Genomic DNA, 144,179 nt, shown 5'->3' on the forward strand with positions numbered 1-144,179 from the left:
AGATCTGATATGTCCAGGCAGAGACCAAAACAAATCCAGTATTGGCTGTGTGAGTGTGTGTGTCTGTGTGTGTGTGTGTGTGTGTGTGTGTGTGTGTCTGTGTGTGTGTGTGTGTCTGTGTGTGGAGGAAGTGACAGCTTCCAGGGGCCAGTTCTCTAAATCTTTGCATCTGGGATGTTATGCAAAACACAGAATCTTCCCCAGATGACTGTAATACTCCCTGTATTTCCGAGGCCGCAGACATTGTTTTTAGAAACTGCTTTATCTTGATACTGCTTTACCTTTATAATATAATTACTTGAGATCTATGATTCTCTGATTGCTCTGCAGCTTTCTGCTCAAATGAATGTTAAATTCACTCAGCACACAGACAGGCAATTACCCAAGCTTCCCCTGGACAACTGACGCCCCTGTGGGCTCCCCATAACCTTGGAGGTGACCGTGATTTTGCAACTGTGGTGACTAATCCGCTGTATGCCCCCTCCTCCTCCTCCCTCTCCCCCCCAGGTGCTCCGTGGTACCCGATGCACACTCGGACCAGAAAGAAGCGTAAACCGTATTCCAAACTTCAGCTGGCTGAGCTAGAAGGTGAATTCATGCTGAATGAGTTCATCACCAGGCAGCGGCGGAGGGAGCTCTCCGACCGGCTGAACCTCAGCGACCAACAAGTGAAGATCTGGTTCCAGAACCGCAGGATGAAGAAGAAGAGACTCATGCTGAGGGAGCAAGCTTTGGCCTACTTTTAGAGATGCGGCAGAAGGTGAATCGATAGGCAGTAAAAAGCCAAGCCTTCTACGCTCCCTTAGGTCTTATTTCAATGCATGCACTCATCTATCCATCTTTTACATTGCAGGCAATTATTACAATATTTTTCGGATATTATTTGTTTTTCTCAAAGGTGCGGGCCACACAAGCCCAAAAACAATCCACTATCTGGCATTCAAAGCTACAGTCTACATGTCAGACTGCCTTCATGTCTGGTATAATCGCACAATAAGCTGTGAGAATGTGTTTTTTCTGTGTAGAGAATATGTCGTCGAGCTCAGTTTGGGGTGACACATAATGACAACATCCTTTTTGTTCCATGTTTAGTCAGAGAAAATGAGGAGGGAGCGAGGCCACTTGGTAAAATCTCAAAAATAGGCCTAAAAATAGCAGTGAAGTCAGAAAGACAGAGAAGTGACTGGAGCCGCACCCGCGCAATAATTTCTCAGAGGTTACAAACTGATCAAGAGGAATCTCCCTCCCGATTGCTTAACACGTCCAGCGCCATAATTTTCTGGGCAAGATGTATATCATCCTTATCTTCTTTGCATAGTTTTCGCCACGCTTTGTGGACACGTTCACGGTCACGGGCAGGAAGTCTGGAAGTCTGTGTGTCTGCATGAGCAGAGGGGGGAACTAAAACCGCAGTGTAATCCATATCGATATCTTTATGACTGCGCATTGAAAAAAAATGAATTGCCATGACTTCGTTCATGTGCTAACAAGTTTCTAAAGGTATTTTTCTTACTTTTATTACCTTTCAACTTGTCTTAACAACAACCACAGAATCCTGCATGGGTTGCATTTCTTTTAGTTAAGTGAGATCACCGTCTTATTACGGTTTTGAGCTGCTATTAAATGTCCACGTCCAGATTGTACCCGTTAAAAAATAGTATATTCAACAATAAACTCGCCAGGATCTGTAATGGAAATATCCACGCGTACCAAGTACATTTTTAGGCCAACTTGGTTAAACAAGGGAACCGCCTAAAGTCGCAAGTGGCGGGGGAAATACGTTTTTAGGCCTAAAAAGAACATTTCTGAAACTTGGTGCTCGTCATGAAAATAAATATGTAGAAATTTAGAAAAAAAGTTAATCATAGGCCTACGTGTGTGCTCCCTTAATTCGGGGCGAATGCAGTGCATCATCTGTCATGTATAACGAGTAAGCTATAGCAGTGAAATGTATTTGCAGCATGTTATTGATGTGAAATAGCTATAAGTCATGTTCTGCGGGCCACTTTTTCTGTAAGTGACTTTTTATACTTTTTTTTCTCTGAACAAATCAAAAGCAAACAACCTTAAACATTTTTGACACAAACGTCTACAAAGAATGTATTATTATTATTATTATTATTATTATTATTGTTATTAGGATGGGAGGACGGAGGGCCTATTAGGCCCACTAAATGTACTTGCTCTTTGCAACGTGCTCAGTGTTGTCACTTCCCTTACCTTGTACTCGTGTATAACTTTGTAAAATGAAATTACATATGTTACTATTTGCATCCTGTCCGAGGATCCCTTATCGCTATGTAATAGTACGTTATGTTATTGATCGTCTTGTACAATATCGCATTCCATATTTTCCATGCCTATTCGTGGTTGTGAGGGTTGGATCTGTAGGCCTATGATATCATACTGCCAAGAATGGATATAAGAAATGGTATGCAACAAGTTTTACCATACATGACATTTAAAGAAACCCTGTTTCAGTGTAATAGCTGTTTGTTATCGTCCTTTTATTTCGTCCCTCATTGCATTCCCTTCTTTGCGCTTGTAAGGATTGCCACGTTGTCTTGTAAAAGTAATAATGATATGAATGTATATGCGTAAGGTCTTCAATAAACAGAATATTGAAACGTTTATTGGTGTTACCTCAGTCTGTCTTTAGGGTTGCCTCTCTCAATGTTGTGCTTTAAAATCAGCCTTTTTTTCTGAGCGCTGACTGGTGGGATTATTTTATTAGACGTGACCTGTAACAACAGTTTTAAAAAAAATACATGTGGCCAACGCAGTGAAATGAGCATTAATGGGACATTTGGAAGTATTTGAGGGGGTGTTTTGTTGGCACATAATTGTACATGCTGTGAACTATAATCAATAGGAGCCCACACAGGTTGGCCTTGTTTTACTGTGGCCGCTCACATGCAAAGGTATGGCTATAGGTGGCTATGACAGCTTTCCATGCAAAATGGCGGCCAGATGCATGTGTCAAACCCCATCTTGCATTGAATATTATTTCACAGCAGCCTGGATTACTATCACAACTATACAACAACTGCATTAGTGTAAGCAAAAAAAAAACAATTTTCACATTTTTTCCCTGGGCTTTCCCTTCAAGTTCGACCTAATCAATGTCACCGGTATGCTACAAGCCTATAACGGCGCAGCTAAACACGCAATAGCTCTGTAAAGCAGTAATAGGGTTACACCCCAGTGCTCCATATACTCAAGCCTCTTGGTCTGGCTGTGCATCCTGTATCTTCTGGTTTGCATTAGGAGATTTAAATGCGTGATAATAACACATAAAAACGTGGTTTATGAATACATGCACACAGATCAGATAGACAGGCTTTCTACATCTTTACAAACGACGGCGGTTTGATGATAAACCCATATCTAAAATCCACAAAGCTCTCCCTACTGGCAATGAAGTGTAAAGCAATGCAGGGCTGTGCAGTGTTTTCCTTTCAGCCAGCAAAGGAAGCATAAATGCGTCTGTCCCCAGCAGCTTCCAGTCTCAGTCAGTTGAAAGCAGGCCCACTGGAAACTGTACTGTCTCAATGTTGAGATCAGATGTTGGCTTTTCAGTGAACTGTGAACGGCCGCTGCTGCAACCGGCCTTCCTGAGCTGGTCTGTGCATGATCACAACACAAATACACACAAGTAAGATGACGTGAGCTCTTTACTAGACACAGTCTTCTTATATGCTGTATTAAGCCGTTTGTCTGTTTATCAATTAAGATATAAGATTCAGTGAGACAAGAAACATTAATGGCGCTGAGTGTTGCTTCTTGTATCTCATAGCCATACTGTAATGATGCTGACAGACGCTTCTGATATTTCTGCCTGATTACTTTGCTCCACTTTCCCAAAAATACCCTGCTTATGTATCCGTCAACATAACGCATGAAGGTTCCTTGAGTATTTTGAGTATTTTATATATAGTACATGTATAAGATGAATATAAGAGCTGTAATAACCTCCATGAAAGAAGAGGGCCGCCTGGACGCGCTGCTATTAGATCGGGCACAATGCGTCATTTTGCAGATATCAAAAATAATATTAATGATAATATGCTGGTTTCATATGTAAATATTATGCACATCATGTAATTTACTAAATTTGTTTGTGAATATACAGTATATGTCCAGTCAAAATGAGACTAGATATAAATATGTGGCATCCACTGGTTTTATGTTTTGGAAAAATGCTCTCCATGCACATTTACGCATGTGATTAAAGGTGGTTTGAAGAGTCATTCCTATTGAATACCCACCTAGAATATGATCATATATATCAGGGGAGATACATGCGTCTGAATTTGAATCATTTCCTCCGTATAACAAGAGAAATACAAGCGTAATGTTTTGATATGCACCCTTTTACGCACTGACGACAGCATTCATATGTCCGTGTATGTTTTCATCCAAGGAAATACACAGTGCATTAGTTTTCAAGTGGCGCCAGGCTGATGCAAAGCACAACCAGTAAGTGTACCCAAGTATTTGCCGCGATATGATAATAACAAAGCCTATGAAATAATACTGAGATCTTAAATTGCGTGTGTTGAATTTGATCATCCAGAGGACATCATTCATAACAGCTCCAATCTTTTTTAGCCTATCAAACGCGCTGTTGACCATGAAAGGAGATAAAAACTAGTCTTATGTTTGTGTGTTGCCTTGTTAAATGGCTTAGAGGAGAATAATAGATGCAAAATGCACCATGACGCTGCTGACTGTCCTGCAGCACCTCAACCATTATTTGTAAAAGAAAATCCTCAAGGTCATTTGTGTTCCAAATATTGTCTAAAAACTGTAACAGGCTACAACAAACCTTGTACGTGCACGCGCTGATGAAATATAAACATCAACAAATGCAATAACTTAATTAGATTCAATTATTTATATTTGTAGTTTTATACGCTTTTGTGCTTGTAAAAATGCGCAAATGGAAAGGAGAGTGAGAGATATGGAATAGAGAGCGGGAGAGAACAGATATTAACCAGGATCCATGATTTTTAATATGGATATATTATAGTAGATTAGCATTCAGTTAAACGAGGAAAGTGTAAACTTGAATTCACAGCGGCAGAATGTGTTAATACAAATGTATTTTGACAGCTAGAGAGCCAGTGTAAGCATCCCAACAGCTCACAACATTGAGCACAGCATGAATCGCGCTTGCTACCAAGATTAAATGATGCAAAAGGTGGTTTGAGCTTTTACAGGCTAGTTAGGCGATTCCTGTGTAAAACGGTGGGATTATTTGGACTGAGTAACATGGCAGTCTGCTCAACGGATATCTGAACATGTAGTTTTAACTTGAACTTCAAACCAGACTTATCTGCTGATGTTACGCGTGACTTTTATGTGTATCCTATTTCCTTTGGGTATTGCTGTCCTATATTTTGCTTTTGCTTGTGACAATCTTATGTTGGAAACGTTTTGAGAGCTTTCACGTCCGAGAAAACACTAAACACTGGACCTCGTCTTTACCTGCCATCCCTTCTATCCAGAAGCTAAAAATGATCACTGCATGACAGCCAATATCAGTTTACACTTGTTTGTCTTGTCTGTATTTCAGTTATTATGTATAGTTTAATTCACTGGGAATCAAAATAACCACAAAAGAAACCATGGCGGAAAACCTCACGATATTTGGATTGTAAAACAGGATGAAATCTCAGCTGGCTTTGCAGGTCTTTACAATAGGTCTTTCACTGCTCCTGAGCACTTTTGACTTTGAGACTGGCTAAATCTGTTTATGGCGGCCTGTCTCAGCGTCCCAAAGGTCAGTGAGCTTCACAGTGCCCTTCGCAGAGAACTTGTGTGGCATGTGGTCTACGTCCCCCGCCACCCCTCTGCCGTTTATGGTACGAAGCTGGCTGGAGAAATAGAAAGCAATGTTATTCCTGCTAAAGTGTGTGTGTGGGGGGGGTGTGGACGTGCGGGAGAGTGCGTGGCGTGTGTGTGTGAGTGAGAGAGTGTGTGTTTTGAAGGAGAGTGTTAATATGATAGAGAAAGAGAGGATAGGCAGAATGCTTAACATGAAAGATCCATATCGTTTCACTCCTTTCAGAAGTGTTATATATTGATTTTGACATGATATGAAATGAGTTCTCTATGAGCTCCATTTTTCTGAAATGTACTGTCTTATCAATTTGTTTTTCAATAGCATCGCACGTCAAACAACCCCTTAATGCGGGGTGTGAAGGTTTCATTGCTGCCTCGGAATAGCCGGATTCCTCTTACACCAGTTGTCTCTGATGGAAAGAAGGGAGAAACACATATTAGTATTGACAGTGACTGAGGCCGCGGTTGCACATCAGTAGCGGTTTCATTTTGTTGGTCTTGTATAGCTTATTGACGCATCATTGCCATTTTTAATTTGGTATATTTGAAATCTTGTGACAGCACAGTAAGATTCTAAAGAATATATACGACATTTGTCAGCGCCTGAATAAATAACTTGCTCAGTAATATTTACACAGCAATATCTAATCTCAGCTTTTAATCAGGTATTTTAAACGTTTTGAATGAATCGTTTGATTCCTCTCTTTTTTGCTGCCTATGGGGCATTCTTATTTAATGTGTTGTATTTTGGTGGTGGGCTATCCTCTCCAGGCCGACGCTGAAGGTCAAGTATGCAGCACAGAGCTGCACAACCGGCAGTGCCTGCTCAAAGCGCTCACAATTTTTATACAAGATGGAAAATTATGTGTCACCTGTTCAAGTTTGTCCAGTATCGGTTCCGTGCACATGCACTGTAGCCTGGACCTTTTTTGTTTTCTATAAGAATATCAATATTTTTATGTTCAGTATGTGTTTAAAGGCCTGGCTCTGAGGAAGAGTTTGGAAAATCTGCAGCTCAGACGGCAAAGCAAACAGTAGGACTAAGTGTTTGAGCAGGCATTTCAACGATATCTGAGTCGGTAGCGTAAAGCTCAGAGCTTCTATTTTGGGTCCACATACTGAAGCGCTCGTGTGCAAGGCCAGCGCAAACTTAAATAATGCATTTTGTCCCGACGGTGCAAAAAGAGCCAACCTAGTGCGCGCTTCGCCCCCATTACAGCAAATGTTCTAAATGCAGGATGAATTCGCACTAATTGGAGACTTATTAACAAATAAATTATATGCAATTATAGGCACTTATTCCATTTGTCACCTGATTGCCCCCCCCTGCACGCACAATGCAGAATATTTCTTACAACACAGACGAGCTTTAACCAAATAATGAAAAAAAACCATCAAGTGAAACGTTTGTGTCTGACAAAAATTCAGAATATTATTGCACATAAGCAGGTTATGTAAAAATATTATAAAACTCAACATTTGTTATCATTTTGTTATTGTCACCACACCAAGTGCATAGTCTGTAAATCAGCAAATTCCAAAACAACCCATTGCGTCATGGTCCGCAGTCTGTGCGTAATTTTGTGCCGTCTTGTGCGTAATTTCAGAAAACGTATTAATTGGACAGTTAGTCAACCCTGAATTGTTTTCAAACGCTGGCCATATTATCCCCGCTGATTTTATAAGGTGATTCAGATATTTTAGATGATTAACTGTGCAGCTAATGGAGGTCTGAAAATATCTTTTTTTTAGACTATCCGCATGTGACAGGCCATAGCCCCAAGTGCTTTCTGCACATAAATGCGCTTTATTTTGACGTTTGTAGAGTGACATCAGCCGTGGAACCAAGAGCCCCTCCAGCAAAATATCAAACAAAAGCTCACTTTTCACTTATCTAGATTTGTTCAAAAATAGATAGGATTGTGTATTCACTCTCCCTCTGCTCCCTGGTTTGCCAGGCATTTCCAGGACATCTGAATAACACATAGGAGCTGCAGGCAGCAGTCACTATTGGGCGATTTCTCGAGATGTGAAATCATTTAATACTTCTAATAAAAAAAGTTAACACATTGTTGTGAAAGCTTTATGTCCTAGTGGTTGAAAGAGAAATACACTCTGGAGATTGCTCTAAATGTAACAGCAACACACATCCTTATCTCGTAAGCTATTGTTGCCACCACAAACGCTTCACGCTAGGTGCATTCACTGAGACCTCAGTAAAAAAAAAAAACAAGGCTCTTTAGTGTTGCTTGAAACTGTTCGCAGCTCATACAGCCAAGTTTAACTGCCCGACTTACATCCAATTAAACTTATCTAGGCCATGAGGGGACAGTAATATGATTACACAGGCTTCCCACATTTAGCCTTGACTTCAGCTAACTGTGCAGCAGTGTCTTGGTGAACTGCGCCCATTGTGTGTGTGTCTGTCTGTCTGCGCGTGTGTGTGTGTGTGTGTGTGTATGTGTGTGGTGAGTGTGTTGTATCCTTTGGCACAGGATTTATCGACGCAGAGCCAAAACACTGCAATATTTAGGAGCGCCATTTTTGAACTGAGACTTGTTCTTAACAAGAGGTTGACACCTAGGTTAACCATTGTAATTATGGTGCTAGGTAGCAATACATAGCTTAAATTCCACAGACACAGTCGTAAAGTTAGTGCTCCAACAGTGATATTTAAGCAAAGACTGGCAAATGTTTAGAGCAGCTCCTCTCTCACACTCAGCAGAACATTTCGACTATGACTCAGAATAGCTGGAACATATATTTAAAATAGTGTTTATGATTGTATTTGTCCTTATAAGACTGAACAAACACAGGACTCATATACAACCCCTTTTTGCGCGCACCTCTGCATACACTTAGCCTGCTCATTTGGTGCAACCAAATCAAACTTTCCTGGGTCCTACTGCTAGCAGAATATCAGCTGCTGTGAGTGCATCCAGGAAAATTAGCACATGGTAAACCTTATTTTTTCACTGATGGTGTGAGCGCACAAAGGCGAGAATAGCCGGTGTATAACCCCCGGAAAGGCGGATATTGCCAAGTGATGGACATTGACCGGTCATATTTTGTCACATTATGACAAACACCGCAGCCAGAAGGACTATTCCCCATTCGTTTAAACGCCTTAATTCCTCCTGTGTACTGTGCAGTCTTTTAAACTACTCTTTGGCATTTTTCAGTCGTCTTGATAAGCAGCCCTAACTTTTGATTTTATTAGTGCATCACTTATTCATACCCTCACATTACTTATTTATACCGCGCTAATACGCATCATTGGAATGATTATGATGAGGAAATGGTTTGACAATATTGTTTTGGACTGTCTGCCTTGGTTCTGTTATTGCCTGCTGAAAGAAAAGTTTTTATTTATTGTTATGGGACATTTTTAATTCAACAGATAATATTATGATCAGAGTAATATTGACATACGGATACATTTAAGAGCCGTCGTTGTGGACCAATTAGTATGGCGGCTTCTCAGTTTTTTAGGAATTCAACTTCATAGTTGAGCCCCGCGTTTTATCTTTTTAACTACACAGTGCACTATATATTTATACTATTAAAATAGGAAATGACATTTTGATGTGCGAATTATTATTATTATTGTTCTGCAACTGCACAACACTGATGCTGCAGCATGTGTCGAGCATGTGTTCATGCAGGCCACAGGCCAGAATGTTTGTACAAATATTTCCCTTGCTGCGGTTGTTCATCTCACAAAAATTAGAGTGATAGCTGTTCGTCACAGGACACATATTCACTTCATCAGTCTTGTTTTTTTTCGTACCATTCGTCACAGTCACAGCCTCTCTTATTTCGATTAATTCGACTGAGATGTTAAGCCTTATACAGAAAATGCCAATACACAGAATTTGAGGCTTTTGTTGCGTTATTGACGGTCTAAATTGCACATTTTCTGAAATGGATACCCAAAACCAAGTTGCATAAAATGCGTTATGGTGTGAAAATTCAGCGCACTGTGTTGTTTTTTTTTTAAGTTGCGGAATATCTAGTTGCTGAAATCCAAATTCCTCTCATTCTCAAGGTTTATGGTTTTCTATAGAACAAAGGGATTTAGCGTTACTACAGCCATTCGGAGTTTTATGGTGGACGTAGAGAGGATTTTAGTGGTCAAATTCAAGTGCTGTGTCTGGACAGCTGTCTGCTTTCTTTGTACTTGGATGCAGGATGCATCATGTGAGACAACCTTTTGTCTGTAGGGGTAGTAAACAAGCTAATGCCAGTGCCACCTTTTCCACAAATACGCCTGCAGTGGACTCTCATTTTCCAATGCTGAGGTCTTATGATGTTGCTTGTTGTTCTCCTTGCTGTTGGAAATCACCAAAGACACAAACTTTGTTTTCCATTATTTTTAAACAACACAGGTGTCCTATAAGTGATTGTAATGGAGCGATAGTGTTATTGGACTATTGGATAATAATTCAAAAGTCTATTGCAACATTTAGGAAGTAGCCTATAATCATAAACAATGGGCCATCATATTAATTTCACCTTGTGATAGTATCAGTTAGTCTATAAAGAGTCGAGGATGGCCCTCAACAGTATAATTAAAAGTTTACAATGACGCAGGAAAGAACACGCAGGCGCATCTTTTCTCCAAATCATCCATTTATTACATTTTATTTGAAAAAAAAGTCCAGAGGACATGTCTATCTTTTTAACAGTCACACACAGATAAATTTCGACATTCTGGTGGAAAATAAAATGATCACAGCAGCTTGGAACATCATCTGGGACTTATTTAATTTTAGAGAGAAACATCGGATACATTCATGCTGCTTGGTCAATAGGCACAGTCTTAGTGGCCTATAAGTAGCCGTTTACAAGAAGACTAATTGTTGCTGTGCTTTGAAGCTTATAGACAAACGCTGCAAACAAAAAGATTTAATTTTGATCGACTAGTGAGTCCAAAGGGACGTTATGCTCCTACATATCACTCTGAATATTTTCAGAGTAAGAGGCTCACACATTGCGGTGATAACCAAGTGCCTACTGAATAAAGCTGAATTCAGCAATTTGAGAGGAGTAATTGCGCTTTTGCAGAGTTTGTGTTTATGCCATCAGGGCACATTTTCCCACTGCAGGAGAGATGCAAGGTCCCAGGGCTTTACTGGTAGTGCTCCTGCAGGAACTCAGGAACTTGGCTCTGGAATTGCGCAGTTGTCCTCCATGGACTCTGTCATGATCCAAAGTCAAAGGGAATAATGAGAGTGGGCCGATTACTCTTGCTTGCACAGTATCCATGCATGCTGTGTATCCTACATTGCCTAACCGTTGGTTCAACTTCATTTTACAACATAATTATAGCCGTCCACCGCTGGTGTAGTGTAGCAAGGTTTTTCAGTTGGTGAAAGAAAGGGGAAAAAAAAAAGAAATAAAATGGGTGACGAATTGATAAGTTGCATAATTTGAAATAGATAAGCCCGGCTCATCCTCACATCTCTTTAATAACCATGTGTGCAGCAGACTCGTGTGTGCATTGTTAAAGAATAAAACGAGATCAAAAAGTAATATAAGCCTTATAAAAAAAAGATCTCCTGCATATTCACAGACCACAGTGTAAAAAATGTCCTGTGGAGTCTGAGAGATTTGTAGGAGAAAACGAGTCACCCATTGTTATTTGATAAAGCTTTTTTTAAGTAGGGAAACGGTGATCAGGCTCGTGGGATTGCTTTTTAACAGGTTTATACCTCATTTGGGCGACATTCACAGCGACTGCTGACACATCCTACTTTCTGAATGCAGATTTTTTTTCCCTGTGTGTAACAGTGTCAGTGAGAATAATTCCTCATTCTGTGACTAAAATATTAAAACTGACTGTACTTCACTAGTTTCTGGTGTGGATACTGATTCTTATTTAATAATAATAACATTACAGATTCATAATTTAATAATAGTAATAATTCTTACCTGTAAAATTCCATAATACTATGAAATGCATGTCACTGAGTTCACTCTGCAGTTTGTGCCATGCCTGTTTAAGGAGCTGTAGCTGTTTAGCTAACCTACCAGCAGCCCATAAACATAAACACACACAGCACATATCTTTCTAATTGTCATAAGCCAGCAAACAGGAATCTGTTACTAGTTTTCTTAGTGCGCCTGTGGTGTTCGAAAATTATTCGTTTGAACCTCCTCGATCTTACCTAAAGCCAACCACTCCTACACATCCAACTCTTCCAAATTGATATATGACAATATCTACTTTCGATCACGTGTCTGCGGGGCGACTTAGACGGATTGCGCGTCATCTCGCCTTCCCAAATTTTCCCCTTCTGCTGCAGCTCGTATCCAAAACATCTATCTATAGTACGGAGTACGAGAGAGAGAAAGATGTTTAACTCGGTGAATCTGGGCAACTTCTGCTCCCAGACGCGCAAAGACCGGACATCCGAGTTTGGGGACAGGACGGGCTGCGCGTCCAACATCTACCTCCCCAGCTGCACCTACTACGTCCCCGAGTTTTCTGCCGTCTCCTCGTTTCTTCCACAGGCCCCGTCCCGGCAAATCAGCTACCCTTATTCCACAAATCTGTCTCAAGTACAGCCGGTACGGGAAGTTTCATACGGCTTGGACCCTGCTAGTAAATGGCACCACAGAAGCAATTATGCATCGTGCTACTCGGGAGAGGATCTGGTGCATAGGGACTGTCTTCCACCATCCACCATGACAGAAATGCTTATGAAGAACGAGAGTGTGTACAGCCACCACCATCACCATCACACCCATCCGGGCTCCAATCACCCCTCCACAGGTTTTTACTCCGGCGTGGGGAAAAACAACGTCCTCCCGCAAGGTTTCGATCGCTTTTTTGAGACCGCATACTGCAGCAGCACGGACAATCAGTCAGACAATTGTTTACAAAAGGGCGAGGGGGGAAAGCTGGAAAGCGACTCCCAGCAGCAGCAACAGCAGCAGCAGTCCACAGCCTCTGTACCCGGAGCCCCGGAGCAGGAAAAAGACCCAGAAGATGAGGAGGAACATACAAATTCAGGCTCATGCACTTCTTCCTCCGCAACAACCAAGGACGGCACCGCCAGCAAGAGCAGCCACTCGAGTAGGTATACCGACGCTGTAAAATGGGGGAAGGTTAAGGGGACTAGCCCGGTGTTTTGTCGGTCAGATTTTATGTGGAGTTTTATAAGCATTCAAAGGATTTTATTATAACCCTACAAAGCTCTTTCTTGCAACGAGAAGAATTTTTACGATGGGAAAGCGCTTTGAAAAAAAGGGGATGTTATACAAAGACGCCTGTACGGTGAGAGTCTGTGAAATTTTTAAGAGAGAGCTATTGTGACAAATGTTAACTTTGATCATGAACTTGCGTTGGGCATTTTAAGGGATTTTCTCGTTGGGCTGTCGTGAGTAAAAACCAATTGGGCAGAACATTGCTTTTGGCGTCTTGTGAATTTTCTTTTAGCACTGGGTTTGCCCGCAAAAGACATGCTGCACAGAGTATTACACACTTTACGGTTAAAATCCGCTCCTCTCTATCTAGCTGACTGTCCAGCTGCCTATCTAGCTATCTAATGGCAGATTAGACCCGTTTCCTGCATTTACAAGCAGGCAGTAAATGCATCAGAGCTGGAGAATCGAGTGTTTTGGCTCCTCCATATATGAGGAGAATGCATAGGTCTGCAATTTATGCTATTTCCTGAGTAGCCGCTGGGAAAAAAAAAAACATTAGTCCACTTCCATTTCCCTTTGCATTCCACCTCTGCTGCTGATTTGCATACAAGCTGGCACTACTATTAACTTGAATAACCAGCTCTAAAGGAAATAAAGCTTGTTATAAAGTGTCTAAATGGCTCTTAGTGCAGCCACACACTTGTGTTTAGCCTCCTGTATTGCATTAGCCCAGCAAGGCTGCAGATGCAAGCTAACTGAGGCTGCCTCTCTTACACACAGAAAACAATAAAAAAAAATCTATTTCCCCAGTCACCTGTTTGATAAGAAGTTATAGGGCCACAGAGGTCTGCATAGGCCACTGCAAACATGGGCCATGCATTTCAAGTCACTGCCAAAAGATTGTGTAAATTGTTAGTTTAGCTCCAGAGGAATGTGACGCACATAATGCGGCGAAATACTTTTGTTGTTGTATATTTGTAACAGATAAACACGTACTTAGAGGCTGTAAGTTGATATTATTTCCTCCAAGCGATTCGGATATTTAACACTCTTTATGGCCGGTTTATCTGATAGCCTCAGCCACTTTGCTTGATGAATGTTGACTGAAATGTTATCATTACTAATGCTACTGAAACTTCTCAGCATTTGTTGAGTCTGCGCTCACCCCAGCACTGAAGCATCCATTTCTTCCTCTTTGTATATATTATAATTGCTGTTAATTAATGTGACGTTTTGCTATTTTTATTTTATTTTATTTAAAATGTATTTATTTATATTTTTATTCTCCAGGTACTCCTCGCACAAGGAAGAAGAGGTGTCCATATTCCAAGTTTCAGATTCGGGAGCTGGAGAGGGAATTCTTCTTTAACGTTTACATCAACAAAGAGAAAAGGCTTCAGCTCTCCCGAATGTTAAACCTCACCGACCGCCAGGTTAAAATTTGGTTTCAGAATAGAAGAATGAAAGAGAAGAAGCTGAGCAGAGATCGCCTCCAGTACTTCTCTGGAAACCCCCTATTGTGAGCAGGAGCAGAAAAAAGGTGTCACAGCCTTTGGTTCGGTGACATTAAGGCCTACTCTTATCTCATTGAATTGTAATCCTGGGCATAACCATTTTCTAAAAGGAGCCCATATCACCAACAGTGCAATGTTAAAGTGGACAGTGGGAGTAATAGGCCTGCATGGGATAAAGTCGCCATTTTCTTATTGCCCCACGGGCGGCGGTGAATTTCTAGCTGGTCCCCAGAAAGGCCTACATGGTTAGAATAATCATTTATACCTATGCTGTTCTTGAATATGTCTCTATTTATCACGATTCTCCATTGTGTTTATTCTATTGTTCATATAGACATGTTTGTTGTTAAAATATCAAATGTAACAAACAGTTTGAATCCTTATTGCGCAGACAACTTTTAGCTCTTCCCCGTCCCTCTGGTCTTTGTATATAGCATATCATTATCTAATTATTTCTCGACCAGAGTATGAACAACTTATAGCAAATCTCCTGGCTACATTTTTTCCGCCATTGAGAACTGTGACGTCCAATCTGTGAAAGTATATATCCCCCCCTGTACAGAGTAGCCTATGCAAATGTGCATTCGTGACTGTAAATAGGCGTATATGTTGAATTTCCTTTCCCCTATCCCTGCTGCTATTTTTCAGTACACTGCCCATACAACTTTAACAGCTTTAACGCCAACACTCGTTAAATTATTTGCTTATAAACATTGGTGCTTTGGATTCCAGAGAGGAGGAGCAGATTGTTGGCCTGTGTATCATTAATATAATACATATGAAATAAACAAAAACGTATAGGCAAAAAACAAAACGACTTTGTGCTTTTTGTGCTATCATTATCACAACTACCATGAATGATGTGCTTTTATTCCTCAGCGCGCAATGTGTGCTGCGTTTTGCTCGCTCTTGACTCGGAGCCTTTTTGGAACTAGCTCATAAATGTGTGTATTACCTAAATCTGTTGGCCTGCACACACAACATTAGCACACTTTTAACTTGTGTTAATGACTAGTTCATGATGACGCAGACATTTGCTGTGGTAGGCTTGGTGGAGGCTGTGAAACTGAAGAATAGTGTCGGCGGGCCTACACTTGTCAGATTTTCGGCTATTTTAAGGTGACACCACTCTGGAAGATCATGTTTTAAATTGTTGCAAAGCGTGTTAAACGAAGATAGAGCTCAGATCTTAGAAATGTAGAGAAAGAGAGTGGAATGATAACCTTTTTAGTGCCCACTAAATGGAATCGCCACTCTTGTAGTCTAGACACTGCCATAAAGACAGAGGCACTAAATGGCTATTTTTTTCTCTTAATTGCACCGTCTGTTCGGGGGGAATGGCGTTCACTTCCGCAGTAAATAGTAAACAAGCAAGCCTGGATGTCCGAAGTGGGGGGAAAAGACTTGCCAAGAGGTTTCGACATGAACTCGGTCTGTGTAGTCTGTAACGTCAAACCAAACCCCAACCCCCTCTGCACACAACCGTCATGACCGCCATTCTTCTAATCTGAATATTGGAAAACCGCAGCAAATCCAGCCCTTGCCAGTGCAGAGATTTTCCCCTTGTGTAAGGTTAATTTAAATGATTTTATTTTTTAAGATTTGGCCCCAGTGGGATTCTAATGTTGTGCAGCTCAGACTCAGCCAAGCATTTGAAATAATAGTCTATTTGTCCGAGTTTAGCCCTAAACCTCAGCCTATTTCAACACATCAGTTAGGAATAAATGACTGTTGACTAATTGGACCTCGTGTTAGGAGTTATAACAAGAGATAGTTAGGGGAAAGGAAATCATAATTGGCATGTTCTTTTATTTCCAAATGTGTGTGTGAGTGCGTGTGTGTGTGTGTTGCTTTGTATTGCGCGCATGTGTATTTCGTATGTGTGTTCCCCAACATATGCGCATGATGATTGCACGTGTGCATTAACTACAATTTATAATTAAATGTAGTCTTTGAACTTCAATAATGTCAAGGCCTTCACCTTTAACCCGCTGCAATAAAGTGGAATCAAGGAGCCCCTTTAGCCCGGAAATGTGTGCAGCGGCGGAGTGAGCCAATGGGAGTGAGTGGGAACAGAAAATGGAATGTGTACAGAGACCAACTTTGACCCCTCGCATTAAACTACAGCAGGTAACTTTGCCAGCTTTAGCACGCCCAGTAAATACACTTTATTGTCCTTGTAAAATGTATACGTTTTCACGCATGAGACGTTTTAAAACATGTTGGTATAAACTATATTTGTATTCTCTCAAGAAAAAAAAAACACACAACATGTTGGTGTGTGGCTGTCGCAGTGTGCTTGTCGTAATGGGTGGTTCTGTTGACTGCAAACATGACGGTTTGTGCGTGCGTGGGTGTGTGAGTCTGTGAGTCAGTCCATCCTTTGATTCCAGACTTTAGATGTGCTCTTGCTCAAGCTGCTGTGCGTGGATCAAAGAGGTTTTAAAATGCTGACTACTGCATGCTTCTCTATTTACTTCTGAGTGTTTACTTCAGGTCAGGCTCGTTTTTGTGAATGTTGGTGAAGGTTTTGGTGAGTGGTTAAATTATTTTAATGCAAAGACAGAAAAGAAAAAATAGAGGAAAATGCGTCCTGGTTGTATAACCTGCACGTGATACACACTTCTTTGCGCATGCATTAATGAATGACCAGGCAGGTTTTTACTACATGATTTGAGAGCAGGCTCTATCTGCATATGTCAGTGCAATATCAGGAAGGACAGGGGGCCGTTCTGACAAAAGAAAGGCGATGCACACTAGCGGAGATCAAGGCTATAGGAGCCCCTCTCTCGCCACACCCACCAACCTTGGCCCTGGGACGGTGACGTGGGTAATTTGTAGGGTTCTCCAACACACAACGTCACTAACGGAGAGAGGCTGCAGAGGCTCCCTGCAAGTGTTGTCTGTCAGCCACACGGGGGCCAGGAGTCTCCCGGCCTCTGCACTGTTTTGTTTCCTCAACGGGATCTTGAAAACGTTTCCTGAGATGGATGCCTCGGTGACATCAGAGTAGTATTATTAGTCGTGGATACATCCTCTGCGTGATGTGCTGTGTGACAGGAGTGCAGTCCACTCATGCTGGAATGCATCTCCTGCCATGTCTCAGTCTGCCTTGTGCACTTGGGTGTTGTGTGGTGAAGGAAAATGGCGGTGTGTTTTATGTAGATGAGGGCGAGCCAGGAGGGAGCAAATATAGCCCGGTGCTATTAAAATGTAAAAAGGAAATATTGATTAATTCAGCTCCATAAAATCTGTGAAATTATTTTAAGGAATCTCAGTGTTTTGATCCGATGCTGTAAACTATCAATAAGACTTTTCTTTTATTTTTTGAATATAACTAGGCTATAAAGAAATAATATTTGCTTTTAGAGTCCAGGGAGGAGTGTGTGTTTATATTGAAAGTTGTACGATTATTCCAATGGACCTATAAACCTGACTAAAATAGTATGGCAACATAAGGAACTACTGCATGCGTATTACTAAATAACATAAAAACGAAATACATTTTTTGCTTGGCAATAAAATTAACAACTTGGGAAAGAAATATAAGACAGTTTGACGAAATACTAAAAAGTATATTACATTTTAAAAAATCCACACAAGGTTGCAATTAAATAGGGATTTTTTCCGGTACTTTTTTTCTAATATTTCCTAATATTTTCTTGCGAATTTAAGGAAACTTCATCAGTTGTAATTTGTAAATTGTTATTGTGTATTTAATTGGGAGGTAAATGTGGGGGTACTCCTTTTTCCCTCTCTGCACATACTAATCAAGGGGTTATAGGCTATTGAATGGTTTTATACTACAGTGTACTACTCACATCTCAGCACCTATCCTGTTCTATAGGGCCATAAAACAGTTCGACGCTGTAAAACGAGCTCTTGCTATTGCTGCAACCAAATAACTCTCAAAACGCTTGAAATTACATTAGCGCATATGCACTGTGATATTTATTTATTGTTGCCACCAAGCTTGGTGTGACTATAATTTATTGAAAGTTTTAACTTAGATATGGCGGCTGGTGTGTGTGTGTGTGTGTGTGTTTGGTGTGGTCGTCGGTGGTAATAATGCAATACTGCTGCACTTTGATGGCGGTTACCACTCTGCTTTTTAATTAAGAACTTACATGATTCTGGCACCATAAATTTGCAGTTGCGCATGGAGTGGACAGCAGCATGAAAGAGGACACAAAGCAGAACCTCCTCACGTCCAAACTGGAAAGATATTTCAAAGTGGCTGCCAGGAGCAAATTAGTTGTGTCGCCCCAGTGGCTCCTGATTAGTGCAATAAGGAAACCCGCTACCATGTCTTCTGTCCCGCAGCATTCAACACTCATACCTGTTTGCAATATAATAACAGGCTGCAGGGGTTGCAATCAATTGGACGACAATTTAGTGGCGAAAGTGCTGGCTGTGGTTCAGACAAGTGTAAAGACCAGGTAAAATAAAGTCGTCGTCAATTCCGTGTGTGTGTGTGAATGTGTGTGTAGGCCAGGGTAGGTTACACGTTGGCGAGTAGTGTGTGTGTGAGGAAATTCTTTAAGGTTTATTGCACTCAAAAAAATACAGCATGTACACATGTTAGAAAAAATACCCTCAGATTTTGCATGGAAAACTATCCTCTCTGCAAACCTGACTAAACGACACAGTAGGATGTCAACATCTGCAGACAGAAAATCACCAAATGTGTAGGAATGTCTTTTGGGAAAACAAGGTTGCATTCGTGTTTCCATGAGAGAAGTAGACCTGGATAAACAACAAATAGCAACACAGTGCGTAATTTGTGATGAAAGCAGAAAGGCATGCATGCTTAGTGGAAGCTTTCCTCCATTTGTGAATAAACGCTTTGTTGTTTATACTCATTATGTACAAATGCAGGGCTAATACGCCCATTCAGTTCTATTATATATTCTTTAATTGCCCTCTCTTGGGCCTGCAGCAGCAAGGTGTGTTTCTTTTCAGTACCTGTTTGCTACTCTCACTTCTCTGTGACAATATTGTGTGTACGACACCATTGTGCATGACTATAGCTCAGATCTGCTAATATTCTGTGCAACAATAATCTCCATTTTATGATAATGTCAAATCACAAACTCGTGTTTTTAAATCTGTGGCATCATAATGCAAGTTTTTTACACATTGTTCAGTATGTGAAATCACACTACTGACTGCCACATGTGCAGTACTTATTCTTTGATTCCGTTAGGTGTGTTAAATCTCAACAAGTACACTCCTATCATGTCATCTCTATGTCCTCATAGTACTTATTTCCCTGCGCTGCCAGGTCTATGACATCATAATAACATGTCTAAGGTGTGACATTGCTGTCTGCGACTCTTTCGAAATTTAATCATTATTAAGATCTCAGTGTTCCTTGAGAAGTTGTACACATATAATTTGTTTTTATGTGCATGACTCCTTTTTTGTGGTGCTGAGCTGAGTTAGCCCGCAGGCTAGGTGTGAATGTGTCATAAAGCAGTTTTTTTGTGTGTGTCAGCGGTGTGAGTTTGTGAGGCGGGCTATACATTAGGTGTGGTTATTAATGTGTCCATACATGAGGCAGAACGTGTGTGTGGATTAAAGAAAGATGGAGTGTGAAAGAATATCCTTAATAACCCCCTTTATTCCAGGATTTCCCCTTGTTCTTGGGTGGACAACTTCACTCTTCAAAATGTACATTTTCCAGGAACTACATAAAAGTTTTAACTTACGGGCGCATGCCAGTTTATAGTTTATATTATGAGCTTTATAAGGATTTCACGAGCCCAAGATGTTCTCCACACTCGTAAGTCCGCGTTATCCGCCCGTGTGTCCTCAATTAATATAAAAATCACCAAATCTGAAGAGGCAGGAGTTTCATCTGACTATCTGAGGCTGTTACTGGTCACATTTCTTTCATAAATGTGGGGAATGCTGGGAATGCAGAATGACCACAAAGACACTGCGTATCGGTTATTTTGAATATTTATTTCACATTCACATTTCACATTCATCTGATCACATGCAAACAAATGTCTCTCATCTTTAAACATCACCATACACATGCAAATGCAGTCAGATATTCAAATACCTATATCTCTAACATATCTTGGCCTTGCCTTTGAAAATGATTCTGAACTGATCACACAGACAGACAGGCGGGCGCGCGTGCACGCCTCGCACAAACCAAACCAAGCACACCCGCATAGCTGCGGTGGCCGATTTCAACCAACATTTTAAACTGGCTAAACGCATGTCATCATTATCTGTGTTAGGAGTCTTGAAATGTTTGCTGCTGATCTGTTGGTAACGCAATCCAATTATTTAAAGATCAAAATGCTGATGAGACATAGCTCTGTGGCAGCCCTGCAACCTTATACGGATTGGCCATGTTGCATTACTGCAGCCTCACTGAACATTTTGTGGCTATTTTCAGATGGGAAATCATAGAAATAACACATCTAGAAAATCTGAAATTAAGTAGGCTATTAAACCTCGTACGGTTGATTTTGTATGAAGTTTTTTTCAGAGGCGAGAATCAGAAACTTGTGAGGTTTCTGTAGCAGCGTATTTGTATCTGAAGTTTTTCGACAAACCAGACGGGTTTTGTTTGGACTGAATGTTCCAAAGCGTCCTGACTGCAGCACAAAAAACACAGGCCAAAACAAATCAACACATGACACACGATACGAAGACAACGAGGCTTTTTCCACCCCTGAAGACAACACAGGGAGCTATAAAATAAATTTATCACGTTGGTTAAAAACTAACTTCATTGTATTAACATGAAAAATTCACCAAAACAGATGAGCAGCTTCCCCGGGTTATTTGGTGCAAACAAACATTTTGCGCATTAAGTATCTCTCCATCTGATATGAGATGTCACAATAACTTTAGTGTGTAATGGTTTGTTTTTATTTAGATGTTTTAAATTACGTATTCAAAGTCAGTTTGACTGTGGCGAGTGTAACAGGCTCATTTTTTCAAATTCACAGTTCTCAAATTTCGCACCAGTACCATATCGTTGGCTGGTTTCGGCTGCAGCACAGTATTTGTTAATTGTTGTTGCTACTGATTAATATTTAGGAGAAAGTTTCACCTGAATGAGACAAATTCAAACCCGAGAAGAATAGTTTTGAGGAGAAAGTGATGAGTAATTACCTTCTTTTTTGTAAAAAGGAAGTCTCAGTGCGCAAATACGCATCCATTGAAATAAAAGAGCCACATTTAATTCACACACCAGCTCCTCTGACCCATAATCTGAGGATTGGAAAACAATATAACGACAATGCAAAGGAAGACTGTTAATTTCAGATCTGTAACATATTGAAAGCACACATAAGCAACAAGACAGATCATTACAATAATACAGTACTGTGTGTAACAATAGCTCAGGTATGCAATGAATTATTTATCAGGCTGTGAGATGTTTTGTATCAACAATTAATAAAAGAAAAAAAGACAAGAATAAACATTGCGCATGGCGTATTTCTGCATGCTTTAGTTTCCTTTTACACCACAATAATAAAACAATCTTACAGGCACACCATCCACCATCGTACAAATTTCACCGCTTAGTTAATATTTTGCTGCTCATTTCAAGAATAGAAGCGCTTAAACAACCAAGTGCGGCTTCATGAATTAACCAAGTCTTGTTAAAGTTAAATAATTTGTCTAAAAACATCTAACATGTTTGATTTTAACGAACTCTGGTGTCATTCTGTTGGAGTGTTAAAGACATTTAAAGAAAACAAATGCATATAAATAATCTGAGCGTCAAAATAAAAGACCTGGCCGCTGTATAAGGTATTCGTAATTAATGCTTGAAATGTATTGCTGCAGAGACAAAAAGATGCATGTAAAATGAATAAGATATCACATTCTTAAATTTAGCAGGTCAAATGCAAAGTCGAGCATTTTATTTTCAGGCTACTTCACAGCGTGAATGGTTGAAAACTACTGTGCGTATTTTAAGATTTTTGCAGTTTTAAAATCATAAAGAAGTTTGCATTAATGTTAAGATTTTCTTTTTGAAAACACACCTGCACACAGCTTACCTTGCTAAATCGGTGGTAACATTAAAATAAACCGATGAGAACAAACAAAAACAACAGACACAAAATGCACTCTCTGTCTTATGGTCGATGGCTTCACCTCCACAGCGCTGGCTCCAGGACGAAAAGGAAATCAACATGTTGTCTGAATTAATTTTCTTTCAATCATCTGAAGTTCTGAACTTAAACCGAATTAGAATACTAAAAAAGCCACGTAGTAGGTGCCCTTAAAAAATCCTGCTGCAGCAGCCGCCCTTTGTTCCCTCTGGTGTGGGCCTGCTGTCCTGACCAGCGGATGGTCGCTGGGTGGCGCTCTTGCTCCATCAAAAACCCTCCAGATTCCCCAACTTGACCGCGCTGACGTCACGTCAGTCTGGAGCATCAAGGCCACTTCCACTCCGCGATTGGTCTGAAAATCACATGACATGTCTCCCAGCATCCATAATTATGTTACTGATATTTTTGCACCCCCCTCCAAAAGATGTCAGCATCCTACTGTCCTTATTCTCCTGGAGTAATCCCGTAGTTCAGAGCAGTGGAACACCACAAACGATCACTGTGTTGCCCAATGCAAAAATGTCATGTCCGAATAACATAGCGCCCGGTAACTTCCTGATGGATTCCTTAATGGGAGGATCATCTTCCTTCAGGGGTGAGGGTTATTCCAGCAACCCCGGGATGTACATCCACTCAGCTGCAGAGTACGGATATTCAGTGATGAGAAACATTGGGAAGGTTGGACCATCTTCACTCTCCAAAAGAGACGAGGTTCCTCCGAGCGCTCTGCCGCTCAGCGGCTTCCAGGATGCGCCCTACCTGTCAACACAGCTGGCCACATGGACCCCAGGCTCCAAAACCAGTAGGGACGAACAACCTGTTGCCCAGTGTTTACAGCCCTGCTCGTTTCCAGCAGGCAACGTCAAAGAGGAGGCGTTTTGTTGCCTCTATCAGGATGACAGCAATAAGGCGAAACAGACAACAGAGTCGGCCACTTACATCCGGCTCGGGGACAATAGCTGCCGGCCTGAGCAAACCGCCTCGTCCAGCGGCTGTTTCCAGGTGTACAACGGAGAGAGGCCGCAGCAGGACGACCAGCAGTTCCCCTCCGGCTTCCCTCTGACCCACTTGGCGACATCTGTTGAATCAACATCAGAATCGACAATAAGTTGCAGCAAAGCGGCGCAGGAGGCAACGAGGGAGGTTGCTGCAAAGACTGATGAAAGTCAGAGCAGGAAGGAAGAGAAGGCCAAGAGTGACAGCTGTTCAGATAACTCGGACGGGGAATTAAAAGGTAGACTTTACCCCCCCACTTCTCCTCCTCCTCCTCCTCTTCCTCCCGCACACACGTACACATTCATGCACACAAATACACACATGCACACACGGATAATTTTAAAAATACTCCGCACGTGCATTAATTCTGTCATGGCTGTGAGGGCACGCTGTGTTGCGTCATGGTCCAATAATGCAGACTTGTGTTTGATAGCAGTCATGTAGGCTATATGGGCATTTGACTGCCTCGCCTAGCAGGGGTTATGGTGCCCGTGGCATTTAACACCTTTCTATTAATGTGAGAATGTGAGATGGGCACTTATCATTGAAATAAACACGCTCATAAACACGCTCGCACACAACCACACATATCACTCTTTCACTTTCCCTCTCACACACACACACACTCTCTCTCACACACACACACAAACACACACACTCCCTCTCTCTCTCTTACATGGGTCATTTACATTGTGAGACGTAACCATTTTTAACAGCACCATTTTACGCCTCAAAATGCTGGTATTGAGCCAACCTAAAATTCTACGGTTTTTGCTCCACAGTTGAGAAACCCTTTTGTCACAATGCCCTGGTTTATTTTAAAACCTCAGGGAACATTTGTCACCATTACATCTATCATAAATGCATTTACACTTTTCTGCGTGGATGCAACGATAATTCGAGATAATTCAGTCCAGTATTTGCAACATAATTTTTAAAAGTTTAAGTCCACGCCTGTGCACTATTTTCCCTTCTTTTCGTCGGTGCTAACGGGGGCAGCTTGATGAGAATAAACCGAATTTGTCTTTTTATTTTCCGTTTGAGCAAACCACGAAATGTATGATTAGAAAATTAACTGTTAAACTGATTTTTATTAAACGGTAATGACCGATTGCTAATATTTTAAACACATAATAATAATAATAATAATAATACTAATTATAATAATTTGATGCTAGCTGCAGTTGATGTTGTTGCACGTCTCTCGTTTTACTTTCGCTTTTATTTAAAATTAGTCTCAGTTTGTTGTATTATTTATGGATCTAGCTTCATACACGACGACCAACATGCTCGTTTTATTTTATTTTAATTTAATTAGAAGATGTAGCCAGGCAATGGGACCGTCATTTTGAGTGCGTGTGTGTGTGTGTCTGTGTATGTGCGCGCGTGTCGTGTTGATCCCATATTACTGAATTAAATGTTTTGGTAATGATTAAATGTGGGCCACACACTGAGTGTTCACATTAGGGTAATTATTACTGTAACCTGCATGTTGTGCTGGTGTGTGTGTGTGTGTGTGTGTGTGTGTGTGTGTACTAGCAACAGAGGCGTTATTCCCTGGAGTCTGCAACCTAATCAAGAAATTAACTGAATGTGCAGCAGCGTGATTTTCCCCGCTATCACAGACATGCCTTGTTTCTTTGTCTTTATCTTTTTTCTGAATGTGGTATTATGCTACAGAGACTTCCTTCTGTTTTGGGATGAACCTCCCAAAAATTACATTTGGCTCCGGCGTGCTAAGGTAATAACATTTTATGGGAGTCTGAGGTCCAACATAGACAAAAGAAGTGCTTACACACCCTTCTTTGATTTGATCTAATTATAGCTGTACATCACACAAAAGCAATTTGCAAGCAGTGGGAGTTTTAGCAAAAGGTGGGATGCACGGCGTGTTTAATTTGTTCAAGTGAGAGTCGCGGAGAGTCCACACCCAGGTAAACCTGCTCCTCTAAACTCCTCATTTTGATCCAGATGAACGCTGTTGTATTTGCATGTGAGACATGGGCGTGTACATCCAGCACACAGAGCATCCAGTGCTTTGATGGAGCTTATGAAGCTGCATATGATCTCTGCACAATATTACTGTCCGGGATTTGGCCACACTTGCTCATTGTTATTTCTCTCGCTCCGGCAGATGATTTATCCGCGGAAAAGACAACGGGAAGCTGGTTGAGAGCCAAAAGTGGAAGGAAGAAGCGGTGTCCCTACACAAAGCACCAGACGCTGGAGCTGGAGAAGGAGTTCTTGTTCAACATGTATCTGTCTCGGGAGCGCCGCCTGGAGATCAGCCGGAGTATCAACCTGACCGACAGACAGGTCAAGATCTGGTTCCAAAACAGACGCATGAAGCTCAAGAAGCTCAACAGGGAGAGTCGAGAAAGGGAGCACAGTGCAGTTTATAACTATTCCTGATGAGATATACACCTGCACGTACATCCACACACACTCACTCTCTCACACACACACACGCACATACACGCACATTCACACACACACAGACACACACATATGCACAGACATAGACAGACATACCAGACATGCATGTATCATCTTATAATGCATTCATTAATCATTTATCATATTTCTCTTTATGTGCACACACCACACACACACTCACATACACACACGGCGTGCCTTCCTATATGAACTATAAAACGCTACAGAGTAGACCAGAGTTCCAGGTGAACACTTGCAGCAGCACTGGGACAGTGAGGTGCTATTACCTTGCAATGATAATTATAATATAACATGAAGCAAACGAAAGGAGGAGGCAATCTCAAGCAGTCTATAAATAACTCGTGGCATGCAAGCAGTTTCACTTTGCTGAGCTATAATGGATGTTTTGCCACTTGTGCAGCTTCCTCGTTGGTGTCTGTTGCTGTGGCATATCCGTGCTGTGTAACGTGCATGCACAAGACGATATTAAGCTATGTCATGGCAAACGATTCCAAAACAATAAAAGGAGGGGGAAATGGAAAGGTATTACCAACTTTGTCCTTCCCCTGGTGGTGCAAATGAGAGGGAGGGAGAGACACTGCGGATGAGAGAAAGGAGATCATGGCAGTTTTAATAGAAGTGAGAGACCATAACGTTGATTTAAATATTATCCAGGTGACCACAGTAAGTCAAGGTCATAAAATTCTAATGTCAGGTTCGCCCTGGAAAGCGTTGGGGGTGGATTTTATGATCTGCAAATATAATGTGCTGCAGCAGTAAAGATGCGTTTAAAGGTGTGTGTGGAGGAGGGCTAATCCACACAGCAGAGGACTGCAAAGTGCAGGATCCGAGCCGAGGCGCTGGGCTGGAAGGAGCTACCGCCTCCACCCGGGATAATGGAGCTTCATGGGAGCAGGAGATAAGAAAGATGGTGGATAAAAGGGACAGCGACCGCGACGGCTGCAGGAGCAATAATAACAACAGGCATCACAGAAAACACGTGGATAACTAAACGCACCGGGGGAAGGCGTCTGCAGGAGGCAACTGAAGGTAAGACTCATTTTTTTCCTTACGTAATATTTTTATTTCCTGTTTTGGAAAGTATGCCACATCTGTCAGGGGGAGCCTGCTTGACAGCTCTTGTGGCACGCATGGTGCACGCCTGCACACGTCGATAGTTTATATGAAGTTGTTGATATCAGTCAGCCTGCTGTTGGTTTTCTGTTTTTTTTTTATGTCACTGAAAGAAAAATGCTGATTGCTGAATATTTTGCTTTGTGTTTTTTGGGTACTTACTGTGACTGAATATTTAAGTTTTGCTCATTTGGAGCAGCTGAATACATGGTTGTACTGTGCTGCTATAATGCTATTTATGGAATTATAACAATAGCATATTAAGGCTGACAAGTTATTTTTAAGAGCAAACAAGTAGAGGCATGCCGGGCTATATAAGTCAGCTACAGGATGTGATTAGAAAGTAGCTTGATTTCAGCTGTAGCAGACCATGTTGTGTTTTATTGTGCTGGTACTCGCCTTTTCTCTCTGTGCTGAATAGTGTTAATCCTCTCTTGGCTTTTGCATGCTTTGTCCTTTCCATGGATTTTAACCCCTTTTGCGCGAAGCTGAAGCGTGGTTTAGGTAGTTTCATGTTGTTGGGGTTGGCTTCCTGGCTCGGCAACAAGAAACTGCCTTGATTACGTCAGTTCGTCTTCATCAAGGGCACAATTTCCGCTGAATTACCCCCTATAGTCACCCAGGTCCCCCGCAAATGGCATTGTAAATGAACTGAGCTGCAATACCTTGGACAGAGACGTTTTCTTTCTTTGCTGTTATTTTTGTGGTGGGCTGTAAAACCCTCTGAGGCTCTCAGAAGGAGAATAGGTTGTAAACAACATGGGGTAAAGTTTTAGACTGTGTTGTATTGCATCTGTCATCACTGGCTGTCTGCTTAGGTTTAGTGGTTTCAGCTGCTTTATGATGATCTGAATAGATGGATGGATGGATAGATACCAGCAGACAGATGGATGGGTGGATGGACGGATAGATGGATGGATACATGTCACATATTTGACTCATTAATTTGCCTGCCAAATGAGTCCGGGTCTGTAACAGGAAATGGATGCGTATTGACATTTCCATGATTTTATGTGAGCACAAATCTGGTTCTTGTACACACTAACACACGGCTGCTTGAAATGTATTATTCCAAAATGGCGTGCGAATATGCTGCAAAGTTTCATACTGAGACTTGCCTTATATTAAAATATACGTGACACTGTGTGATGTAAAATATATTTCTTATTATGGAAGCAAATATTTTCCACAAACTTAAACACACATAACGACTTTTATACTGACACTCAGACCAGCAGTCATCCCATCAGACGCCATATTTTAATAATTGAGGCCTATTTTTTCCAATTAAATTCCGGCAAACATTTGTGTGCGTTAAATAGCTTCACTCGTTCATATTGTGCTTTAAATGTTCTTAGCTTTTTTTGTTTAAAGTTAAGATTATTTTTTATTATTTTTTTAAGCCTGCTAATGAGCTGATGATACGTGCATGTCTTTTATAAATGCATTATATTGTCCTAATTTTATTAATTAGGATCCGAGTTTTTCAGGCGTGGCCCGAGATTACATATAAGAATACTTGTGTCTTCTTTCTCTACCAATAGTCCCACTATTAAATGATATAATAGTCCAACAGGACTTAATTATTTGACTAATTGATGGCACGTATGAGCTAATTTGTTCATATCGGGAGCTATTACAGAAAGCCAGTGAGCCACTGACCATCACACGTAGGCCCAATTTATTTAATTTAATACCCGCCTAACACAGTGATTAATTTGATTACTAAAATAATTGATGTTTTTTTTTTATCAGAGGTGAAATTAATCTACACCACTATGGAAAAATAAAAGTCCTCAGGAAATAAGGAGCTTATCTTAAAGAAACACAATAACTTATTTATGGAACAGTCTGTTCTTGTGGCGCAGTCAGCATCTTTCCTGCAAGCCAGTCCAGTGTTTATACTGGTCACTATTTCCCCTTGTTTTCTCAGCCCCCCTCCTCCTCCTCCTCCTCACTCCCTCCCTTTGGCGGTGGTGCAACTGGAAGAGACAGTCTGGAATCCAAAGTCACTTTCATTCAGCCCTGTGAATGAGTGTCTCCCTTGGAATGCATCACTGACAAAGACTTTACAGCGCTGGAAACAGCCCCGAGAGCTGCACAGATTCACCCTAAAACCATATACACATAAAGCAATTTATTTCACTTTGTAGTTGCTCGCAGGAACTGAAGGCTTTAGTCAGCCACTTCCTTGGGACAGCTCAAGATGGGTTACTGCCACTGGCATGATCAGACATGAAGCAAATATGCTATCGGCTCTCTTTTTTCTTTTTCTCACGTCTTTTTTTGACATAAATTATCGGCTTTTCTGGTGAGATCTAGGGAAAATGAACTCCTCGTGCTTTATTTCTAGGTTTTTAAAGTTGAAGTTAGCAGACTATTAAATCCAGAGGACGAGAACACTGTAACCTCCTTCACTGGAAAATGTTCAGTTTTTATATTGTGAACATTATTGGCGAAATTACGTTCAATATGTGGATTATTTAAAATTAATTAATTAATTTAAATGTTTGATTTTTTTTATCTGCATTGCGTGATTTGAAATTGGCAATCAAATTAGCTTTACGCAGAAACATTTAGACTACAAAAATGACATAAGTTAGGATTTTTTTAATTCAATGGATCACCGTCTCAAAGTCACTTCCCTTTTTTGTACTCAAGAAAATCTGTTATTTAAGGACGAAAATGCAAAATGTGTATCACTGCGGCAGGCCTAGTCTCATGAGAATATGTATTTAGATCTGTAACAGATATCAAATCATGTTGTGCTAAAAAAGCGGATGGCTTTTATCAAGTGTTTTGCTTTAGAAATGCTTTTGGGGCTGTCTTAAAGTAAAACATATAATTAAGAGCGTTTTTGGATGAAACTGTGACATGCAGCGGTTATCCTGGTTACAGGACACTGTAATGCAGTTTGGGGAATACGCATCATTTTGTGGCCTTTCAGATCATCACACATACTTTTGCTTGTGCGGTTCTTTCTGCTCAGCACACATGGCTCCTTATAAATAACTTATCCACTTTGTATTTTCCATACATAGGGATTAATATGCTCCAAATGTTGCGTATAAAGATAAAACACTAATTTGGTTAAAGTGCACTGTGTGTGTGTGTTTGTGAGAGAAAGGCCTGTGTGATCCGGAGGTTCATGGACATGTGCGCTCCTCGTATGTGTGACTATTTCTTGCAGGAAATTACATTTAATAGGCTGTATTTATCACTGACAGAATAAATGATGTGCCTTCGCTCTGTCATTAGGTTGCAGAAAGCAGCAAATGTGACCGTACGTGTCTGATGAAAGAAAGTCATGTTACAGCGCATATCTCCAATCGTTCGTTTGTGATTCACAGAGCACAAAGCAATGACACAACCTGGCTGTGCTGATGGGAGTGAAAACAAAGTTGAGACTCCCTTGACAATGAAGATGGATCATCTTTACCTTTACATGCACAGGAGCTTATTTGGTGGTCCAACTCTGTGCTTATATCTGCTGATTATGAAAACAAACATATAGCGACATGCCGCCTGTCATATCCACGTTTCACACATTTATACTGAATATTTGGTGTTGTTGTTTAATCTGCGGACAGATTCATGATTTTAATTGACATTGCTTTGATCAATAGTTGTCTTTATTTCATGTTTACACTAAAAACTACGAAGCAAACACTGAGTTTTGATCTGTATGTATTGGATTTAAGGCGCAGGGCTTTTAACACTTATTTTTTTTGCCAATAATTACCAATTAATCTGAGGCGTCTCTGCATTGCGGCGGCGTGGATACACGCGGACTGTCTCACTGTAATGATTTTGTGCAGCAGCGTCCAACTAAAGTATATCCTTTAAGAACTTACATAAATAAGTTACATCTAAAACAGAACCAACATTGTGCACTTCAGTAAAGCTGGCTTTATGCAGACATTTGCCCCATAGGCCTGTCTTTTGCGTCACGCAGCACAGGCAGAGCTGTCTAGTAAGTGTTTATTCATTTTATGAAAAGACAACTTTGTAGTTTATCAGAGAAATCTAAGAGCAGGGCTTTTAGTCTACACTGTGGCGAACTGTTCAGTTTCGCCTGATATCATCTTTGATTGATTAACGAATGACTCTGCCTTAGAGATGTAGGGCAAAACATTGCATTGTACCCAGATGGAGACACAAAGTAGGCGTCATGTAACCCTATAGAGTGTAAGGAAAGAGTGTGTGTGTGCTGTGCAGTTTTTGAAGCCTTCAGAGGCTGTGATTTTGGACTATATGAAATAAATGGACTCCTCCATAGACGATGATAAAAGCAACCCCAACAGTTTCATTTGTCTAAACATGCACAGCTGCTTTATTATCTAGTCTTTATTTCCATGTATTGGTGACACTGGGTCATATATGTTTAAAACGAAATTGCCAAGCCACTACTTTTTGTTGTGTTTACCATAGCAGGCTGTGTTTCTATAGGTAAACACGTTAGAGAAGAAGTGAAAATATAAATAGGAACAGGTTTAGCAAGGCAACAGAGGAGAAGAGGCATTTCTTCGGCAGTATAACCTTAAATGGTTTGGCTGCAACTCCACTTGTGTTCAGAGACACCAACAGTAACAGACAGAAATCCCACAAATAAGGAACAAGACGACATTAATATTTAATTATGTGTTTTTTATTATCATAGCACAGCAAACATGGATAAACGACTGGAATGGATACATTGAGAAAAAAAAAGACAGGAAAAAAGCTCTTTATATTAATGGACACACGCACTAGCGCACACACACAGACACACATACAAACAAACACAGCATCACACCCCAAAACAATGCAAATGATTATCCACTGCATCACTGTGGACATAGATACAAGCTATATAATGTATTTATATGACCATATGTTATGGTAATAAATGGCCACTGAGCGCTTTTTCATTCATCTTTAATGGCTGCAGCAGAATAAACGGACGTAGACCTTCAACCTGCAGCAAGCACACAACTTTAAAAACGACCTAATTTAAGATATGGTAAATTTACTAAACGGCTGCATCTCTGTAAACATGTGGAGAAATGTTTAACTCGCCCCGCAGACTCGCGCGCATTCATCAGCGCCCACCAGGACACCGTTTGGCGTTATCCAGGTTAAGGTCTGGCGTCTGGCCTTTTAAATTTCATGCTTGAATCTGAACTCAGCAGCCATGACAAAACATCACACTCTCTAACTCGCACGCTGATTGCATTTAGTTTTACACCATGCAGTCCAAATTTTGGGGTATTAGATAACTTTATTTTTTAGCAAGTGTAAGAATTAATTTTAATTTAAGTGGAATTTAGTCTAGACTAATTAGTGACGTCATGTGATCTTTGTATCTTGGCGCTGACAAAGGCGAGATTTGTTTTCAAATCACAGAACTGAACAGTTTTTATTTTCTATGGATGCAACACACACGGAATTATCACTCGTAAATTGTGATTTTTTTATTAGTCTTTGGGGGCATTTTGTATTTATAGAACACAGTGCACCCAGTTTGAGTTAATTCCGGCATAGTTATTTCACTTTTGCAGGTCTACTCATCCTTTTATTCAGCTCCTGTATCTTTAAGGTTCCAAGAATTCAATTCATTTTGAGTTTTTTTCTGTATTTTATCTACTAATCCACAGTAAAAGACACAAAAAGGATATTTCTAGCAGCCGTTACGCATGTCATCATACACATCACACAAAATAAATAGCCTACCACACACCAAAAACAAAGATAAAACACACATGCACACACAGAGCATTAAAAGTCATCACATTTACACGCATCAGCATCACCGTTACTCAAAAATGTATAAATACACTCATGCACTAGAGTCACTACATCACAGAAATATAACCTGTGCAGCATTAGGATTTAAAAATGCATCAGCCATGTTGTTATCCATCTCATCCAGTCTGCACATGTGCACTAAACTTTTACTATTAATTCCACAATTAGTCTAATTTGTGTTCCCTGTGGCACTTGTGACTTCTTCGGTTACTCCTACTTGATCATATATCGTATTATTTGCTGTGTCGCTGCAGCCCTGCAGAGGAGATCAGGGTTGTTTCACAGCCTACTAACTGACAAGCTACACTAGTATATCGCAGGGAGCAAAAACGGTAAACTCGTGCCATCAGATCCAACAGTAACATTACCCCCGTTATGAAAGCTTTCATCTAGTTAGCCCTTTAACGAACCTTTTTACCTCCTCTGCTCTGCAGTCTTCTGCTTCCTGTCTTCGGCCTTTTTTGCTGTTTGATAGATATTGTTTCACATGCATAAAGTGGTGGTGGTTTTATGTCGAGCGAGGAACTCGGATGCAGTTCTTATTAACGACACGTTTATGAACAATCAAATGGTCCTCGTTAAAATTTATTGATGGGCATAAAAACATGGACGGTCACTAGCCGAATATAACCCGCTGTAGTGGGCTGCTTGTCAAGAATCTGAATCCCCTCCTCTCCTATCTCCGCAGATCCCATTTAGGAAATGTTTGGTGTGCTGCTCCCTCGTTAAAAACGGTGCAAACTTAATTGTTGGTATCCTGCATCCTGGATTTTGATTCCCCTCTCTGATCTGCATGCAGCCACTGTGAATGCTTCTCTCTCTATTAAGGAATAAACAGCATTCCACAGGAAGTTATAAAGCCTTCACTTTATCAAATGTGCTGCTGCTGCTTTGATAAAGATAAAAGGCGTCAACGATTCAATCAACGCTTTAATGCTGTAATACTATCCATTGCAATAACACGGGGCTACGGTAGATTTCGCCGGACAGAGATTGATTACACCATCAAATAGTGCCTTGCTCGGTTTTAGACGTAATGTGCGCAGGTCTGTACTGCGCCTAGAGAAAGCTCCTCTGTTAGATCTACAAAGGCACGTTTCCTTCATAAAGAAGCACGGTTGTTGGAGTTACCTCTAATGCGTCCGAGAGGAAGAGCAAAAGAGCATATTCTTTAATCCGATTTATGTGCATTGGGATCCCAGGATAAGTGGCGCATTGATCCACTGTACAATTTTTGAGGGGGTAAATATAATCACGTGTCGCCGAGGCAGCCAATAGCAGCCAGGGAAGCGTTGAGAAATAATTACCTGCCTTGATTGTTCTATGGCTAGATAAAAAAGTACACATACACTCCATATAATAATCGGATGCATGTAAAAGAGTCGGGGAGGCTTCGACATGTCGACCACGGGTCCCATAAGTAATTATTATGTGGACTCCTTGATCAACCATGAGAACGAGGATGTCCTTGCTGCAGCTCGGTTCTCGGCTCCCGGTTCGCACCCAGCCGGCCCTCGTCCGACGTCCCTAGTACCGGAGTGTGCCGACTATCCTTCCTGCAGCTTCGCACCCAAGCCACCCGTCTTCTCCACCTCCTGGACCCCTGTACACTCCCAGTCATCAGTGGTTTACCATCCATACAGTCACCAACCTCACTTAGGCACAGACTCGAGGTATATGCGGTCATGGCTGGAGCCGATTTCAGGCGCCGTGCCTTTCCATGGCTATCCGGGGAACAGCAGGCACTATGGGCTGAAGCCCGACGCCTTTCAGGAGCACAGAGCCGCCGAGTGTCTCGGCTCCAGCGGACGGACCTACACGGATTATCTGTACTGCTCATCTACTGACATGCGAGACAAGACGCAGCAGAATATCCCCTCTCCCGAGTCGGAGCTCCTGGCTTCAGGGAAACATAAAGACGAGAAGCCGGAGCTAGATCCGAGTAAGTTCAAGCTCCTACAGTCTTTTACAGCCGGGTGGGAGTTTTGGTTTTGAGATTGTGCAAAACTGCTTTTGCTTAGAGGCATTTTAACGTCCTGCATTAAGTGAAATTATAAGCTGTTTCATCCTCCCCTTTTCAGCTCAGCTCAGAATCGCCTCTGCTAGGGGGAAAGCTTTAGGAACTATAAAAGACAAACGCTACTGGGCTAATATTGGGGCTATAAAACCAGACGGGGTTGTAAACATGGACTCAAACCTACAGGAAGACGTTGAATTTGGAAGGTTGTGGCATAATGTTAAAAACATGCAAGGTGCTCTTTTTAAGCGAGCAACCTTAAACCGACATATGAAATAATATTCATCAGTAAAATGCTTTATGATGCATTTTTACGACCATGTTTTGACCCCGTGCCATAACACACGGCACATGAAGCCCTGTGTGAGCCGGATTTCACTCCTGTTTTTTAATGCAGGCCCTTCTTGTGAAGGAAAAGCAACATTTTGGCTCCAGTTGATCCCCAGTGGTAAAATAGGCTACATGCTTCACCCACATTACAATGGGAGCATGATATGCATATAGTTACATATTAATAATTTGCTCTTCTCTCTGGATCCAAAACAAATTCACATGACTCTTGCAGCCAACTTGAGGAATGTAGGGACATACTGGAGGACTTTCACCACGGACCTGTAAAGGCTTGAACCACGGGCCATTTTATGGGCCAATAAAGTGAATAAGCGCATTGAGTATTTTACGACGGTGTTACTCACAAGTCAAGGGGACAAGGAAGCAAATCAGTGTAGGGTTGGATAGTCTGAAGCTTAGAATCTTTCCTTAAAATGTTTATCACCAGCTCAGCTTTAATGGTAAACTTGTGCATGCTTAGACACTGTTTTTAATTGTAGCACCTTGTGGTAATTGCTATAAATCCAGGGACACATTTTTCAAATGCTCAGCACCAATGTGGTTATCATTTGTCATCGTTTCACTTTTTAAAATGTCTCACAGTGTTGCCCCAGTGTGTCCCATTTTTATTATTATTGTGCTTTTTTATTTACAGATAATCCTGTGGCAAATTGGATACACGCCCGCTCCACGAGGAAGAAACGATGCCCTTACACAAAGTACCAGACTCTCGAACTGGAAAAGGAGTTTTTGTTCAATATGTACCTAACTAGAGACCGCCGATTCGAGGTCGCGAGGGTCCTGAATCTGACCGAGAGGCAGGTCAAAATCTGGTTTCAGAACCGGCGAATGAAGATGAAGAAAATGAACAAAGAAAAGACCGACAGCAAAGAACAATAATGTGGACTGCAGTCAGAGAAACAAAACCATAATAACCACTAGTCACATTGGACAGCACAGATGTACCAAAACACACGATGATGCCCCCCTCTCCTCTTCATATTTATCACTTTGTTGGATTTTTGTATTAACCTTAACTTCGAGACTGTTTGATGCTGACTATGTTATTTTCCAGTGCACATTTATGTCTCCAACCTTAAGGGAAAAAAGAGAGGAAAGAAAAAAACAAACTTCTAAGGAGATAATTACATTCTGCTTTCACTTCGAAATACCTTTGTTTTTTTTGTAAGAGAAATTATACAAGTGCAGTTTTGGACACGTTAAAACTGTCTGAAGAAAGAGAATACTTGAATTCTTTTGAATTTCACAAACCCATAATTTATGATGTGAATGTTTTATCTTTCATGTTTTATTTCCTTTGTACGTTGTTGTGCAGGTGTAGTATTTTGTACAGAAACAGAACATCTGCGATCGGACTCGTCTGTCTTGTATTTTTGTGATAGTTGTTGCTGTATTTGTGCATCTCTCCCTTTTTTTGATTGTAGCCTTTAACTATAGAGTGTAGATATAGACCTCTGCAAATATAAACATAATCACTAAGTGCTTGTATGCTGTATTCATTGTGACTCAACGTGGGGATCATGTTTGCGACCATTTAGTAATTAGCACATGGCTGACGGCAGGGCCTAACAAACACAATCCCATTCAATATCAGCTCAACTAATTTCTCCATAAAAACGGCAGAAAATAGTGTTACCGAATCATTACTGGGCGAGCTACATGTTGCAAACACATGGATGTTTTCTAAATAATTTTGCCTCCACAATTCATCGTCTAACATGTTTTGCCCGACGAGCATTCCTCCAAGTACAGCTAAGGCCCAAATAAGCTCTCCCACCGCAACTAATGGCGAGGGCGAAAACTAAACGTTGTGAGCGCAATTAAGGCTTTAGCAAGAAAACATTGTTGTAATTTAGCTTTGCATTGCTTTAAATTGGGGTCGCACTTAGCCTTCCTTAAGCCTCAGCCACGTACGTTTAGTTGTGCATATATTTAAGGATAAGTGCGCACACATTAAATAAAGGCGCAAATAGCCGTGGTTGGTGTTTTTAGGGAGAAAAATGTCAATTCTCCAAAAACAATCAGCACAAAATTCCTGCAAATAATCCCTTGTGTGTTTGCGGAATACTAATATGAGTATCTGCAGTAGTTTAGTTAATTTAAATTGTACACAAATTTTCTTTTAAGAGCTAAAAAACAAAAAAAGCCTGAGGCATGTGCGATTTTTGTTTTATTGCTCCCTGTCCATGCCCCATATGTGTTGTCAGTAAACAGGTTTGCGCAGTGGTCACATTTCCAATTACGTATTTCTTTATAAATATTAACCACTGCTATTTTTCCTTAATTAATTACCTTCTAAATAAACTTGTAGATTGCTAGTTTTATGCGATCGCCGTGCAGGCCCGCAGGCGATCAGAAAATGAGCCTACATTTTGAACATTTGAGTTTTAGAGTGAGAGACAATTTCCCAAGTCTCGCATTTGTTTCCTGAGATAGGCCCTAAATTGCCTTTTTGTGGTGGCAAACAATGCGGACAGGATGCTGTAATTTCAAAGCCTAATCCAGTGCATTTCCGCTCAGCTCGGACAAAAATGCCAGTTTTACAGCCCCTGTTGGAGCTCGGCTGTTTGTCTCAAATGCAGACGAACAAAGCAAACTCGACTAACTGGCTAGACGTCTGGGCTAAATTACTTTATGGTTTTAATGGACGGTGGTGGTGGACTCCTTCAAAGGAGAGTCATGCGCACCGTGCAGGGGACTTTTGCCTGATGGGCCAGCCGCAACTCCCCCGCACTTCATCACAAGAGTGCTCTATTAGCCTACAATTAGATGGGAAAAAGTCAATACTTATTGTGCATAAATATGAGTGCTGCAGAGCACACAGTTATCTCTTATATAAGAGCAGGTAGCAGCCATAACAGGAAAAAGATCCAGCACAACTATTTCAAGCAGGCTGTAAAACTCCAGACTGGAGGCATGTAGTTACAATGAAAAGCTTCTTTAAATCTTTTTTTATTTAAGGTAAAGTCGTGATACATACAAGGCTTTGGACAAATGGGGAGACCCTATGTGTCCACACCACAGTTGTCTCTGATTGGTGGATTCATTCAGGTTTAGGAGCACATGTGAACACTAGATGACGCTGTTGGTCCATGTTTTGAGCAAGGTCTGTGTGTTGAAGGGCTTCTTAACAGCTCTGTGGCTTGGCTGAAAAATGAAGAGTAACCTATCGATGACAAAATGACAGATATGGTCACCCACCGCATTTTGTGTAATAGGCCACAGAGCAGCACCCAGGAATGCAGCAGAGCTGGTTGTTGTGTGGGGAACAGAGTGTGTGCATAAACACTTGTTTTGCAGTTTTTATTTTAATTATTATATTTAGTTTACTCATAACTTGTCAGTTAGATTTTTATTTCCGTTTTTGGCATTTTTTTGGTTTTAAAAAACTTGTCCAATATCCATGAATTCTTGAGTTAATTGGACTATTGTGGTATTTAATTTGTTTCCTATATTATGTGCTCATTAAAAATAGGTTAATTTTGCTTAGACAGACTTTAATTTTGATAAAGGGCAGTAATATCTATTTAGATGGAATAATATGGCATTATGTGTTTGAACTCTGTGTCTGAATTTTTGTTTGTATTTGTTGTTTTTTATTTTTCATGGTGTAAATTAAAAACAATAACACAGTTAAATGAAGTTGAAAAACAAAGAAATACATAATAAACATAATAACAACAACACAATTAATGAACAGGCAGAAACCATATTTAAATATATAAAGACTTCTTTAATAACAATTCATAAACAATTGTATTAGTAACATTAATACCATAAATAGCATCTCTGACAGCAGAAAAACAACATTATATAAGCTATTACACGCACTTCATACAACATGGTTATGATAAATATGACTATGATAATAACTGTAATAATTATAATAGTAATTGCACTGTCACTGTACAGTCTGTGCAAAAAAACAACAACAACAACAGCTACCCGCTCATTTATTTCCATACTATGTGTCGGTGGTGACGTCTGTAGCAGCAGCTCAAAGTCCCCAAGAAGTGTGCAACAATGATTGGCAATCTGCATATTTATAGAGTGTGAAAGGTCTATAAATTCGCCCAGTGCGCCTTTCATATTTTACGATGATGTGTATAAAACGTCAGTAACCCCACAAAAACCACACTGGCATATTTGGAGAGGGAGAGCCCATGCAACTATTGAGCTGGGAATTGTGCGCGCGCTCATTGTAGCTAAACATCCGATGTAAAATTTTATGAACTCCTCCACGTGGGAGATTTACTGCTTATCCTCGTCGGTTTTACGGGGTCAGTAAGTGGCACCTAGTATTCACAGGTCGTGTTTATATTTGCGTGTGTCGGTGTTTTACAGCGCACGGTGCAAGTGTGTCGCCCTGGCCTCTCCTCGGTTACACGAGGAGGATGTTTTTGTCTTATACGTTGCGTCATAACTTCACTTTTGTCTTGCTGTTGTGTCTTTGGTGCTGTTTTCTGAGATATTTTTGTTTTCATGAACTTCCCCAAAGCTATGTTGACCTCCATGAGCCCATAAAAGCTCAGCTATATTCTGGAAATAAGTGTATAAGCGTCAGCAGGGCCTGACAGCAGTCACAGCTTTATCCGTGTTTAAAGAGGGAACCTTCCCTGCTTTTAACACTTCATAACCTACATGCAAAGACAACAAGCTAAACTATGAAGTCATACTACAGTGGAAATGCACCATGTGTCACAGTGTTTGTATTCTAACCACTCCACAGCTCCATTGATCAGCTTCTAACAAAGCATTTTTTGTGATAAACACAACATGGATCATATTTAAAGCCTCTTGGGTTGTTGGTTATGATTAGTGCAGCTCCTCTCAAGGTGGATATACGTAGGGCCCACGTCTGACCGGTCGTAGGAAGATGAAGGGGTGGGGGTGGAGGGGGGGTGGGGGGCGCTTGTGGTGGGGGTGGTTCGGTGGGAAGCTTAAAAAAAGGAAAAAGAAAGGAAAAGAGCAGCGTCTGTGACTGTGCCGGTGGAGCAAGCCAGCTTTAACCTTAGCTAACGCACATCCAAAGCACATGCCATGAGCCGGGTTTGAGCCTGCACAGCCTGGGAAAAAAAAACACACTCACGACTGCGAGAGAAATCCGATGAGAGGAACGGCTCAGAGAGAGTGAGCTGCCGTAGATTGTCCAAAGGGGCAGCGTTTCTCCTAGTTCCGGTTTGTCTGCCTGTGCGCGCTGTGCGAGTTGGGACCCTAAACAAAAGGCTGCCATCATCCTAAAGGAGATATTCTGCTGCGAGAGAGCCCGTCTGCTTGATGCTAACTAAACATGAGCTCCTATTTTGTTAACCCTCTTTTTTCTAAGTACAAAGGCAGCGAGTCACTGGAGCCAACTTACTACGACTGCAGGTTTCCACAAAGCGTTGCCCGCAGCCACACGCTGGTTTACGGACCCGGAGCAGCCGCACCGGGCTTTCAGCACCCGTCCCATCATGTGCAGGACTTTTTCCACCACGGGACCACGGGGATCTCCAACCCCGGATACCAGCAAAACCCCTGCGCTTTGGCTTGCCACGGAGACGCAACGAAATTTTATGGATATGAAGCCCTTCCGAGGCAAACGCTTTATGGTACCCAGCAAGACGCAAGCCTAGCGCAATACCCAGACTGTAAATCGTCGAGCAGCTCTAACCCCGGAGAAGGACAAGGCCACTTAAATCAAAACTCCTCTCCCAGTCTTATGTTTCCTTGGATGAGACCCCACGGTCAGAATCATACAATTATTTCCTATTCTTTCTATGTTACTGTGTGTGCGCGCGTGTGTAGCCTATGTGTGTGTGTCAGCGTGTGTGTGTCTGCCTGTGTGCATGTGTTTGTATGCATGTGTGCTTAATATGCCCGATTATACACGAGTGTATCTCTTAACTATAAAACGAAATAAGTCAGGGAACATGATGGGGCACATAGAACCTGTACTGCAGGCTGCTGTAACTCTGCAGCACATGTCCATACAGGGCTGAATTTTTGCTTTCAAAAGTGCCTTTAAACACCGAATTGCCGATCACAGCTCATGACACCAGCTCTTTGAAGTCAATTATCGTTGACATAAGATATTTCACAAACTCTTAACGCACTAGGGGGATGGAGGAATAAGTCATAGTTTAAAATATGGTGCTGCCACACACACCAGTAGCATGCAGAGTGACAGGAGGGTTAGCTGAAACACAACATGCCCCGATTATCCAGAATCCGGGTTTTAGGGGGTTTTGGGGGGTAATTTGACCCACAGGCCCAATGTGGCTCAGACTCATACAGCCATAATCATAAGAGCTTTGTAGATATTACCTCCTCCTATCATGGATCATTCTGTTCAAGCTATCAGGCTACATTAACTCCACACAGGTGTAAGCGTCATTTTTATCTGCTCAGAGAGATATTTATCATTAGCCTGTCCCCATCTGTTGTTACAGTGCAGCTTAATCTCTCTCTGTTCTCATACTTTTCCCTTCTCTTATTTTCCTCATGTGTGTGTCACTCTCTCTGTGTGAGTGTGTATGAGTGTGTGTGTGTGACTGAAAATCTCAACCAGGCTTGCATAGGCCCTGTTGCTAGTGAGGAAAACCATAGTCATTTTTGTGCCCCTGCATGTAGTTTAAATACTCATCTAAAATACAATATATTGATTTTAGTTTGTGGGAATTTAGCTCCAATAAACTGCTCTGAATTTATCACACTTTTGCTTATATTGATGGATGTATGAATTGATCATTTATGGGCATTTTCTATATAAGTACAAGATATTCTCACACTCACCCTGTAACTCTTTATGGGTGTAAAAGTCGCAGCTCCATGCAGACAAATCTGTAAATGGTAAAAACACAAGTGAGAGTATGCTTTTATGAATTCCACATGTAATATGATTAATATTGCACATATTTGTAGACTTACAGATTTACCCTACAGTTTGAATAAGGGCTTTCCCGCTCTGTATGAATGTGACTAGAGGTGAAAGATAATGAAGGAGCTGAGCGATTATTATTCATGCTTAGGGGAAAGAGGCAAATGCAGAATTAATTACAAGTCATCTGGATGATTTTTTTTTAATGAGGCACCGTGGTCAATCCAGCTAACCTCTTGGCTTTATTTCATTCAAGCCCCAGGAAGACGGAATGGGAGACAAACCTACAGTCGGTACCAAACTCTTGAACTGGAGAAGGAGTTTCTCTTCAACCCTTACCTGACCCGCAAGAGAAGGATCGAGGTGTCCCACGCCCTGAGCCTCACCGAGCGGCAGGTGAAGATTTGGTTTCAGAACAGGAGGATGAAGTGGAAAAAAGAGAACAACAAAGACAAGTTTCCGGGTCAGAGAGGAGAGGCTGAAGCCGAGGAAGAGGGCAACGAGGACGGTGAAGGGGAAGAGGCAGAGGAGAAAGAAGCGGAAGAGAAAGAAGAGACCAAGGAGTGATTTTATGGTCCTTTTTATGGTTATATGGCTGAAAAAGAGAAAAAAAGAGAGGTCCCATAAACAGACGAAGAGTCACAAGGAGGCAGAGAGCGTCAACTTTATGACCACCCTTTCATTTTGTCAAGAGGGGACAGGAATCCCTCTTAATATTGCTGTCATAAATAGACAAAATTCTCCCTTCCCACGATTATCCTAACATGAATCGCATTTGGATTTTTATTTTTTGTTCAGTAGAAGCTACACACGCCTGTAGCACATTTCCTTTGATAGAACAGTTGCCCTTGCAAAAAAAAGGGGTCAATTAAAACGCATGTTAGATGGAAAATGGCTTAGCTATTTTTTACAAATTTGCTTTTAATAATAACTGTATCAGAAGCATAGCCAAATAAGATAAAACCATGACCAACGCCGACCTGTGTTGTAAATAGATGATAGCCTACATTTTAAAAAGAACATGGACGTCATTTCAGAGTAGCCTTTCCGAAATTGTAAGCGAAATGTAGGCCTATAACTTAGTAGTAAGTGTTCAGACATCATCGCAGCAGTTACATTGGCTGAACGGCCCGTGTGGAAACCACAAGTTTTATTATTCTAATTGTTACTGTTACTGTTTTACTCGTTTTCATGTGAATGGCCTAGACAAAGATAGCCATTAGCTCCTCAGACATCTTTTTCTAGGATTACCAGGGAAATGCAATCGTTTGAAATCCTTTGATGCTACCTAAACCTGGGGGAATTGCAATAGAGATTTCTGAATATAGAGATTTCATATGGTTTTAATTTTAAAAAAAGTGTTCTATATCAACCTTATATTATTAAGTTATGTATGTAGCATTTACCCAATATACAATATACACTTGTTGAAGACAATTTGTGAGTCTTGGGAAGACAATTAGCTCAAAGCCAAGCAAACAATTTTTTTGAGATTGTACCACGGCACTACCTAAACTCAGAGCCTTGCCTTTGCTGAATTTATATTCCTCACTTGTGGCATCGCTCTGACTCGATTGCAAGCTCTTTTCCCCAACAACTAAAACTGCCTATAACGCACATTTACTGTGTATGATAATACCTGCTACAATTACAAGGATTTTAAAAGTAAGGGAATTTTTATTTTAATGTGCTGGTGATATAGCGTAGTTGTTTTGCACTGAATATAATCTTTATGTACGTCTTGTTATATATTGATGTTTAACAATATGCTCGTTTCCTGGTGTTTCTCCTGTGAAAGACGGAATTGTGTGTCCCCGCCATTGTTGATGTAAAATCACAAATAAACAAGATGGCTCACAATCATTTCTGTTTTTTATTGACATTACAGCGTCGGTTACTGGAAAATTATTCCCTCTTCTCCCTCCCCTCCACACACATTAAAATGAGGCGCATACATATGTGAGGTGAAAATATGCAGTCTAGTACACATTCAGTTACCTTTCTGCTTTTTTCTCTAACGAGTTATAAACTCTGGGATGCTGCAGAGCCAAATAGGAGCCTCAGCTTTCATATCCAAAAGTAATTTGACACAAATTATGAAAACAATTCAATGAGGAAATGGCGCAAAATGTTGATGTTTTGATGATGCTTTGATTTCCAGCCCATATGCGCTCCAAACATTTACTGGCGGCGCTAGGAGTGAGGAGGAGGAGGTGGTGGTGGTGGAGCAGGAGGCGCAGAGCATATTGAATGGCCCCTTGACTAAAGTTTGCCTAATTTAAACTTTCCAACTTATTCGATTAGCAAAAAACGCTAGACGTGCGTTTGCAGACGTATCCCTTTACCTTTTAAGGAAAGGTTGCGCATCCAATTCACAGCATGCGTACTCTCCAAAGCCTGAGTCGTGTTTGATTCATCCTCTTAATAAGAAACTTCCTCTCTTCGGGGAGGACACCAAGCTTTTCTTAATGAATCTTGGGGATGAATAATGGCCGTTTGAGATGAGATGAACAAACATCTGGCGTGGTGTTAATAATCAGACTAAATAATGGCAAAGCTTGAGGGAGGCTTTATCCCGTCTATACCATGCAAAGGTGTTGTGTGAAAACTTGGTGTCCAGACAAACCTCCGGAAGGCATCATGAGCGTTGAAATCAAAGCGGATAAGAGGCCAAGTGCAGGTAACACCTAGAGTCTCCTCCTCTCCTCTCTTCTCCTGGCCTGTCCAGCTGCTGCTGCTGTCATGATGACGGTTTAGGATAAACGGAGGAAATGAGCAGTCAACATGAAACGAGAGTATCATTGATGTAGCACCAACACTTCACTGTGTCTCAAACCGTGCAGCAATGTAGGTCACTTAAAGTCTTGATACCAGAACTCGCTCGATTATATTAATAGTAATCCGACACTAGTACTTCAAGGCATGTAATGTGACCTCCTCTTCCTCCACCTACTGTTAGCACCAGAATTTCACCGAAGCTGCATTTTAATTTGAAGCCCAGTAACAGACTATATTTTAATTTATTAGTAGAAGTACATTTTGGCTAATTACCAAGGCCGTCTCCGTGTAGTTGTGTCAGTATCATGCAGCTGAATTATTCAGTGGTGCGTCTGTAGTCTGTCTGCTTTCATCCGCTCAGTTATAGACTATTTGAATAATCTAAATTAGTCTATTCGATGTGTATATGAAACACTATGCATGCAAATACTTAAACGTGAGGACTACTGCAAGGTGCGAGTGTTAGGAGACTCTTTTCCTCAAATTAATATTATTTTGCCATTAGGCCTGTCTTTAAATTTAATTCCAAATGTTAATTTTTTTATATGAAAAGTAGATTAAAGAAATTGAACGGAATCATGGCTTCTTTTTGACGTAGAAATAAATAAATAAAAATAAACAAGCTGCACCTTTTTCCCCAATTAACAGTTGTCTCTTAATAATTGTATTTATTTATTTATTTTTAACTAAAACGAACTCACAGATAAAAATAGCAGAGCAACATTTATTCTGTCTGATTGGTGAAGTTAGTGTAGCCTAACAAATCGAAATGAAAGCTCAGTGTCACATGCAGGCTTTTCTGTTATTTTTTATTTGCGTAAAAAGGCAAATTCCCTGCAAACTCATTTTTTAAATTTCAGTCCCTCTATGTAAGTCCAAGCTGGCACCACAAAATCAAATAAGGCATTTCAGATCTTTATTTTAGGGCTTTATCCCCTTCAATTGTGTGTTGTATTTTTTTTCTGAATGGAACAATATTGCGTCAAAGCGCAGCCTTTCCATTCAGGGTGTTTATTCCTCTATTTACGTGCGTGTAGTCTTTAGAAAATTCCGGATGTGTCCCCAAGTCACAGCTATTCTGCGCCACGGATGGGCCCTTTGTGTGTGTGTGTGCTTTTACCACAGGGTTGACATTCCCAATAAAGTTTAGTGTACCTGCTGTAAACTTTATTGGCGGTGTAAAGGCACGGCTCGGATGGGTCTGCATCTTTTGTCTGTGTGTGCCGAGGCTCAGTGTGGAGATCACGGCCTGCAAGGACAAGATGCACAGCTCATCCATGTATGTAACTCAATTTTTTCCCTGATTGTTTTGGGTGCGAGGGAATTTATTTAATTCGTTACTGAGATTGCATGCCATAATTTTCTTTCTCTAAAAAGCGCGGGGCCTGGCACTGGTGGGATTTATGGGATAAAACCTGCGTGCTAGGCTCAAATTAAATGATTTCTCCTCTATTGTTCTCTTCATATTGAATCCTTTTGCTCCTCTGTTTTTTTTTAGATGTATTTCAGTGCAATATATTACTTGAAGGTGAGGATATTCTCTTAAAAACCCAGTGGCCGCCCTATATTCTCCTCATCTTTAAGAGGTAAAAAAAAATGTCCGTATTTTAGGATGCGTAAATTTTTCCTTCTGTGTGTGTGTTACTCATAGATCTTGTTGAAAGTTTGGACTATATTTACAGTGTTTGCTGTGTCCTTGTATAGCTGTTGGGGTGTTTGTATTCTCTGCAGGCTCAAACTCCACCTTTCCTGCTTTTCAAGTTTAAAAAATGACAATCCCCTGCAGCCACTCGGTTAAATTTGACACAATCTCAATATTACGCATGTACCTGAGGCATCTAGGTGATGTTTGATGTGATCAGTGGAACCTGATATCTGCTTACTGTCAGGTAATCCATCCCGAGAGTCAGCCAGACAGAGAGTGGCCCTAATATGGAAGTATAGTTAAGCTAATTGAAGTTTAATTAGACGTCTCCCTCTCTTTCTCTCCACGTCTCTCCCTGTCTCCTTTTCCTGTCTCCCCTCCCTCTCTTTCTCCCTCGCACACTTTTTATTTCCCATTTCCCGTTGGCTTGGGTACATCATGGCATACAGCTTGTCCACCAGGGGAACTGTCATATTTTTCTTGACGCACGTCTGATTTGTGACATATGGGGGGGAATCTAAGCATCGCGCTCCATATCGTGTGGCCATTTTTAGTTTTGTGCAATCGAAAAAAAGAAAGGGGGAAAGATGGGTGCAAACATTCCTGGTTGTTAAAGGGAGAAATTTACAGCTGAGTAATAAAAGTTTACGACTGAATCCTTTCCGCGATTGGCTGAGGCGAGCCACGTGGCACACGCTCTATGAACATGAACTTTATGCTGTTGTCTATTCTCTGGTCCTTCCCTTGTATCAGCAGCAGACTAAGCTGGGGCGTAGAAACCTCTTTTTTTCTTTACTCTAATATAAAAACACTACACAGACATTTTGGCGCTGCTTCGTGTGATATTCATCCGATCTCCGACTTCCTGACAGAGGGATCTTCGGGACAGTCGCCGCCTCTACCAGCCGCTGCGTTTATCCCCCCCGGAGGCAATAAAGCCGCGACTGGGAAGGGAAAAGGAGCAAGCAAGCCTGCTAGAAAAGACTTTTCACGGCAAACAAGACAGTCTGCCTCTGTGTGCTCCTTCTCGCCGGGATGCGAAGACAGTACGCGGGAGATGTGCGCTCTGTTGATATTTCCCACTCGCCATCGTGACCCCTCAGCTGCTGTGCTGGACCACAGTGAAGCTACAAACTACGGAGAGCCTGCTGGGGTAAGATTACACATATCTCTATCACTCTTTCTCAGTGTTTTCATGTTGTGTTTGGCCATCAGCCGGTGGGTTGCTGGGCTGAAGTGATGAATGATGCAGAGTGTGTGAGATCATGAGAAGGTGGAGGTGTCTGTTCTGTGGAGCTGTGACCTGACCTGTAGCCTGGGAGGCTGCTGATGCCTTGAGCGACTGGCATTGTATCTGACTGGCTGGTGTAGCAGCACCTGCTGTGTGTGTGCTCACCGCTTTAGCTTACATTAGCGGGGCATTTTCGAGATGCTGTGCCAATGTGCTGTAATAAATTGCCCACTGATAGTAAACTTTGTCATCACTCACAGGCCCTGCTGACCAGGGAGTGACAAATTTCATTCACGTGCTCTAATTATTTCTTGTTTCCATACTTGTTGTCACTTGTTATATTCAGTCTGTGCCAAGGGCCTGAATAACATATGCAATAACGCGCACGCGCATGTACACGCACACACACATACACATAGACTACAGTGTGTACACACACTGACACACGGTGTAGATCCCGGCAGTGCCCCCTAGCGATCAGAAGCGTTGCATGTGGAAGTGGGCGGGTGTTGAGGCTTGTTGTTTATGGCTGCTGGTTTTCGGCGGCGGTTCACTGCGGATGTCAGCTGACCCAGCTGATACACCGCTGCCAGCGAGTAACCGCCACGAGCTGACACCGAGGAGTGTTCCTGAGAGTCTGATTTGTTGGTGTCACCACGGAGAATGAGAGACTTGGTTTGTTTTATTGTTTTGTTCTGATGTAATGAGATGCAGCGGTTTGTTACAGGATGCTGTGACATAATCACTGACGACATTGTGATGGACAGCATGAGAGTTTATTCACACCATTAGCAAAAAAATAAATATCAAAAAAATCACCACAAATATCCTCATTATCACCAACAATAACAACACTTATCTGACATGAGGGGACAGATTGAACTGCGGGTAATAAGTCACACATGAATTATGGTGTTTGTGATCAAACACACTCCACTTATTCGATTTTTCTTCAATATTTTTGACAATAAAAAATAAAATCATAACAACAAAAAATCCAGATTAATTTGCAAATATTGTGAGCATGGGAAACACCTCACAGATGGGGCTACAACCAGTATAATACAAGTGTGTGTGTGTGTGTGTGTCCCAGTGTGTGTTTAAAACCAAAGCAAATGTGTGTTTAAAAAAAATAAATAAAAGGGATAAGGGATATTAAATTGCCCTTGCACCCCCATACAGTATAGTTTACACATTGCAGTGAAGTATCCAATGGCATCTTAAATACCACAGTGTGTGTGTGTGTGTGTGTGTGTGTGTGTGTGTGTGTGTGTGTGTGTGTGTGAGACTCAGACAGCAGTCCTTTCTTGTCTGCATTTGAAGTTGAAAGCGGTTTGTTTTATCAAAGCTCAGCCTGCTGCAATGCTCCCTCTGCGTTTTATTATTGTCTGCGCAGAGACCAAACATTTTTTAGTGTCATAAAGTGATTTCACGTGTTCCTGTCCCCTGCTGAAGGCTCAACAGCCTCCGCGCTTCAATCTTGTAAAACACAATTACTGGCAGAGCCTCGTCGCGGATGCCTTTAAAGTCTTATAACCTACTGTTACACACGTTGTTTGCTTTTCCCTTATGAAACATTGCTGTTGCAATGGGTCGTGTCTGCTGCTGCCCAACACTGCCTGCAGAGAGAGAGGGAAAGAGGGAGAGAGGAGAGGAAAGGGAGGGAGAGAGTCCATTTAATGCATGACGTTTGGGGTTGTTAGGTAAATCTTGGTTTAAAATAAGAGGGGAAAACCACACTCTATTGTTTGGCCCTGCAGTGTTTTTAAAACCAGAGATAGGCTCGCATAAAACTCCATGAAGTCATGAATCTGTCCGCATCACCACATTTAGAACCTCACTTACAAATCCCGACAGGGCAAAAATTTTGCCTACTAATGGTCATAATTTATGATGTGTGGATCAACATGCGCTCATTGGGCAACAGCTTCCTGAGTGCTTAACGAGCATAAAGTCGAACACTTCCGGACATTAATTGGGCTAGCCAGCGATGGTAAAGTGCTTATAGAGGGCTTTACATTGTTAGTATGTGAATTACTCCTTATTAGTAAGGTTAGAAGCGGGGGAGAGGAAAAAGCATCAGGGGCAGAGCAGACTTTCCTTCCCTCGCTGTGTTTTTAATCATGGCTGATAATGTAGAAATTTTACAGGTCCCGTATAACTAATTCTGACTGATGTGGTGCTGCTGGATATTGATGTATAAGAATGCAGAAGAGAGGCTATAGTTTCATGGACGTGGATGGGCCCTGTTGTGTTGCATAGGGGGGAAGCTGTTACACTCAGGCCTTCAGCATTTCAACCAATTAAAGCGCACATTTAAAAGCGATCTAGCATGACCGGAGCAAACCAGACAACCCCAACAAATGCAAGAATAATACAAATAATAATAATACGAATAAGTCCAAGTATAATAATAATGATAATAATAATAATAACAGCGCTGTTACGCATGATCTGTTTCTATAGTATGCGTCATTGCGCATTCGCCGTCGATAACTACTCACTACAAATCAACAACACATACTATTCATTAATGAATTATTAATGCTAATTATTCATACTCATGGTTAGTACTCAGTATCAGACTATTGTTAATAATTCATCATTTTAGTCTTGGACCCTCCCAGCTCTTTCGTTCATCGCCGGCTGTAATATCCTTTTAAAGATCGTGGAAAAGGTGCACCAAACGGCTTCTTTCCTTCCTGCATCAAAAGCCGCGCATGTGATTTGCCTCACGGGCCGCAATAAAACACTAAAACACGGGGGAAAGAATGACCTTTCTAATTCTGCACACTGGCGCACAACCTCCGCTGCATTCCTGCCTCTCCAGTCCACACATTGGCTTTAGTGTTCAGCCTTTATTTACAACCTAAACTTTATGGACCGGCGTGTTTTTTGGGGAGGGGGTGGTGGAGGCTGCGAAAAAACAATTCAGTACAATCTGTGGGGGTTTTTTAAACCCCAAATATTTTAAACATTATTTTAATCAAAAAAAGCTTTTGAAGCTCTGTTAATTTTAAAAGCGTCCTGCAATGAGTGAATCATAACAACTGCACGGCGATGACAACAGAAATTGTTGTAATGAAACAAAGACTTGCACACATGCTGTTTCTGACACCGTGAGCATGACAAATCAACATAACACTGACTGCCAAACAGCAAATTAATCACATTTTGGGATTCATCTCTATGGTTTGAATTTAAAATCTGATTTTATTGTGCGGTTAAAGTGCTGAATATACTTTTTATATTTTCTGTATTTTTATATTTTTCTAACATATAATAACATTGTCTCTAAAGTGGGTTAAAAATCCATTTATATAAATTTGAATCCCAGTAGTTTCATCCTGCGTCATGTTTGATGTGTGCCATCACAAACTGATTCGTTACTTAATACCAAAGTAAAAAAGGACAGAGCTACTCCCAGGGCAGCAGTAGGGGGACATTACAGCCTGCAACTTTTGCGCTTTATTTGCCCCAAATTTGTGCGACGCGGATGTCACATATGGCCACGAATAAGGTGAAGGGAAACTTTTATTGCACCAGCTACTTCCTTCTCTTTGTTCTTGTCTCTTTTATGGGCTATTCAGGACTCCAAACAACAGACCAAACAGTGTTGCACGTTTAGGCTGCAAGTATTCACCCTATTGAAGGGATCAGTGAGGTGGACCAATAGGCTGCTGCGTTTGAACAGACATTTTCAATAACTGTATTGATTATTTTATTGGTATCTATTATGGCCTGCTGCGAAAAGCCAAGATAATGTGAATTATATTGTTTCAGATGAATGTGTGGAGCTTTATATTTCCTGCTGTCTAAAACGCGCTTGTTTTTAAAAAAAAATAAAAATCTAATGGTGTAAAAGCTGCGCTCTTATCAGATGTACAAAAATAATTTAATTATATTGATCACAGCAAACTGAAAGTGAGTGAAGCTGGGTTGTTTCTGATATTATTAATGTGGAATTTTACGCATTTAGAGGCAGCACATTTCGCCCCTGACAGGCGCTCAAGTCTTGCTAGATTTTTGCAGAACACCTCTAAAGTAATTTCCAAACCCATCATTTGCTGCTGAGATAATTATCGGTTCCCCTTTCCCCTGTGTGTGTCAGAGGAATGTCGAAGTATGATCAGAACAGGGAAAGAAAAAAAGACTGGAACATCTGCATAAGCATTTTAACACATTGCATTTTAACTCTAACTTCTGTGCGTAAAAATTGCAAGCATACTGTTTATTGTTACGAGTTAAAGAGACTGTACCTGAGAGCTGAGCTCATAGTGAGCACCGGGGCACAGTTGGCCTGTGGAGGATTTTGTCTGACGTGAGCTGGACAGTCGCATAACTGATTAGATTTTCAAAGAGGGTGGCAGAAATGATCTTCTCAGACGCAGCTCTTTATAGTCGCTCGGACCTATACACACGCTATTTCCCCTTCACTTTATGCCTCCACGTGCTGTGCAGTGCTTTCATTTGTGAGCCTGGGAGAATGCTGCTCGTGTTGCAGGGCTTTGCTGCAGAGATAGTTGTTGGTGTGCTGGGGAACGTCACTTGTTTTATTGCCCTCACAGAAGAGAGACCATAAACGCATTCTTACCACCTACACCCTCCCCCAGTTCACTGCAAAAGCATTGAAATTGCTCACATGCCAGATAATTCATACACAATGGAAACATTAACAGTATGTTGGAAACTCGTCGATATGGCTGAGATAAACAGTAAATGCCAATATTCATTTTAGTCTTCACACAAAGGCGGCGCGTCCTGCGGGATGAGAGCATTTTGATATTGTAGCCCATCGCTACAGTGGTGTTATGAAATTAAAACTGAGTTTTGGACACACACACACACACACAAACACACACACACACACACACACATACACACTAACAATCACATGAACTCACAGGGAGGGGGGCTGCTTTATAATGTAGTTAATTGATTTAATAGTTGATTTCCTGAGTTGCACTCTTTAAGACACATTTGGAGTTGAGTTCATGTGTGTTTTCATGCAAAGGTTCCGCCTTGCTGTGAGTGTGAGCACTGTACTGAATGACATTGCCCACATTACGCATCATACTTCCTCCATTAACACCACATATTCTTAAACTTAAAGTCAAAAATCCTCCATGCAGCCAGGCTGTATAGTGTGCCACTCCAACTCTACGTTGTGTTTATCGGCATTTAGCACTAATGTTCAAGCTCTGAGCTAAAAGCTACAGTTTCTCCTCAACTCCTGCCTCTCAATTGGTGGAGAATGGTCAGCTGACGTTGTCATATTGTCTCTCACCGAGCCAAGCCTCGGCTATAACACTCGGGTTTGTGCGTCTTAACCGGAGATTGGAAATTAATAATATTGAATCCTCAAAGTAGCCCACGTCCAGTTAGAGAAGCAGAAAGTCGAGGGGAAAAAAAGAAGACCTTGGAGAAAGGTGTGGTTGGTTGACACAGACGGGAAGGAGATTTACTGAGAAGGAGATTGAAAAGAGACCGATAAAGAAGTGGGGAGAGTTGGAGAGAGGGTTACAGGCAAGGTATGAATTCTTATTTCGCAAACCCGTCGCTCTCCTGCCATTTATCCGGTGGTCAAGATGTTTTGCCTAACGTACCCCTAAACTCCACCACCTATGACACAGTCAGACATTTTTCGTCGTACGGTGCCGCTGTGACCCAGAATCGGATATATGCACCTTTCTACTCTCCTCAAGATAATGTCGTTTTTGGGTCTGGCAGGGCACAGTATGAATATGGATCAAACGTGTTTCTTCAAGACAAGGACGTGCTCCCCAGTTGCAGACAAACAAACATGGGACTCAATACACAAAGCCACATTGCTCAAGAGTACAGTTTGGATCAAGGAAGAGCAGCAGCGCAGGACCAGAAAAGCAACATCCCGATCTACCCGTGGATGCAGCGAATGAACTCACACAGCGGTGAGTTTTACTACGACAAATAAATTAAGGAAATGGGCCAGTTTTACGATATGTCTTACCAAGAGAGTAAGTTACTTTTTATGGCCCCATAAAACATTACTGTATCCCCTCGACTTGTAGATGGGCCTTTACATGTGCAAACAAACAGCTTTCATATTAAGAAAGATATAGTAGCCATAATCAGTGGCGTGAGACAGAGAGAATGCATTATGATGCTTTCATTATTTTAGATAATAAAGCGAAGATGCCCTCTGAGATATGATTTGTCTTTCAGTTAAAATGTGTTTATTTTTCTACACGGATTTAGATTGCAATTGTCTCTAACAATGAGCTAAAACTTGTGTTGAACTGCTTCAAAGTGTTACACAGAGCCCAGACAGGAGCATGCTTTTTTTTTATCTAAATGCCAAATGTGACCTCTCCTTACAAGCGATTAAATCAGTGCCTTCACTTTGTATTTCAGCAGGAGTGGGCTACGGGACAGACAGACGCAGGGGACGTCAAATATACTCTCGTTACCAAACACTTGAGCTGGAGAAGGAGTTTCATTTCAACCGCTACCTGACCAGGCGCAGACGCATCGAAATCGCCAACGCGCTTTGTTTAACAGAGCGGCAGATCAAAATCTGGTTTCAGAACCGACGCATGAAATGGAAGAAAGAGAGCAACCTGACCTCCACGGTGACTGGAAGTGAACAGACAGGAGCCTCCACAGAGGAGGAACGCAGTGGCGCAATGGAAGACGAGAAGGATGAGGACAAGAAGAAAGAATAGTTAAAAAATAAAAGAAGAAGAGGGGGTAGAGAAACACCTGATGACCATTAAAAAACCCAACATAACTACCTAAAAAAATATATGGACTTGAGAGCGACTTCACTGCATGATGGCTACCCCGCAGCTTTCCCACTTATATCCCATGTTGACCACAGGAGTGTTGAGCCTTAGAAATCCAGAATATTTCAGCCACAGTATGGCCTCCCTGTGACATTTGGATTTTTTTTTTCTATTGCAATGTCACACTTGTATTGTGAAAATAAAAAGAAGTATTGATTTTATTCCCAATGCCAGTAAAACTATGTATTTATCCTCCCCCCACACTCCATCCATCACTGTGAACTCTTTGATCACCTCACAAATACAGTGTTGGTCAGACTTTACTCAATGTTGTACATGCACATTCCACGGAAGGAAAGGAAAAGGACCGAGTGGACACTTTATTTGATCCCTGTATAATCCAGTACTTGAATCGTCCGCAGACTGAAAGAAAAAAGTGTCCTGCATAAACATGAAAATTGCACGGATATAGACTACAGACACACACAACACACACAACACAAATGCCTGTATATAATCAACAGTATCCTATGTAAATCCTGTGAGGACTTATGTGCATTTAGCCGCTTTGATAGACGCTGCATTACATAAAAAATTGCGCTTAGCCCCCCTTTTTTATTTTATTTTGTTCATTTGACACAATAGGCTTTCCTTGTGAGATAGATTTGTACACTAGTAATTCTTCACTTTTGTTTGGGAGTTACGAATTCATGTTTTGTCATAATTGTGTATCATGGAATAAAATATTTGTAAAAATTTCACCCTTTCGTCTTGTGGTTTTTGGGGAGCATTGCACTTTTCTGAGTCAGATGACCGCATAAGGAAAGAGTTCCTAAAACACGCACCAAACTAACAGTGGATGCCTGTTTGTACATTTTAATATTATCATGACCTTTATGGCGAAGAGAGGCCGTGAAGGCAAGTGGGTAACAAATAAGTATATAGTGATTTTTACGCAAATTTTGCCCTCTTAAACATTAAATATCCAACTTTCTGATTGGTGTCAAAGCAGCACGGGAATGAGCCATTGTCCAATATGTAGTTAGACACTATAACATTCCCGTCGCTGCATTATTAGGCTACTGTAACACAACTTTTAGCGACGTTCTCACGTCCATGTGCGTAAATATATTTCAACCAAATGCGCACTTTAAATCCTCCTTATTATTATTGTTATTATTATTATCATTATTGTTGATATTGTTATTATGATTATAATTATTCAGATATGGGTGTGTTGGTGGACTCGCACTGTGTCAGGGGCAGAGAGCTCTGGCCGGTCCTGACCGTCCTGCTCCATACCAGACACCAGATGACGCTCTTGTCTTACTGTCCTGCCCTTTTTTGCGCTAAAGATCCCTGCCTGGTCCTCAACAACCAACAGCTCAAAGTTTACCGGACACGTTTCTCCTATTCATCAATATCCCCATTGAGTATCAAAGCCAATTTATGACTGGCCAACATGTGCACGTGATCCCATACAAATACCCCATATTTGGGCAGCGCACGTCGGATCAAGAATTAAAAAAAAGATACCAAAGCCTACTCCACCTATAAATCCTGGATTATTTTTTTAGGGCAGACAGCTCTGAATTTTCCAAAAGCGGCTACAAAGAAAAGCAATGATCAACAAAAACAAGGAAATAAGCGCAACATACATGCCGCAGCCCTCTCTAGTTTAAAAGTATCGGTGGTAGTTGGAGAAAAAAAATGAGCTCTTATGTTGACAGCTGCAATCTCAGGCAAACAAGCGAGACAACTTCTCCTAACACTATGTTTAGTTTCGATCTTTCTGGGCGCACGTCCAGCCGTTATGAGGGTGTTAATGTGAACGGGATATTCACTTGTCCCGTCCCCACGACCTCTGTTGAACGGGAGGAGATGAAAACTAGCCTGCGTGGCAATACGGATACTCCTCTCCCGTCAGGACCACAGATAACCATGGTCTCCAGTAGCTCGTCCGTGGGCGCAAGCGGGCTCAACTACGGCGGCAGCACGCTGCTGGGACGAGGGGCAGACAGAGACCCGGAGAGGAGCGCAAAATCCGGCGGCAGCAAGAGCCAGGAGAGCGAGAGAAACGCGGAGAGCACGCAAACCGTGAAACGACACACAAATGTGAACCAGCGTCAGGACAGTGAGCAGCAGCCACAGATTTACCCATGGATGACAAAACTGCACATGAGCCACGGTAAAGTTTGCCTGTTTTTCCTAAAGTGCGACTAGAGATGCTTTCCCTTATTCACTCTTTACGCTGCAACACTTCTTTTCGCCCGTTCCAGTTTCCCTCTTGAGTTTTATAGGCCAAACGCAGGAAATAATAAAAACTCGCGGTCATAAATTTTATGACAAAGGCATCCATTGCTCGTAAACCTGCTCTGTTACGGTGAAGAGGTGATCTGCGGGGTGATTTATGATGGTATAATTGGATAAGAGAACAAAACTGTGATAAAACTATGAAATAATATTCACAATTTCAGCTCCAAGTATTAGTTTTTGCCTTGCTTCGTTTATAGTCTTAGTTAATGTTTGACATTATCAGACTCTCTCACTGTGTGTGTGTGTGTGTGTGTGTGTGTGTGTGTGCGCGCGTGTGGGAGAAGCTTTAGCCTTAAATTGAACTCTGGGAAACACCAATGCCCTGACCCAATCATGAACTTTTCACCTCTAAAAGATTTGAATAGGCGTGCTCCTTCTCCATGCCCTGAAACCACTCGTTGAACTATTTAGCCTGTGCAGATGGACAGTGAGCACATTTGCTGCAAAAAAAAGGAAGCTACTTGTGTTTTGTGTTGCTCCACATGCAAACACCCAGGAGCACACACACATGCAGCAGGGACGTTAGAAAATATGCGAGTCCAACAGCAGCAAAAGGCCTGTTGCTTTACTTAGCACGCCTGTGCACAAGCGAGGCTAGAAACAGGAAAACATCTCTGGAAAACATCAGTTTCCATTTTCTAATCCCACTTCTTTAGATTTTACACATCTGTTTTTCCTCCCACGCTGTTACACTCCCCTAACCCTGTGCAGCGTTATGAGGCCGAGGCCAGTGTTTACAGGGAGGCCAGCACATTATTAGTTATCCCGCTTTACATATTACAATAAGATAAGATTTCTGAAGTAATAGTCTTTGTGTATTTCATGTTTTAATGCGAGAGAATGTAGGGGACCCTCCTTCCTTTTAACTGAGCGTATTTATTGGATCTAGTTAACCATCCTTATCAGCCTGACATAAATTTTTATTACACAAATCCGCAGTAAGTAATACCCGGTTAAATAAAGATATTTGATCTTTTAAATGAGGGTGAGAGGGGACATAAATTAACAGATGTGTGCTTGTGATGCTTTTTCTCATGGCTCTCTTTTTTTTTGTAAATGTAATAATAGCCTATTATTCTATTTATTTCTAATGCTGCTGGACGCTAACCGATTTTAATACCACTTCAGAATCGGAGGGTAAGCGATCCAGGACCAGTTACACCCGCTACCAGACTCTGGAGCTGGAGAAAGAGTTTCACTTCAACCGGTACCTGAGCCGCCGCAGGCGTGTAGAGATCGCCCACACCCTGTGTCTAAACGAGAGGCAGATCAAAATCTGGTTCCAGAACAGACGAATGAAGTGGAAGAAGGACTCAAAGATCAAAGTGAAGGAATAAAAAAAAAAAAAGTGCACCGGAGAAGCGGGGTGCATGCAGCACGTTTTTCAAGCCCCTCACTGCACAGTGCTGGAGTGCCGCCTGACCTCCGGATGAACTGCTCGGAGCAATGACATCATGACACCGCTCTGTGTGCTTCATCACCAATTATGTGTCACTTGCTGCAGTTTGGGACCTAATGTATTGAATATCACTCACTTTGATCAATCGGTTTACATTTCTAAATTAATTTGCTGCCCATGCGATGATAACCTCACTTTGCTGCACGAAGGGGACAAGAGGTTGAGGGGAGCTGGGTCCTTCACGCTGCAAGGCTGCAGTGCACTGAGAGGCTGCACAATGCTACTAATAATAATCTATGTTTTTAATTAGGAGTAGTGGAGGCTGGCTGCTAGCCCGCATCATTTCAAACTCTATGTCAGCATCATGTGATAAAACTTTTAAGATCAGCTAATCAAATGAAAGAATATTTCTGAGCTGTCCTGTAAGCAACAGTGACATAGTTTTCCAACAGTAAAAAATACTACTTTTCCACCTCTTTTTCTTTTTAATTTCTCTAATACGTTGCAGTGGTTGAATGTGTGATGTGTCCAGTGAGCTAATATCTCTGTGAGTGGGTTTCTGTGAATGCATCAGCCCCTGTTGTCTGTCATATCCTTGTGAATCTGAATCATGATGTGTAATTCAGCGACTGTATGTGATAATATTGTGATGTGCAATGAAGCCATTTTCTCTCTCCTTCTGTAAACTTAAAGTGCTTGGTTTACACGAGGCACACAGTAACTGATAGATGGCCTAATTGTCGATTGTAACCAATAAAGTCTCATTATTAAAAGTAAGGATTTTTCCTATGGTCAGTTTGCACATTTCTGTCTTTATTTGTTTGGATGTTGTGGCGCAATCACACAGCTGGCGCGTATATAATGACTTTTGTGCTGTTGCTACACTGAATTTCACAACTACAGAAATTTTACTTTTGCTTTAAAAAAAACACCCAGCTATTTCCTTTTGTTTTATCCAACTGACCACGGGTTTTTTTTTCAGCCTGGCCCGGAATCCCCAGAATTTCATTGACTGACAAACGCGTTCTGAAGTTTAAGGCCCTCATAAAACTTTATTGCCCCTTTTCCAGCACTCCACCACAGGCAGACTCCCGTTTCCTGTTTTGTCAGGGAAGGAAGGGACACGCTAGCCTGTGATAACACTCGCCCACAACACAACATGAATGCAAAACTTTGGTTTCCTGTGGCCGCAGGACTGACGCGCCATCACTGTTGCGGGCCATATGGCAACTTTATGATATCGCCCTGCCCTTTAATCCTGGCATCATTACACTGTAGTTAAAACAACACTATCTGCCAGTACAGAGGACATAAAATCATGCCACTTGCTGGGTGTCTGTGTCCAGCACCAGCAGCACCAGCAGCAGCAGCTTTGCTAGAAGTAGTAGTATGACGCAGCATAGCCCAAGGTTATGAGGTAATTTCTCTACAGCACTACTTAAAGAAAATAAAAATCAACTCACCTCTTAAACTAATAGCTTCCTATTCAACTTCCTTGACGGTTATATGAGAACCGGTCAGCACAGCGTCCACTTTCTCTGCGCTCTGTTAGGCCTAACCTATACGTGGACAATGTATTGAATCCCTTTTTGAATGTCTTTCTTTTAGGGTATTTTAAAGTTTACAAGGTTACATATGCCAATTGCCCCAAGCAGGGCCTGTGAATGGTGCATAGGAAGCACGTGGTGTCATTTAAGTGGGTTTTATGGCCTGGAAGAGCTGACAAACCTTCGATATATACACATCATATATAATCTTAACTGTCCGGAATCGCAGCTGCTGGCTTCCCCTTATCTGAGGAAGAAAGGGCTTTGTGGCAGTGAGGATGCAGTGCCTTTCTCCGGACTGTGTAGTCGGGTGGTGCGGAGGACTGAGAGCTGCTGCAGTAAGTTGCTTTTAACTTTGCCTTTGCAGGCCTGCGATTATTTCACCGTGCAAAAAATATTGCTTGTTTTATATTAGCGTGACTTTGAATGCATGTTTGTTTGACTCAATAACTCAAAAATTATCCTTATTAATTGGCAGTGAATGTGCTTTATTTTCAATCACAGAAATATGTTTTTTAATAATCGGGAAAAATGTTGTTTTTGAGATGTTTTAGAGGGAATTTGGTGCTGCATATTTAGCCCGAAAGAAATCGGATTACACGCAAAAGACGCTCATGATTATTGGGTTATTATGAGGGTTATTATTATTTTTTTCGCAGCATCATATTTATATTAGCACCAGATTTTAATCTCGGGAAATTAAAAGCAAAAACCGGATGTTTTAATGCCTGTCAACACATCTGAGACACAGAGGCAGTCCGTTTCATTCAACAGTGTGTTTTGCATGTTAATCCTGTCAGTATGGGAATAGACAAATATTTAAGAGGTGACTGTGAGGAAAATGAAAAATCAAAACTAGCAAAAATCATCTGGCGTCCAGCTTCACCATCCACCCCACCCCACCCTCTCTGTCTGTCTGTCTGTCTGTCTGTCTCTCTAACATACACACACTGACCCTCTCTCTTGTACCTGTATGCCTGTTTATTTCATAGAGTCTCATAGTTTGGTTCAGAGCTGCAGCTTCTGTAACTGAAACAATGTGTTCAGAGCAAAATGTGACTTTAGTTCTCTGTGATGCTGAACTGTTGTCTTAGTTGAAATACTGCACCATTAAAGCTATAAAACACAAAACCTGATGATTAAAATGCTTCATCTCACCGTGTCACCTTGACATGAGGTTAGTGTTTGTCCTCCTGAGCTCCTGTTGTTTTTAGGGTCATGTCTGGGCCAAGAGACAGATTTGATTCAAAGGCACTTTGCAGTGTAATTATGGCATCCAACTTTAAAGCCTGTGGGAAACTGTGAGTGTGTGACTGTTGCATGGTTTATTAAAAAAAATGCACCTTTTTGGCACAGTAGAGGAATATTTGTTTTTTTGTGTGCCCTCACTGCAGGGGCAGATATTACTGCATTGATAAGTTTGGAGACTGATGAGGCGATGTGATCTTATAAGCTCGATAATTTTCTGTTGCTCTATAGGACACATCATTTAATTGGCCATATGTCTTAGGAAGCAGCTCAGCCTGGAAATAAGGGTCCTTTCTTAATCAATGTGCGGAAGTGCAAATGGCTCATTTTGATATCAAGGCTTGTGTGGATGAGTGCAGCTCAGCTGACAGAGCAAGATGCAACAGGGGTGTGCATGATGCAGCATCACAGGCTGATGCAGGAATTCAGTTCTGATAGATAAACATGATTTAACTCTCATCTAAATTAGGAGTTCCCACGCTTCAGGTTCACATGTTATAAAATCTGTGCACCTTCATGTATGTGACACGATGACGACACAGTCTTTGCTGTGGTGTTTTTAACTTTAAAGAATCAGGATCACTTTCTCAGTGTGTGCAGGGTTTGTTTTCAGGTATGCAGGGTGGGCAATTATACACTTCCAATAGGGGGCACTGTGTAACACGCTCCTGGGTGGGTGACACACTGTGGGGGCAACGTGTCCACGTAAGGGCATCGATCAGTGCTCTTTTCATGCCATGATTTTATTCTGTTTCTCCCTATTTTTGGAGCAGTTGTAATGTCATATTTGCTGTTATCAGAGGAGTAAAATTATCCCCATAGCCTCCCAAACTAAAATAAAGAAAAGAGTTATTTCACTTAAAAAGCAACACATAAAATATTTTATCCTCCCCAATAAATTAGAAACAAATTCAGTGTGTGATGTGGCATCTTCACACAGGTTGCAAGACTTTTTATTATGATCGAAATTATTTTATTCCTCTAATTTTGCAGTGATTGCATCCTGAGAGGAAGTTTGAAACAAGCCTGTTGTTAAAAATCAGCAACTCCAGCTCCGAACAATCTGATATCACTCCAGTAAAAGTGAAACAGTCCAAACATCCGTTTTCACTGCCATGTCCTGTGCTGTTGTATCCCTTTCTCTGACCTGTGGAGCTGACACTGTCATCATTCAATCCACGGAGGTCATTTCCGGGTGAGCACAGACTTCCCTTTGTCTGCAGCCCAAATAAGAACCATAAAGTCCCATTACATCGTTCTCGAGTACAGCCAGAATTTATTTACAATGTGAAGACAAAGTCGTGATTTTTTTTATTGACTGTTCGCCATAATTCAGGCGCGCTGAAGTCCAGGGATTTCTATTCATAGCACATTTGCCCAAGGAAATACCAAAATGCTTGTAAATTTACTTTTACTGTCTGAAAATGACCCGTCCTAAATTTTTCTGTCCTCGGTCCCAGTTCTGCAGGAGCCCACACATGTCAAAGCTTTTTCTAGGGCATGCCTCCCTTCAATTAGGGCTAGATAACAGAGGAGATCAGACGCAGTGGGACAAACTGAAGGATCATTAAGATGAAATAATAACGCAACATATCAAAACGCTTCGCTTCTGTGTTTGAACGCTGAGAGATTAACTGTAGGAAACCTGTAAGGGGAGAAAAAAATGTTTTGGCTGAAATAAATTCGCGTGGCTTTTCGATTATTTTCTATCATTTGTTGCTCATAATTTCATTTGATTCATTTTTTATTTCTGAGTATTATTTGTACGGTGGGTTGGCAATTTTAAATGGAGCAAAAACGAAATATGGTGCACACAATGCACTCATTCATTTTAGAGTTGCACGCCTGATTTGTTTGACTTTACAAATACTTGCACAATTAATTTAAGGGATGGTCAGTGGGTATTTTATTGAAATAATATATCTGTTTTTACGCGTAAATATTAATCCAACAAAGAGTACAATTTGGGCTTCACTGTTAGGAATTTTAATTTTCCAGCTTGGATGCAAATTTGTTTTTATTTAAAGGAAACTCTTCTTGATCTAATTTTCGTTTTCTTTCTTTTTTCCAGACAGTTCATCGGGTCAAAATGAGTGGGACCGTGGAGTTATCAGTAAGTGTTATCCATCGCCCCACGCCTTTCCACCTGGCTTTAGTCAAGAGATGTGACACTTCGTGGAGCTTGTTATTTAGCTGTAGGCAAACAGCTGGCTCCACTGACACCACAGTACTGATGCTTGCACTCTTAACGAACCTGTGCTCATAGCAGGACTGCGGTTTAACTGCTCAACTCTGCAGCCTGCTAACGTTTCTATTTTTTTTTTCAATCTCCAGTATCAGGGTGCTTAAACAGAAAACTACCACTTAAGCTCGAATTACTGTCCTCCTGCAAACTACTTGGGCCTAGTTAATAGCCAGAAAAGTTGCGCTCTTGTTGCACAGGTGAGCTGGATTTAACGCTGCAGTGTGAGTCTAATGAAGCACAACACTGCCATAATGAACTGCAAAACCAACCAATGGTTTCTTTGGGGCATCCAGTATCTAACACCACCTCTGCTCCCCTGGCTGCTGCTGTTAGAGGGTATTCATATCCAACTAGTCTCCAGTCTGTCTGCACTTCATTAAAAACTTTTTATTTTAACTGGACGATCCGGCTTAACGTTATTACACCTGGGGAGAGTAAACGTGCAAAGGCTATTAGGTTAAGGGTTTGATTAAAAGCGCATCGTAACCGTTTTCAGGAGGGAGCGGAATATTGCTGCACCACTGTCTGCATCCAGGTCAGGTGCTGCCGGCCACCAAATTAAAAACACGCCATGCATGGACGCAACCTCCACATAGTTTCGCGCAGATTTATTTTGTTTACATACGTACATGTGTGAACACGCTTGTACGAGTGTTATTTTGCAGTAGAGGGGGGGAGCAAGAGGAGAAAGCTTAACAATTTCTCAAATGAACAAATGAAACATCAAATTAGTCCGCCTGAGGGCCTCATTTTTTGTACTTCTACATTATAACTAGTTATTGAACTAGGTGCACGATCTGAAAGCCATTTGTGGGGAGAAAGAATTCATTGCTGTCTCTCCATCAATAATCCTTGGCAGTGAACTATTGGAACCAGTCAAACGCGAGGGGTGAAACGCGGGTCAGGCTGTCTAACTAATATTAAAATGCGTCCGCCAGAGCGCATGGGGCGAGAGGGAGTATGTAGTGTGCGTGCAGCTCCTTCACACTGGCTGGGCGCACAACAAACAGCGTGGATTTAGGCGAGCATAAGCCAAATGAACATGAGTTAGATTTTTTGTTGTGTGTTACTTCCAAGGGATGCTTTGTTCTTCAATAAAAAAACCTATGAAATTGATACACGCGGAGAAATATGTAGATTGAGATGTTTTTTGACAGTGCTTTGAACCCCCCTGTGCATTTCCACTGTAATCAATTCCATTGATTCACAATCTGAGCATGTTTGCTGTTTTTAATAACCCCCCGAAACGGGTCACATGTCTGATATTGCATTTTTCATCCGAGGCTTTTCTCATTAGCTTCCAGAGTGGCAGGAAGAAAGGTTACCGAGCGGTCAGTATGGTAATAGCGAGCAGAAGAAATGGTTGGGAACAATAGAAACTTATTTTTCATCTGTGCTGTCACGCCGTCCCTTTGTATCCTCCGTGTTTGTGACTGAATATTCATATAGCAGCTACCTCAAAGGCAGAGGTTGAATGCTAAGAAAAGAGACCCTCTTGTCCTTTGCGCACGACGCGCTTGTGTGTGCATGCATATGTTTTGTTTTTTTGCAGAAAATATGCTAAAGTCGTTTTTTTCTTCAAGAGCAGAGCGCACGTTTTTTGTGATAAATTGTGCAGCATTTCTACTCTGAGTATTTGCTATGACACTATACTCTTCAGACACGATGACCTGCTTGCATAGAGGCTTTGCCTGAGACATCACCTTTGCAAGTGTCTAACCTAAAACACATTAGTTGTCTATATGTACCCTGTAGAACCGAATTTGTGTGGAGTACAAACAATCGCAAATACGTCTCTACAGGAATACATGGGCAACTGAAATACCACGCCAGCCCCAAAGGATGCTTCTGCCTCTACTCCTCTTCACGTCTCTCTGGCACCCTTTTCACCCCCTCCTCCTCGTCTTCCTGCTATTGCATATACAAGCATCAGTGATATACACACACAGCCTACATCCAGGCACTAGCAATGCAATAACATTGTCACAAAGTGTATTCATAGTCCAGACAGCCGTAGATTGTGTAGGTAGGCCACAGAGAGCAAACCCATGTGTGCAGTGTGCGGCTACTACTGTGTCAGACCCTGTAAAACACGTTAGGAACCAGGGGTCGTTTAAAAGTGACTGATTTACGGCTTTTATTGCTCTATAAAACGCCTCTAACATCCTCGCGAGCGGTAATAGAAATGTCGTGCGCATTCTGTGCAAACAGGACAGCCAGAGATGCCATTTCACGTCTCCTTTTTAACCATATTATGTAATTATTGCTGTGGAAATAGACACATGCGATCACTCGCAATCTGGAGCTTTTGACCTCCATAGATTGACTCTGCTTCTTCTGCTCAGGCTTAATGTGTCTTCAAGTGAGCTTATGGCTTGTATTATTATTATTATCATTATTATTATTATAGTATTTTTCCTACTAGTAATTTTGGCTGTTGATGACTCCACAACTATCCGAATAATAAGGGAAGAAGAGGTGAAAAAATATCTAGAGGTTGCTGAGCTATTAGGGAGTTAACTTCTCTCCCTCTTTGTCCACAGCTGACTCTGAGATAAGAATGGGAAGCATACAGCACATGACAAGTTTACACAGCCAGCCGGGATCAGTTTACAATATAGCAGCAGACCTCCAGTAATGTGGCTGATGGTCAGCGCTGCAGCCAGGAATAGCTTGTAACATTTGGAGGCAGCATGACTGAAATAATACTGTCATTTTATTACTATTTTAACTCTGGATGTATATTTAAAAGAGTTCAGAGCAAACAGTGTACAGGGTGTTGTGCATGTCTTTGTTTACACATCAGTTGCATTTATTTCTGTAGTACATATAGGTACAACGGCATTCTTTAAATTCTTCCTCTCAGCATTTTTTGTCATAAAACATGGGTTGTAGCTCATCCACATTTTTATCTGAGGCCCTAACAAAGGTCACAACAGCCTTACAAGAAAAAGAGGACTTTTTTAATGTTGTTAAAACAATAAGCCACAAGGAGAAGGAAGAATAAAGCCAGGAGCAGTATTTCTGTCAGACAAAGCTTTAGCAGTATTAAAGAATTTGACCACTGCTGTGATTCCAGTTGTATTTGGTGTTGCAGGGCTGCTCTGCATGTGGGAGGGCTCTTTAGTTTGATGTGAGGGAGCACAGCCACTCCAAAGTGCTCTTACTCTCCGGTCTGCAACCACCAGATTTAACATCTCTGTGACACAATGTGACTCCCGTGCAGTTAAAGCCAGCAGGTCATAATGTTCTGAGACCCTCTGGCCTGTGATAGCATAATGATACTGGTGCTCTGTAGCTCCACTGTGGTTGTGCTCCCCTGCTGACTGGTCTGTGACATCACGATGACGCTGCTGTGTGCACAGTGGTGCAGGCTGGTGTGTGGTTTCACAGATAGGATTGAGCTGTGTTGTGTGGTTTGTGATGACATTATTGTCGTGTTTCACAGGTGGTCTGTGGTCAATGACATGTCTCTACTCTAGTACACAGTGACATTTGAACATATCAAAGGCGTTTGCTGAATAATTGTAACTTTCAGAGTTAGACATTGTTATTAAAAGTTAAAGGCAGGTGTTACAGTTTGGCTGTTCTACTTTATTTACTGTTTTACACAGGGCCGCCATGACTTTTCTTGAGCAGCGCAGGTTTTGTTTCAACAGTGGGGAGGGACACAAATGCAACAGGAAGTTTCAGTAGTCCTCCACCAGAAAATTTTGAGCATCTTCTGCGCAGCGAACACTTAATATCCTGCATTTTAATCAATTCTTGTGCACCGATTTGTGCCTTTTCTGCACCAATTAATGGCGTAAATGTCTTCAGTTCTGTCGAAGACCTGTGCTACTTTAAAGTTTGTATTAGTGGGGGAAAAAATGCACATGTTCTAAATATTAAGGGAGATATGTCCCCTGAATCCCCCCCAAAATCTACGCCCATGTTATACAGAAATTTTTGTGCATCTTTTGAGCACCAGACACATAATATCCTGTATTCTGGTGAATTTTTGTGCACCAATTTGTACCTTTTCTGCATCAATTAATGGTGTAAATGTTTTAAGTTTTGTCAAAGACCTCTGCTACTTTAAAGTTTTTGTTGTATTAAAGGGGGGAGGTGTCGGAATCCCCCCCAAAATCTACACCCATGTTACACAGACAATTCTGAGCATCTTTTGAGCACTTAACACTTAATATCTTGCAAATATGTGTGCCTTTTCTGCATCAATTTATGTAAATATCTTTGATTTAGTCAAAATAAAAGACCTCTGCTACTTTCATGTTTTGAGGGGGTGACAAATGCACATTTTTAAAAAACTATTTAAGGGGTCGTGCCCCCTGCATCCCCCCTGAAATCTACACCTATGCTTTTCTTTATTCTTATCATTTTACTTGTTTTACTATAGAGTAACCTGCACCTGCCAGCTGTGACATACAAAGCAGCTTCTATGCCTGACAGCTCCAATCAGGACCATTTTTAATGTTATCCTTTTATGACTTTTCAATTAAAACTCTGAGCCTGAGCCTTTTTAATGAATAGCCCGGGAGAAAAAGTACATCATCTGAAAACAGACAAATTTCTCATGATTGAATGAAGGCTTTTGTTTAAGCAGCCTGACTCCTCCTGTCCACCTTTCTCACACATTATAAATTATCAGGCCTACTTTAAAAAAATCAACCACACCTCCACGCAGACTCCAGTCCTCTCTGACATTTATAGAGTCACAACAAACCTATTAGATATTAGTGCTTTCAGCGAATATCATCTCTACAAAACTGATGCAGCTCTAATTCTTAAGTGTATTAATGGAGCGTAATCTGTTTCACAGCTGAAGTGCAGTTGGTGAAGACTGTGCCTTCATTAATTAGCAGATAACCTTTATATAAAGGCGTGCAGACTAACAAAATGATTGGTTTGCTATTGTTGTACCTTATCCTTGGCGAATCACCTATTGTCCCTTTGAATAATTGAGACCAGTGGATTTTGCCTGTTTTATTTTTTCCTTGGTCAGCAACTAGCTACTAGTTTTGTCCCCAAGATCAATTGCCTTGGTAACACAACCAGAGAGAGAGGGAGGGGGGATGAAAGAGTGAGAGAGGGAGAGAGATAGTGGGAGAGAGAGAGAGAGAGATTTGTGCCCACAATGGCGACTGTAGGTATGCTAAATACCTCTGGTTCCTTATCCGGGAACTACCTCTTACTCTGCTATTGGGCCATTGGGTCACGTGGTAAAAGTAACTTTACAGGGCTGCTCGCAAGTAGGAGGGCTTTATGGAGCAGAAAAACGACAAAGCTAGAAAAATTATTTTCCACTCCAGAAATTAATGATCATGAGCTCGTATTTGATGGAGTCTAACTACATTGATCCGAAATTTCCTCCATGCGAGGAATATTCGCAAAATAACTACATCCCTGAGCATAGTCCAGAATATTACAGCCGCGCAAGGGACACTGGCTTCCAGCATCACCATCAGGAGTTATATCCTCCGCGGGCGAGCTACCAAGAGCGCCAGTATAACTGTGCAAGCATCCCTGAACCTGACACGCCAAGGGGACATGGAGTACCCCATTCTGCGCACCTGCTGACAGGGAAAGGGCAGCCTGCATCATGTGAAACCCCACAGTTGTCCATGTCCCCCGCCACCCCACCGGCCGCAACCTCCGCCTGCAACCAAGCTACCCCGGAGCATCCAAACAGCACAGCCTCCTCCAAGCAGCCCGTGGTGTACCCATGGATGAAGAAAATTCACGTCAGCACTGGTAGGCAACTTGTGTGTTTATGTTCCCTGCACTCCTCATGCTCCTCTCTCCCTTTCCCTCCCTTTATCAGTCCCTCTGACTCCCATCTCGTTGCCAGCCCCTGCTCCGATAGCAGGGAAGCCTTTGAAATGGCACAATTGAGGCGGATTTACGACTCGGCATTGGTAATTACACCCACCATAAATTTTATAGCCGAGGTATACTCAGGGCAGCCGTATCACCATGTGGCTTCTGCTGTTATGTATTGCGCGATAGAGAGAGGGGGAGAAATGAATAAGAAAAAAATTGAGCTTTGTAATCTTGCATTAATAATTTAGCTCATAGTTGGATGTGAGTGTCCTCTCATTACCCTGAGAAGTTCTTAACTTCCCATTTAAATTTCTCAAACAGCTAAACATTCATATCCAATAAATCTTTCCAGCCATATCTCAGTTGAGGCCATTCTTGTTTACCCCTCCTTTCCTCCCTTCTCTGTCTCCCTTTCTCTCTCCACTTCTCCTCTTTCCAGTGAACTCGGGTTACAATGGGACGGAGCCCAAGCGGTCTAGGACAGCATACACCCGGCAGCAAGTCTTAGAATTGGAGAAGGAATTCCACTATAACCGATATTTAACTCGGCGGAGGCGCATCGAGATCGCCCACACCCTGGTTCTCTCCGAGCGACAGATTAAAATCTGGTTTCAAAACCGCAGGATGAAATGGAAAAAGGATCACAGGCTCCCGAACACCAAAGTGAGATCCTCTTCCTCCTCCGGGTCCAACACAAGCTCAGCAGCCGGCGCTGTTGCCGCTGCCTCGGCCACTAACACTGGGGCCCCCGACGAACTCACCGGAGCACAGCATGGCGAGGATATTACCAGGTTATAAAACCACGAGCCACCATCGGGGGTAGAAAAAGAACTGGTTATTTATAGAACAATTATATATTTTGTTTTCGTAGCTATCTTGTGCGGTTTCCTTTAAGTCCAAAGTTATATAAAATGCATGTTATATAGCATGGATTACTGCGAATACCGATGAATTATTTTTACGTGACACACAGGGTTTAATTTATTTGAAGCTCAATTAAAAAAAATGATGTTTTTTATTAAAAAAAAATGTTTTGAATGAAGGAAAAAAAAGTAGAAAAAATATACATTTTATCAAAATGTTATTGTGGGCCATTCTTTTTGCCCTGCTGCCCAAGGTGAAATGCACAATCTATTTATTTCAAACAACACTGGAAGGAAATCAATATAATAATAGTTATTTTTGGTATAAAGAAAAAAAAGAAGCTGGAACACACCATTGATCTTGAACTTGTATGTTTTGGATAATAACAATGTGTGAATTACCTCGTGTATTTCAGAAACAGGAATTTCTTTTTGATTTACAATTTAGTTTTGTGGTGTTGATGTTGTGTTTAGACCGTTAAAAAGCAGATTATTGTGAAATGCAATAAACGGAGTGTAGTGTACTTGTGCTAATCATATTGGTCAATAAAACAGTGAGTGTCTACTAGTTTTATACACGTTTGGTCGAACTTCATTTTAGGCAAGATGAGGTCTGCTATTGTTTTTGGCTCTTCTGTTTTTTGACGGGGTCACCTTATAAAGTGTACAGATGTGTGAATACTTGAACATTTCACGAGGGGAACAAGAATCACTGTGTTTTCAGACTGTGTTTGTAAGTCCTGCGTCTATTAGCAATGTGTACAGACTGTGTGTGTGTGTGTGTGTGTGTGTGTTAAAGCCTCATTTATAATGGACTGAAGTTATTTCTAAAATCTGAAAATAGTTTGCGCTGTGCATTATGTGCAACCTCATCAGTCTGAAGGGCATTCAATTAACGCTAAAGAGAAGCCACTGAGGCCCTCCACTCCATCTGCACTGCCTCAGCCAGTGCTCCCTCCGTCCTGACTTGAACACAAAGCTGCATGCGTTTAAAGGACATTTGCAATGTGTTAGAGATTATACACTGTTGTGGAAAATATTCTTATTCATTTTGTAACCTACGTAGCCTATAGTTGCTCTGCTTTTTCTATAGTACACATGCGCCATGCGGCTGAGTTTTCAAATGTAAAAAAAATAAATAAAAAAAAATAAAATAAAATAAAGCTGTGAGTTGCAGATAGATTGAATGCAATGCGTCATGTGGTGTTGGGGTGGTGATGGAGTAAACTAGCTGACCTTTGTTATCAGGCTCTGTAGCAGCGTCCTGAATGCTGTGTGTTTACTCTTTGCTTCTAGAAACACTTTGCCATATTTACCTGCTGTCACTCCCATGAGCACTTTGCCTCCAGAGTGTGCAGCAGCTCGCGAGAATTCAAAAAAACTACAATTTAGAAAAAAAAAGCAAAAAAAAAAAAAAGCGGCGCGTCTCAGTGCGACGTCACAGTCCACAGGAGGACCAACACACTGCAGGACTGTTTACGACTGAAGATCTGCTGGACTCGTACAACAACTTGACTAAATATCTCCCAAACTTCCCCACTTAACTGAGTTTTTATTCTGCAGAGATGCATCTTTAACAGATCTGTGCAGGAGGACTTCAGCTCAAACATGACTCAAACCCAAAGAAGCGCAAGAATTTGATAGATTATTGAATTGTGACATGAATAGGCCTTATAAAATGCCTGGCGTAGTGGGGGGCAAAGGAGCACAAAGGGAAGAGGTATTCTCCATCATCAATCTTGCACTACAGAGCTTTGTGTTATGTTTTGGAAAACAGCTCTGACAACAGCCAGTTTTGATCCTACCAAATATTATTATGTACCAGCCCGCATCCTTTACCACTCATGCCCAGACGTGAAGGTTTAAATGGACGTTAAAATAAAGCACTTTAACTCTTTAACTGGACCCGAGCGGTTAACATCTGCTTTTTTTTCTGGACGTGGCTTTTCAGTAGAATGGTTGGTGAGACGGCGCTGAAAAATGAATCCAGAAGCCTTTATGTTGCTGGACAGATTAGAGAAATTAATGTGCTCGCCACAGTCGCAGCATCCCTCCAATCCCTTTCTAGGCCCTGTCGCCTCCATGTCGCGAGGCTGAAAAGGTACTTTATTGAAGTTTGGGGGGCGAAGTGGGAGGAAGGCCGAGTTCACCTCGAGGACACATTTTCTGTCCCATTAGGCTCATTTCAGTCTGGATGGCCGACCCCTCCAACCCTGTGACCTGACTCACTCTCTATACGTGTACCTTCTGTGTGCGCCCTCGCTGGTCCCCCCTTGGCCTCGGCTTTCTTTGTGGATTTTTCTGCGGTGTGCCTATAGAGAGGCCTGCGGCGGGGCATCACTGAGTGTGTTGCTCCCTTTTGTTAACCAGAGTGACCCAGGACTAGTGCTGAACTCTCGGACAAGTCCTCATCTCTGCATCCAACGGGACTTCCAAACATGGCGCGTTTTCTTTTGGAGCTTCTGGAAAAAAAAACGTGCTGGCAAAGATTTGTGGTAACTTTCAGCAGAGTTAATGCAGTGATAACAGGCTGTAAGACTCCCAGGGATTATGAGTCTGCGTGTTTTAACCTTTTACGAGCCTGTATTACTGAGAAAAAAAAGAAAAAATGTATTACATTTCTGGCATTTTGTGCTACACAACAAGGGCGTAGGTTTAATTTCAGTATTGGAGTGGACACATATTAAAGGGGGGGTTCCTCTGCTAGAAAATTTAGAGCATCAAACCTGCAATTACCCACATTTTACAATGATAATTGAATATATAAAAGGATTTTGCTGAATAATTGTAACTTTCAGAATTAGAGATAGTTATTTAAAAGTTAAAGGCAGATGTCACAGTTTGGCTTCTCTACTTTATTTACTGTTTAATTCTATATGCTAGGCGTGATGACGTTTCTTGAACAGCGTAAGTTTTATTTAACATTGGGGAGGGACACATGCAACAGGGGGTTTCAGGGGTTCTCCAGTGAGCATCTTTTGAGCACCGAACACTTAATATATTGCATTCTGGTGATTTTTTTGTGCCTTTTCTGCACCAGGGTCAAAGTAAAAGACCTCTGCTACGTTCATGTTTTCCTAGTGCGGGGACAAATGTCCATTTTTGAAATAGTTAAGGGGACGTGCCCCCTGCGTCCCCCCTGAAAGCCACACCTATACTTTTATTTATTTGCTTTATTGTAGCCAAAAAAGAAAAAAGTGAGCATCTTTTGAGCACCTATCTGTGCCCTTTCTGCATCAATTCATGGCGTAAGTGTCTTTAGTTTTGTCAAAGTTCTCTGCTACTTTAAAGTTTTTCTTGTTGGGAGACAAATGCAAAATGCAAATGACAAATGCACACAAATGCACAATGCACACCCATGTTACTCAGAAAATGCCGAGTATCTTTTAAGCATCGGACACTAAATATCCTGCATTCTGGTGAATTCTTGTGCACCAATTTGTGCGTTTTCTGCATCAATTCATGGCGTAAATGTCTTTAGTTCTGTCTAAGTCCTCTGCTACTTTAAAGTTTGTAATGCTGGTGGACACACATGTTGAATATTAAGTGGGACGTGTCCCCTGTATCCCCCACCCCAAATCTACACCCATGTTACACACTCTTATTAAACTGATAAAATTATAATTTCATTAATTTCAGCACCAGGCTTTAAAAGTGTCACATTTCCCAGGGATTAATTACACTCTCCCCAAAGTCTCCAAAAACAGGAGGCAGTAAAAAAAATAGTGGGTGAGGTCACGTGACTTCTGTGTGACTTGAGAGAATAACAGGCCTCAGGTCAGTACTTCCGCTCAAAAGCGAGCTGCCAATTATAGCCAGGTGATTGTGACAGTACTGGGACAGTTGGTCATTGTGATTAGTTTATGGACAGGGACCTTCAAGTGCAGACAAACCTTGCAAACTTTCCACTGGCCATCCACTCTTCCCCAAAACTTTTGTTTTTACTCCAGAGGCATAAAGTAACTTCTGTAGCTTGTGGCTAAATAATTCAGTTTTTATAAAATGCTCCAAAATAATTCTAATTATTGTGACAAAAGCAGTTTTCTTGCTTGTTGCAAGCAGCCTTGACTTTATCCTAATATTCTTATTTGTATGCAGTGAGCAGCTTTGGTCTCTCCTGTGTGGCCAGGACCAAATATCCAGCACTGAGGGAAAAATATTCGCCAGCATGCCTTCCAAGATAAACAGCTGACACTGAAACCCAAACAACTAATCTGAGTGTCTCTCATTTGTGTGTGATAATTCAGCCTGGTCCTCATGTGTCCGAGGCTACAGGTGCAGCTCACATTACACTCTCAACAATGACAACGTGTCGCTTTGTGTGTTTGAGGCTCTCCTAATTGAGGATTTGTATAAAGTAGAAACACGAGGCATTCTCTTTTCCTGGACTTTTGGTTGACTTAGCGGTGCCGGTGGTTTAATTAACACGGCCATGTAAGGCTGTGTTGGATTTATTGTGAGGGTAAACACAATGTGTGATTTAAAATAATTATTTAAACAAAAGCTTGTGTCGTCTGTCAGCCATCAGTCAGCCTTGTCTTGTGTTTTGGTGTTAAACTTTAAGCCAATGCGCACATACTTCTGCTTTTCTTAATATTTACACAGATATTTGTCATCGTAACATTTAAGGAAAGCAAGCAAATAATTCCTCACATCTATTAACTTCAAAGTTATAGTCTTACCTGTCAGGAGATCACTTTAAACCCACATAACATCCGTGACTTACAGCTTCATCTTTTACCATTTTATGAATGAGAGCCATTCTTAAAGTTTAAAACAAACTCTTTTTGATTTTTAATTCCCCTCCAGCTATTTAGTTTACAGCGGCGCTCAGCTTGTGATCGCTGCAATAACTGAGAGGCTGTAGTTATTCTTAACCTCAGCACCTCGCAGGAACATCGTGTGTGAAGTTCAGTGTTTAAATTCCTCAACACTTCCTCAGCCCTAACTGGTTTCTTTTTTTTCTGACTGGAGACTGTTGAATCACACATGATTTTCAGCTCACATTGCACCGCTGCAGGCTCCCAGTGATTTATGGGCACCTCAGGCGAGCACTCTCTCTGCCTCCTCTCTCTTGGAAGATATAAAAACTTTACACAAACAGCCATCGAAATGTTTGAACAAGAGGCAAATACAAAAGCCAAATTATCAGCTGTTGTGTCGGTGCTGTGGTTTATTACCTGCTTTTATTGTCTGAGTAAACGTTTTTTTTCTCCTACTCGTCTCAGGTGAGTGTCTTCTTCAACCACTGTGGTGTGTGATGAAAGCTCCGGGGTTGGTGTATTGTGATGGTGTAGTGTGTTTAAACGGCAGCCATGGCAGTTGCATAAAGGCTGCGAGTTGAAACAGGGGTCACGCTGCTATTTTCCAGGGACAGAGAGCCTCTCTCTCTCTCGCATTGACCAGCAGTGGGTGTGTCATAAATCCGTAAATCTCTCTCCCATCCGTTCACTCTAGGGAGCAGATGCACCATGTCTTTTCTTTTTTTTGTTTCCTTGCATGTGTGTGTGTGTGAGAGTGAGGCGAATTTGCATAAAGCTAGATTTTAAAACTCCATCAGACATGTTAAAATGATTTACTGTCAGTGCTGGCAAACATTTCAAGCAGGGGGACGACAAAGCAGCTTGGATCAACACTCTGATGTCCCACTGTAGACTCCAGCACCACATCACACACAGGAAATGATGGCCTGGGTAAACTTGCCAGTAATACTTTATGTCATCATAACGCCTCGCTGAGAAATTTTTCATTAGCCTATTTGCTGCATCGTTGAGGACCTTAGAAATTACAGTCATTTCCCCTCAGTTCAAGGTGTCACTGGGGGCCCAGGCAGTCACTAGATTGAGTTATGATTATGTTATTCACTTTTCATTAGCAAAAGTGATCTGAATATGGGATCCGGAGACTATAGATCCACAATTATGTATAGGTTAAGTGAAAATGGCGCTTTTTTATTTGATTTGTTCACTGGAAATGATCCTCTGGTGTATGTGTGTAGCCACCAGTTGCATTTCTACTGCATAGTTTGAGCACTCCGAGGACAGCTGCTGCAGGATTTAGGTTTTGGAGTTACATATTTTTGCCCAAGATGCAGCAGATATAGAAATGTTGGAGGCAAAGTGCATGATGTAAATGTGAAAACAAAAGGCTCAGCTCAGGTATACAATTTAAAACACAGGTGATTTTGATTTAAAAAGAAAAAAGCCATGATATAAAGTGCAATGCAGATGCTCTATTATTTGAGGTCCACATTTTTTTGCAAGGTATCTGGCTTTTGTGCTCGCTCTCACACCCTTTCTATAGACTCTACTTTATGTATTATGATATTAATATTTTCTGAAGATGTTGATTTTGTTGTGACAGCAAACAGGCATTTATTTTCAATTGTTATCAGCTGAGAAACAAACAAAATTGTGGCTTTAATAGTAAATATAAATACAGCCTGTTCTCAGATTTCACAAGAAAAATATACAAAAATTTGTTTTTATGCTGCAGCATTATTTTTTATTTCAGGACTATAGATAATCTGAAAATACTCATATTCCCCTCCAGAAAAAGTTATTTCCAAATGCAACCCTTTCAGATATTCAGTGGCAGCTGCAGGATTTATGTTCGTGTGCACTCTCCACAGACACACCGGGATTTACAGTGAGCTGTGCTTTAAACAGGCCCAAATTAATCCTCCGTGTTAATGCACGCGCTCGTGCAAAAGTCAGGACTTGTTTGGGAAATTGACAATGTGTGTCTTTTCCTCACTTATGAAGTGCAGTCTGCAAACTCTAGTCCTTTCATTTCACTCTGCATTGTTTACAGCAATATAGGGCACCGGGCCCATAAATCTTCCCCTTGCTCTGCCAAGACAGCGCCATTTGTATGCACCGTTTTAACCGACAGCATCCTCTGCCCATTAACGTCTTCTCCCCAGCTCTCTCTCTCAGTCTCCTCTTATCTGCCCAGCTCTGTCCCCTGCAAATACATTAACTGATCCGTGCGTTCGTTGAGCTCTGGAAAACAATTATGTTTTTGAGTGTAAGGAATATATAATTTAGAGGAGGAAAAAAAAGGAAATAATAATATTAAAAAATATACACACAAGGATTGCAATGTGCAGATTCATGCGCATGTGCGCGGCTGCAGATCCTATACACCCCATTCCCCCAATACCGCTTTTCCCTGTAAGTTATTGGTATGAAAAATAAAAGTTTATCGACGATTTCCTCGGTTGTTTGTGTCAGCAGGCGAGAGAGCGCAGAAGGTAAGGAGGAATTGTAAAAGGGTTGACACCCAGAGCGACCGGCGCGCTTTTGTGTGAGAGAGAAAAATGATTTATTGCCACTGAGGCGGTTCAAACAGAGTTCACGGAGAATTGTGGTGGAGGCGCGGAGGAGCTAAATTATGGTCTTGCTGAGCTAGTATATCATAGATCCTATCTCCAATTCAGAGAGTGTGTTCAAGGGTGTGAGGTAAGGAAAACAAAACGAATTTAATTACTTTCCCCCATTTCAGTCAGGGCTGATGTGCACCGCCTAATTCACCTGTTAATAAATAATTGTAATAAAATCATTATAATAATAATTACACCTACGATTGTTGTTATTATTGGTGGATTTTGGTGTAAAATGAGATACAAGCAGGTGTCATTATATTTGAATTTCTATTTATTTAGCTCTGATGGCCTACAATAAGCCAATGCTGACATTTACTGAAGAGACATTTAGCACCTAACTGCCATTTTAATGGACAGGCTGGAAAGATTGTGGCTGTTTTCAGTGCCAAATTAAAATCAGGTCTCCAAGCTAAACGTGCAGCATTTTTATTCAGTTTAAAATTTAATTATTATCAATAACAGCACTATTTAACAGCCTTTTTAAATGTTGATCATGTTACCAATAAGCCAACTGCATTGTGTCTGATCGGAAAGAGAAATTCAAAACTAAAATATTTCATTTACTGATAAACAGATAAATAAATAATTCAAGGACGTGACTTGGAGGTTCAGGTAAAGCCTCGGTGATGGTGGCAGCAGGGGTGAAACGGAAAAAGGGGGAAGGCTCCTCTTCTTCCAAGCTATGCAACCCTGAGTGCATAATCCATCACGGCTGAGAGACACCTAAAGAGGGTTTTCTCGACAGCTTTGTTGTAGTGAAACACCAGAAGGAACTTATATCTAAAGCCTGCTTCAACTAAGATTGATACACACAAACACAATATGCTAACATTATAGCCTCTCCTTTTGGGAGGCTGCTTTTTGGGCGCACTATTTTATTTTATTTTTCAAAGTAATGGCTTCATTATTCTAGTTATTTATTCACTTGAAACTGAAATTAAGCAATCATGTTTTATGAGATGTTTTTTTTCTCAAAGTGTAACTCAGTTAGGCCACACTTGATGTAGCATTTAGCACAAATAATTCCCCCCCTAAAAATATTTATTATGGTGCTTTTAAATGAAGTTGCAAAATTCATATTTTTGTTTAAGTGCTTTGCACCTTCATGAGAATATTCCCAAGTTGCTGTGTGCTCTGTAGCTGCAAACAGGCGCACATTAGGGCTCTGCTGAGCATCTCCCTCCTGCTCTTTTGTCCACGCAGCCGTGCAGAGAGCGGGATGTTTACCATCCAAAACGTCCACAGTGTTTGACTGTTGCCTCACAGAGCCACAGACAGACACTTGATACTGTACAGTGATGCCTGATTAATGCAAATGCGCTGGCAAAAAAAAAAAATCTCTAATGATTGCCTCCTTTGTCTTTGTGTGGCAATGACTGTCAAGCCTTTGTTTGACCACTCCCCGTGAATCCTATTAAGCCAAAGCTGCACTTCCACTCCGACAGTTATAAGCATATGCTGTTATTTTAAAGGAAAAGCCCGCCGATTTATACTGGGCAGTTAAATGAGATGCAAACTGAATTATCCAAAATAATCAGGATGATTTTTTTTGCAAGCAGAAAGCAGTGTTATTGCAGAGAGTCCTTATATAGAGCAGATAATAGCATGGAAATACGGGAATACATATTATTTATCATTATGTTTAATTGGGGGAAAATACGCACGGAACACAAATTATTTTTAGGTATTTTACATTGTAAAAAACGCCTCAGCGGAATAATGAGTTGAGGTCGATAATGCGTTATTATCCAGCATATTATTCCAGCTCATAGACGCATCCCACTGTAGCAGGAAGTCGTCGCGTTGCATCTGATCAAACCTACCACAGAAAAGTTGTGCAGCTGCAAGCGGCGGATCCTTCTAACAAAACGCCTCCCGTCAAAAGATTTACAATATTACAAGAAATCAGCACCCAGTAATGAGACGCTCCTCACCACACATTGTAATCTCTCTGTCTGCCCCCCCCCCCCCCTCTTCCTCCGTATACACATCTCCCTCTTTCTCCCACCCACACACTCATTGCACAGTTGTTGGCGTCTATTCATATTCCGTTATATTTTTTTTATCCCTAGGTAAAGAAACGCAGGCTGCTCATAGAAATGTTGTCTGAAGAAATATCGCAGAAGCTTCTTCGGGCGCCCCAAGTTGCCAGCGGATTACTTTGCAACTCCAGAGCTCTGCCATTGGAGGAGGACCACACGTGACCACGGCACCCTTCTGGTAAATATTATTCAAATGTTCCACATGGTTACTCCAAGTGCTCTTCCCTGCATGCCTTTATACATTCAGGTTAATTGTGATCGGATATTAGACAGACAGAAGTCCTAGTCTTTACTACTGTTGAGGGGATTCCTGGGTTTGATTTGAGACAGTTTGATGAGCTGGGTGCATCATGGACCCCCAACAGTCTGCCCTCCCACTGCAGCTGCATGGCAACAGTTTTGCTATGAGCTCTGGACAAGTGCCAAAACTAAGCGCGGGATACAATGAAGGAGGAGGAGGAGGTGGAGGCCAAGAAGCTGAACTTAATCAGCAAAACATGACCTCCTCTGCTCGTGTCAGTTGCAGGTTGAGCCCAGGTGAACAGTTGCAGTGCCCACTGGAGCCCCTGGTTCATTGCCATGCCAAGGGCAAGCTGGACATCAAGAGCAGGAGCTGCAGTCTACTCACCATCTGCCGCTCAGGAGTAATTTTTCCCTGGATGAATCCACGGACAACTGACTCTGAACAATCTGGTAACTGTGGTTTTGTACATTATCATTTACTCTTAAAGCTATGACTGGATGTAAACAATCTTCATTAGGTGCTCGGTTGAATCCAGGTTTAATGAGCATTTGCCTCATCTGTGTATGGATGTTTAACTGATATCTGACCTTAGCAGTTAGACTCTTTGTTGCATGAAGACACACAGTCAGCCCCCTGATCTCTCATACTTGGTAGCAAACACACCAAGCCAAAGTCTCACTGTAGTCAGCATAGGTGTAGATTTTGGGGGGTAAGCAGGGCAACACGTCCCCCTCAGAAATTAAAAGATATCCAATTGCCAAAATTTGCATTCGCACCTTAAATTGATGCAGAACAGACACAAATTGGTGCAAAAAAATTCACCAGAAAGCAGGAAAATAAGTGTTTGATGCTCGATTTTTTTTTTGGCAGGGGACCCCCAAACCTCCCATTTCATATGTGTTCCCCTGAAAGTTGAAACAAATATCTTTGCCCCTGCAAGTCAGTAGTAAAATATCTGACCTGCATCATTTATAATCCACAAAATTCATCTTATCTCCTCTATTAGGTTAAATTAGTCCTTGAATGAGTGTCAGTGTTGCAGCTAGGGCTGATATTATATTGATATCGCGATAAGAGACGAGATATCATCTTAGATTTTGGATATCGTATCATAAGTGTTGTATTTTCCTGGTTTTAAAGCTGAATTACAGTAAAGTGATGTAATTGTCTGAACTTGGCTAGCTGATATATTATTTGCCCTTGCCCACTTAGTCATTATATCCACATTATTGATGATTATTTATCCAAAATCTCATTGTGTAAATATTTTATGAAAGCGTCAACCCTAAAGTATTTTCCCAATATCAAGATATTTGTCCAAAACTATCGTCATATCTGATTTTCTCCATATCGCCCAGCCCTAGTTGCAGCACAGTGTCTTGCACATAGTTGTTCTTCCGGGTCTTGGAGGCAAAATAACATTCAACAGCTTCAGTGATAGGCTGCACAATATCAGCGAATATCATCACTTTATAATCTGTTGTTTCATATAACAATCATTAAACATGTTTATGATGTTTTATGAGTGTAAAATCACAGTGTCTCAGTATGTTTTACAATAAAAGAAAAAAGACAATTACAGCAAATGAAAAAATAATATTAAATGTATAGCACAACAATACATGTTTCAAACAACAAATACATTTTTTATTGCTTATACAGTATGAATCAACAATATGCCTATTATTTTCACAGAAGCATCACTACCTCAACACTATAAACAAGCTAGCATATAACAGGAAGCTGCAGTCTCCTCTCTGGTGTTAAGGAGAGCACTCTTCCCTCTAAGGTCACCACAGGCCTTATTAGGTATCCATTAACCTCTGTGTGTTATGTTGTTATCAACAGGGCCCTGGTATCGCTCATATACATGTCAAATGGAATCTCTAATGGTGGTTATTTTCAGTGTGGTCCCAAGATACCTTTTAAGTGACTGAGATGGGGATTTGACAGGTCTGCTTCCGTGTGTAGCTGTGATTAATGTGGCCTGTCAGGCAGCCGTAGTGGCGTCAGATGTTTCCCCCAGACTGTTTCTTCGGGAGGTAACTTTCCCTGAACACATGACACTGTAGACAGCCAGTCTTGTATAGCGTCTCAAGCATGACTGAATACACAGGAAGAGCTGAGGGCCCTACTTTGTCCCAGGTTGATTGGCTGAGGATTAACAAGGGCCTTACTGGCACTTGAAGTCCTACTGTGGAGGGGATATGTTTCAGGATAGACTTGTTAAAAATGTGGCTTTTAACGCCGCTCTCTTCTTTATGTGCTTCCTCTTGCATCAGTCAGCGGTGGTGTGGCGGCGGGTCTGTCAAGCAGAGGCGTCAGGAGGGAGCGAACGGCCTTCACCAACAGCCAGCTGCTGGAGCTGGAGAAGGAGTTCCACTTCAGCCCTTACCTGTGTCGCCCTCGGAGGATGGAGATGGCCGCCGGGCTGCAGCTCACCGACCGCCAGGTCAAGATCTGGTTTCAGAACCGCAGGATGAGGTACAAGAAGGAACACAAATATGGGAAGGTGGCAGGTTCGTCCCAGTGGTCTCCCTGCACCTCCTCCCTCAGCTCATGTGCAGACAACCTGAGGTTTCAAAGTGCATGTGTTGTAAGAACTTCCTCCTCAGAGGTGCACTTCATGGATTACGCTCCTGTGCCATCCCCTCTCTTTGGCTCTCACAGTGACGCCAGCAGTGGTCAGTGTGTTCACCCCGCAGACCTGCCCCATCTGAGCTGCTTGCTTCCATCTGTTGCAAATGGTCCACCGCCCTCGTGCACGGGCGCAGATAGTCATCACCATACTGGCATTTCAAACTGGCCCTAGGGCCTCATAATGGCCGTCCCTCCTGTGCTCATCAAAATCTCAATGATACATCCACTTTCACTTACTTATGAAAGACTGGAGGATGTCTTATTAGCATCCCTGGGTTGAAAAGCCCCTTAACACGCCTGTTCACCATTCATGAAACATTTTAATTAAACAGTGATATCATTTGTTTCTCAGGCGCAGCGACTGAAGGCTGCAGGTCAAACTTGCTGCTCGTACTGTAAATACACAGCATGCACAGTTACATGTTGTTTTGCTGTTATCTTGTGGCTGTTGCATTTATATTGTTGTTGCATGTTTAATGCATGTGGGAACCATACCATGAGTGAGTTTTCTATTTCCCTCTGTTGTCAGGTAATAGCTAAGTGGTTGTCATATTTTCTAAGTGTCACATCTGGCCTCTTTTTATTATCTACTGTACATAGCAGGTCATTTGTGTAAAATGTTTTAACTGTGAAATGAGCAGAATAATGTTCACATCAAATGATGTTATATTTTTGTTAAAGCCATTACGGGATACGGCGAGTCTTTGATATGGTTCTTGATTAATTGAGATGTCATATACTGTACATGCTTAATAAATGCATTTGGGAAAACTGTAGCTCTTGTGCAGTGTTTACGCTGTTCATTGCTGATTAGAGATAAATTCTTTCCAGCTCTATTTCATGATTAAGGATTCCTGGATCAGATCCCAAATGGAGGGGGGAAAAAAATCAGAAAGATTCTGTAATCAAATTAAGGCATGCTTTAGATTCATTGAAAACTCTACAGTATTGTGCATTCAAGTTGCACAATCTCGCCACATAAGCCTCTCCCTCGCTCCTGCCTCTGCGCTCCCCACCATTAATCACCGAGACAAGGCAGTCTTTCCAGCACTCCAACCACAAGCTCTGAACCCACTGGGCACCATGACAAGATCTCTTGCCTCCTCCTTCCCAACCCTTTGCCTTTTCAATAGCCAAATTGTAGTGCTGCAAGTCGGGGCTGGCCTCCCTCTCAGGGGGCATGTTAGCTGTGTAGCTCAGAAGCCCTTCCAGCAGCCTATAGGCCACAACAGACCAATGAGGTTCAATCACTAATGACAACATATTATCTTAAAGAACAATGAGGAGACTTTGTTTTTTAGCTGCATCCACTGTGCCATTGTGACAAGTGGATTCTCAAATGTAAACGATGTCATGGAAACCTTTTTCCTCCTGCTATTTTTGATCTCAAAAATCTCTGAGCTAAATTACGCACACGGGGAATTATGCGTTTATTTGACAGAAGTGGGTCACAGGTTCTCTTGGGTCTCGACAGTTTTACACGTCAAACACAGACAGCAACTTTTATGATGAAGGAGTGAACCTCCTCTTACGCTTGATCATGTGAGCACGAGTATCAATATTCCTTACAAAACCTCACACACTTTCTGGACATGCTGACAGTTTTATATCAGTGGCCTTACTGTAAATGAGCTGTCACAGAGGACCACTGACAGCTATGAAATGAGGAAGCCGATCCCCTGGTGGTCCTGGATAGAATGACTTCCTGCTCCTAATTCATTAGCTAATCAGTCAGTGGATCAGCTGTCATTTGGTAAATATTTGACACCATTTTCAGCAGGTCTCAGGAGGTGTCAGAGGAGCTATGTAACAGCTATAACTCTGCGGAAATTTTGAATAAAATAAAATGAGGTCTGCACCACATCTGTATCAAAGAGGCGGTGACAGCCTGGTAATTTAAGGGAAAAGTAATAAAGTCAAGTGAGAGAAAAAGCAAGAAAAAGTTCTCCCCTGTAAGTGTGTTCGCCTGCAAAGAGAGAAAGAGTGGGGGACTGTGAAGAAGAAGCAGACAGTGTTGGATTCCTGAGATTCTTGCGTATGCCGGGTGATTTATGGTGTTAATGGTGCCGAGGCTCAATAGGAACTTTACCTCTGGTTCCTCACTACATTCTCCCTCCAGACACTAAAAGCCAGGAGGATCCGCACACTGGAGTGCAGTAATTCTGTGGATGGGGTCAAGGGGGATCCCCAAGGGTCAAGGAAAGCCTCCCCTCTGAGGGCCCCTCTGCAAGGGGGAACAGTCGACTTCCATTTCAACATTAGGTTAGCCAGTTGTTCTCACATTGGGTTGCTGCTACTTAGCTACTAAAGTCATTATTTCCTTTTTACTCACTTGACCCCAGTTTAATGACATCTGTTTTCAGTGGTGGGGGGAAGGATCCGTAAAGCCAAAAATCCGTACATGTTTTTTTAAAATCTGGGCTTTGATCAGACCGGAGCGCTGCATTAAGTGGATCTTTGAAGTGATAAATGATGCCAGCCGTGGTGCCATGAAACCAGCTTTGGTTACGGTCCATCATTAATTTTGAAATTTTTTTGCGTTATGTCCTTTACAGTGACTGATGTTCCACTGTCCCATTTGCAGCTGTTGTGAAACTGATTTTGGGGTTAGATTTGAAAAATGCTCCATGCATCAAGACTTTTCTTAAGCTGCCATGAAAACAAAACTGCTGTGTCCTTAACAAAGACGTGCCGCTTTAAGTATCTTTCAAAGCGTTTGCCCCTGCGTTCGACAAACTTAAAGCCTGAAGCTCATCGTGTTACCCTCGCAGTAAGCTGCTGGTGTCTGATGTAGTCCTATGTTATGATGTGGTAATTCCATTCATTATATGGGGATCACTTTCAGAGGGAATAAATGATTATAATAAATGTCTATGTGACAGCCCCTGCTCTTATTGGTGTGTATGCTGCCTGTCTATTCTCTGATTGGTTGGGGAGTCCTTAAAATCATCCCAGCCCCACTGAGGGCCCCTTTCTTTCACTAATTACACAGTAATCTGGGGTTTGCTTGTTTTTGGTCTTCATCAGCTGTTTTTATTTTTACATCATCATCATCACAATCCCTGCATGCACTTATTTATACCACTAATTACTGCCAATGACTGACACACTTAACAGCATTTGATAAACTAAGAGAAATACACAAAACATGACAGACTGTGGCCTTAATTTGTCACCTTTTTATTCACTTTTTTATTTTGAAAAGGTAATTTCACCATTTTCAATCAGAACCCTGTTTCCCCATGTTTTTGTGTCTACGTGATTAACAAACACAACAATTTCTGAAATTGGTTTAGTGTTGAGAGAGAGTGCTGGAGCGGGCAGCAGCTAAACAGGCTGCAATATAACGTTAATGGGTATTTGCATACTGTCAATGCACATCCAGTAGAAGTGCTAGCTTTTGCCACTGACAGACTCAGGTTGTTATTGTGTCTGACCACATTGTGGAAATGATCCCTACAGAGATAGACCTTTTTGTTTAAGAGTAAAATCCTCTTTGTTTAAGCAGAAACAGCCCTAAAATTGATATCGCCAAACCCACCAGACTCTATTTAGATGAATATTTTATTATTGGCAGAGTAGGGAGTATAGTGGTTAGCACTGTCGCCTCACAGCAAGAGGGTTGCTAGTTCGAACCCGGTGTAGGGGAGCCCGACAGTGTGGATTTTGCATGTTCTCCCCGTGTCAGCATGGGCTTTCTCTGGGTGCTCTGGTTTCCCCCCACTGTCCAAATACATGCAGGTTAATTGGTGACTCTAAACATGAGTGGTCTGGCGACCTGTCCAGGGTGTACCCCGCCTCTTGCCCAGTGTCAGCTGGGATAGGCTCCAGCCCCCCTGCGACCCCTAACAGAATAAGTGGTTATGGAAAATGAATAAATTAATGACTGACTAATTTTATCATTGGAAAACAAACTTCATTTAAAGTTGCCAGACACAAAATGAAACTCACAAAAGTGTTTCAGTCAATCTTTTTACTGTTCCAACAATTGCTAACCCAGGTTTGGTGGACATAAACCCTTATCTCACCCAGTATAAAGATATGCTGGCTCTATAGATGCTAAAATTACTGTTTATTCAAATCTAGATAACAAAAGTTCATCTCTGTAGGGATACTTTCCATAATGTTGTGACACTTACTCAAACAATCTGAGTCTGTGAGCGGCAAAAACATGCACTTTCAGTGGACATACATTAACGGTGCACAAATTCCCCAAGTGGTTACATTGCAGCCTGTTTCGTGGCTCTGAACTACAGTGATGTTGCTCATTACTGGACTAATTTAAAAAATTGTTGTTCCCATCAATCGCTTAGACACAAAAAATGTGGAAAATCAGGTCACAGTTGAAAAGTACAGAATCTACCCTTTAAGAGGTTGCTTTAGCAAACAGGCCTTCATTAGAGTGTAAGAAGAGTGATATCCTCCTTGCTGTGTAGTGATTAAAGAGGAGCACCACCTAAATAAGGAATTCCAATGTGTTATTTCCATGGCCTGGGAAAGTTGGATCAATATTTGTGAACATGAGCTACTTTGACTCAAAGCCAAAACCAGATAAGCCTCAAACTTGTGATGTCATAGGTATGAAGCCTGCAGCTGTTCCGTGGACAATGAATGTGAGACACACAGAATCTTCTTCTTCTTCTTCTTCTTCATCTTTGCCCAAATGAGTTTTATTCTGTTTTAGTGTTCTCAGTTAGGAAACAGAAAATGTCCCCACATACTCAGAACGTTCCCCTCGGTGCTCCCAGTGTCACCTAAAATATCTTTACCAATTCATTGTCTATGGAGCAGCTCCAGACATTATACCTTATGATATCATAAATTTGAGTTTTAGCACTCTAGTTTTTGGTTTTGGGAGAATTATCCATATTTACTAATATTTTTGGACTGTCTCACACCACATATAATAATAACGAATGACATGCATGAATTTTGAAAATAGGCATAATTTCTCTTCAAGGTGATACAGGCATGCAGTGAAATATTTTAATACAAAGGACTTTTTTATTAAAGGAAAACATCATGACACCAAACATGAATCCATAAAATGGCATCTAATGGAACAATTTATGTGTATAAACTCACTTATGAACTTGAACACATTGGGAATATAAGGCATATTTAAAGAAATCAATCACAGGGGAAAAAACACAACATTGCGTGCATTCACCGATAGTCTTCAAAACACAGTCACTGTTGAGTGTTTACTCATTTACTTGTCATGAAAGATTGTATTTGAATATTAAGAATATTTTGAAAGGTCATTGTAGTATTGTGTGTTTTGTATTTATGCTAACTTATATTTTCTTGTAAATGCCTGCAGGAGGAAATGTAGTGTTTTATACAAAATATTTTGAAAAGATGTTGTTTATGCTCTTTTACATACTTGGTAAATGATGATTTACAGAGGTGGGACCAAGTCATTGTTATGCGAGTCATAAGTAAGTCTCAGGTCCTTGCACTCAAGTTCCAATTCAAGTCCCAAGTCAAGACAGGCAAGTCCCAAGTCCTACATTTGAGTTTCGAGTCTTGAATGAGTCATATTGTACTCTTCAGTGAATCCCATTCTAACAACAGAGTAATAATATAGGCTATAAAATTAACAAAAAGTGTTTTGATTTTTTAATTACTTTGTTTAAAGGAGTTTATTGGAAGTTGTTGCGTCTCCGTCTGTAATTTTTGACTCGCACATTTGCAAACTGCAACTTGTTTTATTTTATTTTTTTATGACCACCCAGTTTTTGTATATAAACAAAATTATCTTTGGTATAATTTTTTTCCCAGCTGGTGCTCAGTAACGTAACATTAGTTTTTCATGGTTTTCTCCTGCAGCCCGACTGGATGTTGTCAGATGGGTTCAAGCAAACTGGATCTGAGGAATTCACTGTCAACTTCCTGGGAATGAATAGCGTTTTTGTTAGTGGAATCATAGGAAATCAAGGGAAACTAACTGATTTGTAGCACCCTTTTGAAAGAACATACTTTTTAATCTTTGGGCCTGGGTGAAGGTGTCAAGTGGGTATTTTGAAGTCCAAGTAAAGTCACGAGTCACTGGTGTTCAAATCCAAGTGGAGTTGCAAGTCTTATTTGATTTGTCCAGTCGAGTCTAAAGTTATCAAATTTGTGACTTGAGTCTGACTTGCAAGTCAAGTGACTCGAGTCCACACCTCTGCTGACTTAAAGGTCATGAGACTGATCACTGAATTTTATATAAAGACACTGTGGAAAACCTGAGTCACCATCCTGACTCACAGTATACTGAAGAGTTTTGATGGACTTGCATTGACACTCACACTCGACTGCACCTCGCTGTATTCTGAGAGTTTGAAATTAAAATGAAAACTTGGCTTACTGTAGGATACAGACACCAAAAGTTGCTGTAACCTGTTTCCATAGTGGTCCGATGTGTCCCAAGTTCACAACAAAACAAAAAGACTGCTGTTGTAAATTAATAAATCCATAATTGTGTTTTACATTTCTGGTGTCTCACATAGTTTTGAAACAACCTCATGGACCAGACTGCAACATCTACTGTAACAAAAGAATTATGATGAACGCAGTATTCAAGATTATGACCAATCTGGGACTAATTTTCAGTTGAACTTTTAAATCAATGTGTTTGATAATTGAATGATTTGTACAGTGAAAATAATAAAATAAAACCTTCCTATTGTGTGACTGTTGGGTGCGATACTTCAGTCCATTGTTGAGCAAAAGCCTGAACTTTTATGCCTGGCCTTTAGGAGGTTTTGTTCTTTTTATGACCTATTAACCTTCTCAGCCTTTTCCCTCCACAGTAGTAACTGCTGCCCACCAGTCTCTCCAGGTGCTTGTTGCTCAAGATGATTGTTAAGTATCAATTTCCTGTGTCACCTTTATGGGTTTTATTTATTTGTCTGCTCCTTCATGTGGAACAGAGCCTGAGCATTACTCAGGTAGATGGATTATAACTCAACTGCTACGACTCATCAATCTTGGAAATTTGACTTCCTGAATTTCATACAACTGTTACTGTCATATTACGGCACGGCATTATCAAGATCAATGACATTTTAAATGCTTCCCAGTTAAGGATGATCGGTGACAATAAAAAGGTAAGTTGGTGATGAAACTGTCTCGGCTGTGGTGAGCGGCACTGTGCACAGTGAGAGAGAGAGAGAGTCACCTGCTGGAGCTCACTTTTCCCTCTGAGGAGCTCCGGTTAAATGAATGAACTTGTAATCACAACAGTCACCCTGCTAAATGTCACATGTTGACCATTATCGATCACCCAAGAATTATTTAACACCCAACGGCTTTATCACACAGAATCTAATCAATGCACACTTGCTTTTGGTTGTTCTGGCATAAAAAAAAACACTGTGTGGAAAAATGTGAGAATAAAAATCAGCAACCTGAAAGGATTTTTGGAAATATATCAGAATAGTGATCTTTGGATGTGGCTTTTTGTTTAAGGTCCTGGAGACCTAAACATATTTAAAGGGACAGTCCACCCCCAAATCAAACATACGTATTTTTCCCACCTACCTGTTGTGCTTCATATCAGTCTAGATCTTTTTGGTGTGAGTTGCCGAGTGTTGAAAAATATCAGCTTTAGAGATGTCTGCCTTCTCTAAGTATAGTGGAACTAGATGGCACTTGGCTTGTGGTTCTCAGAGCGCCAAAAAAATACATTTGAAAAACTCAACAGCAATGTCTCTTTCCAGAAATTATGACCCGGTTATTCGAGATAATCCACAGACCTTGTTGTGAGCAGTTTCATGTAGTAAATGTTTTCTTACTACGAAACTACACCCGCCAACCATATTGTCAGAAGCATGCATCTACTGCTAGCTCCCCCCCCTGAGCTAACATTACAGCTCAGCTGGGGAGGACACCATTAATGTTTACATCTCGCTCTTTTGAGGCCAGTATCAGGCTGAAGTTGTCAAAATCCAGCACTTGGGCAGTGAATTGTTGTGTTAGAAACCAACAAAAAAAATGGCATCCTTTAACGTCGGCAAGATACACAGCAGGTTGTCGTTATAGTTTAAGGCCGCCCCGCAGCGTCAGGGGGAAACACGGCAGGACAAGAATGAAAATAAGGTGGCAAAGATCCAACTGAGGCAGGCGGAAGGGGTGGTGGATGGGTCCAACAAACACTGACTTTCATCCGAGAGAGCGATGTTTGCGTCCCGTTAGATTCTAAAGCCAAACCCTGTTCTTTTGTCCTAGACCTTACCACGTGCTTTTGTAGTTGACCGAAAACGCCAATTCGCAGTGTTGTACCGATGTAGTGCATTGTTGTTGTTGTTGTTGTTGTTTTTTTAAAGAGACAGTATGTGAATGTTAAATTTCCTGTGAAAATGTCATGCAATGCATTTTCAGAGACAATATTTGTGTAAAATAAAACAAATACCAAAAAAATGTCTTTGCTCGTCCAAAGTTTTCTTTGTTTTATATGTCAAAGCCAGTCACAAAGATTTAAAAGGCAACAGTGACGTCAACATCAACAGCAACAAATGAAAAAGGCCTACCTGATGGTAAAGACAGGATCAACAGGAAGAACAGGCAATATTACAGATGGGGCGGACATCCAGTTGTGTTACCATCAGAGCCCAGTGTACCTTCAACAGCTTGACAGCAGTTGTTACACTTAACAGTTTGTAATGTTAAAAAAGCTTCATCAGTTACTCAACGCAATATCTATGTCCAGTGTTCTAAAGTAGTTTGATCAAATTTGTTGTGTGTTTGACAGTATAAGTATCTTCACAATGAAAGATGTCAAAATTTGTCAGCTCTGTGCTGCCGAAAGGGGCCCACTCAGGGTTAGCTATGGGGGAGGGCTCATGTGTTTGTGTTATGGTGAGCAGTGATACAGTTCGCGGGTATATTTTAGTAGAAGGAAAACTGTTCCTACATGAAACTGCTCACAGCAAGGTCTGTGTAATTTCCTGGTCATGTTTCCTGGAGAGACACATTGCTGTTGAGTTTTTTAAATGTATTTTTTTTGGCACTTCGAGCACCACAAGCTGAGTGCCACCTAGTTCCATTATATTCACACAAAGGTCAACATCTCTACGGCTGATATCTCCAACACTCAACGACTCACACCAAAACAAACTAGACTGATAAATAGCACTACAGGTAAGAGGACCAATATGCATTTTTGAATTTGGAGTGAACTGTCCCTTTAACATAGTTTTATGTGCTTGAATCCTCACAACTCTTGTGATTTTAAAGTTATTTTTGGGGTCTCAGAGACCCGGCTTTAAAATATGAAAAAATGTATCTGCTCTGTATCTGTGACGTCTGTGACTACATCTTCCAACCTCAAATAAATCTCAGGGGTCTAATTTATTCAAAACATTAGTAATATCACAATGTAGGATCTCACACTGTATACATCTCTGCCTACGGATGACTTTTTGACAAACAAGGAGAATTCATATTTGATTATGCATTGCTAATAAAACAAATAACACATAAAAGATGTCTTTATTTTGTGTAGCAACAATGCTTCATGGTCATTTCTATATTTGGTCACATCACATGTGCAAGCCCAGTTTGTGACTACTGGAACCACTTTAATACTTTTCTACATATTAGGTTTTTATAATACTACTAGAAGAAAACAAAATTTGCATTGTTTTACATATGTTATTTTTACACATACAGCAGCTGGGTCTGTGGGACTCTAGGCACCAAGGAAGTAAAGCCAGTGTCAAGAAAACAAGATTGACATTTTAATCACATAACTTTATTTTAAATTCTACTGGAGAGGCAAAAGTTCTAATAGATACAGAATACGTCACCCTGAATTTTGGGAGATGTATAGACAGTGATGCACAGGACAGAATATTTCCATTTGATGAATGGGGGTCATGAAATGGATTCTTGGGTTTGAATATTTCACTCTGTGTAAACATCACATGGCTTCAGTGAAGAGCAGGAACACGTTGAGACAGATTATCAGACTGTGTAAATAAGATGATCTCAAAGGTGGTTAATGAGGAATAAAAGACATTTAACTAATATTTGGATATTGTAAATATCCAGTACCTTCCTCATCTAAACTTTTAACTTTCCAACTTTTCCAAGGTTGATGTTTTTGCCTTTTTTACCAGCAGTTATAATCCTTCCTGAGCCTCAACAGAAGATTAGTGCTTTATTAATACAGTGTCATTTTTCTATCAGCATTTTGCTATTAAGCATGATTAGCATGCACAGTAGACTCCTGATCTGCATTGTGAACAAGCAGGGGATGTTTAAGCAGAAAAAAAAATTAAAAACCACTCCTCTTTCCCTGCAGCGAAAACAATGCCTTACGAGGGAGAATATTACAGAGTGTGCTGCAATGATGAACATTTCCTCCTGTTTCATGTTTAACCCTGCTCATTTCCCACAGTAAGAACTCCGGAAACACACAAGTGTGCGCAGCAGCTTGGGGGGAAGATGACTGATGGCTTGTTGTCATGATGTTTGGGATTCTGCCGACTCGAAGCCTCTTGGCTCACTGAAGCTGTGAAGCGCTGCAGTACATACTACAGGCTATTGTTGAAAAGTCCTGGTATTAGCGAGGTATTGCTTCATTGTCACACTGTTGAGCCTGTGCAGAATGCAGTTATCTGTAATGTCCCCGGCCATTTGCACTGTAGTTGTATTGGATTTATGATTACGGTTCATGTACTGTGACAGATTTCATACAATTCGACGACGAAAGCAAAGACAATTATTAGAATTTCGCAGCGTGAGTGGATGGATTTCTTTGTTTTCAAGCGCTATTCCCTGAATGGTGTGTGGGCTGGGTAGACACTAAGCCAAACCTCACTTCTGACATCACTATTTTTCAAAAATGTCAATATTTGAAAAACGCAGACATGCTCTATCAATCATATAGATAGCCATCTTTCAACCGGTCAATGTGCCACACTTGAATATCGGTCTGCTTGTGCCTCAGCCCCTGCTCTGACCCTTTCTCTCTCTTTATTTCTCTGGGCCATATTACAGCTCTATCATGATGCCACACTGATGAGCCCGAGCTCCATAAACATGGCAAAGATGGCTGTCATCTTCCCCTCCTGGAACTGCATTAACGCCAGTGACCTCTCTTGTTGGTGGTGACAGTCGTCTGTCAGCACCGGTTAATTCCCATGTCTTGTGAGGGTCAAGAGCTGACATATAATGAGGCTTGACAGTGTTGGAGGGCCAGACAAGGTTCTGGTGTCAACGGCGGCCAGTAGCATGGTGTCAGCAGCGTCTGGATGAGGGTTCAATTCAAACCACGGTGGTAATCCGAGCACGGCCGGTGCTGATCCCAGGGCCTCGACTGCCTATTGACACACATCAGAGCATGGACGCAAAACAAATTAGCATCAGTCAATATTCTCTCCCTCCTCCTGCCTCCTGACACAGCCACCCAAGTGCTGCCATGTTTGCCTCACCTCCAGTCAAAACAAAAGAGACAATAGTGATCATGATGGAGAGCGCCTGCACTGACTCTTAAGAGGATGTTCTCAGGGTTGGGGGGCAGAATATTCACATTTCTGGTCTGCAGAATTTGGTTGGAGGGGAATCAAACTCAGAAGTGGATCCATTTCACCTAAACTGTGATATTACTCTCTTTCTTATTCCTCATGCAGAATCTGTGGTTTAGGGGGAGACAAGCTGTCCAGAGGAAGAAGCCTCAGCTATAGATGTCTTGTTTTTGTTGTGTGCTAAATGTGATAATATAACTTCTGTTGCATAAAAAGGTGCTGGGCAGTGATGTGGAACAACACTTCAAATATGCTAATCAAACATATGGCACTTCTAGGGAACAAACGCGGATTGCTGTTCTTGTCCTACATGATAAAAAGGTTACTTGTTTTAAATGTAATTTGAATACGTCCGAGGGCTGTAATAGGGCTGCTGCGTTTTTGTAAAAAAAAAAAAAAAAAAATCGTTTGCATACGGGAAAGCAGAGATTGCTCACACCTGTTTTTTTTCTCCTCTCTTCTTCTTCTTCTTCTTCTTTTCCCCTCTCTGCAACCCCTTCCCGCCTCCCCCCTCCCTCTGCTGAAAGCCATTACAGAAATACAATTTCTAATACCTCCGCACAGGTCTTCGATCGACTGCAAACAAATTTATATTCAGGCGGTAAACAGAAAGCTGCAGAGATTTATTTATTGAGTGTGGAGGAGAGAAACAAGCTAGCGCGTGAACCCTGAGTAACCTCCGAGCTGACATGAAGATGGATCAGTGCGCCCTGCAAATGCATGGAGAGAAGGGATATATTGCACTCAGTCATTCAGCACATCGCTGCCTGTAGAATCCCATTAACTCCCACAGCTGGGACCATATTTCTGTGTTGTAAGAATGCAGTTAGAAGTTGTTCATTACGCTGAATTATTTTGTAATTACTGCAGACTTAAAAGACATAGGAGATATTGTTGGAATAAAACGGTAAGAGCAGATAGTTGCTTTAAGTTGGGCTTGTTATTAAATGTTATGGTGGTGGTTTTGTGCTGTTATCTGAGACTGAAAAATAACAATAATGATAATAATAAAAATCGCCTGCATGTTAGGGCTTTCAGTTAACATGCATATATTTTCACTGACTGATCTGAGCATACAGGAACAGGGGAAAAAACAGATTAATACTCAATAATAATTATAAAATGTAGCATAGGTGTAGATTTCAGGGGGGACAAAGGGGACACGTCCCCCTCAATAATTAAGACACCATGCCACCCCTCCAATAAAGTTTATTTTGGCAAAATTAAATACATTTACACCACAAATTGGTGCAGAAAAAGCATAAATCAGTGCATAAAAAATTCACCAGAATGCAGGAAAATGCTTATAATTTAATAAAATAAAATAAATCTACGCCCTTCATTCATGTAGCATCATTGCTCCAGCTTCGGTGACAGTTAGCACACAGGCTAAGCCAATCACATGAAACATGCCTGATAATAAAAAATGCAAATTACAATTGTGTTGTGTCGCTACTGTTGTATTTCTTGCAAATTTAAGACGCAATCTCTTCTCTGCAAATTGAAATCAAAATAATTAAACGCTCTGCAGGTCAGACATTAAAACTGGATGTTAGAATATTATTAGCTTTATTAATCCCTGTTATTTTGAATGCATGCGTGAAGGCTGAGCGACGCAGTGAAACGTGTAAGTAGGTCACCAGACTTCAGAAAAAAAAACTTGTGCTGCACCGTGGAGCTCATTGACATTTTCACTTCTGCATTGTAGGTGAAAACACAGGGCTGCAGTGCTGCTGCATGTCCATTGTACCAAAGCCAGTTGCATTCATTGCAGGCTTATAGGTCAGTGTGGGCTCAACAGTGCTGGTGAATTCCTCCTCTGTGCATGTGGTTTAGGAGTGGTTGTTCTTTCTGTTTGTTTATGTCTCTCAAGCATAGCAGCGTGTAGCGTTGTTTGCACACGCCTGGAAACTATGACGCGATGATTCATGAATGAGTAAACACACTGATGTGTTGAAACAAAAGCTCAGTCCTATAAACTGTTTTTTTTTTTTAGCTCTGCATAATCGAACAAGCTCTATTTTTTCGGGCGGAGGGAGCAGCTGAACCAGCCGAGCAGCTAGTTTAACCTGGAGATGAGCGCGTCCTCTGTGTCACTTACAACTTCTTGATCTCTGCTTTTTGTATTTGTTCGGGGCTAATTACAAATCTGCTGCCACTGAACTTCTAAATACCAGCTGTCACGACCTCTGAACCCATTAAGTGTGCCTTTCACATGACCTAAGCCCTTTGCTAAAGAGGGCCTCGGGTTTTCAAGAAGCCTTCACAGATTAGCATAATCCATTAGCACCATCAATGTAGGCCTATATTATGCTAATATAGCTTTGGAGAAAAAAAAAGAAGTGGTCATTGTTGTCGTGAAAAATAATCAAAATACCAGAGTTTGACCTAAAATATATTACTCTTGCATAGGTGTGGATTTCGGGGAGGACGCAGGGGACATGTCCTCCTCAATATTTAGAGCATGTGCATTTGTCCCAAACAATAAAAACAAGGAAGTAGCTTTATTTTGACAAGAGTAAAATCATTTACACCATTAGCTGATGCAGAGAAGTCACAAACTGGTGCATAAAATTCACCAGAATGCAGAAAATTAAGTGTTTAATGCTCTGGTAAAACCTTCCATTTCTTATGTCTCCCAGTGTTGAAACAAAACCTACGCCCTTGCTCTTGAAGCCAAAAATCCTGTGTGATCCAAACACATCTGACGTCATACCCTACCTGTCTGCTTAGGTGAGAGGCCCGTGAAGGCCCTCACTGTCTGCTGCTGATGATGATGAACTTCCTCGCTGCTTTTGAGGCAGTTTTGCAGTTTTTGCTCTGGCCTACGTGGACATGGCAATAAAATGTTGACCTGAAGTGAGTTTCTCAACTCGGTTTAATCAGTGTTGTCCTCTCTGATGACAGAGATGTCCAGCTATTGGCCGAGACCAGGAGGGCACGTCATCTCCATCAATCAGGGACTGCTGTTTCTCCTCTGAGGAATGTCCCCACGGTCGTCCAGCCGCCTGACCATGCGTTACTTGGATGCATGAGAGGCCGGGCATGAAGTGCAACCCCGTCCAATGATTATGCAGGGGAGAGGTGATAATGACTTCCTATCAAGAGTTAACGGCCGAAGGGGAGAGTAGCCCTCTGTTCACGGGCTGCTGCCGAGCAAAAGAGGTCATAAACCGGGACCTGGACGGCAGGACTCATCCTGAACTCTGCAGTCGTGACGAGGAGGGGAAACTGGAAGTGGAAGTCGCCTCAGGATTTAATACTCCGCATCCCCGGTACTTAACTCTCTCTAACAGTTTGACTCTGTGCACCTCTTTGGACAGCCCTCCTCCTCCTACTCCACCGTGTGAGACTCTCGAGGGCTTCTCGACACCGGCCTGCCCCCACTCGTCCCGTGTCCCCTGGCGGTGCAGAGCGCAGGGGCAGGGCTCCTCTCCAGGACGCGGATACTGCGCGTCAAATCCAAACCAAACGCTTCAGTCCGGCTTTGGCTCACAAATCTACTCTCGTAATGGCCCCGAGATTCACGTCGCCGTGGGGAGTTCAGCTGGCTCGGACTGTAACGTGGCTCAAATGGATGTAAGCAGTAAAACTTTTGAGTGGATGAAAGTGAAGAGGAGTCAGCACCGGGCGGGTAAGTTTTTTTTGTCAGGGGGGAGACTGGGCACGAAAAGAGGGATAAAGTAACTTTGATATATTTACTCTGGATAAATAAGTTTATGTTAGCGCTTTGGATAACTTTCATTCATAGTTGGGAAAGTTTGATGGAAGTTTTCTCTGCACGCTGGGAAAAAAAGAGAAAAATAGCTGACGTGTTTTGTGCGTCACCGTGCACAATATCCTCCGTCACCAACAATTATGCAGCATTTTAAAATATTTCCACACTTTTCAAAGCAGATAAAAATGTTTGTAAAGCAGCAGTAGCTGTTTAGTCGACGCCACATTTGAATATGCACATGAGGACTCGGTTAGTATTTCCTTAACGGTCCCATGTTTGTGTCTGTTACCATTGTCGCTCCACCTACTGTTACAAGCAGGCTTCAGACTGTAGCTACACACAAGGAGGGTGGTGCAGAGTCAAAGGCCTGCTTAGCCTCACTGTATATTCAGACCGGAAAATGATCAATTATTTACCCTTGCCCTTACTAACCAGTAGCCTTTGAATAATGCAACAGACCACTGCCTGTCGAGACTCACAGGAAGTTGAGTAAAACTTACTCTTGTAAACTGGAGTGCTCCCTGAGTATTGATTAGTTGTCTGTTTGTAATGAAAGCCCTTGTGTATTGATTTCAGTTTGCAGCACCTTTACATGTGTCCACCTTTTTAACATAATTGCTGTCACAGATCATCATTTCCCTGACTGATGAGTCCCGGGCACAGAGCCCACAGAAGAATACATATCCCAGGCTTTAAAAAAAAATACCAATAGCCTGCTAATGTGAAAAATGCCTATCAATCCTCAATTTTATGTGAGTGATAGTATCTTATATAGATCCTTCATTTGATCAATAATGTCAGTTGAGTGACTGGCCACTGGACTTGGGTTGGGTTTCATAAATTTTACGTGGACGAAGATTTACTACAATGGTGGTCCCAGTCTTCTTTTTTCTTTCCCCCCACAGCACAGTCTCTTTCTGCTGTAAGCGTGCTGCTGACCCAAATGTTCAGCGACCAAAGATGCAGGTTGGTCATTACCACCAGACTGTCTGTGGTGAAAAGGCCCGAGCTCCTCTGCAAGGGATGCAACAAACATAAAGCAGCTGCAAAATCCACATTAGTGTGTACAATAATGTGGATTTAACACACTATTTTTGGTGCTGCTGCATACTGGAGTCAGAGTTCACAAATTTTTACATCAATACAACTAATTTTTAGCTTTGACTCTCCTTGCATGCTCCTCCATGATGTGCATAGTGAAACATAATTTCAGATTAACGCAGGAGGAGTTAAGAGGCCTAAAATGACAACAATATCTTTGATCTGACTCTGAATATTTTAATCTTATATAACGCAGCAAAAACAAACTGCTAAAAAACATAGAAGTTAAGGTTCTATAGGCATGGGAGGATATGAAAATGTCACATCTTGATTGTCCTGGCTAAAATAATTGCAATACCCTGTATTATCCTGCATAGACGTAGGTTTCAGGGGGACACAGGGGACACATTCCCCTCAGTATATAGAACATATGCATTAGTCTTCCCCATTAGAAAGATTAAAGTAACCAAGGACTTTTATTTTTTATAGTTTTCATGAAATTAAAGACATTTTCATCATAAACTGATGCAGAAAAGACAAAAATCGGTGCATGTAAATCAACCAGAAAGCAGGAAATAAAGTGTTTGATGCTTAAACTTTTCCGGGGGAGGGCCCCAAATGCTCATTTCATGCATGTCCCCCAATTGAACCAATGTTAAAACAAAGCCCACGCCCATATTATCCCCATAATCATCAACATATCTGCTTAAAACTCTTAAATGGAACTGGAATTACATCATCTTACATTTTGTGAGGAAACAAATGTTTTTATTGCATCACAAATAGGACACTCATCTTTTTTTAGTGAAAAACAAACAATCTTTAAAAGCCAGGCCTTTAAACTGTTTGAATTGGCAGTGTATCTTGTAATATGAAACATGCTTGATTAGGATCTTTTGTGATTTTTGGATTTGGTGCATATGCAGCCTGTTTTTGCAGAGCCTCATTTATTGTCGGTTTCCCAGCAGTTTCTTTGGGCGCTGCGGGACACGTTATTCACAATTATTCCGATAGTGGAAATTCACCACGATCGATTTATTGTGAGTGTATTTTCATCTTGATCTGCGATAAATTGGAGAATCTTCCCATCCCTAGTGGCGGTGATGTGCACTGACACAAGGGCATAGCTTTCGTTTCAACATTTGGGACTTTGGGGTTCCTCCCCCAGGAAATTTTAGGCATCAATTTTCCACATTCTGGTGAATTTCTATGCACAGATTTATGCCTTTTCTGCTTCAACTCGTGCTGTAAATATCTTTAATTTAGTCACAATAAACGTCCTCTGCTTCCTTAATGTTTTTCATTGGGGGAAACAAGTTTCAATTTCATTTTCATTTATAAAGCACAATTTGCTTCAGAGGACGTTACAGCATACGATATCCCTCTGTCCTTTGGACCCTCACAGCAGATAAGGAAACCCCCCCCCCCCCAAAAAAATGGTAGAAACCTCAGGAAGAGCAACTGAGGAGGGACACCTAACTTGTATCACAGCTACGCCTGGAAACAAATGCACATGTTCTAAATACTGAGGAGGATGTGTCCTCTGCATGCCCCCCGAAACTGACACTTATACGTCCACATACCTTGATAAAGATTTCTCTCAGGATGCTGCTGTAAGAGCAACAAAATGTGACATGAACACATTTGATTTATCATAAATGCTTCAATGTTGTAACATGCAACAAACAGGAAACTACAATTTCCAGCTTGACTTGCAGTAACTTGAGAGCTGAGATGAGTGGGTAAACATGTCTCTGATGATGCCACTGTGAGGGAGGCAAAAGGTGACAGCAACACATTTCACTGGTCGAGGAGTCATTTTATTCATAAAAGCCATTAGCCACTCATCTGATCCAAATCTGTGCACTTGAGAAAGCCATTTGCTCACACCCGCCCACGCACACACATCTTCTCGCAGTACTGTTAGTATCTTTGTAACCTCTTTCTGTATCTCTCTGAAGGGGATCATCTGTAGGAGTAACTCATTAGCGCTACTGTGTAACTTGTAAAAGAGTCATTAGTGAAAGTATGCTTTCCTCTGGAGGTTGTATTGGTTTTGGCACAAAACAAAGTCTCGCGTATTCTTCCATGTTGAAAGGCCTCCACAGACCTGCAGTAACCTGATCTCTTGGCTCAGTGTATATACTCCCAGTGCGTCATTCTTCAATTATGCTTTGACAGCACCTGAATTACTGTGGGCTGGATGCCCAGATGACTGAGGCAATGTGTATCGATCTATCCCTTTTCTTCTTCCCTCTCCTTGGCTTGGAAGGCCCCTTCCATTCCCTTTGCTGGCTGGCTATTTTTAAGCATGCAAGTCATTTCTCAAATATTTAGTTTGATTCTTTTATGCCTTCTGGCCGGCATCAATTCTATTATCTTTGGAGCCATTAATCAGAATGTGCATGTGATTTGCACTCCTGAAAGCTGAAGTTCTTAATTACGTACAGTTCGTCTGTATTGGTTCTTCACGTTCGCTGCCCTCTAATTCTCAGGCTCGGTTACCTTGACATTCATTTTCTTAAAACACAGATGTCGACATTTATCCTATAACTGACCTTTCCATCTGCTATGCTTTTCCAAGTGGCTAGAGGCCTGTTAACCTTCCTCCCTATGAATTGTGGTGGGAGGCATTGCTCTACACCTGGCACACTGACTCCATTATGCAGCAGCAGCACATTTTCTCAGAGGCAAAGACACACTGACGACTTACCCACAATGTCAGCAATGAAAAATCAAGATATAGCTGCGGTTCCTGTCATTCATTGCACATAAGTAGCACAGATGATACTTTAATGTGTGACCCAGAAACCTCAGAGGAAAAAAATGGAGACATTTGTCATTAATGCAGTGTTTGAAAGGATTTGTAAACTGTTAAACTGTCATTGACACAGAAAGGCCTAAAGGCAAATTATTAATGATTCTGATGAATACAGTTAATGGACTGTAAACGATACAAAGTTGTTTTGAATTGCCCAAACATTGCTCTGACAACTTTTCCCACACATCTCCAACACGCAGCGGCACATTTCGCTCGACTGTTGGGTGAACTTGTCTTGGACTCACTTTAAAAAGCAGCACCTTTGCAGAACAGATGTGAAACGCTCAGATCTCTCAGAGTCAGAGGTGTCGATTAAAATCTTCAGATCGTATTTCAGGCTTTAGTTTGTGATGTTGTTGCATGTGGTTGCATAAGACGGTGCATGTGTTTCTGTTAATATAACACATAATTCCACATCCACCTGTTTGAGAGCAGCAAAAGATTTTTCAGCTACTGCTAAAGATGATACCACAGTGAAATACGTCTGTGTTATACAGACAGAAAAATGGCTCCCAGACTTTAAATCGACAAAGTGGCTTGGGGACAATCCCTGCAAATCAGTGTCTTTGAAATAATTTTATTAAATGTTTGAATATTTGTTTAACTCCTCAGTTTCAAACAAACCTTAAAATATTTGTTAATTATTTTTAATTATTTTTTATGTAGGCTACATTCCTTATTATCACATATATTACCAGGGCAGCATCAGACAGAGCTATAATAAATATTTAATTTAATTTCTGAGGATTTATATAAAAGTTATTACCACATATAAATGACCAAAGTTTATTATTTAAGATTTTTTTTTCATGTTTCAACTGAATAATTTGCCTGGATCAGGGCGTGGATAATTTTATTCAGAGGGATTTTGTGCTTCTTTTGTGGGTAACCTCATTGATCTTGCTGACGACTGTTCTCATGTCCTCTGTTCCCAGCCAGGATGCACATGACCTGTGGGTTCAGTATCGTTGGCTCGGGCCTCGGTGCTGTGAAGGCTGGGAGCAGCAGCAGCAGCAGCAGCAGCATCTGCACGGATGGCCATCCCACGGTGAACGGGGCCCCGAGGACCAGCTTCAGCACTAAGCAGCTGACCGAGCTTGAGAAGGAGTTCCACTTCAACAAGTACCTGACGCGGGCCAGGCGGGTGGAGGTCGCCAGCGCCCTGCAGCTCAGCGAGACGCAGGTGAAAGTTTGGTTTCAGAACAGGCGAATGAAGCAGAAGAAATTACAGAGAGACGGGCTGCTGTCCGAGCCGGGCCCCGCGGCAGCGCACTCACACGCGGACACTTTGGACACCTGCCCCTCTCCTGGACCGACCTCTCCAAAACACCTGCCCCTGAACTCCTGAACCGCGGGAGCTGCATGATGGCGAGGGCGCCTGCCTGCCTGCCTGCAGATGTTTTGATTCCCGTTTGCATCGGTTTCAATCAGGCTTCACCTTTATTTGCTTACCACGATGGATGCTTATCGCAAGAAGCGCAATGGCAAGTTTCTTCATGCAAGAACGGGTCAAAACAATTTGTCATCCTCCCCCGGCTGCAGACTGGCGCTCTGATTTGAATATTAAAATTCAAGTCAGTGCATCGCGCTCCTATCTACACAATGGAAACGAAGAAACAAAATTATATTAATTGTCCATAGAAACTGTGGCAGACAATTTGTTTATTTATTTTGTACAATTTATCCAGTACTTGAATATATTTATTCACCAGGACACGTGCCTCTTAATGTGTTTAAAATAATTTATATTTATTTAAAGCTCATATTTGATAATATTTATTGTATTGACACAGATATGTTTAGCACGTTTTACTAATTATTCAACCTGCTTTTGAAACAGTCATGCAGATTTCTTTTTATATTCCTTGTCTGTGACACACTTGAGTAAAAAAGTCACCTGCTATAAACAAAGCCCATCTTTAACATGTGAGCAGATAATTATCAGGCTAATTTAGCAGAGCTTTAATGCTGCTTTAATGTCGCTGCTTTATTTTGTCCGATTATAAGCTTCCCAATAATCCCTCCTTCCACGGAAAGATTAAAATGCCATAATTGACTGATGGATTTATTGACCGCTCGTATTAAGAGTATTGATCCGTGGTGATCCATCTATCCGAGGCACAAATCTGGGAGCATTTGCATGCATCTGTAACTGCATGTTAATGGAATGTAGAAACATCACGATCGGGAGTTGTTGCGTCTTTTATTACCTCTATATACATGCATCAGAAAATGATAATTTAGCTTGAACACTCATGCGGGAGAGCAGACAATAAAACGCTGTCTGTGCTGTTTTGCAGATCAACCAATAAATTGTGTGGCCCCAGCAGCTCGCGAGCTGCTAAATATTCCTTCCAGATTCACATCTCATCTCATATAAAGTAAATGATTGTAAACTCGGCCCTTAAACACTGTTATGTTCCCGCTATCGCAATGCGTTTCTGTCATGTTAATGTCTATTCTAATATCGAGATATGAGGCCATCAGACACTTTAATTCTATGTATGGGAATATTTTTGTTTAGCTTTCAATTAGCGGTGTTTGCACTGGATGTGAAGGTTAGTGGATCCAGAGCGGGTGTTAACGACAACAAAGGAATTAAAGTGAAAGCAGCTGGGTGTCGTCGCGTAGAAATAAAGAAAGCTAGAATTCAAAATAATTAATTAGGTGAAAAGGTTGTAGGCCTTTAACAGGTGTCCTCTTTGGAATTTGGAGGGAGCATAAATAAAATAATAATGTAATAGTTAGACAGTTGCACCTCTGCAGGGTGGAGTGGACATGGAGGCTGCAAGGCCAAACTAATGTATGCAGTCACACCGGAGTTCACCTCTCACCTCTTGACCTTTGTCTTGCCTCGGGACAACGATGACCGGGTCAGCGGCTCACTTTGAGAAAGATGCACCATTAATTTGGGTGACCTCGAAGTCTGAGCTTTCTCTCTCTCTTTCTTTCTTTTTTCTTTCTTTCTTTCTTTCTTTCTTGCTTTCTCTCCTTTTCCCAACTACTATGAGCGCTTTTGTTCTGGTGCTGCTGGGTCTCTGTGTCCACACAATAATATTTCATCCAGCTGAACAGAGGGGCGACTAGGCCATATGATAATTGTTCATATTATAATTCCATACCAGGCCACATAATGCATTCTTTCCACACCTTAGAGCTAACCTAATTTTTGCCCTATCTCTTATTTTAATAAGCCAAAAAATATGCCCCTGGCTCACTTGATAAACTGGATGAAAGAGTCTTTTCACCCAATAGCTTTTTTTTTTTTTTTAGATATAAACTACAGACCTATTTTTAATAGTAAAGTTGAAAAATTAAAGTTACTTGAGCATACTTGAACACTTAATATGATTCCACATGAGAGGCAGCATAAACAAAATTTAGAGCAACTATTCATAACATGCTCGCTGATTATATATTTCATGCATATCTGCTTGAATAATTTTTGAAGAATTTGGACATTAATCCCCTCCGAACAATATCTTTTAGAATATTTGCGTCGTTAATATAAACCGAAAGCCAGAGAGGAATAAAACTTAAGGGTCTGCGAAGGAGCTGGTGACAGTGCAAACATTTTAAAGTTCTATTTGTAATTGATGCCGATGATTTTACATGCAAGCTGGACTAAAAATGTGTCGAGCCCAATTTATTTTGAATTTGCATTTAAACAAAATACGCACCATTAGGGTCGCCTTTCTCTAAACAAAATAGCACAAAGTGGAATGCTTAACAAAACCATTAATGTGTCTGTCTTTTTGTCATGCAAATAAGTGTGCACTTGTGAAGGTTATGAGGATGATGATGAGGGCGATGATAATGAAACAATGTGATGATAAAGGTTTTGACTATAAAAATTGTACCTCATGTTTACTGTTGTTATAGGTGTGGGTTTTGGGGGGCAGAGAACATGCCTCCCTTTCAGTGTTTATTTATCTGCCCCCCCCCCCCTCAATATTTAGAGGACATGTGCGTTTGTCCCCAATATAAACATTAAAGTAGCAGAGGACTTTTATTTTGACACAATTAAAGACATTTTCATAATAAATTGATGCTGAAAAGCTACAAATCGTTGCATATAAATTCACCAGAATGCAGGAAATTAAGTGTTTCTCAAACCTCACGTTTCATTTGTGTCTCCCCAAAAATGTTGAAACAAAACCCATGCCCTTGACTGTTCCTTCTGAGAAGTCTGTAAGGTTGACCTTATTAGAAACTCTTTCATCATATTGTGCAAATATGTTCCCTTGCCACAGGGCTTCAAGTTACAGGTTGTAATGTGCACCGAGGATGTTTGCTGCAGGTGTGCGCTCAGACTTTTCTTTTTTAATCCAACTTCATCACAGCTCTACTGTGTAATAGATTCACTTAGAAATACACAACGATTTAAAATGTGCGGAGCGGGAAAAAAAACTTAATGTGAGTTATAGGGATGAGGTGAAGGTGAAAAGGAGAGTTGATTTATTTTGGGTGAACTATCACTTTAATTTCATTCCATGGCAGCTCCAGCATTTGCCTCTCAATTGATGAAAGGCGAACCGCATTGTTTGTTCAGACCTGACATTTAGTTCGAAACCATTTGAGTGTGACTCTTCTCTGATGAATTTGTGCTCTTCTGTAATTCCTTCCTGAAGATGTACGGCTGGCTCACGAGACTGACAGCTGTGCTGCACTTATACACAAGCAAACACATGGTAAATGGAGGAAAAATAAAACCAGAATAACTCACCTCAAAATGTATTACTGCCACTGGTGGTAACAGTGGTGACACTGAACAAGTTGGAATTTTCCCCCAGCTTTATTTTTCTTTTCCCGTCCTGCGCGGTAATAATTTCTCGTAATGAAATTCATTCCAAAATTCATTTAAATCAATGAGATATTTATAATGAAGCACAATAGCTCAAGCATTATTTGTAAAAGTGAAGTTACCTGTTACGTTTCTCTGATAAAACACTCCAATTGAGATATCAAAGTAAAACATGTATTAGTTAATCATGAATGAGGCTATTGACCATCTTTTGTATTGTCGTCTATTGCAAGTTAGCTGATGTGGGCAGCTGTTACCATCCTCCCGAGGAGCGCTGCGTGGCATGAGCAATGAGAGAACATATGCGGCGTACAGCATATCTTACACTACATTTTAAATTAACACATATAAGTGGGTTCCTTCTGAGCTCATTGTAATTAATGCTAAGTTGACCTAAAATTAACTTAATGCATAATATGCATGTAATATCCTCACCGGTGCTCAGGGGAACTAAATCAATTGATCAAGTTAAGCTCTTTCTAACTCTACGTGAAGCACTTATAGATAGCTCAGTTGTTGTAATTACAGATCATTTGAATGCTCTCCTCCCTTTTAGTTTTTCTGCTCGTCTGATTTTACTGTTTTTCTTTATTTGCAAAGACTTTCATGCACTATTAGTCTTTTTGATTGGGCTCATTCACATATTTGACTACCAAACAATTTGTGCATCAAGAAAGTTGAAATGAAGTGCACCTGTTTGTGTGTGTGTGTGTGTGTGTGTGTGTGTGTGTGTGTGTGTGTGTGTGTGTGTGTGTGTGCATATTCGGGTGCCCTGTGTACAATTACACAAATATGTGTTTTGTTTCTGAGGTGCTACTAATAAAGCGCTCAAAAAGATACAAAGCACCTATTTGAATAATTGTTCACTCACACGCGCATGCAAACACACACACACACATAAACACACAAATCCATACATAACACATTGTGACAGATCTACACCGAACAACACGCACACCAATCCAGTCCTTGCCTCTCCTCTCCTGCTCCACTCCAGGGAGCAGATGTTTGGGGACAGCTTACAGCCTCAGCGAATTTCTGTGTACAAAGCAAACAGCAGCACTCAGCACTTCTGGCTGCAAAGGGAAATTTGCTCTTGAAAGAGGGGGGAGAGGATGAGGAGAGGGGGGGGATAGGCCTTTGAGTCAATGTAAGGTATCATGAGGATGGGAGGAGAGGAGGGGGATAAGAGTGAGAAGGGGTGCACGCAGAGGTGAAACTGTGTCAAGGTTGTAAGTCGCTTGCATAGGAAAATTCCCCTTTTTCCCGAGACATCCGGAGCTCTGTGTTGGAGCAGCATCTTGTACAGTGCGTACAGGATTTCCCCCGTGCAGCATCGGTAGAATCAACCAAGGTGGCCCCTCTGCATATCTGATTGTGTGGAGGCTCTGACCTCTCGCATGCAACTCTGTTTACTCACTAGTTTGGATTGCCCTTTCAAAAGTTGCAGACAAGCATAAAGTGAAGGGAAAAAAGGAGGAAACCATGAAATGAGCCTTTTGAGTTTGCTGATACTGCATCTGAGACATCAGCTATAACCTAGGACCAGCAATGCTAATGATGCACTTGATATAATCCACTGATTTAATGGCAACATGCTGCATGTGCTCTCTTTAGTTTGTTATATTACTTTATAAATTTCCTCTTCTGTCTGGCAAGATTTTATTTCATTTACATGTCATGAAACTTAAATGTATGAAATGAAAAGACTTAAATAAATAGATGTTTTTTATTCTTTTTTCCTTCCAAATTGTGTAGCCTCGCTCCATATGTTGCACAAAGTCTTCTGGAAAGCCTCAAACATACACATACACTCTTATGTCTGAACATGTGCACGAGTACACACACATTTTGACCTCTCATCAGTGTATTATAATCCCTAAACAAACCATCATAAATGAGCCCTGCGATGCTTATTTGTCTGAACGAAGGCAACCCCCTCCTCCTCTGCCCCTGGGGTGAGGTTGCCATAGAGACAGATTCACAGACATATGGAGAGAGAGGAGAAGGGGAGTCGAGTTGAAGGGGTGGGGCTGCAGGGGTGAGGCGGAGGGGGAGTGTGCATGAGTGTGTGTGGGGGGGGGGCAGAGGAGAAGGGGATGGGTACCGGTTTGAGGACGTTGGCGCTCTGTCTTTCAGATGTGTCTTTGTGTTTCATCCGTCAATCAGCCATCCGTGTCAGTCTGTGCTCAGTGAGGGAACAGTTCATGAACTTTTCTCAATCAAGTCTCTGTCAGGCGCCATCTTGGCTATATTTCATCAGGGAGAGGATTGATTCTCGTGGCGGCTTCACAGCCCAAAAAACACAGTATGTGCAGGGGCGCCATAGGCAAATAGTTCAGTGGAAATGTGTATTATTAAATTGATTTAGAAGGCTGCGTTCACATTTTGCAATCTCTAGCCATTTTTGTTGTTTACACTAAGGACCAATCAACATTAGCAAAACAAACATACAGATGTTTTTGCTCCTCGCTAATTAGATTCAGATGATGTAATCAACCTTTTAGCCAACCTGAGGACAGCTTGACAATGGACAGGGAGAAAAAGGAGAAAGGGAAAGGAGAGGAGAGTGAGAGGAAGGGAGGGAGGGGGGGTTGTGGATGAAGCGGCCATCAGGACTGGCCTTGCTGCTATAAAAACACATTTTTTTCATCAGCCATTTTATGCAAAAGGGGAAGACCAGGTGCTCAATCAAACCTCACGCCTACTGTTTTATTTTTCATCTCCACCCCTCCCAGTGCTTCTCCGCACAAACCTTCTGTGTGCCTTCCCGCTTCCCTCGCGCCATTCTTCTCCTCTTCTTCCCTCTTTCCGTGTCATTCGTCTTCCCTCCTGCCTCTCCGCAGCCTGCTCTCCAACTGATATGAGAGAGTGACCCTTGGGCCCTCAGGGGTCAAGTGATACAAGGTCATTGGCAGGTCATCACTGCTGACTGGCTGACCTCTAAAAGGACTTCTGGAAGGAGCCAATCAGGACTTGCTCCTTCCCCCCTAAGGCGGATCCCCCTCCCCAGCTCATCAGCAGCCTGAGTCACATGACCAGGGCGAGGCGTCAGAGGGAGGATGATTAATGATGCTTTTAGTACCTGTTTAGAATGAAGCTGTCCACACCGCACTGTAATTACCCACTCCCAGGCGGCAGCTGCCCAACATAATTGCTTTTTGTTTGTTGACCTGGTTTATTGAGGAGAAAGATGGCTTTGGCTGGGTAAGATGGTGCTATGTACAGTATACAAAGGTGAGGATGTGTGTATGTTAGAAATTTGGTTGACAGTATGTGTTTGAGATTCATGTGAGCTACAAAAGTGTGAGCGAGAACCTCAGTTGTGTGTGCAGTTCGGGAGAGACAGACCAAAGGTGCTTCAGCCTCTATACTACTGAACTAAATCAAAGTATGCATGTACTCGTGGTATGTAGCTATAAAATGTCAGTCAGGAAACACAGAGACATGCATCCCTCCCACTTAAGGTCAAAGACAGCCACAGACCTCTTGTGCAAGGTTACTGCATACCACTGGAATACACAAGTATTCAACATTAAGGAGAAGTGTATTCTGTCATGCATAATTTATGTCAACATCTCAAAAGCAGGAGCGCCGTGCCGTGTTGCTCTGAAAATTCAAAACTAAGTTCAGAAGGTCAATGGAATACCGCACCTAGAGATCCCCACCGCCCCCTCCTCCTATGGCTACATGCCTAAGGCAAATATGAAAATTTCAGTACCTGCGGCGCATGCCACGAGGACAGTGACAATGAAACCCAGATAAACAGCCCCTCGTTTGACCTATGGAGAGCATAAATTTACCGCCCATAAATCCTTGAGTGTTTCAGCTCCGTTTGGCGCATTTGCCGAGCCTCTCTACCCAGACAGAGAGAGGCAAGTGTCGGGTATCAGTGCTGCTGTATGAGCAGCTTTCATCCTGCTCCTGGTTCTCACATAACTCAGTCCTGCAGCCTTTATCACCGCCTCATAAATAACTAGGCTATCGCCTGATAATGTCCGCTTAATGCTTAGTCAATAAAGCCCACAGTAAGAGGGGCCTTTTTTAGCCTCTCTCCTGTACATAAATATAAACAGTGCAGTAGATTGATGTGATGGGCAGGCTCTTTCTACACTGGGACAAAAAGAGGCAGCGTGTGGGCCCGGGAGCTGAAGGTGGGCTGTGGGGCTGCAGGTGTTTAGAGGAGATAGTGGGCTGTAATGAGGGGGCTGCAAGAGAAGGGCTGAGTGGATAGCCTTGACTGATCACCTGTGAAAGGCACATACACACATATACACACAAATGATAGCGCGCAGACACTAACGCGCAAAGGCACACGTGCACGCAGGGACACTCATTCACACACCCACACACACACTAATGCCATCATTAGTTAACCCATTGGTGTCGAGGCCTGCTGCACAAAAGCTCATCCTCCCTATTTGAAGGGCATTAGAGCATTATGATAAAGACTCTCCCAAATGAACTGCTTCAGTATCTTGTTAGCATCTTTTCCTAATCTATCGACACGTTTGCAAAACCAACCATACGCTGCTACCACAGGATGATATCCAGGGATGTAAGTTTCATTGTCTTGTGCACATAGCAGCGGCAGTTATCGACTATTCGCACTAGTCATCAGACCATCCAATTCCAGTGTGGCGCCAGGGGCAGCTGTAGTCAGTGTGATGGCTGGAATGGGATCAGACTGAGCCCTGGGGAGACAGAGGAGACTGACAGGGATGTTGCCGGGTTGAACGAGGGGGCTGATTGTGATCCATGAGTTAGTCAGCGCAGCAGCACCTGGGCTTGGAGCAGCAGCTGGGGAAGATGGGCAGGGTGACACAGAGTGGGTTCAAAATGAGAGGGATGATCCAATCAGCTCATATTGACATACTCGGTGAGGTGCAGTTTGTGGTTTGGTTGTTATATGAGCATTTACACACATTTCGTCAGGCCAGATTCAGCCCCAAGAATCACAAAACCGGGCAGAAATCCTGCACAGTTATATTCCTGTTTCAAATCCTAAAGTCAGCTGAATCTGGATTTGCTTTAAAGTTCATCTGGGAGATATTTAGTCTCTTTGACTTGAGATTTCATTATCACCAAATAAATGTTATGAAGCTATTGAAAGAGACCTTTGTGTCACTTCATTATGGTTAAGCTTGCCAAAACCACATTGGTGGATGATTGCTCTCAGATCAATTGTGACTTTGAGGCATGGCAACATCCAGATAGATTTCAAGACGTCATGCAAGGCGTGTAACAACTACAAAGAAGCTGAGACTAAAAAAATAAACTAATAAGTTGAAAGGAACTTTCATGGGAAAGTGCCCTTTAATTATCATGCTCATTGTTCCGTTGTTAGGTAATGTCGTAACAGATCGTAACTTAAGATCAAAATGACTTGCAGAAAACAGAAACATAATTGTATTCACCAGAAACATGTCGATGAAGAGCCATCCTGATTTTTATCATTTTTTCAACATGTGAGAAAGTTTACCTCAAAATAAGGCACATGGTAGATCATATCCAAAGTACAACAAAGATGAGTCTGATAGTAGAACTATCATCTTTTAGCTGATGATGCAGGTCAGTATACTGTTTCAAATCATATTTGCATCTGTTGCCTAGGGCCCAGAGAGTTTACATGAAAACCTAATCAACCACAGTAAACCTGAACTCTGAAAAAAACTGGTTACATGAAACTACAGGAGTCTCTTATAAAAACAAGCTGAAAGATATCAAATGGCGTATTCTATTTATTCAATAACATACACTGGAATTCTCTGCTATCCAGCACAAGATATAGCCTATTCATGTCATCTGAAAAATGTCTTTCAAAGCAGTGATTCCCAACTGGTGGGTCCTGATCCAAAAGTGGGTCGCGGGTTCATTCTGAATGGACCCCAAGTGACTCATGAACATTTCAACTTTTTAAAAAAGATACTTTATTTTTAAGTACATTGAATATTTGGCACAGAGCTTTTACTTTAAAGTGCCATTCCCTGCTGTAGAGTGAGTGACTAACGCACAGCCACTGGACAGAGACAACAAACTAGCTCAATGATATAGCGAAACGCAAGTATGACACCAAATTTATTAAACTGTGTGGACCTTGAACTAATGACTAAGGAGAAATCTGGACCCGGTGGCTGGACCAGTTGGGAACCACTGCTTTAAAGGATACTTTTCAGATTTTGAACCAGCTTTGTATCAAAACAATGTGGGTAGCATGTGTGAATGAACTGTGGTAAACTTCCCTACGTCTTACCAGCACCAAGATCTCTCTGCTCATATCCCAGCTCAAAAATATGTTGATGTCTCAGGGGCATAGATTTTAATAATAACTAGATAATGGATCACAAGATGGTGCCTATTCGTTCCAATGGAGTTGCTCGTCTGGTACATACGCCAAAAAAGTTTTCTAGCTTCTCGGTTTACCTCTGCAGCATGTGGCCCACTAAATATGCGCAGTGATGACATCATGAGGAAAGTTTTACAAATATAAAATCTCCATGGATTAAAAATGCATAATAGAAAGATTCAAAATTGGTGTCCTGTCATTAGTTCTGTTTAATAATAGTGGTCTCTGGGGAAAATGCTTTTTGGACTGCAAGGAAAGTACTGCAAGTGGCAACTGGAAAAATTGACTGCAAGGCTGAGCAGCTTTCCTGGCAGCCTGCTCAAGGGCTGGTACTTGAACTACAGATCGTACTCCTGCATTTTCGTAAGTCTGCCACCATGGACACAAAGAGTATAGAAACGGATTGACAGATTTCTCTCTCAAACTCAGATCAAATTCTGATAAAATGGTAAAACTGGGCAGTGCTGATCAAATGTAAACCAAGATTATTTTACTATAATGCCAATTTCTCATCTAAAATGTCCCAGAAACATTTTAATATACATTGTTTGGCTGTAATACGACAATTTGTGAACAGGAAATGGGCACCATACTGTTTTCTGCATTGTGAAAAATGGAGGCCGAAAAACTGAAACAACTGTAAAACTAAACAGTGCTGATCAAATATAAACCAAGAGTCTGCCACTGTGTTGCCTATTTCTTGCCTCAAACGTTTCAAATACATATTTTAGCTTACTGTTTAATTGTAATATGAGATTGTTTGTTGCCAGGCAGCCACCATATTGTTTCCTGTGTCAAAATCAAAGATGTATAATAATAAAAAGTGCCTATTCAGTCCAATGGAATAGCTGGGAAAGGCCAAAAAGATTTTTTAGCTTATGTAGTCCACTTAATATGCACAGTACTGTTTCTCCACCTGCAAGTTCCCGCTCCACTCATAGACTTTACATTGTAATGTTTTTAAATTGCTTTTCTCAACTTGAGAAACGTTTTACAATTTAAAATCTCAGAGGATCAATAATTCATAATAGAAAGTGTCATAGTTGACCTTGATTGCAGTTAGAGACATCCTGTAAACAATTTTACAAACATCTCCTTCATAATGGTCTATGGTAAAATGCTTTTTCAAGCTGGTCTCACTCCGAAGTCCTCAAAATCCCACACTTGGGCAGTGACTTGCGGCATCAGATACAGATAAGAAAAGCTGTCTTTTGACGTCTGTTTCAAGACTGTTATAGTTTAACGACAACCAGTGGTGTCAGGGGGAAATGTGGCGGGACAAGAACTAAAATAAGGCGAGTGGGAGGGGTGGTGGGTGGGTCAACATACACTGACTTTCAACTGTGTGAGAAGTGTTCGTGTCTCATGAGATTATAAAGCCAAACCCTGTTCTTTTGTTCTAAACCTAACCACATGCTTTTGTTGCCTAAACCCAACCATGTGTGTTAGTTGTTGGAAGAAAAAGAAAAAATCAAGTCAAAAGTCAATTTGTGGTGTTGTACCAACGTAGTGCATTTATTTTGAAAGAGACTGTATGTAACCGGTAAATTTCCTGTGAAAATGGACGTGAATTTTGAGGACAATGCATATGACAGGCAGAACTTGACACAGTGTCCCAGAACGTCAACAACCAACGCAATCATGGTACCTTCCTTGCACATCGTATCTATATGTGGAAAGTCCATTACCAAACATCAACGTGTGACGAGGTTGGGTTGAGAATGTGTTGGCTTCTTAGGCTGCAGGGGATTTTTCCCCCTGCAATACCACAAGTGACCACTGGATGAAAACTGAAAGCAAGGTTGAGATGCGCTCCTGGGGACCTGGTCAAAATGTACAAGCTCACATTGTGTCACCTACCAGCGGGAGCATTTGTCGGTCCTGTGCAGTGCAGTGCAGTGCGTTCTGGGTGTTGTAGGTTTTCAACCTCTTGAGCCAACATATTCTCACGCAGACCTCGTCACATATTGACATTCGGTCATGGACTTTTCACGTTCAGATACACTATGCAAGGTACCCTGGGTGCTTTGGTTTTTGACGTTCTGGGACGCTGTGTCAAGTTCTGCCTGTTACATGCATTGTCTTCTTTCAAAATACACTTCCGTTTTCACAGGAAATTTAACAATTACAAACAGTCTCTTTCAAAATAAATGCACTACGTCGGTACAACACTGCAAAGTGATGGGTTTTTTTTCCTCCAACAACAAAAGCATGTGGTTAGGTTTAGGAAAAAAGAACAGGGTTTGGCTTTAGAATCTTATGGAACACAAACACTGCTCTCTTGGGGTAAAAGTCTGTGTTTGTCCACCACCCCTCCTGCCCGCCCCAACCGGACTTTAGCAGCCTTAACTTTCATCTTTGTTCTACTGCATTTCCCGCTGGCGCCGCTTCTCAGCTTTTTTTTCCTCTTGGTTTCTGATGCCGCACTTTACTGCCTAAGTGCAGTTTCGTCGACTTCGGAGTCAGGCCGGGCTCCTTGAGCAAAAGCAGATGCCACGGTTCTTTTCCTCTATTTTCTCTGGTTATGTAGCACCAATTTCAAAAGTATTTGAGACTCTCTGTTGCGTAGTCAGCCCAGTTTTATGAAAAGACCATCTTTCCAGTAATGAAATACTTTCTTGATAACTACAGTGTTCATAAAGCAGTATCCACATTAGCCTCAGTGAATAGCACTGTGTATTTAAAACACAACAAATCCAAACAGCAAAAACAACAAGACCATGGTGCACCCTAGGAATCACTCCCTGGGAAAAAAATAATGAATTCATAATTAATGCATAACATGTTAGGCTGTGTAATACAAATTAATGACTGACTATCCAACCTTGAAGTTGCTGGAAGGACTATTTCCTCACTATAGAGATGCTAGTTGCTCTTAGCGTAGCTCCCCTCTTAATATGCTAGAGAGTTAGCAGCAACATAACAGCTATTTTTCAACAGAATTCAAAGAGATGGGATTATTACAGATGAGTTTGTCTGACTCCGGGTAAGTAATACAATAAACTTATTTGATAAAATGTTGGGTGTACTTAAACGCATTATATCCAGCATGTTCTGCAAAGGCATCTACGACTCATACTGGACCTCATTTATCAATATTAGCCTCAGTGAATAGCACTGGAGAAATTCTGGAAATGTCTTTAGTTTCTGTGCAGCAAAATGTTGTTGAGGTTACTTGGTGCCTGTGGATTATCGGACATGTTGCTTTATTAAAGGTTGTATTTGAGTTTGAGCTCCTGAAGGACATGTTTAGGCATGCAAACTCTGACTAAAGCAGGTGCTTGAAGACAAAACAGGATTAAAACTACACAAATATCTAAACCCCTGTTTTATCTTAAGTTTGCAAATTTGGGTTAAAAGTACTGCAGAGTAAGTAACCATCTATTGTAAGACACCTTCACAACATCAGGACACTGAATATGTTCCAAGTGCTGCACTAAGGAGGTGGGCCCAAGGGTGAGGTGGGGCAGGGGCCAAATTTAGGTGAGCTAGGAGGTGCCCACAAACTAGTGGAGGCACTGCTCCGAACACTGCGGCAAATGAATCTCCTGGGTAATGGAGACAGAACTATTGCAAAATTAGGAGAGACATTAACTGGGGTATCAATAAATAAACCTCTAATTAGGAAAAAAGAAGCGGAGCGGAGCAGCAGCAGCAGCACAGGGGGAGAATATCAATGGCACGCTCACATCTGTATGCAGGCACAGCTCTCTGGTGGGGGGCCGGGCCTCACAGGGCCTTCACCAATGGTATTAGCTCACCCATCCATTCCCGACCCGCCCCGGCGGAGAGCATGCCCACTCTTTGACTGTGCAGTGAACCCAGCGCACCCTTCCCCCTCTTCCAAGCCTCCCTCTGAGTGTAGCCCCCCAGTTTGCCCAACTCTTCTCTTCTCTTCTCTTCTCTTCTCTTCTCTTCTCTTCTCTTCTCTTCTCTTCTCTAACCACCTTATCTGCGCCGTGCCCTGAGTGTGCCGCTGTGCTCTGTGACTTCACCATGATTGATTGTGGTGGGGGTCCTCCACTCCCTCGGTGAGAGAGAAAATGGAGGAGGGAAAACAGGAGAGAGGGAGAGAGGGGAATGGGCAAAACTGAGAAGCCTGGAGAGAGAGAGAGAGCCTATGATGGGTAAAATGAAATAGAGGCAGTATTTGTGTATGTACGTGTCTGCGCACATGTATGTGTCTCCATCTATTGGTATGGAGTATGCTTATGTAAAATGTCTTCCTGCTGGTAGGAATGAAGATAAACTATAGTCTATGCATGCCCTGAGTCGACATGCAGGTATATGTATCCAGTTATAATGTGTCAGGATTAGTTGGATGTCTGGCCAGCAGAGGGATGTGGAGGTGCAACCTAGGTGTTGGTGGAGGCTGAGGGTGGAGGGTGGAGGGGTGCGTGGCGCTGACCGCTCCCTGTCTCTCCCCCTCTGTTCCCTGGAGGGTAATAAAGACTGATGACAGTGATGCTGTGCCATCCGGCTCCACAGTCTCCACTGCACAACCATTTGCGCCATCATTTATCCCGCTCCCCCCCTCCCCGCTCTAATTCTGCTTTAATAACCGCCAGCTCCATTCATCAGTGTATTGACGGGCATGACAGGCGGTGCGGCACACACTAACTCCCTGCCCTTTACTCGCTCACAGCCGGGGTCAGCGCGAGGTCACACAGTCAATAATCACAACACACCTCACTGTCACCTTGGAGCGACTGCATGCCCTGCATATCTATCCTCACGCATGCCCGAGCTCCTCATTGACTTTACTGCTTAGTACCCAGCACCGTGCACATTTGTTACGGTCTCAGAAGCTATGGGCAGAGTTAGAGCAGCACCACAGGAGACATGCACAGCAGAGGAAGTGTTGATGTTGCTCCAGTGGTGATCCAAATATGTGAACATGGACTCTGATCCATTAAACTGAGCTGGATTATTCCACTCCTACAGTGTCGAAAGAATTTCCTGTAAGTGTGTATTCTTTCAACACTTTATGTCCGTCATACACAACAACATATTTACACTTTGTTCTCACACTGGTGTTTTGAAGGAGAAGGTTTTGGAGGGGGGGCTACAGTCATTTGTTACAGGTGCGGCGTCTCCCTCTCTCTCCTTGGGCATTCACCTCTTCATATGCAAAACATGTCCTGCTGTCCTCCAACTCCAGCACAGTTTGCTGCCGTGACACATTTTTTCTTCATTTCAGCTTGACAGTGACATTTATGTTCATTTGCTCAGTGCAATTGTGAGGCATCTGGAGAGGCTGTTTCCCTTTTTTTTCCTCCTCCCTCACCGCTTTCCTTTTTTCTCTCCTGACAAAAATATTAATGCAGATTTGCATGCCACAGTGACTAAGCCCTTGATGAACAGTTGGATTTTTGGGAACACACAGAGGAAACACACCTCTGCAATTATACATGGCAAGAAGAGTGCAATGGAGTCTACTGTTTTTAGATAGATTACAGTGTGTAACTCAACATAGCCAGGATCAGTGGCACTGGGAACCTGCACCAGTCCATGAATCTTGTGATGCTGCTGAGTGTGGTGGTGCTGGGAGTTGTGGTGCACTGGGGAGCTGAACATGCTGCACACTGTGCTGTACCAGGTGGCACCCACTCTTCTTCCTGCTCCGTGGTCACATGATTTATCCTCACGTTCTTGTACAGTCCACAGTCCCTTTCCTGACCCCTTCTGCTCGCACATACGGACACCAAACTCTACAGAGGGACAAACAAGAGGGCCTGTGGGGCACACGCTTTCAGATAAAAAAGGAGCAAACAACTGCGTTTTATATTCACTGTAAAACACATACTGTACCTTCAAACACACACATAGGCACACACACACACCTCCCAACCCCCAGCCCTGCTTCACCTATCCTGGCCAGGCAGCAGCAGCAGCCAGGGGTGCGGGTGCTGAGGGCTCTAATCCGCGGTGCAGGTCCCATCGGCAAGGATCATTGAGCTAATTAATAACGTGGCACAGAGAGGGATGGCAGTCATTAAGGAGCCACGGCTGTGTGTGCTGAGATGCTGTGGGCTTCTGCATGGGTTTGCGTGTGTGCGTGTGTATGTGTGGTGGATAGAAGGGCGGGTGGGTGTTGGGAGGGGGCACTGCAGACACTGGGACTCACTCCGGCATGCAACCCTTTGATTCATAATTCACAGAGGCCAAGCAAATATGAAAGCACACCATTATACTGCCAGGCACACATGCACATATGCAAACACACATATGGCATGGGTATAAATGCACGCACACAACACACATATGTAGACTTAGCATGATTTAGTGTGGTGATACTTCAAATAGACTCAGTTGAATGTGTGTAAGGGTCAGCCAGAGTGCAGCTGAGCAGGATTTCCCTCTCTTCGTATCAATGAAGCCAACTCTGTGTGCTACTCCAGTTTAGACCACACTGTAACTCAGACACAAGCGGAGCAGCACAGTGCTCCGTGGGGCTCTGTATAAAACACTCTACTGCACCAGCAGAGCCTATCATTTCCAGTCTGCAGCCATATGTTAGGAGGCGCTGTATACATCGCCAATATTTACTATAGGCTGGGGGACCAGAAGGCTAAGAGCACTTAGTTGTGTGAGGCAGCCCAATAGCTCAGCCTGGGCTAATGAAAGGAAACAACAGGAGCAATTAGCAGTGTAAACAAACAGCTCGCTGAGGCCCCAGTCTCCAGCCTCCCCCCTGACAGCAAAGGGACTGGCAGCCTGGAGTAGGAGGTAATTGGGGGAGCTAGGAGCCGAGACAAAATCAATGGCAACGCATGCACAGACACAGCACGATTACTCACCACCCTGCGTCGCAGCCCCGGGGACTCAAACACGACAAGGTATTGTGGCAGGTTGGACCCTGCCGAGCTAACACTCACCTCGGGAAATGCTGCTATACTGTACCTCAGAGGTGTTCAAACGTGCACAAACAGCCACAGTTAGATTCATTTCAGGCCATGGATAGACAGACTCAGACACACAGGCTCTCACACTGACAGCTGACACGACACATCAAAGCAGCATCGCACTCTGACCACTGGCCATGCAGGGGCCTAACAACCTTCCTCTCAGTCTAATTGATCTCATCTTGGTGCCATTTATGTGTCTGCTTGTGCACTAATGTCTCCCACTTACTCACTCATTGGGAAGCATCAGCGTCTACAGTGCGACCATGTGGCTGCGGCCTGCAGACAGCCGTGCAGAAGCCACGGCCATGTATGTCTCCTCCCTCTCCCTGAGTGGAGCTGCAGGGCAGAGGGCCATCACTAATGCAGGAGGCTGGCGAGGACTTCCACTCTGCAGGGCACACTCTGCTGCAGGCATGGGGCTTCTGCTGTCTGAGTGCTGGCCAAGACAATCGTCAGCAAGAGAGACTTTCCTGCAGAGTTTTACAAAAGTCTCCTATACATCCATTATGGGAGGTTTTTTCAAGTACAGGTTTCATATGAATCAGGACTTGTTGGCTCCTGTCTTGAGCAGAAATATGATGTAATGGCAAGAGCACACTAATGGTTAAAGTATTACTGGGAAAAATGTATAATATATACTGGGGGGACACATCTCCCTAATATTCATATATGCTCCCACCCTGATATATTCATAAAAAATATAAAGAAAAATGTTTCTATGCTACGAAAGGCAACCACACGCTGCTCTCCAAAATAATCATTAGTAAATATAATTATGATAAATACCAGTTTGAGTATTAACGGCATGCTGCAGTTTTGCATGTGGTTTGTGCAAGTGGTGTTGCCGTATCCCAGCAGAAGCCATTGCTCGACTGCTGTTGGTGGGCTCAATCAATGTCAAACACTGTTCAGTCGCTCTATATCATCACTTTCAGATGAATTAAAAAGTGTAAAACTAGAACGTAGTATAAGTGTTATGTAGGCTTTATCGCTGACAATTGTTTTAGTTTTGGTAATGTGTTAGTGTGTCATAAAAGGTCATAAAAAAGTCATAGTATAGTATGTCATAAAAATGTCATTTAAAAAGTAGTTCAAAAAAAGTCATAGTGTGTGCACTTATCCTGTGCAGCCCTCAGTCAAATACTGGCTCCCTAAAATGGCTCTCAGTCACCAAAACTCTGAGAACCCCCCATCTAAGATTTTTTCTTTTGCTCTAAATTTGTCAGTTTAGCTGTTAAGTTTCTAAATGTTCTCATTGTTAAATAGGTGATTACGCCCCTGAAGTATTTAAGTACTTTACATACAAGTACAAATACCTCAATACAAACAAAATACTCTATTACAAGTAAATGTCCTGTATTGAAAATTCTACAGTAAAAAGTACTGTATGTAAAACATACTTGGGCACCAACAGTAAGACTATCCATCATGTGGAATGGACCCTTTCACAGTGTTATATATTTTATTATTGGATTATTTCTCATGATGCAGTAACAAGTAAGCAGAATTTAGATTTTGTAGGTCAGGGTGGAGCTAATAGTTTTTATTACTTTTACATGACATCTGGTAGTTCATTCTACAGTATGGCACAATATTTTGTTAGGTGATTATATGTGTTCATGGAAAATCTGAATCTTAAAAGTAACAAGTATCGCTCTCAATTAAATGTGCTAAAAATAAAAAGTGGTATAAAATGGCTGGTGATGTACAAAGAGATCAGTAGAGCTGACGTCTATCCACATAGAAATAAGTGACACCAAATGATTAATTGTTTACTTTTTAAGAAAAAATGCTAAGCATCTCTTTGTTCCACCTGCTCAGTTGTGAGGATTTACTGCTTTTCTCTGGTTGATTTTAAAGTCTTTGGGTTTTGGACTCGGTCTGACAAAACAAACACTTTAAAGACGTCACCTTGGGCTTAAGGACAGATTTTTTTCATTTTTTTCTGACCCAACAATTAGCTGATAGATCGAGAAAATAATCAGCAGATTGATCAATAATAAAAATAATCATTATTTGCAGCCCTTGAGGACAGAATTTGAATAAATGCATTTACTTTCCGCTAGGGCTGGGCGATATGGAGGAAACCAAATATCACTGTATTTTAATCTAATATCAATATCAAGACGATACTGCAGGGTTGACTGCTGGTGCTTTCACAAAATATTTACAGAGATTTTTGAATGATCATCAGTAATGTGGATATGATGAGTAAGTGGGTAAAGGCAAATTATAAAACAGCTGTAACAGCCTGGTAAGTTCAGAAAATTACATCACTTTACTGTAAAAATACAGGAGAAGACAACACTTACACAATATCCAAAACTCTAAGGTGTTATTTAGTCTTATATCATTATATTGATATACATCATTATATTGCCCAACTCTACTTTCCACCACTGGAGCACACAGTAGAGTGCGTGGATTCAGACTTTGTGTCAATAAGCATCACGCCACTGAAGTGGCCTTGAGCAGGGGACTGAATCACCATCTCAGGGAATGCTACAGTCTGTCCGTGTGCTCTGCCCTGTCAGTGAAAAAAAAAATTTGATTTGACTTTAAAAGCATCACACTTTTATTATCATTATTCCTTCTTAACAGTCTGTGATGGTAGGATCTGGGATATTGGCGTATTCTGCTCTTAGCTCTTAGAACTTACCTTTTTTTAACAGCATCAGCAAAATGCCAAAACCGTGAGGCAGACTGAATGACTCGAGACTGTATTTCAAGAGGGATTCCACATGGACATGAATTTTGAGCTCACAGTGGAGCTTAATCTGGATCTAAGAGACTTATTCCATCATTTATGATTCAGAAAATTGGGGGGGAACTCAACATTCATCACCTACTTCAGCAACATTTCTGATTTAGTGGTCAAATGGATGGATATTGCCTCTATTAGTCCTCATTATTACTGTAAATTCTGCAATACCGCCAGGTCGGCTCGGTAGGGATTATGGACCATTATGAGCCGAGTGGAGACAGAGACAGAGATACCTTCTCTACGAGATGCAGAGCAGGCAAAGTGGAGGGGCAGGAAAGAGGAATGTGACTGGGCTCCATGTAATGTTAATACAGGAGACAGAGCTCTGATTGGGGTGCAACACAGTCCCATTCAGCTACACTTAACAGCATCCTCCATAACATCATCGCTCGGTTCGGAGAGCCAAATGTCTGGATGCTGGACGATGCGCACTCACACACACACACACACACACACACACACAGCCTGCCCTCCAAATACCAGTGCATTACTGCCCTGGCGCTCATTGACAGAGCTGCCACTCACCACGAAGATGGATGCTCCTCCTGGGACAATTCCAAACCTCCTTCATTGACTCATTTGTTTTGCTGATCTAACTACCTTTGAACACAACGCTGAGGTGAGTGTGTGTGCTCTTGAAGAATGTGTGTGTGTGTGTGTGTGTGTGTGTGTGTGTGTGTGTGTGTGTGTGTGTGCGGAAGGGGGGTATCTGTGTTGTGCGTGTTCATTTTTGTGCCAAACAGTGACCACAGTTCCCACCACTCCCCCGGCATTGGTAAAACACCCTCCTGGGGACTGCTAACAGTCTGCACAGGATTAGAGAGCCTGCAACCAATCTTTCTTCCTCCTAACTTTAAACTACAAGTGATGCTCTCCCTCATGAGATGCCACACAAATAAGTCCTGTTGCTCATTTATGCATGTTTCCCTCCAAGTTCCTTGATTAAAAACATGTAAATGACTGGTCTAAGATCCCAGTTTCCCTGAGCATTATATTAACCTAAACAAGCCTTTAAAATTTGCATTTTCATTCGATTCGAGAAGGCTCAGGGATGCTCCAGCCACCAGTCTCTGTTCCACTTCACACTTCCAATAACATCTTCATCTCCTATCAGTCTCCCATTGGAGTGTGTCACGACCGTGGACTACACAGGCATCTCGGCAGACAGCCCTGCATTCATCACACACTCCCGGCCATGTCGATAGTCACCAGGCTGAGCAGGCTCATAATGAATTTGAAGAGTTGCACACCTATAGCAAAGTCATTTACTTTATCAGTCTGATAAAAGGAAGTGATAAGATAGTGGCCCGGCACTGTAAGAGTATCAGCCTCACTCCGCTATTCATCTCGCCAAGATCTACAAATGGCAAAGCTCATCCCTCAAGGCAGCCGCACAGAGCCTTTATCTATAGAATTTAAAGAAGGGCTAATATCTCATAAGAATGTGTGCTTATGAAAACCATCATTTCCATATCATTATCAGCTTGAATATCTGACTGCCATACTAAGAGGCTTCTCTCTGCATCTATTCTGCTCCTGCAGGAACTGCTGGGAGAATACAGGTGCAAATATGATTTGGGCCTATTCCTCTTATGAAGTTGACCCCCTGTAATTGACACAGACACACTGGCAATTTGATTAGCTCTTCCTGCTGCTTGAGGGCATTTGACCATGGCAACCTAGTCGTCTGTTTAATGTACATAGCTCCACCTATTGGTGAAGTGCAGGAACAACACACAGAGCAGATTAAGCCTGAGTTGCCTGACTCACATTGTGTTTGGAATTTAGCCACTGGGCCAAATCCAAGAATATTTAACAAGCCAGGCCACAGCTGAACCACACACCTAAACCAATTAACGATACAAGATCATCTCTGCAGTAGCAAGGGTACATAATACATTTGGAAATTGTTGAAATGTTTTTTTTGGTCATGTGTTTCATTATCAAACAATCAACGATCATTTTTCTTACATATTTTTTTTTTAACATATTCTTTGTCATACTTCTCCAGATGCATGTGGATTTCTGTGTTGTAACATGCAGCTACAATGACTTGCACATTTGAGTGTGTGTGTGTGTGTGAGCAAACTTGTGTGTCCACAGCCAGCCCCTGAGTGTACGTGTGTGTGCATGTGCCACTAAAAGTAGTTCATCCCGTTATTACAAAGAGAACTGATAAGAGCCTCTTGAAACACTTGAGATAAGCTCGCCGGCTTAAGTGCACTGACACTGTCACCAAACATGCAAGGCACAGGAATGAAAGTCAAGAAAAATGGTTGGGAAACACACACGCAGTTCAATAGTGGTGTCATTCACAGCACCTGAAAAAAAGAATGTGCTCAATAGCAAAACAGTGTGTCACATGAAGTGAAAATTACTGTACATCGATTCATCAAGATACATCATTAAAGCTGTCAAACATCAAAGGCTCTCTGATCACAGCTCATTCTTGAGAGACACCAATAGCCTCATTTATCATATTTGTTTGAGCAATGAGAGACGGAGTGAGGCAAGACGAGGAAGACAGAGGAAGAGACGGAAGAGACTGAAAGTCAGATAAAGAAAAGGAAATGAATTTTTAAATGAATGAAAGGAAAAAATTTAAAAAGAGTGGAAGACAGGAAACAGCAGGAAGACGAGCAGAAAGTACAGCTAAAGCAAAAACAGAAACAGGAAAGAGAAATACAAGGAAGTGTGTGATAAAATAGTAAAGTCATATGAGAGATAATTAATAGCAAGCAGCAACAGAGCTTTCTAACGCCTCTGTTTGTAGTGGGACGCCACCTGGACTGAGCCCTAACCCCTGAGGCTCTCCAAGCTAAGCATGCTGGTTCAGAGCTTCACACACCTGCACGCACCAAAAATGTGCACAAACCACTATCTCTCCCTTCATCGTATTATTTTTATTATCTGCAATCTCTCATGCTCACCTTTATTTGACCTCGTGAGGCTTCCAGCACATCACTCACTTTAGTCCAGATTTATTATCATTTATCATTTTATTAACATGGGAAACATTTCAGGGGGGGAGACTGTATTGCTAATTTCTATCCAAATAATGCTTGTAAGAGGACATTTTTAAAGTTTATGCGGCTCGTGATCAAATGGTTTTTATATATCCCCAGGCTCTTGTATTCTCCAAATTGCTTCAATAAATAACTTGTAAGTCTAATTATGCAGCAATTAATTGCAGCCAACATGGAATGCCCATCAATCTTGTAACTTGAAAAAGTCTTTTCCAGCACAGCCTGGCAGTCCAAATAAGAAATTTGATTAGATTTTGCAAGCACGTATGGGATTGTGCGTGTGTGCCAGTTTGTCATTATGTGTGCATGTGAGTGTGACTGTGTGTGTGAACATGTGCGGGTGCCCATGGAGGTTACAGCCAGATCACAGAAGAGAGAGCTCCATCCCAGCAGCTCTCCGCAGTCTGCTCTCTCTGCCGTCTCGTCCAGTTGCTATGGCAGCAGCAGTGAAGGCTGTATCCATGGCCAAAGGAGGAAGCTGGCATCCCCCAATAACAGACCTTCCACCCCGCCTCTCTCCCCGTCTCCCCCCGCCAGGCTCCTGACCCGCTGGTGAACCTGCCTGGGGGTCGGAGGTCAATGGCTCAGAGCTGCCGAGTGACAGTGAGGGATGACGGGGGAGAGAATGAGAAAGAGAGGAGTTACACCACACAGATGGGGAGGAGAGATGAGAAAATGAAAAGATGAGACCAAATTTGATTACTATCAAGAGGTGGGGGTGTGGGTGGCGATTCCACATTTGAGAAAATGGCTGCTGTTTTGCCCGTTGTCTTTAAAATGGAGGTAGAACGCTGATTTTGTTTTGCTCCATAATTTCAGTATTTGTTCTTTGTGTATTGTCTTGTTTGTGTGTGCGGGTGCATGCTGAGCTGAGGGGGGTTAGGGGGCAGGGGACAAGGGAAGGAGACAAGCAGTTTGAGGCGGGGATGCATACTCAGTCACTTCCACTTTTTTGTTTATTGATTATGTGTGTTGGGGCCACAAGAGAAAGTGTTTCTCTCCTTGACTGTGTACAAGCCGTCTGGAGAGACTAAAGGTATGTGCGACAGGAGTTATCTGTGTTTAGTATGTAGTCAAAGGGGTTGATATGGTCGAGGGGGGGGTCAAGTGAGTTGACCCCTGACCCCTCTGCCTCTGAGAGGTCAGACGGTCTTAGGTTAGCTCAGAACACAACTTCCTCACCTTGAAGATTTGTGTGCTCTCATACCTAGGGGCCTTTAAAAGTATGCAGTTGTTCATCAGCGTATGTCAGCCGCAATTTCCCAAAGCAAAGATTTGACATCCTTCTACATTTTTCCGCTCAACGATGAAATGTGGTTTTAATTTAGCAGAGTTTACCTGAACGTGTGCGTTGAATTATCTTCAAAAAGTATTCTGTTTCAGTGTGCGCGGGCTGACACGATTAGTTTGGTAAAATCTTTAACGGAGTGATCAAGAATGAAAAAAGGACCCATTGGGAGTGTGGAGCCAGGGAGGAGGGGCAGAGGAGATGACCCCCACCTGCAGACACACACCACCACCTCCTGCAATGTTACAACCTGTGATAATACATTATCATCAACTCTGCTGCCAATATGAACCAGGAAATCACCTCACTACTGCCTGAGATAAGCAGCACAGTCTCATTGGAGAGCACAGTGGCTCCTTTGAATACTGTGAGGATAACATTACCCCCTAGTGGCTAATGTTTGCAACTTCACCCTGGAACTCATGAGTGAATGTCAACAGCCAACCATACAATCAATCTCCATCCCTAACACTCTGTGGTCCATACAGTAGCTATGGAAGAGAGACTCTAACACTGCCTATTCCATCTGATACACGCAATATGTCAGCGCTATCAGACAGAACTATATAATTTTCCTCCATCTTTGTCATTAACATGGGCCGGTGTGGGGAGCAGGGGCCAGTCAGTCAGGACTGTCAACCAGAGGGCCACACAGTAGCCGAGAGGGCATGGCAGAGGGTGTATGTTTGTTTCCACACATAAACACAACCACACACACACACAGACAGACAGACACAGACACACACACACACACACACACACACACACACATAAGCTCGAGGCGCTTTTCAGACACTTTACACAGCCTTTTTTCTCTCACTCTCTGCTGCATCTTTTTTTTCTGCATGTTCTCCAGATGTCGTGTCCTCTTCGTCACCCCGTTCCTCTGCTCCGCTCCGCTCGGTTCCCCCGCCCGGAGACTTGTCACAGCCCCTAACCGCATCAGGAGCACTGCTAGATTGGATATACATGATCTGTCCATCCATCAATGGAGAGAGGGAGAGAGAGAGGAGAGAGGAGAGGGAGAAGTGGTTGTCTGTCTGTGAGGAGTGGGATAGAGACGTGAGGAGAAGGAGAATAATTGGGATGGAGTGTCATTTACAAGCTGAAACAACACAAAGGGAAGAGCATTTTTAAGGGCAGACATATTCAGAGACAGGATTCAAAATCACACAACACATGCAAAGTGTATATAGGACAAATTAATACTCTCTATGCAGTTCTAGTGATCCTCAGGTCCATGTTTCTCAGTTATTATTCTCAGTAATGTGATTAGTAGTGTTGGGGAGTTGCTAGTTACATGCACATGTGATGGAGTTGTATAATTAAATTACAAATAAACATAATTGTAATCAGTTGCAGTTACTTAGGAAATATGTAATTAAATCTCAATTATTAATCAAAATGTTCTTCTCAGTAAAAAAAAAAAAGTATATGTAGAATATAACAGTCTGTGATCTACAGTATATCAAAGAATTTTTAATAAAAGTTTGACAGTAACCAGTGTTGAGATTAAAGGGGAACTATGCCCATTTTCAAAATTCATACATGCTATTCCTATGGTTTATGAGAGTCCATAAATGTTGGTTAACATCAACAATTATCTCCCAAATCCCAAACTAGAGTGCTAAAACTCAATTTAGTGATGTCATCAGGTATAAAGTCTGGAGCTGCTCCATAGCCAACAGATTAGAAAAGATGTTCTAGATGATACTGAGAGCAGCCAGGGGAATGCTCTGAGTGTATGGGTACATTGTCTGTTTCAGAACTGAGAACGCTACGATAAAACAAAGCTTATTGGGGTATAAAAAAGTAGACGAATATTCTGTGTGTACACAAAATCAGTCTCCAGTTCATTGTGATGGAGCAGCTCCAGACTTTATACTTGATGACATCACAAGTCATGCTCACAGATATTGGTTTAACTCTTCTAGGCCATGGAAATAACATATATGAATTAGTAGAAGTTGTATTGGTATTATTATTATTAGACTGAGTACTGTTGCAAGATTTACACTACCTGGTTTAAATCTACATTTCTGGGACTTTTTGCGTTTTATTGCTCAGTTTTAAACATTTGTCAGAAGAGTAATCTAAAAGCAATCAAATGTAATAAGTTACATTACTTTGACGAAGCAGTTTAAATACCTACATTGCGTGTTACATTTATAACAGGATAACTATTAATCTGTAACCCACTACATTTCAGAAGCAACCTTCCCAACACTGGTGATTAGTGATAATGTGCACCAGCTGCCCTTCTCCCTGAAAAGTGAAAGACAGGTTCAGCCTTCATCTGTGTGTCTCTGTCCCCTCATCATCTGCCTCTGAAGGTGTAGCTGGCGATGCTGAATCACCTCTCCATTTTTCCCCCTCTTACATTCTGTGGGCTGAATGAGCTGGAACACGTGTGTTATGGCCCCTGTAAAATGTGTTACAACGTGGGCACACATTTGAGACCTTTGGGAGCTGAGCTAACAGTTGGCTCTATGCGTGTTTTCTTCTGCAGGTGTTCCAGTCTGCTAAGATGCCTCCCTGTTGCAGACCGTGTTCATCAAGCAAAGTCTGCAAAGAAAAGCTGAAATGTGTGATATTTGTCTCAGAGTTTGCCTTGAGGTTCCATCTGTGTTTTGCATGTGAGCTATGACAATCGTAATCACGTTTGACATATTATATGTTGATGATTTAATTTAAAGTGTAATATTATATGTGATTATAGACTATTAAGGGTTTCGACAGTTAATACCAAGCAGCAAGAGAACAATAACTCTGGAGGTGCTACCGTGCCATCTGTATGAGTGTGCTTGCAAATGACAGCCATTTCTTTTCTTCAGCTGTCAAATAAATGAATCTAAATGCAAAACACAACATCTGACTGCAATAAAAACAACACTGTTCCTCCCATTTCTACAATGTACTGTCATATATTTGTTTGATGTTGAATATACAGTACGAGGAGGGTTCAATCTGAGGTTGCCCTAACACTCCATCGTTTTATCTGGTGATATTCATCTACGTCTGCTCCTCTATCTTTTCCATACATTTCCAGGTGATGCAGTATCACGAGCACATCTGCACATCTCCTCCTTCTCCCCTCTGTCTCCATCTTGCTCTCCTTATTCTCTCAGTCTCCTTCCCTCTCTCCTCTCCCTCTGTTTTTCCTCCCACCTGCCTTCTCCTATCTTTCCTTCCATTTTCATACTGACGCCCCCCACGCCTCTCTCTCCCTCCATCCCTCTCTCCCTTTCTCTCTGTCCCCTCTCCGCTCTCTCTCTCTCTGCTGTGCTCTGATGAATTGCCTTCCCCTCCCGGTGAACTCGACCGATAATCCTGGGGAAGCAGTAAAAGATCATCGATCAGCCCTGCAGACAGGCCCACAAGCCACAGCACAGGAACAACACGCTAACAACAAGCCTCTGCACTTGGCTCTCAGTGTATACTGTATGTGCATGTATGCACGGGCATGCATGTGTGTGTGTGCATGTGTTTGTATGCATGCAAGCATGTATGCACATTTGCACACTTAATGCATGCATGTAGGAAGTTGGACACACACGATAGATAAGCTCTCGACTCTGTCACTGCTGCTGGTCGTGTTTCATGTGCTATGTTTAGCCGCATGTGTCACCGGCATGCTTAGCATACACTGAAGAGTTTCCTCTGCTCATCCTGCTTCCTCACGTGATCCACCCCCTGCTGTGTGTCATCCACTTAGAATGTGTGCATATATGTGCTAACGTGCATGTTTGTATGTGTTTGTCTCTTTGAGTGTGTGTGCTTGTCAGCATGTGTGTATAGTATTTGTATATGTATGCAGCACACACAGAGGCCATAAATCATCTGGCATTCTCCAGGCTCATCCTGAAGGAGAAGGGTAGAGAATGCACATGATCTTGGGCAAAGCTTGATGGCTATGAAATTGACCAATTGATTGATTGAAACAATTAATTTTGCACCGTGCTTTTATGGCTGAGAAGCCAAGCGATCATTAGTTTGCAACAACCAAGTGAAGACAGCCGGATTGTTTTATAATTTCCACTGAAACATAGCAAAGCGCTACTGCTCCAGGCTTAGGATAATGATAAGCTACCAGCTATTTGGTTTAAGTTATATGACATGATATGATAGCTTGGACTGCGCAAAGTCATGTATGAAGTCCATTTGTCTTCATCCTCCATTTTGCACACAAAAATAAGCCATCTTGAGCGATTCAAGCACAAGGCAGCCAATGGTCATTATTCTATCCCCTTAAATATGACAAATGGAGGACTGCTTCTATTGAATCCCATTCTTTACATGCCATATTACAACGCGCTGCTGTTCACCAGTGTGGAGGAGCTTGACCATAAAAAGCCAGTTGCTTGGAAAATAAATCATCACTTTGACAACCGATGAACTGCTTTTCATTGAAAAGGCTCACCATTCATACTTTATCTCCCTTTTTATTTTGGAACTGTTTGTGAGTTGTCCTTCAGTGCCTTTCTCTCTGCTGCCTTTGTTCCTAATGTACTGGCAAGGCTGACTTCATTAAGCCCTGTATGTGGCAAACACATTTATGTCCTATTTTGATTTTTCCTATTTCATTTTGCCGTGATACACCACAGCACTGCCACCAAAGCGGAAAATAAAGCCTCTATCATGCTTGAAGCCATCTGCTCTTTGTGGGCAAGGTGACACCTTGTGGTCAAAGCAGAGAACCGCGGCTCCACATGAAACCAGCAAACACAAAAGGAAGACCAGCTGACATACTGTACAATGCAACTTGTTCTCACCAGAGAGCTAGACTGCAATTATGAGCAATTTTGAACTGAGAGAATGCGACCCGCGCAGAACAAGAGCAAGGCACGCACACACCACCTCGCAAACCTCAAAGGACACCTGCAACAGGTATCTGAGGTATTTCGCAAGTATGAGAAGGCGGTACGGGCCATGATTCTTGCAATGCTTGGGGAATGACTTAATGTGAGGGTGTGTGCAAAGGTAGATCTGTCCCTGTGCGTTTTCCTGAGAGTGAAACGCCACCAGGACATTGACAGATCACAGGGGAATGTTCAATTGCAGGTTGTTGCGTCCTGCTGTCATTGGGCTCATCTGTCATAGGGCAAGGCTAGCTGGGAGGCAGGAGGAGGCAGGAGTGAGGGGCGTCACTCCTCCCATAGATGATGATCACACTGGGGCTCCTGCCAAGCAGGCTGCTGGCCCTGTCTTGCTCCTGTGGTCCCTTGGAATTCTTCTCCTCCTCAGTCAGTTCCAGGGCAATAATATCACAGCTTTGATAGAACTCACTGTAGACGGCAGTATGAAGCAGACAGGGATTTTCCCACTTGAACACACCACAGCCCTGTGTCTCTATCTCTCTATCTTTTGGCCACAGTGCTGTGTTGACTGCACCGAATCTTTGTTGAGATTAATTTGGCAGCTCCAGGGATTATTTTGGCTGGATGATGAGACATTTCTCCCTACAAATGCCACACACAGATGCTCTGTTTCAGAGATGAGTCAATGCAGAGCCCTGCAGGAACATAACTGATCTGACCTGCTTTTTCTCTCTCTCTCTCTCTCTCCCTGCAAGTTTGCCGTACCCATGTTGCACTCCTGTAACCTTTCTTGTGTCTTTCCAACCTAAGCGTTACTCCCTCATCCTTCCTTTTTGCGCCTTTGTTTCTTCTTCCTGTAAAAGTCTGTTGCTGTCCCACTGACCCAAGGCCACAATTTTACGTGTGCACCCTCTACAGTCCAGGCTGGGAAGTGCCTTTGTTGTTACATGAGAAAAGATACAAACAGGAAGGCCAATTACAGCCCAGCAGTCATCTATCTGTCAACCATTTGACAGGAACATAGCACAGCCAAATATATGACTCCCCCATAAATCACAGCATCTCACTCTAACTAGCCTGTCTTGTGTGAGTAATTAGTAGTATCATGCAGAAGCATTTCTGTGTCCCGAAATACCATTAGATCATTTTACTTTTGATTTTCAGTCACTTTTCTCCAAAACCCACACACTCAAATAGCCAAATGTTCCTGAAAATTATATGCATAAAACTGATTTAGGAGGCACTCAGGAAATCGATCATGCAACAGAATCGTTTAATGTTTAAGGAAGGGCCTTATGATTTGTGGATGTTGAAACAGAGTTCATATTCCACATTTAAAGATTAAAAAGAGGACCTTGTATTTTCATAGTGAGCCCTAACCGCCTTGTACCCCCTTGCAGCAGTCCCACCCCGAGAGCTCCATTGCTATTGCAGATGCTTTATGACGGGCAATTTAGCTTCAGCTGCTATCTGAGCCATCTCAGGAATGGACGCGCTTAGAATCAAGTGCAATAAAGCAGAGAGGGAAGTGGAGAAAAAAAGAAGGGGGGAAGAGAGAAAATAAAGAGAGACAACAAGCTCGTCTGGACAGCCCCTCTGGACAAAAGGTTTGGGGGTAGGGTCTCCTGTGGACACACACACACCCACACATACACACACACCCACACACAAATACAAACACTGGTTTCCCAGGCACTCGGCTAGACAAGGAAGAGGATACCTGTTTGTTTTCACAGGAGCTTCCAAACAAGGCCAAGCGTGAGTGAGTGAATGTATGCACACATGCTTGCTTTTTGTATGTATAGTGTGCACACGTTTTTTTTCCCTCTGTGCGTGTGGGTGTGTGTGAGTGTGTATGTGCATGTGTGTGTGTGCGTGTGAAACATTTGGTCCTCCACACCGGCTAGGCTTTGTTGAGTCTGCTGAGCTCCAGGAAATCTCCTGAGACGGGGAGACAGATTTACACCCTTCCCCCTGAGAGGGCTTTACAGCCTGGGACCCAGCAGAGCAATGGAAGGGCCAAGAGCGCCAAGTGAAGAGCAGGGTGATGAGACAGAGAAGGAGAGGAGAGGAAAGAAGGGGAGGATAAAGGGAGAGAGGACGGATGAAATATGGCAGAGATTGGGAGGGGGAGGGGGGGGGGGGGGCTGTGATATCGATGGAATGCAACATGGCCGCTGTTTGCTTGCTGCCCTTCGCTTCCACTCACATACACTCTTTCTCTTGTACCTTGTGTCTCTCACTCTCAATTTATCCCTACTGCTCCTACACACACATGCATAGACACACATGCACAAAGAGAGGCCATAAATCTGCCACTGAGTGCTGCTGGGATAGAGACACCTAAGACAGGCCTATGCTGTGTTTGGAGAGAATGCAGATGTACCTGCCTCCAGCACATCATCCTCTGTCCCTCTTCCTCTCCCTCATTCTCCTCCTCTCCGCCCCTTCATTTTATCCTCTCGATCTCTCTCCAGAGTTTTCTGTCTCATGTTCTTAACCCCTTTCAACCTTAACTCAGCTCATCTCTCCTCCACTCCCTTTTCCCTTTGGTCTCACTTTAAGGACTGACGCTCTCCCACTTGGGGGGAACAAAACGCTCCAGCCGAGTTCCCCGCCATTGTTGCGTCCCGAGACAAGGCCGAGCCAGAGGACGCACAATAGGGCGAACAGAAGGGGAGATATGGCTCGCACTATAGGCGGCACCTTGTGAGGGTATAATGGTAACAAATACAGGGACTATGCAACCTGTTTGCTGCAGTTCCTCTGTCTAAGAGCCAGTATCCATCATCCAGTGACAGCTCTAACTACCTGCTGAGTGATACCTGATGTCCTCAGATGGGCTACATTCACAGCTATCCACCTCTACATGATATGTCTGGGATTAAGACAGACAGGGGCATCACAAAAGAAACAGGAAAAGTCTTGAGTAGGTGTCATGTTTGCCCATAATGCAGAATGGTGACGGCAGGTGTAGGTTTTGAGGGGATCTATAAAAAGCATCTCTGTTAGTCAGACAGCATAATAACTATAACTATAGCTAATGTTTCAACCCATCTGCATCGGCCGTGATGGCCTCCAGACAGAACAGACCTACAAACCCGTGCACACGCCCTCACATTCACAGCGAAGCAGCAACACCTATGCCTTGACATTATCACAACCCGACCTTGCGTCGTCTCCCAGCAAAAACAAGGCCTCAAACACAGGCACACACACGTAAACACACAGCGTCCAAACAGACGTGGCCTGTATGACCTGATTTACAGCGAAGTAAACGGTTTAAGCCGCACATCTCACTCCAACACCTAAACACCTGACAGGCCTCTCATAAATAAGGCTGGCCAGCGACTCCCACATAATTTACACCTTGGCTATCTCCTAAGCTAACATGTAACAGGTCTCCACTCCATATTTCACCACCCAGAGCTCACCACTCACTGGAAAAGATAGACGTGCAAAAGTTAGTCCAGAAGAAGGGGGCAGGGAAACTTCAAAAGCTTACGAGAAAGGTCTGGATATGGGGATGTGGTGCGAGGATTGAAGTTCTCTCGGCCTGGAGTCATGTGTGTGCATGCGTGTGAGGGAGTGCATGTGAATGACCCTGGCCCCGGGCGTAGCCTAGCCTAGCTTAGCCACAGCCCTGCTCAGATCAAGGCCCACAGACAGGAGTTCCACTTCTACGTCTGCCATAAATCGTCCTGCCTTTGTCTGTTCTCTCTTTCACTGGCTGAAACTTATCCTCTTCCATTAAGAGTGATGGATCAGCACCTCTCAGGGCGTAAGAGACTCTGAGGTTACAGGTCCTTGCAAAGATTGTACTTTACACTGCAAATGTGAAAGAAATATACACACAGGCATACTTCTACATACACCCCTAAACCATTCAGGCAACATGAGACGTGAAATAAATTTCAACACAGGGATGGGAGTTATTGGAGTTGTTTGATGTTGGAATAATTTCATAGCAGCTGATATGCATCTGCAATGGTAATCCATTGTAGAATGAGTGCGAACAATGATGTATCTTTTTAATGTTTTTAGTTGCAGGCCTTGTGGTTTTTTAATTGTCAGGTACCTCCCTTGGATTTAGCAGCATCTGTGCTCCCTCTGGTGGCTGCTCCCCGCCATGATCACCTCATGTGGCTTCTCTCAGTCCTGCTATAACTCTGTCTTCATTTGGTCTGAAACAATAATCATTTTAAATTTACTACGAGAGAACTCTCTGTGTTACTCATACACCGTTAACCACATTAACTATTAAAACAACCGAAAAAATGGCAATCACTGCAGTAATTAGTGTTTTTTGTAATTAACATAGATTTAAAATTACAGACTACAGTTAAATAACATGCATTATATCGCTATAAAGACAGGTAAACAGAATACAAACCGAGTGTTTTTGTTCCCAGCCAAAGCTCCTGGCTGTGTTGCTGTAAGGCTGTTTTCCCTGCTGCATGGGAGAGATAATAGTTTGGCAAGAGATTTGACAAAACTTCTCCACATGTTACAACAACGACCTCAGATCAGCAGCTGCGTTGAGTGTGTATATGTGGGTGGGTGTGTTTACTTTAAAATTGTGAAGCTGTAACATCTGATTTGTGTTTTGCTATGTTGTGTTGGATGTGCAATGAGTGCTGGTGACAGGACTAACAGCTTTATTATCACTGCAGAGTATTTAAAAAATGCCAAAATCTTTACTATAAACTGGACTATTCTATCATGAATATAAAGCAGACCTCGCCCTCACATGTGCATCCAGTAGGATTCATGGAAAACTCAGGAAATTGCAGTATTCCTTATATCTGCAAACAAATGCTAAATGTTGCACTGTGCAGATTCAACCAGCAGAAGCGCATGAATATTCTAATACGCAATATTATGTGAGGACTGCGTGTTGTTGCTCCAGGCTGCAGCTGCAGGCCGGCTGAGTGATGTTGCCCTCCGGTGGTGAGAGCTGCAAACAGCAGCAGTGAATGTGGAGTCCATCAGCCAGCTGAAAGATTCACTACTGATGCTTTCATCTGCTCGCTTGAATAGCACCCCATTCGTGTTTGAATGAATCGTGTTTTTGATTTAGATTGTGTGTGTGTGTGTGTGTGTGTGTGTGTGTGTGTGTGTGTGTATGTATTGTGGATGTGTGCTACGCATGCGCAGTGATCGGGTGAGCGGTGGCCTTTGTCTAGGAATGCTGGCCTCGTGCGCTTGCGCGTTGCTCCGCCGGACAGCGGAGGCACATAAAGCCTGGTAAATTGCACCAGGGCAATAAAATGGCAATAAAATGACAACAACAGTGCATTAATCCATCACCAGGGAGCGCTGAAGGTACTGTAAAGAGCTCTGGCTGGAGTCGGGAATGATTTCTAGGGTTTATCAGCTCAGCGGCTGCATCGCCCATTCAGGATGCCAGGGGGCAGTGAGGAGCTGAGGAGGGGCTGAGGAGGGCTGAGAGCCTCCCTCCCAGTGGACTGGGTTTATATTAATCTCAAGCAGGTAGGAAACAGTAATAAAAAGATGCTGCAACTTTATATTGAATGGTCTGGCTTCTTTTAATTAGAAGACAGAATTAATAAAATGAAGGAATGGAGCTTTGAACTAGCAGGGGGGTTGATGGAAATCCCCAGCTCTCTGCCTCTTTTAGCTTAGCCTCACTAGGAGCAGTATTTTCCACAACATGTTCTCACAAGGAGGCAGAGCTTCTCTGCTGTAGCAGCACCGCCCCTCCAGCATGCAGCCTCCCCTCCGGCTCCCTGTGGCTCCTGGAGAAAGAGCGCTTTATTCAGGAGCACCTGGATTTATGTGGGGGAACCAGAAGCAGCAGGTGATGGAAACTGCCGGCCCAGTAGGTTGGCTGTGGCCAGGGGGTTCTGGCAAGGTGGTAAGTGGACCCAGTGGGTCACACTGCCATTTCCTGTTTCTCCACCCTTTTACTCTCCTTTTTTTTACCGTCCCTCTCTCCCAGCCTGCCTTCATCTGCTGCCCCTGCCTTCCTGCCAGAATCACTTCCTCCAATAGGAAACAGATGAGCAGCTCCAAGTCTGAGGTGGCCGTGCTTTGCCCCTCAAGTCATCAAGGCAACACATCTGACATACATTTTCACATAGTTGGGGCTAAAATATGCCTTTTAAAGATGTCATTTTGAAGTAATGCAGCCACACTAACAAAACTAATCAAAGGTTATTTTTCTTGGCCTGTTAACATCTTCATGAGACTTTCATTTAATTTAACAAGATTGTTGCCTAAAGGTGAAACTTTTCAGGTTTCAACTTGGATCGTCAAGCGCTGGTTGCCCGGCTCACCACTGAGTCTTTGCTATTGATTTGATGTTGTGCCTGCATCTTAGTGTACTTCGCTGCTGACATGACAGCGAATTTCAGAACACACACAGAATAACCTTTCAGAGAATCTGTGGTGTAAACATTTAGACCTCCTCTCCGCAGATGAAACCACCAGCCGCTTTGCCGTCAGCTATTCCACAGAAACAGCATTCTAAACTGAACCAGGTGTGTACATGCCACAGCGGAGAGGTCAAAAGTGGAAACACATGATCCACCCTTTCTTCTTCTTCATCCTGCTCTTCTTCCTCTAATAACCGCAGCCTGGTAAAAGTTTTAAAAAAAACCTGCTAAAATGGACCATTAAACCCTCCAACAGTGCTTATGTAATGTGCGGTTTGGTTCATGGCAAACAGATTTCAAACCAGGCAACACAAACGCACTTACACGAGAAGAGAGAGGGAGTTAGACAAATGGACAGTCAGGTGAAGTGGGGGATAGACAGCAGAGAGCAGGGGGACAGAAGTAGGAGGTGTCTATGTTGTGGAAAGACATCTGTTTGGCCTGCTCTGCCTCCCAGATTCTCTCACGTTTACTGGACCCCTGTCACACTGCTTTGCCTGAGTTTATTTCTGGCCAACATTTGAGATGAAGGACTCAATGTTTAGACATGAGCTGTTTGGATAAATTAGCTCATATGCGTTACAGATCCTGTAAGTAAAGCCCTGTATCACTCTGCGCCCTCTGAAGCATGACACCTAAGACACTTTATATTTCACCGGGATTCTACCATGAATCAGCGCACAGACCATCCTCCTCTATTTCACTAAGTTTTATTACAAATGTGTTTACTGCTAATCAGTGTAATGGACTAGACTGCGAGCACTTGGATGTGTGTTTAACGTATATATCCTGTGGGCCTGGGGAGATGACAGGGCCCTTACAAGGGTGGTGGTTGTAATATTGAATTATAAAACCTATTCAAGAACCTGTCAAGAGCCCCTTTATCCAGTGTGGAGTAACATCTACGCCTTCTTTTATGTGTTAGATTTGTTATGCAATGTGGCTTTATAAAGTATTTATCAAGGCTTTATAAGCTACTAAAATTATAATCAGTCCAGGAGCCACCTCCAGCAGCAGACTGGCCCGTGTTGTTGAAAGCTCTCTATTCTGAGGCCTGGGCAAGCCTCGCAGCATTTTAACTTCTGCCAGAGCTATTCCTTGTGGATCACTTAATATGAACTTCAACATCTCCTGTTGAAATAAATACCACCACAGAAAATCCCAGGGATTTCATGGCCCCTCTGAACTCTAATCCTTGATGGAAATAGAAAGGACCGAAACTTTATGTTCATTTGACATCCTACGATTAAAATGTAAGATGTGTAGAGTTCTGTAGACAGATGTGATTTTTTTCCCCACTCTGCCAAAGTGAGGCAGCTGGACTCTTCTCACTCGGTTATAAGCCTTGCATATTGGACCTCAAGCGTATAATACTTCACGTTCATATACAGTGTAACATTAGATACTTTATGGCGCTGTATTATGTCGAGGCTGGCTATGGCTTGGAGCAGGAGCAGGAGAATGTTGTGGTCAGCGGTGGGTCAAAGACTGTCAGGGCTCAGGGCTGGCAGAGAGCCAGGCTCTGTACGTGTCTGCTCTGAATGTTAATGGATTAACGCTTGCCACACATACAGCTAGACTGGGGAAACTCAAGATGACTTTTAACGTGAAAGGCCGCCAATAAGTCGCCATCATAAATTCAGGGACACATGCTGTCTGTAGCAGCGCGGCAGTCAGGCGTGTTTCCTCCCGGAGGCCAGGGCTAAGGGACTGTGTGATGGAGAATGGGGGAGCAGGTGGGCTCTGCGTTGGCTGACCTTGCCTCTCAAGCCCCACAAGATATGATCAGAGTACGCTGGCAGCTGTGGCCTTGCCCGACTAACACCCAAGGTATCATGTAGAGCAGGTACACCAGTGCGCAGACTGCTGTGCTTGTCTCACTGTAACTTCACCCTCATTCACTTTATGACGTCTTGCAGTCTGTATACAGTGTTTTAAACTCAGATCCTGCTGATTTAGCATTTTCCGCTACAAGAAAAGCCCATTCTGTTACATAACTTTTCCTCTTAATTGCTTTAACGAGTAACTTAGGCTTGTCTAATGTGAATTTCCACATGGCAAAGAGAGCAGCGGCAGAAGTGCTCAGACATTGTGCAGCGACAGCCCCAATCACTATGTGTAATTTAGCAGCAGGGGACAATGAGCTAATCTTGCAGGAGAGCATATACTCCCAATTTAAAATCAATCAAGATGCATTTGGTTTTTTAGGACCTCCGCTTGAGCTGTGCTGTAAATAAGAGCTAGGTTCGAAGCGCACAATTGTTGTCTGCCTGCGTGGGGGGTCATTTGAAATCCACTGATGGATTCACAGCACATTTCACTGCAAAGTTTCACACACATTTTGACACTAATATGCCCCATTTTTCCTAATCATTTTGTTGCTGCACTGCAAGTAATTAGGTATAATTATGTCAGTGGATGATTTCTCGCCATTTATTGAAGAACTGACTTACAAGCAATCATTAGCAGCAGCATGGTTTTAAATACTTGAAAGAAAAACAAGTGACACATGCAGCGACAGAAAAGTTATGGTGTTGGAATTTGTAATCCAATTATCTTATTCTAGTGAATAAAACACTGCGCTGTGGTTCCCTATGATTTTCTGTCTCCAACCACCGAGGACTTACTTAATGCCTTCAATCTCTCCTGCTCACTCTCCTCTCTGCAAATTAATTTATGGTCTAATTACAGGACAAGCCTCCAGATATGAAGGCACACAAATCACTGGTCCTTACCAGATGGCAGAAAAACGGCACAGGATAATTGAAAATCTAGAAGTGGATCAATATTTAGCAGCCCAAGGTTACACAAAGTATGACAATACTATTAACATGGAAATATGATGCATTACATCCGCAGGCAAATTGGTGTTATTTGATGGTGAATGGGCACTGATTGAAATGCTACTAGTTCTGGTTTCTCGATACAAAGACACCAGACACTCCAATACACCCCTGGATTATCAAAAATGCACCGTTGCAGTCTCTGTGCATACCATATGTGCACACTTACACATATGCATACTGTTGGCCGGTGGTTTGTGGATCAAGTCCTTTCTGACAGAATGTACCATGAAGGCTCAGAGCGCCACCGTGTCACAGACTACCTCTGGCCCACCCCACCCTCCTATAGCATTTACCTCTGGCCTGTTAAAAATGATATCAGCTCATGGAGGGCAAGCATTAGCATTTGCATTTTATTGGAAGCACGGAGATTTAGAGCAGAGGATATATCAGCTCTGAGCAGACAGAATTAGTTAACAATGCATTACCTGCCTTTTATGGCAGCTATAACTCTTTCCCCTGGTGGGGAGAGGAGATGAAGGGAGGAGTGGGGGGGGTGAAGGGGAAACACAGCCAGCAGAGGGTTGGCGGGGAGAGCCATGGCGCAGTAGAGGGGGCATTTAGAACGAAGAAGCTTTGTCTATGAGGCTTTACTGCACATTAAGTGTGATAGCCACCCAAATTAGAGCATCACATCGCAATCACCTTCACACAGATCAGTGCACTGTGCGGAGAAATGATGCAGCAGTCGTCACTGCAGACTTTTTTTTAAAATCTGGTTACAACAAGAAAATGGAGACACAGCTGTTGGGCAGCTGTGCCTACATGATCACAGCATGAGGAAAGGCCACATCAAATTACATTGGCCTCTGTGATACTCGTGGCTTACAGCACTCAGAGACATTTTTCACAGTTTCTCGGGGACACTAACTGAACACCATGACTCTTTTTTTCTGTCATATAGAAAAGATAGTAGCACATTTCGCCCCGCATNTACAACAAGAAAATGGAGACACAGCTGTTGGGCAGCTGTGCCTACATGATCACAGCACGAGGAAAGGCCACATCAAATTACATTGGCCTCTGTGATACTCGTGGCTTACAGCACTCTTAGAAACATTTTTCACAGTTTCTCGGGGACACTAACTGAACACCATGACTCTTTTTTTCTGTCATATAGAAAAGATAGTAGCACATTTCGCCCCGCATTTGTGTTATCTGTATGAGTGCACATTTATTTGTTTGCTGTTTTTAGTGCTATCCTTGAACAAGCTGTGGAGCACTGATGAGGCCCACTGCAGCAGTCCCTTCCCTCTGCCACAGCTCCCCCGACACTCATTTGGTGTAATGTGCTGCAAGACGACCCACCTCTGCCGTGGGCAGCACCCTGAGGATCTCATTTGCACTAGAAGTTACTGGTACAGGGGGGACTTGAAGTGCAGGGAGGCTGCTGCAAATAATAAATAAATAAATTTACACCAAAAATGCAACTATATTAACACATAGTCCCCACGGAGACATTGGACATTCTTTGCAAGACATGGCTAAAAAGTAGTATTATTGTTTCCAATTAAAAAATACACTATAGTTACACTAAAATGCATGTTTAATGCATGGGTTTATATTCAAAATAAAAGCTTTTTCAGTGCAATCTCAAAAATCCATTAATGTGTCCTCACATAGGCGGTGGTGGGGGGGCGCACCCCAGTGTTGAAACAAACCCTGCACCCTTGCCTCCTAAAAAGCAGACACTTCTTAACTAAACAAGGCACATACACATCTCCTTATTGACTCTGCCACACATACAGTACACACTCATCTCTAACACCAGGCTCAGATCCTCATTTAGACTTTTAGCTTCGCTGAAGCTTCACTCTGCACGCCCGTTGACCACGTACCAGAGCTGCCTCTACATCTGTATTTGCCACACACATCACAGGCAGAGCTCCCATGAGTGCCACTGTGGCTTTCCCAACCAAACCTACTGGCCTGGGTTTGTCAGCAGACAGCTCCAGGCTCCATAAAACAGCCTGCTGCTCGCTCCCTTTGCCCAGCTTAATGGTCCCAGGGGCTGGAAATTTACTAGTGACCTTTGCATTCCATTTGGAGTGTAAAAGCCTTTTTGCTAGGAAAATTCCATCACTTTAGACGTAGCTGAGTAGCACTTTGTGTGTGTGTGTGTGTGTGTGTGTGTGTGTGTGTGTGTGTGTGTGTGTGTGTGTGTGTGTGTGTTACAAAGAGAGAGGGAGTCACTATAAAAGGCAGCAAGAAAGAAAAAGAGGGTGGTGAGAGAAGAACAAGGATTAGACTCAACCTTCACTGCAGTTTATTACTGAAAGTGCAGTAGCTCCCCAGTGCAGGTCACTATTCTATTTATCAAGATAAACAACTAATTTCCTGTTTTTGTCACGGGGGCCAGATTGTGACTAAATGTCCTGTGGCTTTGCTCCCTCTTTGTTATATTCATTAAGTCACTTTAATTGAGAAAAAATCGCACATAATACAGAGTTACATAAGCAGCATATTGGGTTTGTCATTCAAGCTTTGTGGTGCTTACACTGACCGCATTATTTTATGGCTGCATCATTACATCAAATGGAAGTGGGGGGCCTCAGTGGGGGCCGCAGGCTTTAAGGCGCCTACCATGCATGAACCATAATGTCCTCAGTTTGCATCCGGTTGGGGACCTTTGTTGCATGTCATTCTTAATTGCTTTCACTCTGCTCCCTAATTTCTATGGATTACTGTTTGATTCTTAAAAAAGCATAAAATGCTTTTTAAAAAAAGGGATATTCTGTATATTTTTCATGTGCTTTATTAACACATTTCCATCTTTGGAAACTCCACTATAATTCAAAATGAATCTGTGTGGGTTTGAGCACTGCATGCTTCACTGCACAACATGACTTTGTGGACCTACAGGTGTGTTCAGCAGATGTTTAGAAGAACCAAAGTGACTCAGAAGCCAATTAACGTCCTGCAGAAAGCTGTGGCGTGAGTCAGTAATTACAGCATGAATCCATGCCCCGCTAAAAGTTTCATAATAATCTATAAAGGCTGCTCAGAAGAGATTATGAGTTGTTCCAGTTTGTGTGTTTGTTTGAACTGTGAATGACTTGCATAAAAATGCAGTTACGACTTAATGCATTGGTGTTGTTCAACAGCGCCATCTGCTGGGTGAGAGCAGCTAATGCTCTGGAAACGTTTTCCTCAGCGGAGAAAACATAAAAAATGGTCTCATATCAACAGAGGCCACATTAAACAGCTTTGGTCTCATGATATTTGTGATTTACAGGGTTTTAATAGTCCCTCAGGACATATGTTTGTTTTTTCCTCCTGGTATTAGGAAACGTCCTGATGTCGAGCTAAGGTTTAGTGTAATTTATTTTAATACTTGATTCATCCAAAACAACCCCCATCAATTAAGTCATTTTGACATTTAAAAAAAAATTGCCTCTGATAGCTCCTGCTCGTTCACACCCTGAAACAAAAGCCAACTGAGAGCAACTTTAACATTGAAAATGTTTATTAAAGGGTGCTACTGTACACATATTCATAACATTTAGGTGACACAATAGTCTACTTTTTAAAAATTCT

General features: G+C 42.1%; 10 protein-coding genes across 11 annotated transcripts in view; all 10 read left to right on the forward strand.

The window, feature by feature from the left end:
* Positions 1 to 2,623, forward strand: part of hoxc12a (homeobox C12a) — a 4,009-nt gene extending 1,386 nt beyond the window's left edge. Inside the window, exon 2 of the mRNA XM_050065373.1 lies at positions 508 to 2,623. Coding sequence (XP_049921330.1) covers positions 508 to 746 — 239 coding nt within the window. The 3' untranslated portion in view covers positions 747 to 2,623. The remainder of the gene's footprint in view (positions 1 to 507) is intronic.
* A 9,462-nt stretch (positions 2,624 to 12,085) lies between these two features.
* hoxc11a (homeobox C11a) lies at positions 12,086 to 16,672 on the forward strand. The gene is made up of 2 exons (XM_050065370.1): positions 12,086 to 12,928; positions 14,290 to 16,672. The coding sequence occupies exons 1-2, from the start codon at positions 12,205 to 12,207 to the stop codon at positions 14,520 to 14,522; spliced, it is 957 nt and encodes a 318-aa protein (XP_049921327.1). The 5' UTR covers positions 12,086 to 12,204; the 3' UTR covers positions 14,523 to 16,672.
* A 3,454-nt stretch (positions 16,673 to 20,126) lies between these two features.
* Positions 20,127 to 26,025, forward strand: LOC126402984 (homeobox protein Hox-C10a-like). The gene is made up of 2 exons (XM_050065369.1): positions 20,127 to 23,837; positions 25,734 to 26,025. Exons 1-2 carry the CDS (start codon positions 22,967 to 22,969, stop codon positions 26,009 to 26,011), a joined length of 1,149 nt encoding a protein of 382 aa, XP_049921326.1. The 5' UTR covers positions 20,127 to 22,966; the 3' UTR covers positions 26,012 to 26,025.
* Positions 26,026 to 34,353: 8,328 nt separating this feature from the next.
* On the forward strand, positions 34,354 to 38,947 carry hoxc9a (homeobox C9a). Its single transcript, XM_050065375.1, has 2 exons — positions 34,354 to 34,898; positions 35,959 to 38,947. Exons 1-2 carry the CDS (start codon positions 34,355 to 34,357, stop codon positions 36,201 to 36,203), a joined length of 789 nt encoding a protein of 262 aa, XP_049921332.1. The 5' UTR covers position 34,354; the 3' UTR covers positions 36,204 to 38,947.
* A 1,322-nt stretch (positions 38,948 to 40,269) lies between these two features.
* On the forward strand, positions 40,270 to 44,384 carry hoxc8a (homeobox C8a). The gene is made up of 2 exons (XM_050065376.1): positions 40,270 to 41,050; positions 42,440 to 44,384. Exons 1-2 carry the CDS (start codon positions 40,615 to 40,617, stop codon positions 42,748 to 42,750), a joined length of 747 nt encoding a protein of 248 aa, XP_049921333.1. The 5' UTR covers positions 40,270 to 40,614; the 3' UTR covers positions 42,751 to 44,384.
* Positions 44,385 to 53,142: 8,758 nt separating this feature from the next.
* hoxc6a (homeobox C6a) lies at positions 53,143 to 55,354 on the forward strand. 2 transcript variants are annotated; one of them, XM_050065379.1, is made up of 2 exons: positions 53,143 to 53,767; positions 54,234 to 55,354. In XM_050065379.1, exons 1-2 carry the CDS (start codon positions 53,371 to 53,373, stop codon positions 54,539 to 54,541), a joined length of 705 nt encoding a protein of 234 aa, XP_049921336.1. In that variant the 5' UTR covers positions 53,143 to 53,370; the 3' UTR covers positions 54,542 to 55,354. The 2 variants fall into 2 exon arrangements, with proteins under 2 accessions (XP_049921336.1, XP_049921335.1); XM_050065378.1 differs by having other exon boundaries at positions 53,147 to 53,767; positions 54,231 to 55,354.
* A 738-nt stretch (positions 55,355 to 56,092) lies between these two features.
* On the forward strand, positions 56,093 to 59,109 carry hoxc5a (homeobox C5a). Its single transcript, XM_050065380.1, has 2 exons — positions 56,093 to 56,789; positions 58,046 to 59,109. The coding sequence occupies exons 1-2, from the start codon at positions 56,312 to 56,314 to the stop codon at positions 58,252 to 58,254; spliced, it is 687 nt and encodes a 228-aa protein (XP_049921337.1). The 5' UTR covers positions 56,093 to 56,311; the 3' UTR covers positions 58,255 to 59,109.
* A 6,043-nt stretch (positions 59,110 to 65,152) lies between these two features.
* Positions 65,153 to 79,492, forward strand: hoxc4a (homeobox C4a). Its single transcript, XM_050065374.1, has 2 exons — positions 65,153 to 69,107; positions 69,616 to 79,492. Exons 1-2 carry the CDS (start codon positions 68,672 to 68,674, stop codon positions 69,972 to 69,974), a joined length of 795 nt encoding a protein of 264 aa, XP_049921331.1. The 5' UTR covers positions 65,153 to 68,671; the 3' UTR covers positions 69,975 to 79,492.
* A 181-nt stretch (positions 79,493 to 79,673) lies between these two features.
* On the forward strand, positions 79,674 to 83,128 carry LOC126402987 (homeobox protein HOX3-like). Its single transcript, XM_050065372.1, has 2 exons — positions 79,674 to 80,161; positions 81,995 to 83,128. The coding sequence occupies exons 1-2, from the start codon at positions 79,819 to 79,821 to the stop codon at positions 82,522 to 82,524; spliced, it is 873 nt and encodes a 290-aa protein (XP_049921329.1). The 5' UTR covers positions 79,674 to 79,818; the 3' UTR covers positions 82,525 to 83,128.
* Positions 83,129 to 96,958: 13,830 nt separating this feature from the next.
* hoxc1a (homeobox C1a) lies at positions 96,959 to 105,399 on the forward strand. Its single transcript, XM_050065546.1, has 2 exons — positions 96,959 to 97,502; positions 102,384 to 105,399. Exons 1-2 carry the CDS (start codon positions 96,959 to 96,961, stop codon positions 102,794 to 102,796), a joined length of 957 nt encoding a protein of 318 aa, XP_049921503.1. The 3' UTR covers positions 102,797 to 105,399.
* The last annotated feature ends 38,780 nt before the right edge of the window (positions 105,400 to 144,179 follow it).

The sequence above is a fragment of the Epinephelus moara genome, chromosome 16, assembly GCF_006386435.1.
Source record: "Epinephelus moara isolate mb chromosome 16, YSFRI_EMoa_1.0, whole genome shotgun sequence".
Classification (NCBI taxonomy): Eukaryota; Metazoa; Chordata; class Actinopteri; order Perciformes; family Serranidae; genus Epinephelus; species Epinephelus moara.

What these genes read in the sequence shown, in the direction of transcription:
- hoxc11a (XM_050065370.1), top strand. Translation starts at nt 12,205, where the DNA reads ATGTTTAACTCGGTGAATCTGGGCAACTTCTGCTCCCAGACGCGCAAA. An exon ending in CAGCAAGAGCAGCCACTCGA is followed by an intron (nt 12,929 to 14,289) that starts GTAGGTATACCG and finishes TTTATTCTCCAG; the next exon opens with GTACTCCTCGCACAAGGAAG.
- hoxc4a (XM_050065374.1), top strand. Translation starts at nt 68,672, where the DNA reads ATGATCATGAGCTCGTATTTGATGGAGTCTAACTACATTGATCCGAAA. An exon ending in GAAAATTCACGTCAGCACTG is followed by an intron (nt 69,108 to 69,615) that starts GTAGGCAACTTG and finishes TCCTCTTTCCAG; the next exon opens with TGAACTCGGGTTACAATGGG.
- hoxc5a (XM_050065380.1), top strand. Translation starts at nt 56,312, where the DNA reads ATGAGCTCTTATGTTGACAGCTGCAATCTCAGGCAAACAAGCGAGACA. An exon ending in AAAACTGCACATGAGCCACG is followed by an intron (nt 56,790 to 58,045) that starts GTAAAGTTTGCC and finishes ATACCACTTCAG; the next exon opens with AATCGGAGGGTAAGCGATCC.
- LOC126402984 (XM_050065369.1), top strand. Translation starts at nt 22,967, where the DNA reads ATGACATGTCTCCCAGCATCCATAATTATGTTACTGATATTTTTGCAC. An exon ending in CTCGGACGGGGAATTAAAAG is followed by an intron (nt 23,838 to 25,733) that starts GTAGACTTTACC and finishes TCGCTCCGGCAG; the next exon opens with ATGATTTATCCGCGGAAAAG.
- hoxc1a (XM_050065546.1), top strand. Translation starts at nt 96,959, where the DNA reads ATGACTTCCTATCAAGAGTTAACGGCCGAAGGGGAGAGTAGCCCTCTG. An exon ending in GAGGAGTCAGCACCGGGCGG is followed by an intron (nt 97,503 to 102,383) that starts GTAAGTTTTTTT and finishes CTCTGTTCCCAG; the next exon opens with CCAGGATGCACATGACCTGT.
- hoxc6a (XM_050065378.1), top strand. Translation starts at nt 53,371, where the DNA reads ATGAATTCTTATTTCGCAAACCCGTCGCTCTCCTGCCATTTATCCGGT. An exon ending in GCGAATGAACTCACACAGCG is followed by an intron (nt 53,768 to 54,230) that starts GTGAGTTTTACT and finishes TTTGTATTTCAG; the next exon opens with CAGGAGTGGGCTACGGGACA.
- hoxc9a (XM_050065375.1), top strand. Translation starts at nt 34,355, where the DNA reads ATGTCGACCACGGGTCCCATAAGTAATTATTATGTGGACTCCTTGATC. An exon ending in GAAGCCGGAGCTAGATCCGA is followed by an intron (nt 34,899 to 35,958) that starts GTAAGTTCAAGC and finishes TTTTATTTACAG; the next exon opens with ATAATCCTGTGGCAAATTGG.
- LOC126402987 (XM_050065372.1), top strand. Translation starts at nt 79,819, where the DNA reads ATGGACCCCCAACAGTCTGCCCTCCCACTGCAGCTGCATGGCAACAGT. An exon ending in AACTGACTCTGAACAATCTG is followed by an intron (nt 80,162 to 81,994) that starts GTAACTGTGGTT and finishes CTCTTGCATCAG; the next exon opens with TCAGCGGTGGTGTGGCGGCG.
- hoxc8a (XM_050065376.1), top strand. Translation starts at nt 40,615, where the DNA reads ATGAGCTCCTATTTTGTTAACCCTCTTTTTTCTAAGTACAAAGGCAGC. An exon ending in TCCTTGGATGAGACCCCACG is followed by an intron (nt 41,051 to 42,439) that starts GTCAGAATCATA and finishes ATTTCATTCAAG; the next exon opens with CCCCAGGAAGACGGAATGGG.